Here is a 144,179-nt window from a genome sequence, read left to right as displayed (position 1 = left end):
GGTACCAGTCTGGACTGTGGGGAACGTGTGGCAGGCACTGGGCTAGATGCTTTCACATGCATCTTCTCCGTTAGAGTTAATCATTACAACGATCATAACGATAGCAAGCAGTTATTTATCTTATTATGCAATAGGCACTGTGATAAATGTTTGCATGATGCCTGATTTAATGCTCACCATAATCCTACGAGATAAACAAGTCTTCCCAAACCTCATTGCTCACCAGCAGCAGCTGAGGAACTTTATTAGAATGAGTCCTAATCAAGACCTATTGAGTCAGAATCTCTGGGTTAAAAACATTAAATCTCTATTTTTCAGTAACTTTCTGAGGAATCACGAGGCAGCCTGAAGTTAACCAGCACCTGGGAAAAATAAGACAGATGTTGTTATCTCCATTTTATTCACCGGAAATCAAAGCTCAGAGAGAAAAATGTGTGCCCAAGATGTGCTGGCTTGTCACTGACTCACCATTGCAGCCACCTGGAGAGCATCCTCAAAGGTCTCTTACAACTCAGAGTGTGGTATGAAGATTGGAGCTATTAGCATCACCTGACACCCAGTCTGCTAAGAGGAGCATCTGCATTTTAACCAGACCCCCCAGAAGACAGGGTGTGAGAAGTGCTGCTCTGGACCACTGAGCTGGAGACTGAAAACTGCATCTCCCAGACTCTACCATCAGTGAGCTTATTTAATTTTACCAACGGGAGGCACTGAGGGAGATCGGAGGGTGGAAGGAAGGAGGAACCGTCTTTGTCCACTTTTGCAGAGACATTAGCAAGGGCCGGGGGATTTAAGACAGGCTACTGTGGGCTCCAGCCATATGGATGATGTCTGGCGAGCTCCGGGGGCGGTGGGGGCGGGGGGATGGCGGCTTCGGGGATCCTGCTGACTGCAGTGGCACAATTCGGTAACAACAGCTAACAGGTCAGCGTTCACAGGGGCGGGTAGAAAACTAGCTGATTTAGGGGTAACAATCTTTTCTTCTCTTTTGCTCCTTCAGCCCTTTCCGCATCATTGTAAACATTTTCCTGCATTAAGTCCCTCTTTACTTGAAATAGCAAGAGTGGTTCTCTTTCGCTGGTTGGATATTAGCTGATATTACAGCTTAGTTATCATACAATAATCATGCTCCTTGTCAAAGGAGCAGGGTGAGGATTCAGCTCCAGGGTCTGAGACGGCAAAGCTCAAGTTCTTAACCAGTATCAAATACAGACGGTCCCAACTTACAATGGTTCGACTTCTGGTGGTGTGAAAGTGATATGCATTCAGTAGGTACTGTACTTCGAATTTTGATCTTTTCCCAGGCTAGTGATGTGTGGTCAGATACTCTCTCATGATGCTGGGCAGTGACAGCTAGCTGCAACTCCCTCTCGGCCACAGACCTGAGGATAAATAATCCATACACCGACAACCGTTCTGTAAGCATACAACCGTTCTCTTTTTCACTTTCAATACAGGACGCAATAAGTTACATGAGATATTCGACACTTTATTATAAAATAGGCTTTGTTTTAGATAATTATGCCCTACTGTAGGCTAACGTAAATGTTCTGAGCACGTTTAAGGTAGGCAAGGCTAAGCTATGACGGTCGGTAGATTAGGCGTATTAAATGTATTTTTGACTTGATATTTTCAACTTATGATGGGTTTATAGGGACTTAACCCCGTCGTAACTTGAGAAAGATCTGTATATCAAAAAAAGCACTGCACAATAAAGTATTCACTTCTATAGGGTAATTGAGCTGTCTTCTTGCTATTCATTCTTTTATCTACTAAAAATATATATATAATAAAACTTTCTGTGCCAAGAAGTATGGTAAGTTCTGGGAATACAAAGTTGAATAAAACATAGCTCCTGCTACCATGGAAGGAAGATTCACAGGCAATTAATTATAAGACAATGTGGTAAGTTCAAAATTGAACCAATTTCTAAGGACAGACCAATTTTAACATGACTGTTACTTGAACAATTATGAAAAAAACCAAATGATATTTAAGGCTGATACACTTGGGCACAGGAAGTCTTTTGAGAGAATAAAACAGTTACCGCTGGGTAAGGAAGACAGGTATTGACTGACCTACTTCTCTGAGGTCCCTCCTGTACTATTCATTCATTCATTTGTTCATTCAATTAATAGCATTGGGTGCTTTATAGCAGGACCTCTCTATACCTTGGGAATGAAGCATGTGAGTAAAATAAGAGGGATTTGATCTCATGGGTCTTCCGTTTTTAGGGAGAGACGGTCAATAGGCAAGTAAACAAATAAGATCATTTTATTCTATGAAAAGTGCTCTAAAGGAAATTAGCAGGGAGATATGAATGAATGCAACTGAGAAGAGGGGGGTATTTTAGGTACAGTTTTATTACAGGGGATATTCGTGTAGAAGCCACTGTCCTTGTCCCCAAGAAGGACATAATGAGTCTGAAGGCAATGCTGAAAAGTGGGTCTCAGGTTAGAAGAGCTGCCAGTGAGAACACAGCACATGGAGAGCCCCCTCAAAGCTAGCACCTTCCCTCCAGCGAAGCACTGCTACAGCCAGCATTCAGAGTGCATGACTCTTCAGGGCAGGGGCTGGCTTCTCCTTAAAGCTCCATTCTTCACAGTTGACAGTGGAAGAGGCATGGCATGGTGCAACGATCAGACACTGAGAGTCCCCAATCTTGGTTTAAAAGCTGGTTGCAACACTACTAATTCATTTGTATCTCAGTTTAACAGCCCGCAAAATGGGTATAATAATTCCCAAATCACAGGATTGTTGTGAGAACTGAATACTCTACTTGGTGCATATCGTGTAGTAGATTACCTGGCTCACAATGGGTAAGCAGTAAATATTCTGTGAATTGATTTGCGTGACATATACAAGCACCTTAATGTCAGAAATCATTGTGCTTTTCCCACAAGGTGATGGATCTCTCTCAGAAGAGATGGTGGAGTTGGATGTGAGACAGGGTTTCTTCTCCTTCAACCTCTGTTTACTTGACTAGAGGAGATGGAAGGAATGGGTGGGTCTTCCTCATGGAATTGAGGGCTTTCTGCTGGCTAAGTCTCACTGGTTGCCTCTTCCATTCCTCTTACGACCAGATCTGCCAGGACACCCACTTGCCAATGTCCCTCTGAAATTGTGTTCCCCAGAACTGAACAGAGTCCTCTAGCTGGAGTCTGGCCACAGCTCAAAACAGCCACACCATCACAAGCCCTTGGGTTGGATGCCGCACTTCTAGATACGTAGCTTCAGGGGGCATTGGGATATTACAAGCCACATTGGCCTATGGATTCATGCTATGCTTGTAGCCAATTAACACCCACACGTTGCACATGGTATAATTAGGACACCAAGACCTCCATCTGCTTCTACTTCTACATGTAAGGCTTTCACCCTCATTTCAGGTCTTCATACTGATTTCTGCAAAGTTTCTCTAGACCTAAGGAAGATCCTTGAGGAGACGTGATACTTATTTGTGGAATCACTCCTAGAGCTTTGCACGTGAACTGGAATATATGAGACTCCTGGTGGGTACTTATTAAATAAATTACTATTTTAACTAGTGCAAAAGTAAAAAGTGCTTAGTTTTATAAAAACAATAGAATGTATAGTATAGTCAAAGGAAGAAAACAAAATGACTCATAATTCCATACTGTTACATAACACCCCCAAATAGTATCAAATTATTTGTATTTTTAGGTAACTTGAATTGTCTTAACGTATTATGGCATTCTTACCACATCATCTGAGTAACTGAAAAATAACTCACTACATTGATAGCCTGTAATTCATTTAAGAGGATTTATTTAAACAAATGAAATTGTTGGAACTTTAGGTTGTTTCAGGGTTTTTTGTTTGCTTGTTTACTATTTTAAAGATCTCTGTCTATACATCCTACCAAACATCTGATTATTTCCTTAGTGTAAAGTCCTAGAAGTGGAAGTATTGGGTCAAAGATAATGTCTATTTTTAAGATTTATATGTATATATATGTGGTCAAATGGCCTCCAAAACCATGCATGACAATATCCTTCTCTTGCCCTTCCTGAGAGTATGTAAAAGGGGGAAAATAGAGTGTGTGTCATAAAATTGTTTGGAAAATTGAGTTAATATACATTAAGTGCTCAGGTAGTAATTGGTACATAGAAATTACTCCAAAAATGGTAGTTGTTGTTATTACTGTTATTGTTATTTTTACCTTTATATCTCACATATATGATGCCAACTTCAACTGACTTTCTCCACTAACTTAGTTCATCTGCTGTAACAATAAAACCTCATTTCTATTTCTCATCCCACCAGTAAGAGAGATAGAGGGAGAGAGAGAGATGTTTGATAGAGAGATAGAGGGAGAGAGAGAGATGTTTTTCAAAATGAAAAGCTCCAAAATTTAGGGGGCGAGTCTTCCATTCTCTGTGGTTTATAGAATTCCCCCTTTTCTCTGGGAAGCTGGCCCTTGGAACCTTCATTCTCTTGCTCTAAACTGTTTTATTCTTGCTGCACAGAGGTATTCTGGGGTGGTCCCACTTGTTCAGCTGTGCTGGACCCATTAATTCTAAGAACTCACATCTTATTTTTTTTGGTTTACTATAATTTGGTTGGAGAATGTTCTTAAGTAGCTTTCTAAGAAAAGGAGCATGAGGTAAACTATGAGTGTCCTAAAATGTGTTTAGCTGGGGGTAGATTTCTATATTTAAAATAATTTTTTCATTAATTTTTAGAAAGGCATGTTTCTGACGAGAAGCAATATGCCATGTTCATATGGCTTTTTAGGCTTTGTGGTTTATTTTTCCTCTCTCTCTCTCTCTTTTCTTTCTTTTCTCCAACCTTTTAGGAACTTTGTATCCTCGAAGCTGAGAAAATTGTCATGATCTATCTAGATGTGTTTTTTTTTCTTTCATTTTTCCTATTAGAATCTTAGAAGTACTTTCAATGTGAAAAACTGCCTCTCTTTTCAGCCTTGCAAAGTTATCATTTATTATTCACTTATACTTCTGCCCTCCCCACTGTAATTCAGTCATCTCCTGGAATTCTTATAAGTTATTTACAGAGCTCCTGTATCAGTAATCTGTGTCATTTGTGTTTTATTCTCACACATTCCACCTGTTTGTCGTTTTGGACTAGGTTTTGAAAAATTTCCTCAATTAGGTCTTCTGATATTTTTTACTGATTTTTCTCTTTTCTGTAATATATAATTTGTTAAGCACTTTTCCTTGTTCTCTACTTGTTGCTTTTACATAGCTTCAGTTTCTTGTATTATAAATGTGATATACCCTCAATTTTCTCAGAAAATACTGCTGACATAATTTTCTTTTCTTCTATTTAATTCTGTTGGTTACCCTGAATGGTTTACATTCTCCTAGGTTCAGGCTTCCTAATTATTTATCTTGATCTTCATTTTTCAGGATTTCAGCATGTCTGTCCAAAAAGCAAACAATACCAAGTTTTGGAAAGAATGTAGATACACTAAAACTCAAATACATTGGTGATAGGAATGTAAAATGGAACTGCCGTTCTGAAAACAGTTTGGTAATCTCTTAAAAATTGGAAGCTGTACTTACCATATAACCCAGCAATTCTACTCCTAGGAGTCTATACAAGAGAAACACACATGCCCACAAAAAAACATATGTGAATGTTCATAGTAACATTATTCATAATAACCAAAACTGCAAACAACCCAAAGTTTTATTAACTGTTGAATGGATAAACAAATGCGATATACCACATACAATGGAGTATTATTCACCAATAAAAAAGAATAAATTACTGATACAAGTTTCAACATTATGAACCTCAAAAATGTTATTTAAGTAACAGAAGCCAAACACAAGATATTATACATGGTGTTTCCATTAATATGAAATGGCCAGAAAAGGCCAAATTATAGACAGAAAGCAGGTCAGTGGTTGCTTAGGACCTGGGTTGGGGAATATTACCAGCAAAGAGGCATAAGGTAAATTTTTAAACTGTAGAAATTTAAAAGAAACCGATTTGTGCTGATAGTTGCACAACCATAAACATTTACTGAAAGTTATAGATTTGTATCCTTTCAATGGGTGAACTGTATTTATATAAATTATACCTCAATAAAGCTCTTAAACCACACATGGGCTAATGTTTGTCATAAAGGAAGTGAGGTGATTAGCAAATTTATTTTGTATTTTGTTAAAAGTAAATATTTGTACTTAACTCATGCATCCAGTTTTCCATGTTTGGATACTTGCCATGGTCACTTTTTATCTGTGCTTTGGCGCGTTTTACTTCATCTCCATGATTCTCAGTTTTTTTCATCTGTGGTTGGAGAAGGTTGAACTAGGCCATTGCTAAAGTCTGTTCCATCTCTGACTCTGTAAATTCTTCAAGCTGGTCTAGTTTTCTCCTTGACCTGTTAGACTCAGTCTGCCAGCAAATTTCCTACAGCTGTCTTTGTTGTCAGGTCATGGTTTGGAACAGACCATCATGTACTTTCCTATTTAATCAAAACTTTCAGAGAATATACTTCAGCTGATTTCCACCATCCTGATGAGCTGGAAGAAGCTGACAAAAATTGAGCAATACTCAGTCCATTTATTTCAAGTGGGTGCACTCATTTTTAAACTTATTTTTACATTAAAAATAATTTTACTGGGCAAAATTTAGCTTACCTACACATAGAGACAACATTAAAATTAAAACGGAATTAATTTTTGTCTACCAGGGCTTGTTGGTCTAGTATATGGACTACAGTGTAATATCAGAAATCCAGAAATTATTTCGTTGCCATGGGTTAAAAAGTGTAGATTTATTCTTTTTTCTTTTGCTGATCCTGACATCTTTTGATGTGGATATGATGCCCTTGTTAAGTACTAATGGGGTAATTTGTGAAACTGCATTAGACTTTAATTTTGTAGTTGTAGATCAATGCTTCTCAAACTTTAAAGTCTATGCAAATCAGATAGGGATCTTCTTAAAATATAGATGTTAAGATACAGCTGTTTTGGGAGTGGACCGAGATTCTGCATTTCTAACAAGCAGTTAGAATTTGGCATTGCTGGTCGGTGACCAACACTCTGAGTGGCAAGGTGTTAGGATGAAAACAGAAGCTGTGGAAGGGAAGGAGTTACAGGGAGTTGCCTCATGTTAATGGTAATGAGAACAGTCTGCAAAAGGGCTAAGATGCCTCCGGGGGTACAGTGACTACTCCATCAGTGAGGGTGGTCATACAGAGGCTAGAAGGAATGTACTAGCTAGAAAGAGGCTAGGAAGGAATTAGTGGATGGGGATAAGTGATAGACCAGGAGACCCCAAATGTCTCTGCCTCTCGCTGTGAGAATGCATACTTATGTTTTAATAGTGTCTCTTCTGACCTTGAAATATATACATACTCACAGATTCCTAATGAATTATTTATGATAATTTTCCATACTAATTATAAGCTTTGGGGGGCCATGCTTATGTGTGTGACCACTGTGTTATAAGTACAAGTTTATTGGTTGTATGCCCAACCCCACCTCTTTCTTTTCCTGGATCAGAAAATTTTAGTCTTCTTGTCCTCTTGTTGCTGGTCAGAAGCACACTTCATGAGGGCCTCTCTTTGAAAATCCTATAGCTGGTTGGGGACAGAAGCCTTGCATCATCTTTCTTAGCAGTTTGTTGCCCATGAAAGCATGAACTTCAGCCTTTAGGCACAATACTGATCCTCTAAGTCACCTTTCTCTTTCCTGAATATGGCATTTTGGGGAGCTACACAGATAAATAAAGATGCTATTTTACTATCAATCAACTATTGATTCTTACACGTGTCCTTCATTCCTCAGACCCTTAAAGGGAATAATGGAGGGTGACCATTGGTCTTCTACCTGCGGAAAAGGGTCATCTCCCTGGAGGAGAGCGCCCTTCTTAAAAGATGAGGGATCAGCAAGCTTCTCCCAGGACAAATGTGGGGATTCTGCCAGCTTCTGGGTTTTTCTCCTCCAATTATGCATTCCAGGACTGGGGAGATAACCACAGGGTGGGTTCAGGAGCCCACTGGGTCCACTATGAGAGGCACCCGAGCTAAACCCCATTGATCACCTGGCCATAAGCCTCATACTCTGACTGCTGGACCACAGTGACATTTTGAATTAGTGTCACTTCAGAGCCCACGTCCAGTAATCCCCGAAATATCGGATTCTTTCTTTTCCCCCCGACATAAGTCTCCCTGGTGAAAGGCCGTAAGAGGGAGTAGCTCTCAGTGTGCTAAGAAAAATCACCTTATTTAGTAGATTGATGGGATTTCCACTGGACCATCCAGGGGTAAGTCCTCTAGCTCCCTGCGTGGTAAGAGTGGCCCTGTCCTCAGCCTGTAATCACTCCCTGGGAATATTCAGCCTCAGATGCCTAAGAGAGGCCATTCTGGATCCCGCAGTAGGACCTGCTGTTGATTCTCATGTTTGGTCACACCCACAGGAATTTAGAATAAAGGGAGAGTCATGGTCATTATCATCCATACGTCTGACAGATACGTGCTGAATGCCTCCTGTGTGCTAGGCACTGGGTTGCCTGCCAGCACAGCGGAGAACAAGGCAGACACAGCCTCTGCCTTCCAGGAGCTTGTGGCATTGCAGAAATAGGTCACTATAGCCAAGGGAGAGATGTGCTCTAACTGGTCAAGTGTGAGTACTTTTACGAGGCTGCTGGCCTAATCTTGGAGGCATCGCAAGAAATCCTGAGGATACTGTGTTTAACCTGAGACCTGAAGGGATATCCAGATTAGAGGGGAGGGGAGGAACATGGGCCAGGCCAAGAGGTCATTGGGAGTCAAGTTCTGGAAGCAGAGGGAGCGTGAACCATTGGTCCTACTGGAAGAGGAGTGATATAACTGAAATGTAGGTTTTGGCAGGTGGAAGGTGAGAAAGACTCTCTCCTGGACCCAAATTTAGTCCAGCTCCTCTGGGCTTCCTTCCTGACTAAGCCATACCCTTAGCCCTGTCCTTGCTGGGCCTGCATAGCCCAGTCATAGTGAGAACCCTGCTGGGTTAATTTAGCAGGAATCTCCCACCCTTGTTATCTGATCAGCCTCAAGAGCTGATCAAATTCCTCATCTCCCACCCGTGTTATCTGATCACCCCGGCCTGCCTTCAACAAGTTCTGCTTAGCAAGAATCCCCCCTACACTTGACGTCTCCTCTCAGTAATTTTCCATCCACTGACCATCTCCCTCCCAACCCAGATCCTTGGCTATAAATCACCACTTTTCCTTGTATTCAAAATTGAACTCGGGCTTCCCTGGTGGCGCAGTGGTTGAGAGTCCGCTTGCCGATGCAGGGGACGCAGGTTCGTGCCCCGGTCCGGGAAGATCCCACATGCTGCGGAGCAGCTGGGCCCGTGAGCCATGGCTGCTGAGCCTGCGCTCCGCAACGGGAGAGGCCACAGCAGTGAGAGGCCCGCGTACCGCAAAAAAAAAAAAAAAAAAAAAAAAAATTGAACTCAGTTCTATACTGAAGTCTCTTTTCCCCTATTGCAATAGTTTTTTTTTTTTGTTTTTTTTGTTTTTGTTTTTTTTAATAAAATCTATCTTTACAGCTTTCACTGGTGTCTGGCTCTGGTGCTCTTTGCCAAAAAGAAGATCCTGAGAGTTTGGGAAGGTAAATCATGGACAGTCTATGAAAGGGCTTCATTCCATGGAAAGCTGTTGTAGGGTTTTAAGAACTCTGGTGTCACTGTTTATTCACATGTAATAAAAATCAGTCTCATTGGCTAACAGAATGAGGAGTGGATGAATGCAGGGGAACAGTCAGAAATCTAAGGCAAATGAACACAGGTAAAATGATTTTACTGTTTCTAGTTAAAGATCATCAGGCCCCTTTAAGAACCAGTCCCTGATGTTTATTGCAGCTTTGAAATAGGCCTTAAACAGCAAGGTTCGATGGCAACGAGGCCTGGAGAGGAAGTGATAGCTAAGTAAAAATCTGAAGTATAAGTAGAAATTAGCAAGGTAAAATTGGAGTGAGTTGGATGACAGGTTGGGGTAGCTTTAAGCACTGAAGTGAATGAAATGGGATGTGTCCCAGGTGCATGACGGGAAAAAATATCTCCCCCAAATTCAATAAAGTGTGATAAAAATATTAGTAATCCCTTCTCACCTTTTGTGATTCTGTAAGTCTAGAACTAAAATAATTTATTCATTGTTATTCATTTCCATCCTAAACACCACTTGATGCTACCTAACACATCACTGCTGGTATTGTACAATTGCCGTTCTCTGCATCTGTGATGTGAGCTTCCCAAGCTTTCCATCACCTCTTCCTGGAAGGCTCTCCCTCCTTCTTTGTTGCTGGCCAACTCTTATTGCTCCCCAAGGTCCATAAGGAAGTTGATGAAATAGCTAAGCAAGAGATAGTGTATTCATCAGCTTGGACTGTCATAACAGAATACCACAGAGGGGGTGATTTAAAAAACAGATGTTTATTTTCTTACAAATCTGGAGGCTGGAGGCCCAAGGTCAAGATGGCAGCAGTATTTGTTTCTGGCTCTCCCTGTCCCTGGCTTGTAGACGGCCACTTTCTCACTGTGCTGTCACATGACCTTTCCTCTGTGCCTGCTCTTGGAGAGGTGGGGAGGGAGGGAGAGAGAGAAGGGGACAGAGGGAGGGAAGGAAGGGAGGAAGGAAGGAAGGAAGAGTGGAAAAGAGAGCTTTCTGGTGTTTTGTTCATTTAACCTTAATGACCTCCTTAAAATTCCTATCTCCAAATATAATCAGTTTAGGTGTTAAGGCTTCAACATATGACTTCTGGGGGACACAGTTCTGCCCATAGCAGATGATGAATTCACTAGGGCATTTGGGCACATGAGGAGTGGACCACCCAGTATTACAGTTGGTGATATTTTATACTCAGCAGCATTGTATCTATTTTGGGGGCGAACTACAATGTTAAACTAGATTCTTGAACATCTGTGAGGTTCCCACTGGGTTGAAGCAAGAAATAACAATGTGCACACTCAGAAATATTTCTTGACTAGAATAAGAGCTTAGCTACAAAGAAAGTCTTTTTCTGATCCAGCTGGTATCCAACTGATATATATTTAGACTTGGACTTGATAGCAGAGAATAAAAATTGATTCTGCTCCTTGATTTTCAGAGAAAGTTATTTCCTTGCACCCTCTGCAAGCTAGCAGCCCTTTTAAGGTCTGGAATTTCTTTTTCGTTATTTGATTTCATCTCAATCTCCCCCCACTTTAGAGGAAACAGTATATCAAAGCAAGAATGAAACGATTTGGAGACACTGATGCTGGGTACGTGTTTAAAGACCCTCTGTTCCGAATAATTTAACAACTTCCTCAATGCAAAAATTAAATACACTTGAAAAGTCCAAGAGTGGGATTGCAGAGAAGGATTAATAAGAAGCAGAAATGTTCCTATTTGAGCAGATGGAATGAATTCTCCGTATTTCCTTTTACACTACAATGATTATTTGTTAGACTTATAGCATCTCAGGTTACATAATTCAACATTTTCATTTTTTAAAGTCCTCTTATTTGTATCATTTCTCAGTTTTCAAAGCATTTTCTGACCTTTTAGTGCATTTCATCCTCATAATAATCATGTGAGTTTAGCTGGGCAGGTTTTTAAAAATTCAAGTTTGCAAATAACAACAACAAAAAATATCAAGGACAGTTTTAAAATATTTATGAATATCCATTCAATCCTCATTATTTCCTGAACCACATACCAGAGATTTTCTTTGGTTGATGGGTAGGAAATGAATTTTGAGTGAGGCTAAACTCTAACATGATGCTGGAGGAAAAGGAAACTCATTAAAAAATGGCACAGTTTTACTGTTTATGTAATCTATCTCCTTTAAAAGTCTGGTTGAATTCCTCTCTTAATTAAACAAAGTCTTCTTAACATGTTTGATAATATTAATTATTGTATTAATATCATTGGGGAGTAGACATTCTTGAATCCTACACCATGTTTATTCTCCCTATGAAGTTCTTCGGAGAGATGTATGTGCAAACAGGAAACAGAAACTGATGGAAGACAGAACAATGTTCCACTTTAGTAGAATTCTGGAAGGTTGGCCCAAAGTACATGGCCCGAGTTCAAGGTCTAATGGGGTCTTCACTCTTCTTATTGAGCCATAACCTGAGTCTCATGATTATACCATCTTCCAGCCAATATCACTGAGAGAGAGAAGACTGAATAACAACAGATCAGGAACACAGGAAAGGTAGCGACTGTGGCCCTTCTCCTCCTATCCAGTTGCAGAGAAGGATGAAACAGAAGAAAGATAGTTCAGCCAGAAGTGCTATGGAAGGACAGGTCTTTTGTCCACTTGCCACTTTTGAAGTGTAGACACAAGAAGGAGAAAAGACAGAGGGAGACGGCTGGCATTCAGCATCAGGAAGGAAGCCACGTGTGGCCTTACTGCTGCCTTCTCATGGATGGCAGCAGAAGACGGGAGAACCATGCCTTTGTAGGAGACCTTTAGACCCTGCTCACTACTATACTTGGCTCAATCAAAATCCTGGAATCTGAGGGCTTCCCTGGTGGCGCAATGGTTGAGAGTCCGCCTGCCGATGCAGGAGACGCGGGTTTGTGCCCTGGTCCGGGAAGATCCCACATGCCGCAGAGCGGCTGGGCCCGTGAGCCATGGTCGCTGAGCCTGCGCGTCCGGAGCCTGTGCTCCGCAACGGGAGAGGCCACGACAGTGAGAGGCCCGCGTACTGCAAAAAAAAAAAAAAAAAAATCCTTGAATCTGACCAATCAAATTGATACCCTCCGAGAAGCAAAGAAGGGGTGATCTGAGTTTCCTCACAGAACTAGAGTTCTACAGTTCTGATGAAGGATGTTGGGTAGAAAAGAATCAGATTGCAGGGATTTTTTTTCCCTCTGTTTTACATACTTGGTTCCAAAGTTCAGTTAATAGTATCAGCAACTCTGTTCCAAACACAGTCATGTCCCAATCTCTGAAAACTAGTAGAAGATAGAAAGAAATATATATTGGGTTAGCCAAAAAGTTCATTTGGGTTTTTCCGTAAGATGTTAGCTGCCTATCTGTCATCATGGAAGCTGTGGTCAGTATTTAATATTATTTTTTCTTGGAACCAAGAAGAAATGTGAACTTGGAACCACAGCCAGGATTAAGATCTGCTTACTAGCAATGGACTCTCTTCTAACCACTATTAGTCTTTACAAGTTTCCATTCTTCCATGGTCTAACAATGTTTGCATTGTGTCTTTCTGGCAATTAGCATCTTGGGGAGCAAGAATGACCTAGTTCTAAAATATGTGTGGCCAAGCTTATTTTAGAATGCAGAGTGAACTGCCGATTAAGAGAAATGGCCTCTTATTTTGAGCACGACATTGCTGACATCATGAATGGAGAAGAAAAGATCAGTATCCCACCCCTTGTGTCAGAAAAAGCGAGTTTAAAAAGAAAGCTAATAACACTACCATTTCTAATTGCATTTTGATTCCATTTGCTAGAAAGGTAATATTCTCTTATCTGAAGATGGTTTTCCTTTTTTCATATCTTCAGTACAGATAGTGTTATTCAACCCTGGGTCTGGAGATGTGAAATACTGACAATTTTGGATGGCTCTCTAAGCATTTAATACAGGAAATTTACTTTTGTTAAGAAAACTCAGAAGGCATTTTTCAGCGATTTCAGGCTTTAACCTGGAATCCACAGCTGTTTCATGCTACGTTGTGAATCTCAGAGAAATGGTGATGGGGGTCTTCCCTGAAAATACGCCAAGTTCTCACAACTTGGCATATAGTCGTGCCCATTGCTATATTTCTTTCCTCTTTTTCCCCACCCCATGTGATGCAATGTGGTACGATGGACACGCACATAAACTTTGGTTTCATCCAGTTCTAGATTTGTATCCTGATTACATACACTATTTCTGAGACATCAGGCCTATTACTAGAACATGTCCTGTTTCTTCCTTTGTATGAAGAGAATAAGAATAAGCACATGAGATGCTGTAAAGATCAAATATTTTTTATATAAATTTATTTATTAATTTGTTTTTATTTTTGGCTGTATTGGGTCTTTGTTCCTGCTCATGGGCTTTCTCTAGTTGAGGCAAGCAGGGGCCAGTCTTCGTTGTGGTACGTGGGCTTCTCATTATCTTGGCTTCTCTTGTTGCAGAGAACAGGCTCTAGAGCGCAGGCTCAGTTGCTCTGCGGCATATGAGATCTTCCCGGTCCAGGGCTCGAACCCGTGTCCCCTGTATTGGCAGGTGGATTCTTAACCACTGCGCCACCAGGGAAGCCCCAAATAATTTTTTAAATAGAGATATTTTCAACAAACTTCAAGCAGTTATTACCTCCACAGCCCCCATCTGCCTCAGTGAATCTGCTCTATCTACCTGATGTCTTTGCTCCTAATTTTCCCAACCAGGACCGTTTAACCATGGCATGGGATTTCTTCCAGAACCGAGCTTGTTAGAGGGCTGCCCTCTCAACATGTGTTAATAACTGTTACTTCTAGTTCTGCTATAATCAGATGGGTGAAGAGTTGGCAAGCAATTACCCATTTGCTAAATCTGGCCCATTGCTTGTTTTTTTGTACAGCCTGCATGCTAACAGTAGATTTTACATTTTAAATGGTTGAAATTAAATCAAAATAAGAATGATATTTTGTGACATAAAAAAATTGTATAATATCAAATTTCAATGTCCATAATTAAAATTTTGTTGGAACACAACCATGTTCATTTACTTATATATTGTCTATGGCTAATTTTGCACTAAACTAGAGTTTAGTAGTTTTAACAGAGTTCCCATGGAACACAAATTCTAAAATATTTACTATCCCATCCTATTCAGAAAATGTTTGCTGACCTCCAATATAGAAAATAAATCACACTTAGGTAAACCTGGCTACTACTTACTAGCCACATGACCTTGTAAGAATCACCTTTTAAAAATGATTCTCATTATAGCATTTCTTCAAAGTGTCTAGAGAAAAATAAATGGCATATCATCTATGAAAGTGCTTGGTAAACTGCTTTCCTCATAACTTCAGTATAGATCGTATTATTCAATGCTGGGTCCATATAGCTTTGTAAAACTATATGATTTTCAAACCTTGTTTTTATCCTTGAAACCTTTTATTCACCTCAGTCTTACATGAAACGCCTTAAAGTAAAGCAGATAGAAGTAGGGCAGGTGGTTGAAATAGGGAAGGGAGCTTGAAACGCTAAACACCCATCCACTACCCCTGGGTAATTTGCTGAACCCCTACGGTTTGCAAAAGAGTTTGAAACCACTAGGGGGATAAGGAAAACAAGGACTTCTCACCTTTTCCATTACTAATTCTCCTTTTCCCATTTAAAAATTTACTTAGTGCAACTCATGCATCCTGGGCTTCAGCATCCAGTGACTACAAAATAAGAGGACGTAAAAGATGTGCCAGTGATAGGAGAATTTCTAGTTGCTGTCAAGGTGATCAACTAATGGGTTGCTGGCTATTTCCCTGACATCCAACCTTGAGACACCGCACAAAATGATAGAGAGGTTGATGGGTTTGAGCAGTGACCCTGAAAACCACGGGGAAGCCTCAGGGAAGGCAGACAGTCGGGTCTTGTTTTTGGGACAAGTAGTATCACAGAGGGCCACGGAGTGAGATTATTCAGATGGGGGCTAGAATGGACTTCCGTTTAAGATATGCTCCCCTCTTTCCCTCAAGATGCTCATGGCTGAATGAAAGCAACAGAGACATGGGCTGGCAAAGGATGACAAGCAAATAGCAGTGGGGTCTAAGACTTGATCAGGTGAGGAAGACCTAATAGCATGTGCAGGTAGACCAGCTGGCCCTCTGCACTCAGTAAACCATCTTGAAAAAGAGCATGGCCCTGCTCAGAGATGCAAGGTGCGTCCCTGAGAGGCACAGTTATCTGGAGGAGGGATAGTAAAGAGGAAGTTGTTTGTCTCCCTCTCCCCCTAAACAAAGTAAAGATAATAGGATAGACAATCCAGACAAAGGGCGACAAAAGGAACCATCAGGCAGAGCAGGCACTTAAAGAACTTTCAAAGAGACAAAGGAAGGTATTTGTACCAAAAAGCAGAGACAAGCAATTATAAAGGAAAAAAAAAATTGGGCCATTATGGTCAGGAAAAATATACTTGAAATAAAGATATCAGTATCTGAGTAGAAAAACAGAACAGATATAGTCAAAGAACAGATTATTGATCTGAAATACCAGGCTAAGGACCCTTCCTGGAAAGCACCCAAGAGGAATAAGAGAAAGCATGATTATGCAGCTAATAGATCTAAAATGGTAGAAGGAGAATATCAACCTCTTTAAGATAGGAATTCCAGGAAAGAGAAACATTACAGGAGAAGATATAGCTAAAGAAATATTGGCTGAGAATTTCTCAATTTTAAAGGGCAGACGGTATGATCCTGGTTGAAAAACATACACGGGCACAGTTTGACACAAAAAGGTGAAATTTTAGAAGATCACAAAGAAAATTCCCAAAGCCTTCAAAGAGGAAAGTAGATCACACGCAAAGCAAGGGGAGATATAATAGGTTGATGTCATGTCTCCAAAGCAGCACTGGATGCAACAAGCCCCCCCAAATAATACTTTCACTGTATTAAAGGAAATATGGAATTTTATTTCCAGCTTAAACATGGGGAGAAAACAAAGATATCCTTGAACATATAAGGCCACAGCCTTCAGGACACTCTCCCTTCCCCTGTGGCTAACCTGCTTTCCATGCTTACTCTTTTGTTATACGTGTCAATCACCTTCATCTGAAATTAAAAGCCAAGAATTTGACTCTGTATCCTCCAGGCTAAACAATTCTCTCCCATGAATACAGTGAGTTTAGAAGATTATTCTTCCGCCTGAATCGTAGAAAAAAGGGTGCTGGCTACAAGATATATGGAAAAAACAACCTGGATTGATATCTCAAAATATCTTCTCTCTAGAAACGCCTTAATGAAGGTAGACTCAAAGTGCTTTGGGAACAGGAACAGTAATGAGGGGGCAAGGACTCCAGATCAGCATGGTTTTAAGAAAGCCACAGATCTTTCAGAGTAGGTGAGTTTCTGATAAACATGTGACTCTCACTATAATACTGGGAGTCATCTTTCACATCTTTATTCTACAGGCATGAGCTTGGCTTGAAATGTTAAGACGTTCCTTGAGATACTGACATTTTCTTTTTATTGCTTCTAGAACATGATCATAATTTGAGTAATTGAAAGCAATCCACTTTTTCTGTATGTTCTAATAGCACTCTGATAAACATGGAATGTTTCATGTTTCTTCCTAATCAGCAATGTCTTCAAAAGCAAAAGACCTCCCAGATATTACAACATGAGGTTATTTTTAATATTTAATGCAGAATCAAGGAAGCTCCTTTTGGTTCTGTATTCAGTGGAGTAGATGTAGAAATGCTGGTATATAAAAAGCAGGATCGAAGGAATTTTTGCACCATATCCCTTTTACATTTCTGTGCAACATTTCTACCCTGGAAGGAATTAAGTCTTTTTATTCCATTTCTACACTGTATTTCCAAACAGTGCATTTCACTAATGATTCACTACAGTTGAACCATTTTTATTTCATTTCTATGATATATTTACGTGTAGTGCATTTTACACTGGGGGACATAGACTCGTTTATGGGCTCTTTCTCATCTCAGTTTTGTTTTTTTTGTTTTTTTTTTTTGCGGTACGCGGGCCTCTCACTGTTGTGACCTCTCCCGTTGCGGAGCACAGGCTCTGGACGCTCAGGCTCAGCGGCCATGGCTCACGGGCCCAGCCGCTCCGCGGCATGTGGGATCTTCCCGGACCAGGGCACGAACCCGTGTCCCCTGCATCGGCAGGCGGACTCTCAACCACTGCGCCACCAGGGAAGCCCTCATCTCAGTTTTTTGAACAGTGTTTTTCTAACTTGTGAAGAGTGTAATCATTTCTATGTTATTTCTACACCAATAGATCGCTACAACAACAAAAATAATACGAATAGCTACCAATTACCAAGCCATGTGTGCCGGGTAGAACAGTAAGCAATGGGTGTCTAGTTACAGAATTTATCTTTACAAACAAACCTGTGAAGTAGTACTGATTATCATCTCCATTTTACTTACGAGAAAACTGGGGCTCAGAGAAATAAATTAACTTACCCAAGCCTCATATCTAGAAAGTGGTGCAGACACGTTTGAATTCGGATCTGATTTTAAAATCTTCACTTTCTAAAATAGGACACGAATGAACCTATCTATGAAATAGAAGCAGAATCATGGACACAGAGAATAGACTGGTGGTTGCCAAGGGGGAGGGGGAATGGGGGAGGGATGGATTGGCAGTTTGGGATGAGCAGATGCAAACTCGTATATATAGACTCGATAAACAACAAGATCCTACTGTATAGCACAGGGAACTATATTCAATATCCTGTGATAAACCATAATGGAGAGGAATATGAAAAAGAATGTATATATATGTATAACTGAATCGCTTTGCTATACAGCAGTAATTAACACAACATCGTAATTCAACTATACGTCAATAAAAATAAATTCTAACAAATCTTCACTTTCAATATTATGCTTTGGTGCTGTGTCATCAGGATGTTATGATTATTGTTATCTCCATGGTGATGACCGTGATCCGCATCACGATCGTCATTGTTGCCTCCGGTGTTCTGAGAGGGTTTCATTGTATCTGGTCTCTCTGTCCTGAATCCTCTATTTATCCCATCAGATATTCACACTTGTATAATCATAGCAGGGTTGATAAATTCTATCATCCCATGGGACGTTTGAGTAACAGACTAATGTCACCTACTGTTTCACTTACTGTTCACAAAGACTCTGCAAAGTACCTAGAGGAGAGAAAGCAACACCAACATACAGATGAAGGAAGTGAGGCTGAAGGAGGTACCTGACTGAGCTGAAGTTAGCAAGTGGTTGCTTTCGGTCATAAAATGCATTTTTCTGAGCCTGAAGAGCCCAGTTCTCTACCACATTATATTGCCTAGTACAGTGCCTGGGGCAGACAAAGTGCTCAATCTGTATAGGTCAAATTAATGGGTGAATAAATGAAGTAATTATGAGTCCCTTGTGAGCAGAGATATGTGCGTGTGTCTGCGTGTGTCTGCGTGTGTGTGAATTCTCCAGTGCTTAGCACAGTGCTGTTTATAGGGAGTACTTAGCAGATGTGTATCAGTCAGTTGAATGGATGCACAAAAGACCTAATGAATGAGTGGACTGATATGAGTTCTTTGAAGGTAGGGTTATTTTTATTTGTTTATTAACGGTGCCTTGCACTGTACCTGACTTACAGTAGGAACTGAGTAAAAGTTGTTGAATGTTTGGTGAATGGGTAACTTATCACCATCCCCACCACTCTTATTCCTGGTACTGTTGCCAGCAAATATAGGGAACTCACCATGTTCCAGGCACTGCTCTGACTCATTCATTTCCATAACAACTTTTTTTTTTGCGGTACGCTGGCCTCTCACTGTTGTAGCCTCTCCCGTTGCGGAGCACAGGCTCCGGACACGCAGGCTCGGGGCCATGGCTCCCGCGCCCAGCCGCTCCGTGGCATGTGGGATCTTCCCGGACCAGGGCACGAACCCGTGTCCCCTGCATCGGCAGGCGGACTCTCAACCACTGCGCCACCAGGGAAGCCCTCCATAACAACTTCTTACTTATAAGAATATGCACATTTTATAAATAAGGGGTACACAGACGTTAAGTAACCTTCACACAAATTTCCCAAGATAGAGAGCCAGACATTCTGGATTCAGAGTCCATGAAACTTAGATCTGAGACAGTGTGTTCTTTTTTAAAGCAAGAACACAGTACAAAAGTTACACGTTTCCATTAATAGTATGGCCACTGACTTTAAACTGTTCCTCCTAAATCCTAACCAGCATGTCCCCAATTCTAGCTTTCATCTCAGGCAGCATCCAGATTGTCCTGCATCTTCTGCATTTGGTTCTCAGAGTATCTCCTGAGCAGGGGGTTAAATGGACAGCAACAGAGAAACGAGACCATAATCGCCCTTCCAATCATCTTCCTAATGTCATATTATACTTTGAAACTTCCATCCTTTCAGGAGGGTTTGTTGGAAGAATGTCGGTACACAGAACTGACCATGCACTGCCCATTAAGTTAATGAAGGTGGCTCAGCGAGTTCCCTTAGAGCTCTCACTGAACAGGAAGTGCCGAGCATGTCAGAATAACAATCACCATATAACACACTGATTTTCATTCACAACGAGCTTCGTGAGCATTAACAAATGAGTCCTAACTACCCCTCTGTGAGGCTGAAAAGCCCACAGTCCCCTCCATGGTGAATAGGGGCATAGGATGGAATTACAAAAATATCTCTTTTCTCCCACTCTCTATTCCCTTACTAAACAAACAAAAAAGAAAAGAAAAGGAAATTTCATTTCAAGCAGAGCTGAAATGGCTCCTGAGTTCTGACGTTTCATTAATGCTGACCAAATCATCTTTTTTCCCCACCCAATGCGGGCCAGACGCCGCTGCTTCTGGCTGTGTTTCAAAAGAGGGCTACAAGCTGAACCCAGTATCTCGGGCTTTGCCAAGAAGGCTGAGCCACATTTGTGGTCTGGTAGGGGCTCCATCCTGGCCCTGAGCATCCTCTCAGCCAGTGGTCCCACCATTCTCTTACCTGGAACTTGCTCTTGACTCTCCTTCCTGGTCCCCAATTTCTCATATTCTGTTGATTAGGTTTTCTAAATATGTTTTAATTAATTTTTATTGGAGTATACGTTCTTTACAGTGTTGTGTTATCTTCGATGGTACAGCAAAGTGAATCAGCTATACGTATACATATATCCCCTCTTTTTTGGATTTCCTTTCCATTTAGGTCACCACAGAGCATTGAGTAGAGTTCCCTGAGCTATACAGTAGGTTCTCATTAGTTATCTATTTTATACATAGTATCAATAGTGTATATATGTCAATCCCAAACTCCCAATTCATCCCACCACTCCCCCTTTCCCCCTTGGTGTCCGTACGTTTGTTCTCTATGTCTGTGTCTCTATTTCTGCTTTGCAAATAAGATCATCTATACCATTTTTCTAGATTCCACATATATGTGTTAATATATTTGTTTTTCTCTTTCTGACTTACTTCACTCTGTATGACAGTCTCTAGGTCCATCCACGTCTCTACAAATGACCCAATTTCGTTCCTTTTTATGGCTGAGTAATATTCCATTGTACATATGCAAGACAGGAACACATACCCACCCATCAGCATATGTTTCCTAAATAGTAATTGAATACATCTCTTCCCTTCAAAACCCATCCCTACTGTTAATTACAGCTGCCATCATCTCTTCTCCTTGGCACAGAAAGTATCTCCTAATAGGTCTCCTTGATTCCAGCTTTATGCCCCTCCTGTGAATGGCACATATTTCTGAGACTCTTATCTGGCACTCTCTCTCCCCTGCTTTTAAATCTCTAATGACTCCCAATTGTCTATAGGATAATGTAGAGGATGTGTATTCATACATCTTGGCAGACTAAAGTTATGGTATCTGAAATTTTCTTGATTTAAAGCATAGGGTCTATGCCAAGGGTCCTATTTAAAACATAGGGTCATCCATTAAAACATAGAGTCATCCATTAAAACATAGGGTCATCCATTAAAACATAGGGTCTATGTATTCTCCTGTTAAATCTGAGATTATGACCATTTTGACCAATAGAGTATGGCAAAATTATGCTTTCCAAATTTGGGGCATCATTTTAAGAAGACTGTTAGCTTTAGCCTATCCTAATGCCATGAGCCAACATGCAAAAAGTCTAAACTCCCTACTGAAGAGACTCTGATCTGCGCTCAGTAGTTACTCATTGAAGGATTAAAAGGGCACATAAATTTGTAGAAGACCAGAAAGTTTTGCTTCACCAAGGAGGCTGCTTGGAACTGAAGCCAGGATCTAAATGACATATAGAATGATTGGAACTGATGGGTGTATCAAGTTAAGGAGCTTTCTGTCTAATCCCTGGGCAAGATTTGCTCCAGAGGGAACCCAGACAGAAGCAAATCCCACCAAAAAGCAATATTAAAGAATGCCCTGACGCTTCCCTGGTGGCACAGTGGTTAAGAATCCTCCTGCCAGTGCAGGGGACACAGGTTCAAGCCCTGGTCCAGGAAGATCCCACATGCCATAGAGCAACGAACCCCATGCACCACAACTACTGAGCCTGCACTCTAGAGCCTGTGAGCCACAACTACTGAGCCAGTGTGCCACAACTACTGAAGCCCACACACCTAGAGCTTGTGCTCCGCAACAAGAGAAGCCACCGCAATGAGAAGCCCACGCACCACACGAAGAGTGGCCCCGCTCACTGCAACTAGAGAACCCGCGTGCAGCAATGAAGACCCAACACAGCCAAAAATAAATTAAAAAAAAAAAAAAAGAATGCCCTAGAATATGAAAAGTGATTCCAGCTCCCAGAGTCTCAATTATGCAGAAATTCACACCCGGGCCTCCCCAGAAAGCAGGTGGGCCAAACAAGTCCAAGGACTTTTCATATTTTAGACCTTGGCTTACACGTTTTCACTCCCTATAGAAAGCTTCTGCTGATATTGCTGCCCCTTCCTCCCATCCCACACACATACACTACACTGCTTAGGGTTCCAATAGCACTCTACACCTCTCATTATTTAGCATTATCACACTCCACTAGAACTGCTTACTTAAATGTCTATCTCCTTTAATACCATAATTGCCATAGAGGCAGGGACCATCTTGTTCATTATTACATTCCTAGCATCTAATTACAGTGTCTGGTGCACAATATACCCTAAGGAAATATTTGTTGAGTGAGTCGGCTCAGCCTCTTTGAGGACAGTTGCTCTTTGCTTTCTTGATCCAGTTAGCGCCTACTCATCATCTAGATCCTTGACTGCTCCTCATGTCTCTGGGAAAGTGGTCTCTGATGTAGCCTTCTAAGTCAAACTCCCGTTTTTATACTCTCTTGTCATTTGGTATTTCTCTCATCGCACTTTTCATTATTGCAATTTTATATTTTCACAAATAGTATTAGGTAGTTTGATACTTTTAGCTTAGGTAAGACTAGGATAATTATATCAATATATTACTGCACTGACAGATCTGAGAATTTGGCTATGAAACACAAAATAATAGTTTTAAACACATTTTCGTAAATTCTTTGACTTTATTATTTTATGAAAAAGATGGAATTTTACTTTGTTGAACTTGAGGGACTTCCCTGGTGGCGCAGTGGTTGTGAATCTGCCTGCCAATGCAGGGGGCATGGGTTCAATCCCTGGTCTGGGAAGATCCCACATGCTGTGGAGCAATGAAGCCCACGAGCCACAACGACTGAGCCCATGTACCTCAACTACTGAAGCCCACGGGCTGGCGCCCCTGCTCTGCAACAAGAGAAGCCACCACAATGAGAAGCCCGCGCACTGCAACGAAGAGTAGCCCCCGCTCGCCGCAACTAGAGAAAGCCTGTGCACGGCAACGAAGACCTAACGCAACCAAAAATAAATAAATAAAATAAATAAATTTTAAAAAATGAAAATAAAGATAGGATTAAAAAATTGTTGAACTTGACAAGTAAATAGGTAATAGATTCTGGTAAATAAATCTTTCCGTTCTGTGGGCACTGATTGAGTTGGTTATCAATAGTGACACGGACCTCTTTCCCCTTGATTGTCATGGTGCTGGATTTGTTTCAAAGGTGACAAAAGAGGTTCCCATATGTGATTTTTAAAAATCCTGTTAACAACCCCATGAGGTAGTCAGCGTAGGGCTGGGATCACTTTTATCCCTACCTACAGATAAGTATTTATGCAATTTGCCAAATGTCACAAACATTTGTGGGTTATCTGAACTAGGATAAAAACAAAAATAAAATCAAAAACAAAAGAAAACTGAGAGTCTTTGTCTTACTGTCTTATATGATATTAGTAAAATATTATTTAGGTATAAAGCAATGTTGATAAACAACAGACTCCAAATGTCAGCAGTAGGGCTTTATTGGCTATCATCTTTAATATTTCTTAGATATCCATCAACTATTTTGAGCTTTATATATTTGTGGGACAATCGTGCCCTTCAGGTAACTTCTGTGCATTACTCCTTGGGTTTTATCCCTATAGGTCTAAACTTCTTCCTGAGAGTAGATTGTGTCATTCCCTTGGCCTCAAACATCAAACTCCTTGGAAATCTTCTTAGGTGCTGAGATTACACCACCCAAGCTACACTTTACATCTTGGCATTGTTGATCATAAGGTGTGGGTGTAGTTAGGACCACCCATGAATAGTCTGGGGCTTCCTTCCTGGGCACAAGGATTGAGTAGGCAATGCTGTGTAACTTGCTTTGGCCAGTGGGATGTCAGTGAAAGTGACGTGCATTTCTGGAAAGAAACTTCAAGAGCCAGTGAACATTTCTCATATCCTCTTGTCTCTGCTGTGGTGATTATAAAAGCTCACTTGTTATGGAGTCTCCGTGAGCCTCATTCTGTAAGTGACAACAGTGATTGGAGGCTTCCTGCCAATCTACTTTGCACAAGTAGCATGAGGAAACAATAAACGTTGATTGGTGAATCTTTTTCTGTTTTGTAAATAAGTTCATTTGTATCCCTTTTTTAGGAAAAGAATTTGAAAAAGAATAGATATATGTATATGTATAACTGAATCACTTGGCTGTATACCTGAAACTAATACAACATTGTAAATCAACTACACTCCAATATAAAATAAAAAATTTTTTTAAAACCCCCCAAAACAACAACAAAAAACCAAAAATAAACTTTCATTGGTCTTAACCATGGAGACTTCCAAGCTATGTGTTACCATAATATAATCAAATCTATTTTTTAATAGAAATCCATTTTTAATTAATTCATTTTATTCTTGGCTGCACTGGGTCTTCGTTGCTGCACGCGGGCTTTCTCTAGTTGCGGCAAGCGGGGGCTACTCTTTGTTGCGGTGCACGGGCTTCTCATTGAAGTGGCTGCTCTTGTTGCGGAGCACGGGCTCTAGGCACGCAGGCTTCAGTACTTGTGGCACGTGAGCTCAGTAGTTGTGGCTCACGGGCTCCAGAGAGAAGGCTCAGTAGTTGTGGCGCACGGGCTCAGTCGCTCCGCGGCATGTCGGATCTTCCTGGACCAGGGCTCAAACCCATGTCCCCTGCATTGGCAGGTGGATTCTTAACCACTGCCCCACCAGGAAAGCCCATCAAATCTATTTTGATGGACATGGAAATTGACACCTGAAAGGGAGAGTGCTGCTATTCCTATATATGTGTGTATATACAGAGAGAGACCCGGCTTACAGTTTGGCTACTGGGCAGTGAGGGAGCTCTTGTTGGAGGCTGGAAAATGGAGATTTGTTTTATGCTGTAGCAAATATTGGACAAAATTTTACCCTGTCGAAACTTGAGATGCAGATTATATAACTAAGGCACTTGTAGTTCTAAGGGAAGTGGTAAAAAATTCAGAATGTTACTATCTTCTTGGGACATCACAAGGGGTGGGAGTGAATGAGGGTGACACAGGAAAGCCCGGGAACTTCACTTCCTAAATTATTGGACATCAGAAGAGGTCTTCCCTCAGGGAGGGGTGACCATGTTGCACGTTTATAAGTCAGTAGCGTGGACATGCATAAACCAAGTGGGAAAAACCTTGTGTCCATTTCACATGCTGTCAACAGGTAGCTATTGAGTGCCAGCAGTTTGCCTGGTTTGGGAAATATAAAAGAAGAAAACAGAGCCTGCTGTTCTCTGGGACCTCATGTTTTCTGCAGGGAAAGACAGCTCACAGCTTGACATTAGACCTATTAGAGGTTCACTGCTCACTAGCTGTGTGACCTGGAGCAACTTCCTTCACCCCTCCGAGCTTCAGTTCTCTTCACCATAAAGTGGAGATGATGGTATCAATCACAGTAGATTGATGTGGGAATGAAGAGACATTCAGTGGTTGCTATAATTATATTTGAATTATGATAATAGGGAGTGTTATAATGGCACTGCAGCCAAGGCATAAAATGAGTGAAGTGAGGAAGAGCTTTTCTGTGGCTGCGGGATCCAGGGAAGGCTGCTTATGAGAGGCAACACTGATCCAGAAGTTCCCAGCAGATAAGCAGGGGAAGGGCATTTTAGGCAACGGGTAAAGCATGTGAGAAAAGATGGTACCCTGGGCAGCACTGCTTATTCACGGGATTACAAGCAATTCTCTTGGCTGGACAAAAACCGTCAACCTACTGGGTAGCAGCTGAGGTCCAAGAGCTCAGAAGGGACTCGATGCAAATCCACTCAGCATTTTAGAGCATTTGTCCTTTTCTCTTCAATGGATAGTTCCAAAGGTAAGCTAAGAGCAAAAAAGTGCTTATTCACTTAAATTTCATCCCCACCACTGTGTTCTCCTATTAAATTTAGATCCATTTTTCTACCAAAATGTATGCTTTCTTGGGCGGGAGGGAGCAAACTCGATGACTTTGGATGTCGGTAGGTTCTTTGGACTCAGCGGAGAAATCTCTCCAAATGAAAATTCTGAGAAAAACCCTGCTCCCTATGCTTAGAGGGCCTCTATATTCCATTCCTTATCTACCCATGAAAAATGCTTCCAATTATCTGCCTGCCTCTATTATTTGAAATAGTTCTGCATCCACCATTCAACCCAGATAACTGAGCTAAACCTTTAAAATGGGTTTTTAATGGGAGAACCAGGCAGTGGGGAATACCTTGATCTTGGTAAGTAAAGTTTCTCACGATCAAAGGCAGACTAATTAAAGCTTGACAGCCTATGTGAATATGCACTTAAAAAAAAATGTAGCTCTCCACAGAGGCATATTAGCTCAGTATCTATGTCCTTTTTCTAAGGCATTGGAACAAGGTGTTTTAAAGAAAGAGATGTGCAGCCTTAAGAGAAAAGCTCTAGAACCTGTTTTTTCCCCAAATAAAAACTTTTATGGAACAACAACATATATAAGGTTCATTTAGGGCAGCTCCGGGGTTATCAGGGCAGGGGTACACTCCCTTGAAATTTCCCTTAATCTATCCTAGTGTCCCAAGTCTTCCATGCCAGATTCCAAGGCTTCGGAGCACACAGGGAGGCGACCACTAGCCAGGAGATCTTTCTCTGATTTTTCTGTGGGTTCTTAGGCAAAGCATTTTAGCCTTATTTTCATCATCTGCGGATCTGAGGGCTTGACTAAATGATCTTCAAAATCCCTCATGGCTGCACCATTCTGTGAATTCCAATAGATTCTTTACGGAAGATAGGGGCTGCGCTTAGAGTTAATATTAATAGCTGCTTTTCAAGGTTCCGGGTCATAGGCTTTATTTAAACAATCTCTAATTCTCATTGCAACACTGATTTTTAGATTCCAATGTTTCCATTTTATAGATAAGGAATATAAAACTCAGTGATGTTCAGAGACTTGCCAAAGTTTGTGTAGCTTGTAAGAAAGGAAGCAGTGATTGGAACCCAGTTCTCTCTGATTCCAAAGTCCGCACTCTTTCCATTGTGCTGTCCTGTCTCTGGCTGAGAGAAGGTAAAACTGTCTGTAGCTGGGTTTCAGGGAGTTTATGTGTGTAAATAATTAGTGCTCAACGATGGTAGTAGACTTCCTATTCAGGCTATATTGTCAACTAATAATAAACCCACCTTCTGGGGTAAAATAAACGTTTCCCTTTTGATTTAGTCAGGAGAAAAACTAGAGATTTATGAGAACCATCTTCACACATATAAAAGGCTGGTCATATGTAGTGAGCAGGGACAGTCTTTCTGCAAGAACTGTCTGGAGACTTGATGGGCTGCCCTGGGAGATGTGGCTGTTCTCATGCCAGGAGAGCTAGAAGTGCTCAGTAACTTCTCATTTCTTTCTCTTCCCCTTAACATGCCCTTTTTCTTCTCAAATCAAATCGGCACGGAGACATGTTTACTCTGGTAAGAAGGCAAAGAAGCACACAGAATGGAGGGCCAAGGCAGGAGCAGTTCCATTAACAGAGGCGCTGGCAGTAGCGAAGCCATCCTCTGCTTCACACCTTCTCTTGGCCTTCTTTGCTGAGCGAACATTTGAGCCCCAGATACCATTTGATTTGCATGCTTGGGGGAATAATAAAAGAACCTGATTATTAAATGAAATGGCCTGCGAGCTCATCAAAGAGTTGCAGATGGCTGCAGGGGAAAAGTTACTGTCGAGTTCCGCCCCTTGCAAATAAGAAAATAAAGTAATTTCTAAGAAAGAGCAAAAGTGAAGTTGCTAGGTCAACCGATCCTGTGTGTGTCAGCAAGGAGGAGAAGTGAATCAACAACTCTTTTTGTGATAATCCAAGCAGAGAGTAAAAGTGGTAGAGTATCCCCAGGCTTGGCAAGTTTTGAGAAAATGTCACCTTGGATAAATTGCTGCATTCCTGTAATGAATTCTAAAGGAAGACTTTTGAGAAAACGGACAACTTCAGATTTTGTCCCCGGCCACCACCATTTTGATTTGATTTGGTCTGAGTAAGAATTGAGAACTACTCTTTTCCAACAGAATTACCTCCCCCTCCCACTACAGCAACCTGCATGGTAACAGCTGATCATTTGACAATGGGCAACTGACCCAGGCTTGTCTGATAGAATCTTTTGTAAGTTCCTCTGGACTTGAACTGAGAGAGTCACCACGTTCTTCATCCATGAGAGTTCTGAAGTGTGAAATTTGTAAACCCCAGTCGCCATATTTCCCAAAGCAAGGGGAATCTGACTACGATGAGAAGGCAGCTGAGCCATGGAGAGAGGTGGAAAGGAGATACAGGCCGAGGAAAAGAAACCTGGAGTTCAAATCCTTGCTTTCAGTTCTCCTTGGAACCCTCGTGCATCCCTGATTGTCCTTGAGGAAGAGAAAACTAACCCCTGACACTCAGCAGGTGGCCTGGCACCCACAGGGCACCTGGAACAGGTGACCCTGTTCTGCTGTTGAACATAAACAATTACACAGAACAGCAGAAAAGCCACTATGTGACAGTGACGGATCAAGGCAAACACAGAAACACAGAAAAAAACATGAATGTTGTCCAAGCCACAAAATAACAAACACCGCCCATCCTGGCTAGTTTCAGTGCCTGCACTTCTTTACTGATTGTAGCTTAGCCTCGATTAGTCTTCTCTCCTTAGAGATAAGATTTACTAAGATCCCCAATCATAGGAATACCCTTGCTACCTGACAGCATCCTGTCTGGAACATACCCTCGCTTCTTCAAAACCTCCACAAAATCACCCAACCAAACACCAAATCCTATCACAGTTTCTTTTTTTTTCTTTTCTTTTTTTAAAATTAATTAATTAATTAATTTTACTTTTGGCTGCATTGGGTCTTCGTTGTTGCACGCGGGCCTTTCTCTACTTCCCCTCTTTCTAGGCGAGCACGGGCTACTCTTTGTTGTGGTTCGCGGGCTTATTGCTGTGGCTTCTCTTGTTGCGGAGCACGGGCTTTAGGCGCATGGGCTTCAGTAGTTGTGGCACGCGGGCTCAGTAGTTGTGGCGCATGGGCTTAGTTGCTCCGCGGCATGTGGGATCTTCCTGGACCAGGGATCGAACCCGTGTCCCCTGCACTGGCAGGCAGATTCTTAACCACTGAGCCACCAGGGAAGCCCAATCACAGGTTCTTTCAACACCTTTTGACTGAGAATTCTCCCTTGATACAATGAGTGAGAAACATGCCTTAAAGGCCATGGTTAGGATTTTTAGTTTCATTGTTAGAAGTGGTTGGATCTGGGTATCATCTGAAGGGAGAGTTAATGAAACTTGCTAGCGGATTCTACCTGGATATGAGAAAAGGAAAGGGGTGGAGATTCGCTCCAAATATTTTTGCCTATGAAACTGAGAGAATAGAATTACCATTTACTAAGTTGGAAGCATAGAGATAGGTCTTTTGGGGGGTGGGCAGGGGCAAAGTATTTAGAAATGAGAGTGTAGTTTGGAATATGTTGGGTTTAAGATGCCTACTAGACATCCAAGTGTGAAAACAGTTAATCTATGCTAAGAGCCACTTTGCAAATTCTTTTTTTATAATTCCGTTTTTAAAAAATTTTTATTGGAGTGTAGTTGATTTACAACATTGTGTTACTTTCAGGTATACAGCAAAGTGAACCAGTTTTACATATATATATATATATATATACATATATATACCCATATATATATGTGTATATATGGGTATATATATATACCCATATATATATGTATACATATGTGTGTGTGTGTGTATATATATATATATATATATATATATATATATATACCCATTCTTTTTCAGATTCTTTTCCCATAGAGGTTGTTATAGAATACTGAGTAGAGTTCCATGTGCTGTACAGTAGGTCCTTACTGGTAATCTATTTTATATATCGAAGTGTGTATATGTTAGTCCCAATCTCCTAATTTATCACTTCCTCCCATGTTTTGCCTTTGATCCAGCAAATTCTTAAAAAAAGTAAATTTCCTACCATCTCTCACTTTTTTCATCCGATACAGACACTTTTCCCTCTTTTCTCCCAGTTGAAACCCTACTCATTCTTCAAAGAATAGTTTGAAGCCTTTCTTGTCTGCAGCTAGCATTTATTTCGTATTTACTCTCTGCGCCATGAAGTCATGCAGGGACTCAAGGTTCCTTCCACAGTGGCTCCATCCATGCAGGAGGCCCTCCGGCATTCTGCTGGATACTTGACAGCTGCCCGGCACATATGCCAGGATGGGCAGGAGAGGGAGGAAGGAGAACTGTGAGGCTGGTAGATGTGACCTCTCACTTTGTCTATAAGAACATAGACATATGACCCCCGCTAACTGCAAGCGAGACCAGGAGTTTAGGTTAGCAGAGTGGACACAGCAGAGAAAAAATGGGGTCTAGTGAACACATAATCTTTTCAGCTGCCCGTCTCCCCCACATTATAAAAAATACAGTATTTTGTTGAGCAGTGTAGTGGGGTCTCTGAAGCTTGGGCCGGATGCTATCTCATCCCCTTTGCTGACAGAGGATGGAGATGTAGCTGTGGTCGGTGGTCCCGTGGATGGCTTTGGCCATCTGGCTGTGACCCAGAGCATGGAGAGTTCACAGAACCTTGGCATCTCCCCAGACACTCTCTTTTCCACATGCAGATGTGTTCCATGCAGATAGGAAGAAAGCAAAATCCCATGCAGAAGAGCCAAGTCCACTTGGGGGCCTCCATTAAATGAAGCCCAATAAATAAGTCATTCCAATCGGGCCTCTCGGGCTTTACAAGGTTTCATTCTTCCGCCTCTCTGGGATCCCTGGTGGGTAATTGCTGTTGACAGGTTTAAGCCTCCTGACGGGCGTTTTGTCACTCAGCTCCAGATCTCGCAAACAACTTTACAGTCTGTCAAGCCCGAACCTCTTTAAGCTGCTGCAGTTGATGTCAGATAACGTTTGCTATTGTGATTCAAGGCTGATGCTTCCTCTGGATTGAAATAGACGGGATCTTTACCAAGGAAGGAAGTGGAAAACTCAAAGAAGGGGAAGCTTCTTCAGGCAGAGGAACAGAGGCTGGCAGACATGGACCCACGTGAGGCCTGACACATTTGGGCCCTGACAGCCTCTGGGTCAGTGAGTCAGCGGATGTGCTGGGGCACATACCCCATCCCTGGTACTGAGTGAAGAGCGGGGGCACTTTGGGTGTGAGGTTTGGGGCCATAATTTTCTCTGTCCCATAGGAAGACTCTTGTCACCCCCATGGCTCTTGAGGTCAAATGACATCCCCATATTCTAGATGTTCGCCGGTCTCATATCTTATACCGAAGCGTATGGTCCATCTCAGGTGTCCAGTAGAGGGGTGCTTAGCTTCCGTGCCTGAATTCTTTTTAGCGATGCTCAGTTAATCCGCCCAGTTTAAATCTAGCAAAGCACTGACTTCTCACAGTGTCAGTGGAGGGCTCTTCCGACTCCCCTCCCCCATCCCTGCCTCACCCCCCCCCCCCAAAAGGTGACCATTACTCTCTTCCACTACTGCCCTTCATCCACCTCACTGGAGGGCAAGCTGACTGTCCACTCTTCCATTAACATGACTCCCATGCTCTCAGGGCTACACCTTCATTTACTCTTCCCTGGCCTGGGCCTGGCCTGCCCTCGCATGAACCTATGAACCACTGAGATGAGAAGAACAATTCAGAGGCTGCAGTCTCATTCAGATGAAAGGCTTCTCCTAGTGTCCTCATCATCTCCTTTCTCCTTCTCCTTCCCCTTTTCCTCCGTCCTCTTCCTCTTATTGATGTATGCTAGCTTCAGGCGTACAGCACGATTCAGCTATACATACATACATACATGTATATTCATTTCCATATTCTTTTCTATTATAGGTTATTACAGAATATTGAGTAGAGCTCCCTGTGCTGCACAGTATGCCCTGATGATGATCTATTTTATATATAGTAGTGTGTATACCATCATCGCCTTTTCTAAAGGGAGTTTCCTTGTGACGGGCAAGACCTTATAAGAGAGACTGAAACTTGAAGTTTTTACTTTGAATTATGTTTATAACACTGATTTCAGAATTACAACATTTCAGATTTGCGACAACCGCCGATTTGTGAACTGCCACGACACATCCCCTCGGATCTGTGTTATTCCTAATTAAGGCCAGCAGAGACTTCTGCACAAGCTGCCTTCCAGCCTGGGGTGAGTCACATCTTTATGCCATTTTTGCCCCAGCCTGCGTGTCTCTCTCAATCTAATGGGAGCAATTACTTCACAAGAATTGCCCGGCTGTTGTCAGGAACATGGCAGTCTAGAGACAATTTAGAAGAAAAACAACCTCAAGCCTTCCAGGGTATACCATGGCCTTTGTATCCAATTTGCTTTTCTGAAGAGAAATCTCAGTCTGAAGCATCTGCTTTTGGGTAATTTGATTATACTCACATCTCCTCCTGCAAAAAAAAAAAAAAAAATTAAAAAAGGAGGCTCTGCCTCAAATTCAAATTCAGTTGTCACACTAGAAGCAAAATCTGCTTGTGATTTTTAAAATAGAAATTGGCCTTCTTAAAAAAATCTGGAACTGCATTCTCTCATTCTCTTCATATGTAGATGTGTGCGTACATACCTACCTGCATGTATTATGCATATTCATATACATGTATGTAATACGCGTGTGCTATACACATGTGTACTGTCATATATCCTATACACATAGCATATGGGTTGTATATAGGCTTTAAGAATAATACCAGATAAAACTTGGTCCTTTAGAATCATTCATGGCCATCTGTGAATTAGGAAATTTGATTTTCTGGGTTTTTCAGCTTTAAATTTCTACGTCAATTCTTGCTCTCGGTGTCTTTATACTTGTGCGTGACCTTGAGCAAGTCATTTAAAGTCCCTGAGACCTTGTGTTCTCTTAGCGCCATTTTAACCACTGGTATATGCACGGTCCTCACAGGTTATAAGACGCTTTCACATGCTGTATCTCTTTTGCTATACAGAACAATCACTAAGTGTGGGTAACTCTGCCAGACTTATTTTAAAGATGAAGAAACGGATGCTCAGAGAGGTTGGGTTACCCACTGCATCACACAGCCGGACAGAGCCAGGGATTCCAATTCCGATCACTTTTACACAGCAGGCAAATAGCCAGACAGGCAGTGAGGGGGTTGGAGGGAAGGACGCAGAAGGAAAATTGATAGGACAACGCAACAAATGACCGCTCTCCCTCTGTCTTTTTTAACGTAGCTAACAGAGGCTGGAATACTGTTTTCTGTGCTGGATGTGCACAGTCCCATTTATTTTTATTACATCTCTGCCTGAGAGGCATTAGGCCTATTTACAGAGACTCGGCAAGTCAGTTTGAAGCTTATCTGCCTGAAGTCTCACAGCTGACACTGAGACGTGAACCCAGGTCTCTGAAGCCCACGTTGCATTTTAGAGAGAGAGAACCACAAACAGAGAGATACTGTTAGCTGACATTTACAGCTGAAGGAATTGACCACCGTGGATACTAAGTTTTATTTTTCCCCGGTCACCTGGCAAATAGCCGTGTCTCCGGAACGGCCTTGTCTCCAGAACGGTCTCCTTGGCCTTGAGCCAAGGCCCTCCCCTTAAATCACGAGCAATGCCTTCCACTACCAATTTCTGAAAAAACTTCCAGCCTTGTTACCTCTTTGAGAGCTTTTTGCTGAAAACTTCTGAGGCAAGCTTCTCTTTTTTTCCCCACCTCTGCTTTTCCACGATTAGGGTCTTTCTGACACTGGACTGCTATCAAGTTTCTATTGCTCTGTAGCACCCATCATGCAGAAGCAAGGCGTCCTTCATTTAGACAGCATTGTAGCTTCTGGAATAATGGATACACATTTTAAATACAGCTGGCTCTGCAGGTTGTAAGGTGACATTGGGTTTAGCCCTGGGATTGTCTTGTCGACCTTTATTCTACTGTAGCTAGTGATGTGGACCTAGTATTAATCTGTGATGTTAACTGATCAAGGTAGAATAATGTATCTACAATTGCTTCAGTAAACTTCTAAGAGCAAACCATTTGGAAAGAATTATCCTTTTGTGGCTAAGACAGAACTTACTTAAAGGGAATTATGAGCAACAAGGTCTCAGCCAGTACAAAAGTTGAAGTATTTACACTTCTTCGTAACTGCTGGTTGACAACTTTGGGGCTTGTGCTACAAGCATTTATTAGTTACTCAGCCACCTTAGATGTTCACATAAGACTTGACACTGGAATACAAAAAAGTAAACTGGCCCTGATAAATACCCAAACACACATATGAACTTATTTATTTCATACTTTGTTTTTTTCTCTTCCCTAGGAGAATGAAGGTAAAGGTTCATTAAACTCCTGTTATGTGAGGGGCTCTTGAGATCAAAAATCTTATTTAATCTTCCCAGGGTGGTGTATCTCATCCAACAGATGAAAAAACGGAGGCTTAGCCAGATGAAGGGGCTTGGCCATGACAACAACTGGGATTCAAACCCAGGTCTTTGTAAAAAAATATATTTTCCATTCTGCCAATTACCACACGGAAGTTCTCTGTCATGTGAGGCAAGGCCACTCTTATGAGCTCTTCAGGCTTGTTCTCCCCCCCATGTCACAGAAGCCTTCATGCTGCCATGCACAGGGTTACAGTTCTGGTTCATCTAATCTCATGTTTAATGGATGAAGAGGTCAAGGTCAAGCTGTAGAGAGAATGGTCGGTGTCCTGCATGATGTCACGTGCCAAAGGCTAACGATGGTTATTTGATGCTACTTCCCAATTCTGAGCATTCTGAGTGATTCTTTCTGCTCTACATTATCCTTCAAATGACCTCAGTTTTCCTAGTGTTTATGTTTACTTCCTGACTGATTCAACTTTATGCAGCACGGCCATATGAATAGACATATTACTAGAATAGGCAACAATATTTTTAGGTCTAGCTCTGCCAGTTACTAATTAAATGAGATGGTACATTACTTCCCCTAGCTGAAATTCAGGTCTCTCGGCTACAAAACTCAAATAAATAGAAACTGTCCAGCTATCTTTCAAGATTTTTATCAAATATTGAGTGAGGTCAGAGGCCACAGGAGCATGTGGTAAACACTGCCAGTACAAACATTACAGGCATCCATTAATCCTAAAATTATCATCTTCAAAAGTCATCAATTTTCCCCCTACTTTTTTGCCAACCCATAAAACTGAGACTGGTAGAAAATGTTTCCTCTATACCCTTTCCTGTGGATACTTGTATAGATTTCAACTACTTCCTCACAACTTAAATGTCATTATTGTCTGAGTTTTCTTCTCTTTCTTGTTTCCTTACTTTCCCCCTGTTTCCTTCCCTCTGCATTTCTCTCTCTCATGTCGTAAGAGAAGGAAATGGGAAAAGAAATGTGTTCATATGAGTAAAATAAAAGAAGAAACATGACAAATGTTTTAAGGGAGGTAACAAAAGGAAAGGGAACTGTAAAGGAGGTAGTAATTATATGTGGTTCTGTTACAAGTGGAAGAGAGTATTGTAATAAAGAAAAGACCATTTAAACTCCCAGTCTATCCCTTCCCCCGACCCTTCCCCCCCGCCCCAGTAACCATAAGTTTCTTCTCTAAGTCTGTGAGCCTATTTCTGTTTTGTAAATAAGTTCCTTTGTATCAGTTTTATTTTAGATTCCGCATATGGGATTGACACGTACACACTACTTTATTTAAAACAGATAACCAACAAGGACTTACTGTGAAAAAAAAAAAAAAAAAAAAAGACCAGTTAAGACCCCAAAAGGAAATGATGTCGCACCTATTTGATGAAAATAGGAAAATGTTACCAGGCACACAGTGGACCTGGAGAAATAGTTTTCAAGGTAGATGAGACAACATGATCAAAGACCCAGAGTTACAGAGTGTGAGTCCCAGAAGAGTTTTAACAGCCAACTCCCAGCCCATTTTCTCCCACGGTGGGATGAACAGAAACACTTCCTTGAACCTGTTCCCTGTCCGGCTCCCCAGCCCTAAGTTCACTGCCCCCAAAACAAACAACTTCCATCCGGAAAAATGTTGAGGGTTTGATTAATACATTTGGAGATTAATATATGGTGCACATTGAACCATTCCCGGCTAAGTTAATGACTCTTTGTAATTAATTTAGGCTCAGCAAGGAGCTGTCAATAAGTGATATAAATAGTAATAGGAGGGATACGGCTTTTCTACATGAAACTAGGTGGCGTTGTCTTTGAAAAGATATTAAAAATTGTTTATGATGAGAACTCTTTATCCTAAAGTAACTGGGGAAAAACAGCTTCAGCATCAATGTTTTCTTTCCGATCAAGGAACCAGAGCCCATGGCTGAACTCTATGGAGCCAAAACTTGAAAAAAGGAGAGTGTCCTTTAACTAGCAGTATTTTCAGGATAGAAGAAGGGTCGTAGGGTGGGCTGCTTCTCACAGATGCCATGTGGAGTTTTGAAGTGGAGTTTTTCCAGGAAGGAGAGGAGCGTTTACAAAAGGACTACAGTAGGGGTAACAGGACTTCTAGAAAGGACTTCTTTTTCTAAGAATATAGTGGGTCTCAGATAACCTAAAGATGCTCCTGCTACAAGCAAGCTCAACTTTTCATTAAAATAATATATTTGATAAATGCATACAAAACTAATAGTAAAGGGAATGCAATTATCAGGTGCTAGGAAGGAAGCAGAAATTGAAAAACCAAATGGGAAGTGGTTTTATGAACGCTGTAGTTGTTCTGGGGATGGAGTGTGGTGTTAGAGATCTTGGTACCTGGATCTGTCAGGGTGTGATTAGAGAAGTGGAAGCACTATGAGTGATGTCAGAAGGATCTGACCTTACACACTTGTGAGAGCTGGTTAAACGGCCTTCACTCCTGCAGCTGGTGCTGGGCTTGAAGTGAAGCAGGCAAGGAGTTGGGAAGGAAAGGAGGTCCTGAAGTGGGGGAAGAGCAAGGACAAACTGGGACCACTGAGGATGAGCTGCGTCTGTCTGTCTCTCACTACCTGCGAGATTTCACTTGTAATGATGCAGGGGACCTTTGGGGGAATTTGTTGTTCTTTGGCAGGGAGCTGCCAGCAAGTTTGAAGGAAGCTGAAGACAGAAGCTCAGCGAGTGCTGGAGGCTGGAGTTCACTGCGGCCGCCTCGTGCCAGCCAGGTCGGTCAGGGGATCATCATAAGTTCACGGGACACGGACCTTCCGTGCATAAACATGGCTGCCACTTCTCTTCCTCCTTCCAAGTCTTGAGGGGAACGTTAACCAGGAACCATGCAGAGGAGGGGATTCTGGAAAATGCAGTTCCTGCTGAACTAAGTTGATAGAGTATAAACCACCCTTTAACTTGTGGGTGTGGCTCTAAAAACTATTGAGGGCACGAAAAGAGGTGCCGGGTCCCTGGTACCTGGGAGTCAGAGCCCAGACCCTTCATAAAGCTCTGGAGCCAACTTGAGATTTCATCTTGTATTTTCAAAGTAATCTATCTGCCACCTGCTTTCGCCTATAATATATCCATTTTTTGCTTCACTGATTTCACATCTTATTTTCATTTTGATTATTCCCATTACTTTCTTTAGATTGAATTTGCTCTTAGTTTTCTAGGATTTTAAAGTGGGTTTGAATTCCAATTTTGACATTATTAAGTGTAAAACCTTAGGCAAGTTACCTAATCACCCTGCCTCAGTTTCCTTATTAAAAGGGGGATAATCCTGTTACCTAATTCATATGGTTTCCATGAGAGGTAAACAAGGTAGCACATGAAGAGAATTTCCACCCCATTCGTGTACATAGTAAGGACGGAATGCATGTCAGCAGTTATTAGCCAGTTAAGTAATAACAAGAAGACTATGCATTTATTGCCTGCTTTAGTGAGAGAGGCTCACAATAGTTTAATGAGACACAGGTACTTTAATTTTTACCATTTTGCAATGTGAGAGAACAGCTGTTTAGAAAGATTCCTTGTGCCAAGAAAATATATGGTAGAACCAGGACTAAAACCCAGCTCGTTCTGACTGTAAAGTCTATGCTCTGTGTATTTGCCCTTTAAAAACGAAAGTAGCTGCCACTTACAGGATATTTACCCACACGCTGATTCCACCAGCCCCTCTGCTAAATATTTTACCTGCATCGTTTCCGTTCCTCTCTGCACGTTGCTGTGACTTTGATGGCATTGCTCCTGATTTACAGATGAAGACTTTGAAACACAGAGAGGTTAACTAATTCATCAGATGTCTCATGGCGAGGACGTGGAATAGTAGCCATTCAAACAACCCATGATATTTGACATGATTTTTTTTTTTTTTTTTTTTTTTTTTTGCGGTACGCGGGCCTCTCACCGCTGTGGCCTCTCCCGTTGCGGAGCACAGGCTCCAGACGCGCAGGCTCAGCGGCCATGGCTCACGGGCCCAGCCGCTCCGCGGCACGTGGGAATCTTCCCGGACCGGGGCACGAACCCGTGTCCCCTGCATCGGCAGGAGGACTCTCAACCACTGCGCCACCAGGGAAGCCCCCTGACATGATTTTTTAAATGTTTTTTGCTAGAAAACTAGACTACCTCTTTAGCTCTTCATTCGATTATTTTTATTATCCAAGTTACAACTCAGGGACTATTTACCATGAACCAGTTACTACCCCTACGGTTGAGCACAGCCTCTGTTTCCTCAGTTCTATGAAACAAATATGGTGGCGGGGCTGATGGTGAAGGGGATGGTATTGCTGTCTGTCATTAGCAGTTACTACGTGCTAGGCACTCTTTCTAAGCATTTTGTACATGTTGATAGATTATATCAGCTCAGAAAAATGAGACAGCCTTATCTCCACCTGAGACAAAAAAAAAAAGTCACCGTAGCCCTTCTTTTCTCTCGGGGAAAACTCACATAATTTCTTAGTTTTTCACTTTCTCCATCTGCCAGTCTAAGGCAAAAACATTAGCCTCTCCCTCCTTTGAGGCGAAGTCTTGAGGCCAGATGAAGTCTTTACCAAGAAAACACTCAAAGCAGAATGTCTCAGGAGGCAACACATAAATAGAGAACAGAAATTATTAGCTCTTTTGTATCTCCAGGGCACAGAAGTGAGTCAAGCCAGACATCTGTCTGCTGTGCCCTTTCCAGCCGCCACTTTGTATGTTAATTTCACACCCTTAACATTTATTATCAAATTGGCTGGTTTAAATTTCTGAGATGAGGGGCGGAAGGCGGTCTTCACTCAGGGGACCCATCTTCCGTCACTTTATGGAAATGAAACTCGGAGTTTGTTTACTGCTGGTCTGCGAAATCCCAGGTGGGGAAATGCTAATTGTGGAAAGATGGAGGCTTGAGGCTGAGTCAAACGTGTACCATAAAATCAGATGCACAGGGAGCCTGAATTCTGATTCTTCTCTGCCCACAGCAACCCGCTTGTATAATGACATCTCTTCGCCTTATGTGCTTTATATCATCCTAAAAAGGCATGCATGACGAATAGATTATAAACACTTATCAGAAGTGTTCCATTAGGTCCACCTTTGCTATTCACAGCAGAAGTGGTAAACAGACACCGAAAGAGACATCACAAAATGCTTGCACTACACTCACACTTATTTTGATTGATAAAGGAACTCTTTCAGTTCTCATTAGATCCTATTTCCTCCTGCCTTATGACAGTGATAACATGTTCAGTATTGATTAAGGCTGATAGACTGTGAGTAGTGACAACTGGTAGCTCATTATAATATTAAAGAAAACACATGATAAAAGAAAGCAAAAAAAAAAAGTGCAATAAGCTGGGGACTGTTTAGTTTAGGGATAAAGAGCCCTATTCATCTATAGACATGAACCATCTACCACAGCCGTTGCCACATTTTCACCTGCATTAAATTCTGCACTCCCCACTGTATTTGGGCACCATTAAGTGACATACAAAATAAATTCCGTGCACCACAATGTAGAGAACATGTGTTCCGTGTTCATATAGGAACAAAACAGAACAGTTGCTGCTGGGAATGCTGTTTCTTCCTATGATTTATTTATGTTATCTCTGTGTTTAGGTAGTTAGTCAAGCAATTAGGTTAAAAAAATAGTCTGGTCACCTGTTGAGGAGAGACCCCTTGAAAGAAAGTAAGGTTTATTTCTCACCTTTTTCTTTTCTTTTTTTACTGCCGTATAGTTGATTTACAATGTTGTGTTAATTACTGCTGTACAGCAAAGTGACTCAGTTATACATGTATATATTCTTTTTCATATTCTTTCCTATTATGGTTTATCACAGGATATTGAATATAGTTCCCTGTGCTGTACACTAGATCCTGTTGTTTATCCATTCTGTATATACGAGTTTGCATCTGCTAATCCCGATCTCCCAACCCATCCCTCTCCCAGCCCCCTCCCCCTTGGCAACCACCAGTCTGTTCTCCATGTCTGTGATTCTGTTTCTGTTCCACAGATAGGTTCATTTGTGTCATATTTTAGATTCCACCTTTAAGTGATATCATATGGTATTTATCCTTCTCTTTCTGACTTACTTCACTTAGGATGGTAATCTCTAGGTCCATCCATGTTGCTGCAAATGGCACTATTTCATTCTGAGTAATATTCCATTGTATATATGTACCACATCTTCTTTATCCATTCATCTGTCGATGGACATTTAGGTTGTTTCCAAGTGTTGGCTATTGTGAATAGTGCTGCTATGCTGTTTCTCATCTTATCTCCTATTTTCTTTGAAAAACTTAAAGCCAGACTCCTGGCCATTCCAACTGTGATTATTTTGGAGTGAGATGTCAGTGGACAGGGGATTGCTGGCCACCTCTGGTATGAGACACAAAAGGAAGGAATCTTTATATTGAATAATTAAAGGGCATGCACTTAGTTCCAGGGCTTTTGATAATTATTTCATTGCTTGTTGTTTTTTGTTTGTTTGTTTTTATCTTCCCCCAAATTGCAAACGGCAGATTCTATAATACATCAAGTTTGTATTTAAGGTCACTACAATGATATTTCAACTTTGCTTGTTCTAACACACTCTGTCCTACAATATAGAAATATGTTAAAAATTTTTATAGGACTAGAAAGGGGGAATGGTTAATTCTGCCAGGGTTATTTGGGAAAATGAAATAGATTAAATGACATCTAATCTGTGGCTTGAGAAATTATTATAATTGTTATCAGCTCATCTCTTCAAACCTAGGGTATCATGGGATTGAAACTTCATCTGCATTTCATGTACCGTGTGTATAATATTGGGCTCAAGTGCCATTAAAGAAAGATAATTCTTCCTTTGATGAGTGTGGAAATAAGACCTCATCAGCTCAATGTTAATGAGAGGCAATTCATGCCAAGACAAGAGTCTGAAACGCCTATATTTTTATTAGGTCTCTCAGCTAGCTCTTGCTTCTTCCTATTATTTCCTTGCATAGCAAATAGTCTGATATAGACATAGCAATCCCTCCATACTACTGTGCTTTTAAGCCATGGTTCCTGGCATCCTCTTTGTCTCCAAGACTCTGGAGAAGGTGATGAGATTTTGTTATATCTTTTAAACATCTAAGTCTGGTTTAGTTTATATATATATATATACATATATATCTCGTCTCTTTTGTTTGAAACCGTACCTCTATTGCTAACTTTTGAAAGAAGTTTAGCTTTTAAAAGGGAATGCAGAACAGTAGTCGGTAGAGGAAAATAGGAGGTCAGCAGTATTTTTCCCTTTTTGTAAAGTTGGGAGATATTACGATAGACTTATAAGTAACTGAGATTGATCCAGGAGAAAGAGGAAAACTTGATGGTGCAGGAGAAAGGAGGACTGAATACAGGAACAAATCCCTCTTGGGTGAGAGGAGAGGAGATCCAGTGAAATGTGGAGTGGTTAGCTTTGAATAGAGACAGAGTCAGTTCCTTCATCGCAACAAAAGAGAGAGTTTGTGGTGGTCTCAGAGTGAAAGAGGCTGCATTGACTGTAGGTTATAGGGGCCCAGTTCAACTGGCTTGGCCAGGGCTGTAGCCTGAGACAACTTGCACTGGGGACTTCTCATCTTTGCTCCTCTTTGCATTTGCTTTGAGTCGCTTTAACTTTAGATCCATTTTTGTCCGTGATGGAGGATCTGCTCAGCGATAGCACATACCCTCACAGCTGCACCACCCTGCCTGGTACAGGTTGGAAAACCATCCCACAGAACCTCTCCAGTTGCTCTGATTTGGGTCACATGTACACCCGTGGCCAAACCAGGAGGCAAGGTTCGGTACCCACCCCTTGACAAACTGCTGTAGCTAGGAGATAGGGTCTTACACAAAGGTTGCAAGCTCCCTTTTGAATCCTATGGTGAGTAAAGAGAGGGGTACCCCGATCCAAAAACACAGGCATAACCACAGGCAGGATTCTACTGATGTGCACAGTTTTCCCAATTTGGTGTCCATGATTGCCAATTGCATCCTAGGTAGATTTGCCAATTCTCAGCCTGGCACCCCCAGGGTATAGTTCCAAGTTTCCCTTATGACCTCATCTCCTACCATTCCTTTTCACATACCTGGCACTTCCTGCTTAAAGGTATTTCCTCCTATTGCTCCATCCACTTCCTTTCTATCCAGTCGCCCACCAATCCAATCTATTAATTAAACATTCATTGAGTTCCTCTACGTGGCAAGAGCTATGCTGGCACAGAAGCCACAAAATGGAGGAGATATTATCTCTATTATGAAGGATGAATGAGATATTGTCTCTATTATGAAGGATTTACAACTGAATGGGCAAGACACACAGGCAAAAAGTCCGTTACCAATGTGAAAATACACAGATATGCCCGGGTGGCATAGAAGCAGAGTGGAGATACCTGGCTAAGCCTGGGGCTACCAGGGGAGGCTTCCTGGGACGGATGATGCCTTCACTGACTCTGAAAGTTAAATACATGAGGAACAGAGGGAACGAGGATCGTGAAAAAAACAGAGCAGTGTGGGTACCAGTAAGAAGTGAAAAACCATAGTGACCAGAGTGGGAGGCTATATCCTTGACATCAGCCAAGGCATAGGGCAAATGTGGTCCCCTTCAGGAATACTTCCCCGACTTAGAGAGTTAAAAAAATTATATCTTAATCTCCTATGCCACTTTCTTTGCACCTTTTAAAGACCCTAGTTACTTTTTATGTGTTGAATTGCTTGCTTATTTTTCCCCTCCCCTTTCTAGAGTGTGAGCTCTTTTCAGAGAGGGATTGCATCCTTCTATCCCAACATCAACCAGCAGACAATCTCACATACAGTAGGCATTAGTAAATGTGGCTTAATGAACCTATGCAAACAATTAGAAATAGACCCATTCAGGACATGCCCTAGTTCCGCTGAATTCAATATCTAAGGTTGCAAAGGGATTCTCATAGGACAGAGTGCATATGAGGTGGTTTCCACTGAAAGGTCTATTGATCTCATGAAGAAGTGGCAATGCGTTTGGGGAGGGAGTTGCAGCAAGATTTTTTTTTTCTAAACATCTTTATTGGAGTATAATTGCTTTACAATGTTGTTGTTAGTTTCTCTGTATAACAAAGTGAATCAGCTATACATATACGTATATCCCCATATCCCCTCCCTCTTGCGTCTCCCTCCCACCCTCCCTATCCCATCCCTCTAGGTGGTCACAAAGCACCAAGCTGATCTCCCTGTGCTATGTGGTTGCTTTCCACTAGCTATCTGTTTTACATTTGGTAGTGTTTATATGTCAATGCCAATGTCTCACTTTGTCCCAGCTTACCCTTCCCCCTCCCTGTGTCCTCAAGTCCATTCTCTACATCTGTGTCTTTATTCCTGTCCTGCCCCTAGGTTCTTCAGAACCCTTTTTTTTTTTTTTTTTTTTAGATCCCATATATATGTGTTAGCATACGGTATTTGTTTTTCTTTTCCTGACTTACTTCACTCTGTATGACAGTCTCTCGGTCCATCTACCTCATACAAATAACTCAATTTCGTTTCTTTTTTTTTTTTTTTTTGTGGTACGCAGGCCTCTCACTGTTGTGGCCTCTCCCGTTGCGGAGCACAGGCTCCGGACGCACAGGCTCAGCGGCCATGGCTCACGGGCCCAGCTGCTCCGTGGCATGTGGGATCTTCCCGGACCGGGGCATGAACCCGTGTCCCCTGCATAGGCAGGAGGACTCTCAACCACTGTACCACCAGGGAAGCCCCTTAATTTATTTCTGATCTGATCTTTATGATTTCTTTCCTTCTGCTAATATTGAGGTTTTTTTGTTCTTCTTTCTCTAGTTGCTTTAAGTATAAGGTTAAGTTGTTTACTTGAGATTTTTCCTGTTTCTTGAGGTAGGATTGTATAGCTATAAATTTCCCTCTTAGAACTGCTTTTGCTGTCTCCCACAGGTTTTGGGTTGTCGTGTTTTCATTGTCATTTATTTCTAGGTATTTTTTGATTTCCTCTTTGATTTCTTCAGTAATCTCTTGTTTATTTAGTAGTGTATTGTTTAGCTTCCATGTGTTTTTATTTTCTAGATTTTTTCCTGTGTTGTGGTCGGAAAAGATACTTGAAACAATTTCAATTTTCTTAAATTTACCAAGGCTTGATTTGTGACACAAGATATGATCTAGTTTGGAGAATGTTCCATGAGCACTTGAGAAGAAAGTGTATTCTGTTGTTTTTGGATGGAATGTCCTATAAATATCAATTAAGTCCATTTTGTCTAATGTGTCATTTAAAGCTTGTGTTTCCTTATTTATTTTCATTTTGGATGATCTGTCCATTGGTGAAAGTGGGGTGTTAAAGTCCCCTACTATGATTGTGTTACTGTTGATTCCCCCTTTTATGGCTGTTAGCATTTGCCTTATGTGTTGAGGTGCTCCTAGGTTGGGTACATATATATTTATAATTGTTATATCTTCTTCTTGGATTGATCACTTGATCATTATGTAGTGTCCTTCCTTGTCTCTTGTAACATTCTTTATTTTAAAGTCTACTTTATCTGATATGAGAATTGCTACTCCAGCTTTCTTCTGATTTCCATTTGCATGGATTATCTTTTTCCATCCCCTCACTTTCAGTCTGTATGTGTCCCTAGGTCTCAGGTGGGTCTCTTGTAGACAGCATATATATGGATCTTTTTTTTGTATCCATTTAGCTAGTCTATGTCTTTTGGTTGGAGCACTTAATCCATTTACATTTAAAGTAATTATCGATATGTATGTTCCTATTCCCAGTTTCTTAATTGTTTTGGGTTTGTTTTTGTAGGTCTTTTCCTTCTGTTGTGTTTCCTGCCTAGAGAATAGCTTTTGTTTGTCTGTAAAGGTTTTAATTTCTCTGTCAGATCTGAAGGAAATTCTTGCTGGGTAGAGTCATCTTGGTTGCAGGTTCTTCCCTTTCTTCACTTTAAATATGTCCTGCCACTCCCTTCTGGCTTGCAGAGTTTCTGCTGAAAGATCAGCTGTTAACCTTATGGGGATTCCCTTGTGAGTTATTGGTTGCTTTTCCCTTGCTGCTTTTTATATTTTTTCTTTGTATTTAATTTTTGATAGTTTGATTAATGTGTCTTGGTGCGTTTCTCCTTGGATTTATCCTGTATGGGACTCTCTGCACTTCCTGGACTTGATTGACTATTTCGTTTCCCATATTAGGGAATTTTTCAACTATAATCTCTTCAAATATTTTCTCAGTCCCTTTCTTTTTCTCTTCTTCTTCTGGGACCCCTATAATTCAAATGTTGGTGCATTTTAATGTTGTCCCAGAGGTCTCTGAGACTGTCCTCAATTTTTTTCATTCTTTTTTTAAATTCTGCTCTGTGGTAGTTATTTCCACTATTTTATCTTCCGGGTCACTTATCCGTTCTTCTGCCTCGGTTATTCTGCTATTGATTCCTTCTGGGGAATTTTTAATTTCATTTATTGTGTTGCTCATCATTGTTTGTTTCTCTTTTAGTTCTTCTAGGTCCTTGTTAAATATTTCTTGTATTTTCTCCATTCTATTTCCAAGATTTTGGAACATCTTTACTATCTTTACTCTGAATTCTTTTTCAGGTAGACTGCCTATTTCCTCTTCATTTGTTTGGTCTGGTGGGTTTTTACCTTGCTCCTTCATCTGCTGCATATTTCTTTGTCTTCTCATTTTGCTTAACTTACTGTGTTTGGGGTCTCCTTTTCACAGGCTGCAGGTTCGTAGTTCCTGTTATTTTTGGTGTCTGCTTCCAGTGGGTAAGGTTGGTTCAGTGGGTTGTGTAGGCTTCCTGGTGGAGGGTGTGGTGCCTGTGTTCTGGTGGATGAGGCTGGATCCTGTCTTTCTGGTGGGCAGGACTGCATTTGGTGGTGTGTTTTGGGGTGTCTGTGAACTTATCATGATTTTAGACAGCCTCTCTGCTAATGGGTGGGTTTGTGTTCCTGTCTTGCTAGTTGTTTGGCATGGGGTGTCCAGCACTGGAGCTTACTGGTCGCTGAGTGGAGCTGGGTCTTAGTGTTGAAACGGAGATCTCTGGGAGAGCTCTCGCCAATTGATATTATGTGGGTCCGGGAGGTCTCTGGTGGACCAATATCCTGAACTTGGCTCTCCCACCTCAGAGGCTCAGGCCTGACACCCTACCGGAGCACCAAGACGCTGTCAGACACACAGCACAAAAGAAAAGGGAGAAAAAAATAAATAAATAAAATAAAATAAGTTATTAAAGCAAAAAACTATTATTAAAATTTAAAAAGTATTTTTTTAAAAAAAGAAGAGAGCAACAAAACCAATAAACAAATCCACCAATGATAACAAGTGCTAAAAATTAAACTAAGATAAACATAGAAATCAGCAAGTAGTCAGTTGCCTACAGCAAACCCCAAGTCTACAGTTATTCCCAAAGTCCACTGCCTCAATTTTGCGATGATTCGTTGTCTCTTCAGGTATTCCACAGATACAGGGTACACCAAGTTGATTGTGGAGATTTAATCCACTGTTCCTGAGGCTGCTGGGAGAGATTTCCCTTTCTCTTCTTTGTTCACACAGCTCCTGGGGTTCAGCTTTGGATTTGGCCCTGCCTCTGCATGTAGGTCGCTCTGTGGCATGTGGTCTTCACCCACATAGGATGGGGTTAAAAGAGCAGCTGATTAGGGGGCTCTGGCTCACTCAGGCTGGGAGGAGGCAGGGGTACGGAATGCGGGGCAAGCCTGTGGTGGCAGAGGCTGGTGTGATGTTGCAACAGCCTGAGGCGCACCATGTGTTCTCCCGGGGAAGTTGTCCCTGGATCACGGGACCCTGGCAGTGGCGGGCTGCACAGGCTCCCAGGAGGAGAGGTGTGGATAGTGACCTGTGCTCGCACACAGGCTTCTTAGTGGCTGCAGCAGCAGCCTTAGCGTCTCATGCCCGTCTCTGGTGTCCACACTGATAGCTGCAGCTCGTGCCTGTCTCTGGAGCTCGTTTAGGCGGTGCTCTGAACCCCCTCTCCTCGTGCACCCCAAAACAATGGTCTCTTCCCTCTTAGGCAGGTCCAGACTTTTTCCTGGACTCCCTCCTGGCTAGCAGTGGCGCACTAGCCCCCTTCAGGCTGTGTTCACGCAGCCAACCCTAGTCCTCTCCCTGGGATCTGACCTCCGAAGCCCGAGCCTCAGCTCCCAGGCCCCGCCCGCCCAGGCGGGTGAGCAGAGAAGCCTCTCGGGCTGGTGAGTGCCGGTCGGCACCGATCCGCTGTGCGGGAATCTCTTTGCTTTGCCCTCTGCACCCCTGTTGCTGTGCTCTCTTCCATGGCTCCGAAGCTTCCCCCCTTTCACCCGCTGTCTCTGCCAGTGAAGGGGCTTCCTAGTGTGTGGAAACTTTTCCTCCTTCATGGTTTCCTCCCAGAGGGGCAGGTCCAGTCCCTATTCTTTTGTCTCTGTTTTTTCTTTTTTCTTTTGCCCTACCCAGGTACGTGGGGAGTTTCTTGCCTTTGGGGAAGTCTGAGGTTTTCTGCCAACGTTCAGTAGGTGTTCTGTAGGAGTTGTTCCACATGTAGATGTGTTTTTGATGTATTCGTGGGGAGGAAGGTGATCCCATGTCTTACTCCTCCGCCATCTTGAAGGTCCCTCCCGGCAGCAGCATTTTAAAATCTACATCATAGGTCATCATAATGGGAAGACCGGTGAAAGCAATTTCACACTGAAACACTCTCCTGCTGCCTGTAACTTGGCTCAGCAAATGTCACCCCACAACTATTTACTACCATATTTATTGTTTTGACATTAGCTTATAAATAATGTCAACCTAGAGACCAAGGGCTGACGCTATGCAACAGCAGCTGTGATGGGATGGTCCAGAAAGGCAACGAAAGCCTCACTAACATCTGAGGAGGAGGCGTTCAAAGTAAACTCCAGCAATTACCAAGAATCATAACTTCTCCCATAAAAACAGTCTGAGCAAAGCCTAAATGGTGCTTAAAATAGCATTTCTCGCCAAAACTGCCTCATAAAATTGCAGAACCCAGTTGAGATAGCTATATCTATCATAGGCCTTCAGGCAAATAAACCTCAGATTGATGGGGATGATGTCAAATGGAATTCCTTCGGGTTTTATATTCACGTTGACATTCTGATTCCAGGCACCAGATGCGAGCTGGGAGCCAAATGGTTTATTAGTCATGTTTTTCAACGTGAGAGCTGAGGGACATAAAGAAACTTAGCGGGGGAAACCCTATTGTTGATATTGTGCACGATCATTGTAAAACTCTGAATGCTTTATGATGGTCTTTCCACATCATACCTTAAACTTATATTTTCCCAAATCATTTTTGTATCTCTGTTCTGCTGCTAGGAAGATGGCTTTCTAGAATGAGCCATAGCCATGATTCTTGTCATCTCAACAGCTCTGATCATCGTGTTCCAGTGAAAAAGGAGGCATCCAACCTCCCTGCATTTAAGTTCCCTCACTGGCTACTTGGGTGATTTTGATGCCTCCGTCCTAGTTTTGCTGCGATGATTAAGTGAGCGAGAGGGGGCCTGGAGAGTGCTAAGTCTGGTGCCTGGTACCCAGGAAGCACACAACTAATTTTTCTTGTTTTAGGTTTTACATTTAGGTCTGTTATCATTTTGAATTAATTTTTTCAGTGGCTACAAGGTATGGAATAAGATTCATTATTATGCATATGGGTATCTAATTATATGAACACTATTTGTTTAAAAAGGCTATCCTTTGTTCATTGAATTGCTCTTGCACCATTACTGCAAATCAATTGACCAAATACTTGTAAATTTTTTCCTGTATTTTTAATTATTTTTTCTTTGATCTATATGTCTATCCGTTCTCTACTACCACACTGGTTTGACTACTGTAGCTTTATAGTAAGTCTGGAAACATTTAGTGTGAATGCTAAATAGTTCTTATATTTCAAAATTATTTTGAATATTTCATTTCCTTTTCCTTTCCATACAATCTTTAGAATCAGTCTATCAACTTCTACCAAAAACGCTGCTGGTATTTGTTTGGAATTACATTGAATTTGTAGATTGGTTTAAGGAGCACTGACATCTTAAAATTGATTCTTCCAATTTATGAACATAGTATATCTCTCCATTAACTCAGGTCTTTCTTGATTTCTTTAATTAAGATTTTGTAGTTTTCAGCACAAAGACCTTTCAGGTATTTTGTAAGAGTTATACTTAAATATTTCATGTTCTTTGATTCTATGGTAAATGGTAAGGGTTTATTTCAAATTGCAGTTGTTCATGACCAGGATATAAAAATGTGTTGTAAATTGATCTGGTGTTCAGCGATCTTGCTAACTTCATTTATTAGTTTTATGAGGTTATTTTGCAGATTCTTTGGGATTTTCTACACAGAAAAAAAATCACATTGTATATGAAGAGACAGTTTTATTTCTTCCTTTCCAAGCTCTATGGGTTTTTTTGGTGTTTTTTTTTTTTTTTTTTTATTTCTTTTTTGCCTCATTGCACTAAGACCTCTGGTTGATCTTGAATAAGAGTCATGAGTAGCCTTGTTCTTAGGTTGAAGGAATTTAGTTGCCTTTAGGTAGGATGTTAATTCTACTTTTCTTTGTATGTGTCTTTCATCAGGTTGAGGATCCCCTTATATTTTTACTTTGCTGAGAAATATTTCTTAAAAATCAAGAATGATGTTGAATTTTGTCAGAGGCTTTTATTTTTTGCATCTACTAAATTATCATGTTTTTTTCTTCTTTATTCTGTTGATACGGTGAGTCTTATTGATTGATTTCCAAATGTTGAGCTAGCCTAGCATTTGCAGAGTAAAACTACTTGGTCATAATGCATTATACATTTTATAAACTGTTGGAATTGATTTGCTAGGTTTTAAAAAATCGTATTTGCATCTGTGTTCATAAGGGGTCATGGCCTGTAGTTTTCAGATATTCTATATTTTTGTCACTTTTCAATAATTTTTATCTTTCAAGAAATGTATTCACTTCGACTAGCTTGTTATATTTGTTGTTGTGTTGTTGATAATCTTTCCTTTCTACAATTTTAATGTCTTAAGACCTAAGGTAATACCCCCTCTTTTATTCCTGATGTTGGCAATGTGTGTCTTCTCTTTTTCTCTTATTTTCCTGATTAGTCTGACTCTTGGCCTATCAAATTTATTGATCTTTCCAAAGAACTAGCTTTTGATTTCATTGAATTTTCATTTGTCCATGTTTTATTTCATTGACTTACATTGGTATATTAATTTGTTCCTTCCTTTTCCTTCTTTCTGTTTAATTTGATTTTCTTTTTCTAGGTCCTTCTGGTGAAAGTTGGTCAACAGTGCAAATTTATTTGGCCAGCTAATAACACAGCAGTAATGCTTAATGTGTAATTAGCATTTTAAACCATAGGACCAGCCCTATAGACCTGGTAGGATTTTTCCTTGACCTGGCCGCTGATAAACTGGGAGCTACTTCATATGACTACAGGATGTGACAAAGGAAGTAATGAAAGAATGCCAGGGATTTAGAGAACCTTGTATGCAGGGCTAAGTAATTTCCCTTTTGCTAAAGTATATTGATAGATTTGAGTTGTAGAAACGTTGTTCTGGCTTTAGTGAGAATAGATGAGAATGGGCCTGAGTAGAGATAAACTTCCCAGGTGGCTCCTGCAATAGTACAGGAATGTGATAACATATGTCTTAACTAAAGTAGGGGTGGTGAGGAGGGAGGAAAAATGCAGACTTAAAAGATTGGAGGGATAGACTTGGTGATGTGGAGGGACTGGAGGAAGGAGAAGAAGGATGACACCCTGGTGGCTGGCTCAGGTAGTGGGCAGGAAAATGATAGACTGAGAATATAGGAAGAAATTTATTCAATGAATATAATGCCTCTATACACACACACATATGGCAGTGATTTGGGGCATCTTGGTTTTAAATGCTGGTGGAATTTCCAGCTTGAGAGGTCCAAGGACTATTGGATGAGCCGATTTTGCTATCTGGAGAGGGGTCTGAGTGGAGACATGGAATATAGATTTGATGGATTCTGTATCAAAAAAAAGTTATAAAATTCTTAGGAAACCAGACATTATTGGTCACAGGGGGGTTTTCCAGGAGTATAATGTTCTCTGACACTGGACTCTATTCATGGTCATGAGATGTACACTAGAACACGTCCCATATTTCCAAAGGAAAAATTAATTTCAAAAATTAATTTCACGATTAAATTAATTTTATGATGAGAGAATTAATTCCATGATGATCTCTGCTTTGAAAGCTGATTTGGTCAGCTGGAAGAAAAGCCTGTTACAAACAGTAATAGAAATAGCAGGAAGACATTCTTGCTACAGAAGGTATTTTTATGGCTGGTTTTTCTTATTTCCGAAGTAACACTTGCACATAGTTTTGTTGCTGTGTTAAAGTAGTACTGTGTGTCTTCCAGTCCCAGGCCTCAGTCACTCCACCTAGCAACCCTCACACCCCTATTTCCCAGAGGCAGCCACTTTCTAGACTTTGGACTGTCTAATTTAGCAGTTGATTGCATATGTAAAAATAACATGCTTATACTGCTATTTCATCTTTTATATATTTTAATATATTTCTTATCTTCCATCTGGGGTAGAGAATTTAGTTTTTTTAACTCTCTCTGAGAGGCACAGAGCCTTCTCTTTATCTGAAATTCTCAAAATAATAACACCATAATTTTAAGTAAGTCCATATTTAATGTTTACACTAATATGACCATGTAAATAGTGTCCTCTGCTGAGTCACGTAGTCTACTACCATTATGTTTCTATTTTTTTTTTTTTTGCGTATGTTTCTATTTTTATACGACTTTTTGTTTTACAAAAAAGTTAACTATTTTCTCATTTTATGTGGTTAGTAGCTGTCTATGCACTGATCACTAATTCTGGCCCTCAACGCCCTCCCCCAGATCTATGAACTTCTCTCTGTACTATTTTCTATTTGATAATCAGCTCCGTTTACCTACTCAGTTTTTATTCCAAACTTCCCTCCTGAATCTCTCCAGTTTCCTGTTCCCATCTATATTGGAGAATGGGGCTAGCTCTACAGGGGCAGATGCCTCGTGATAACTTTACTTGTAAGTTGAGATTGCTCAGCGAGGGGGTAGTGAGTAAGAGGAAAGAGAAGATGGCAAAAAACGTAGAAATTCCTATTTAATCCTCTCAGACAAAAAAGGGGAGAGACGGCAACTTCCTGAAGTCCAGCTATTGGTTTATTTGGGCTCAACATCCAAAGTTGCAAATGCTTTACTGTCACCTTCAATTTCTCCTTCAACCTTCTTCCTGGACTTACTTGCTTTTCTGTCTTCATCTACCTACAATCATTTTTCTGCAGACTTCATGTAGAGTGTAATCTCTGATCACCTGCTTTTCCCCTCAGACCCCTGCACTTTGTTTATTCTTTCTTTAATTTGTTATGTTTACCCTGCTTACTTCCAGAGAATTCTTGAAATGAAACAGATCTTTTTATCAGTCTGCCTTCTACTGAGCCCCTGATGCTTGATCTCTGAGCACCTGTCTGAGTCCTCTCCCCTTCCCCTGCTCTGCCCTGGGAGGGGCTCTCCTTCTCTGGCATGTGCCACGCTCTGAAGACCCCACTCCTTGCAGATATACCTGTTCAGTCTGTTCCCAGCTGACTGAGCCACTCTTGGGTATAGAAGGGTCTATTGACCCTCTATCTTTCAGGATGCTCCATCATTTGAGAAAGGAAAAGAACTGTCACCTAGAGGATGGTCCCTCCTAGATATAAACTGCAGATCCCACCTCCTGTCACTCCTACGTGGGAGGGCAGTGTCGTGGCAGAGCCTGCCCCATCACTAGTCACCTACATGGATTCTGTACATTTGTCACATCGAGTCCCCATTTTTAGTAAATGCCTCCCTTCCACTAAGTTTAGATGCTCCTTAGGGCAGCAGCAGAACATTTTGTATTCACTGCAGTCATGGGCATAAGAAGAGTCAAGTCACTTGCTGCTTCTCCATCTTCAGCTGGACCTGGATACCAGCTAATATCATCAAAGGTTGTCAGCGTCCGCAGAGGCTGCAGGAGGAGATTAATCCCCACCCTTATGCTCTCAAGGGAGTGGTCCGTGCTGAAAGTTTCCTCTGCCCTGCAGAGAAACAGGTGCCAGAGAAAACAGAAAAAGGCTCTCTCTCTTTCTTTTCTCTTTTTCTCCATGTCAGACAAGGAGCTGACATGTTTGCCTGAAATCACCTCCGCTGCAGGGGATGCAGGTCTGCAGAACAACCACAGGATTAAAGCAATACATTTCAAAGTCTCTATAGCTCTAATTAGCAGAAGGCACTACAGGACGCTGGGCTTCGTGGTCATGGTCAAAGCTAGAGGTTTAATCAGACTCTCTAAATATGACTTGAATCTCAAACAAATTATTCTCATATTTTAAAATTCCAAACTCTTTTTTTTTTTTTGATGGCTGTTAGGCCTCTTTATTTGTCTGAAAAACATTTGAAGCGTGAAGCTGATGAGACCATCAGCGCCAGCACCATCACGAAGCATCCTTGTGTCCAAACTCTTATAAGATTTTTTTTTTTTACTCAAAAAAGAAAATCTCACACAGCAACTGTAAACATCACATTTCTGAGCTTTTTCTTAACAGAAAATTGAAAGCCTGACTCATTAATCAACCACGGCAGACATGGCAACCCACCCTCCTGGAAACCGTCTTTTCCTCCCCCATTTATGGGATTTGATTTGCTTTTTTATTCCTTGGTTAGGTGTATCTGGCCTCTAAACATTCTCCCTTCTTCTATCTCTGATTCTTCTCTTCTCCCGAGATTCTGTCCCGTGGAGTTTCTTAGATCTCCTTCCCGAAGCAATACAGGCAGCCAGGTCCCAACCAGGATGCCAATTAGCCGTCTCACTCTGGGTACCACCTGGAGTTACTGGTGCCATTCAAGCCAGGTACCCTGAGATGCTCACTGAGTTTTAATGTGGCATGATTCACCTTGGATTGCAACAACTCAAATGAGCCACAGGGTGAAGCCATCCAGTCTTTTACAAGTCACTGCTTTGGTGCCCTTGCTGTGCCTCTGGAGCTAGTGGTGCCTGATGGAACCAATCCCATGATTACCTGTCAAGGAGGAAACAGGCATAGCCCAGAGCCATACGAGATCATCAACGGTGGGTTCTGGAGTTAACACTGAGCCTATGCCTCTGACCTCAAAATTCAGTCTTCTTTTATGACTCTTCATTGCCTACACAGTATCTTCCCCCTAAATAAATTAAGCAATTCAAATCAGAGAAAGAGCACCACACAATGTTGGCCATCTTCTTGGGAGACCTGGGAATCCTCCTTCAGAAAGTCAGGTCCTTGGAGCTTGGAGCACCCATACCCTGAAGCCGATGGACACCCAAATGGCATTGCTCACTAGTGACTGAACTTCAAGTGCATTCTCTTCCTCCATCCTTTCTACTTTCACTGCTGCCTCCATTCTGTCAGTTAAGGTGATGAGAGCTACTGAAAATCCATCAATGTATCACCCCTTCTGCATAACATTGACTTATGATTGACAATTTATACCTGTCAGAACTCAGAGAGGATATTGCAATTCCCCAAGGCAGGGCAGCAGGAGGGGTCTGTCTCTTCACCTGAGGCAGCCTGCAAGATGGAAGGGCAGAGGGTCGGGGGAGTTAGAAGGTCAACATGTATAGGGGTGGTCTGTGGTCTCCAGCTGAGAAAGCAAAAAATTAATACAGCATTAGTTTAAAGCTTCAGAAGAATGTTCCACAAGACACGTTCCACTAAATTATTGTTCCATGGATGTTAATAATAGTGTCTTTTGGGAAAAGTTTCTGTGGTGAAATAGGGTATAAAACAACAGCTCAACCAGGTTTATTTGGGATTATTTCTACAGGACTGTATGTAAGCATTTCCCAAACACTAAATAAAGCATTCTGCAAAGCCTATTTTGCAGAATACATTTTGTTTTTTCCTACTGATTTCTTTGTTTCTGTCATATATTCTTCTTTCGTCTCCACAACAGTTCTGTGACTTTGTTATGGTTCTAAGTCCCACTTTGAAGATGAGGAACATGGAGGTTTAGCAAAATACTGATTTTCCAGGGCCACGTGGATCACAAGTAGTAGAACTTTGGGTTGGTTTCCTGGCTGCAGGATCAGTTCTGGATTTGCTCTGCGGTCACCCTTGGAAAACCCTACTCTTTCAATCTTCACATTGGATAATATTATTACTCAGTTCTTAGAGGGTAAAATGAGTTTCAAATGCAAATGCAAATGCATAAAATACAAAGTTCTCTATAAATGCTAGTTATACTATTTCGGAAATTCACTAGCACTAACATCTTTATATGTAAATTCAAACCTTTGGCCGACATGATTTTTTAGTCTCGTCCAGTTCAGTAGGTCTCTGATTTGGGTAAGATAAGAGCTAAATGAGGGTCAGAACACTTGAGCTAAGGTGACAACTGTGGGATACCAGGGAGACTGTGTTCCTTCTCCAAGTTTCAGATCTGGATTTTTAAATAATTTTTTTTCCTTCTTCTCTCCTCCTCCCCTCCTCCTTTACCCCCTTCCCCTCCTTTTTCCCCTTCCCCCTCCTTTTCCCCCTTCCCCCTCCTTTTCCCCCTTCCCCCTCCTTTTCCCCCTTCCCCCTCCTTTTCCCCCTTCCCCCTCCTTTTCCCCCTTCCCCTCCTTTTCCTCCTTCCCCTCTTCCTCTTCCTCCTGCTTCTTCTTCTTGATGTACTGTTGATTTACAATGTTGTGTTAGTTTCAGGTGTACAGCAAAGTGATTCAGTTATACATACATATTTATCTATTCTTTTTAAGATTCTTTTCCCTTATAGGTTATTAGAAGATATTCAGTATAGTTCCCTGTGCTATACAGTAAGTCCTTGTTGGTTATCTATTTTATATATAGTATTGTGTATATATTTAATATTTTTTTATTTTTAAATGGTGCATAGTATTGTTTTCTCTGACTCTTATAGAGCTTTTGGAAATCTAATGTGGTAATAAACATGTGAATCGTTCCATGAGAATACACTGAATTGTACGTTATAAGCTACTAGCATTATTCTCTTCCTTGTGACATGAATGACGGCAGCGACTGTGGGTAATTTGTATCTGAGCCTTTTGCTCAGGGGAAGGAACATGCAAACAGCAGGGAGAAACACAAGTGGAAAATAGGACACGGATGAAGTAAATCTTTCATGAAAATGCAGAAGCGTCGTTAGGACAGAGCCTTCGCTGCCTGGCTGGCTAACTTCCTAGACGGAATTCCTCCACTCCTGAGAACAAACAGCGCATTGTGACAAAAATGAGAATCATTTCTTTCTGAAGGAATATTGTTTTATTCAGGCAAAAAGGGCAGACAGCAGAGAGCAGAAGTACAAAGGGCAAGTTGAAATTGGAGGACAGAGTTTAAAGGAAGGCTTATGGGCATTTTTAAAAACAAAAGTAGGACATGACTTAAAACATTAAAAGAAGAAAACATCATCTAAATTTACACTTATAGCATGATGACAACTACATATAAAAGAGCAATGCAGTGGGAAACAGTCCATGAGAAAATTCACCGTATGTTGTTAAGAAGGGATGCTTGGATTATTGTTAATTGCAATGACCAAAATTTCCTGAGAATTTATCTATTCCAGATACAATCCACATGTTAGCTTGGAACAACCCAGCTGAGTAAATTGCATATTCCATTTCACAGGCGAGGAAGTTAACATTTGGAAAGATTTTTGTTGCTATGTCTTGTCTTTAATCTTTCATGTTATAAGCAGGTGTTATGGTTTAATTTTAAAAATTTGACTAATACACGTGTGATGAATCCTAATTATTTCAACTTGCCTTAAGGTTTATAAAACTGAACAAATCATGAGAACACATTTTTCCTGGTCGTCTGTCCTCATCACTGACTTCCTTCTGCAATAACGTCGTGCATTTTTCTTTCCCCTTTACCTTTCTCCACGTTCTTTTGCAACCCTTGCTGTTCTTGGAATCCAACCCATTCATCTATTCCCCCGGCCAGATCCTCACCCTCTCCACTCTGTGACTTTTAACTCATAAGCTGCAGGAGGCATTCCTGGAGCAACCCTACCTGTTATCTGCAGATTCTGTTTCTAGCAAAAGGCTCAGTGAGGCAGAGAAATGGAGGGATTGTCACCTTAACCCTGGCCATCATGGATCCCAGCATGGAGCTTTGTCCAGTCAGGTTCTCTGCAACCTCTGTAAAAGCCTCTCCCCCAGATTTTCTGCTGGTTTAGCTCAGAGAATACGCACCACCTCGTTCGTGGTCCCTTTCTCTTCCCCACCCCAGTCCCCTCTTTCACCTCTTCCCCATATACTGCAGGCCATCCTCACCAGAATCTCTGACTGCAGGAAAGGGTGAATCAATCAATGTCACTTTAAAATAATAGTCAATTTTTTTTTTTTTTTTTTTTGCGGTACGCGGGCCTCTCACTGTTGTGGCCTCTCCCGCTGCGGAGCACAGGCTCCGGACGCGCAGGCTCAGCGGCCATGGCTCACGGGCCCAGCCGCTCCGCGGCATGTGGGATCTTCCCGGACCGGTGCACGAACCGGTGTCCCCTGCAGCAGAAGCCCCAATAGTCAATATTTTTAAAGTAGTGACAAACGCTGTTTTGAATATTTTACACATAATATTTAATTTAATTCTTTTAACTATTCTAAGAGGTAGGTACCTTACGAAGGAGGAAACTTGGCACAGAGAATTTAATTAACTCACCCAAGGTAAGACAGCTGGTAAGTGGTGGTGCTTTTATATACATTCAAATATATGGAATTTAGCTCCAATATAAACATTTTCTTAACTGATAAGCAGTGAGAGGAAGATATCTAGGAAGGAATAAACAAACCCTCCCAAGGCCCACCTTCCCAATAACCAAATATCAAGGTCAAGCTTGGTGAGCCTGAGTGACAGCAATACATCCTAAGCATCACATGTCTGTGGGCCATCGGTGAGAAGCTTATTGCAAAAACATTAACAATACTAATATTCCTATAATTTCAATTACCAAGTTATACTTTAATTGTTGATTTCTAACTTAATCATATTGAGGTCACAAAAAATGGTCTGCATGCTACTGATTCTTTGGCCGGTAGCCATTTTTGTCCAAGTGTTTTAGTAAAGAATGTATGTTCTCTGCTTAGAGTCAGGCTCTATGTAAGTCCTATAAAACAAGTCTGCGGATATAAAATCAAATTAACCATCCCTGCCTGGGACCTGATGCGCCTCCTGAATGACGCATTCTTCTATTTCATCAATTTGGAAATTCACAACCTTGGAGCCCGTCTCAGCCCCACTCTCTCTAATCCCTCCCACTCTGCTCTTTCTTGAACTCCTGTAAGATATATGTTGGATTTGCTCATTTTAGTTTCCACATCTCCTGACCTCTCTTTTATATTTTCCCCATGTTGTTTTTCTGTGTTGCATTCTGGGTAAATGCATGCAATTCCATGTTCTAGTTTCCTAATTATTTCTTCAGTTGTGTACATTTGTCCATTGTGATTCTAATTGCAATGACTCCATTTTTCATTTCTGCAAGTGCTGTTTGGTTCTTTTACAAAAATGACTGGCTTTTCCAGATAAGATCTCAATTCTGTCTCACTTGTTTAGTCATTCATAATTTAAAATTTTAAAAATATATTTATTTTTAATCTATATCAAAATATCATCTTAAAGTCTGGGGAGTCTAAATAGCTTGCTTGTTTGTTTGCTTTGTATTCTGCTACCGTCACTCTCACTGGCTAGATCCTCTTGTGTTTTATAATTTTAATTTTGAGCTCATTCATTCTGATTTCATTTCTGTGAATCCTGAATGAACTGGATTGAGAGTATGCCTTCCAGAGAAGATTTGAGGACCAGTTTGCCATGTGTTTCTGGGGCCTTACAAGTCTCTGACTGTATTTGTGATAATATTTAAAGTTTGGGAATCTTGGACTCTGCACACAGTTGGGATCTCGAAACCCATCGTAGCAGAACTGTGTTAGCACATGACAGACGCTCTTTGGATGTATGTATATTGAATGTGAAAAGGAATGAGGAAAAAAAAAGAGCGAAACCAGTGCATTATTTTCATGCTTTCTTTGAAAAAGTTGCCAAAATCAAGCAAAAAAAATTTTTTAATTAAGAAAAACTAAATGTAATCCTGGTTCTTCCAGAGGGCATGTCTTTATAGGCTGTTAAGTGCTGCAGTTTGATAATTCCTAAATCATTATTGACTAAATCAGAATTTATATATTCCTCTGACTAATCATAAAACATTGGAACTAAATAGGGCCTCAGAGATCCCACAGGCCACCTGCCTCATGGCATAATTTAGGGTCACACTATTTCTCCAAGGCTGAGCGTTTGCCAGTTGCTCTAAGGAAAGGGTTTGAATTGTTCATAGTGTGTATCCAATTGGAAAAAGAAATATGTGAACAGGAAAGAAAGTTTGAAGTTCAAATTGGCCTTAGCCAGTGAAATGCTGTATCTCAGATCACTGATAAAACCATCCTGACAACACATTCTGCTGTGTTTTCTCCCCAGGGGCCTTTCTGTGAAAGGCCTCTTCCCTACCAAAATGCGGCGATAGTTCTAAAGTAGCACATGATGTGACTGAAGAGCCCACCAGTCTCAAGCTTAGGGATTTCAAAGGATTTAGCTTTGATTCACTCCCCAAACAGGGCATTTCAATGACTCTGGAAATGTTATTTGATTTTATTAATATTTGCTGGCTCTGGAGGTACAGACCAAAACCTAATCCCAGGGCACAAGTGACTTCTGTTTTCACCTCTCTGTTATCCGAGAACACTTATTATCAGGCAAGTCCTGGGATCACTGGGACATGACAGCACTGGAAGCTGGCAAAAATTGTGACTGCCCCCCCCCCCCCCATCTGAATCTCCTGGTTTCTACCTGCTCCTGATTCTTTGTTTGGAAACACCATTTCCCTAAACAAGTCACTCTCTGGGGTCTAATGACTCAGCCGTAACCAAATAACTGTGAGGCTTCCTCTAGTATCCATTAAGCATTTCCTCGCTTGAGTGATTGTTTCTACAACGATGTCCGCGATGGGCTCCCATCCAGTCTTCAGAGAGCAGCTCATATAAGAAGGATCCACTGTCCTGTGGTCTTGTGAGTTTAAAGAAGATGCCCATACTGGGGTTTGGGGCACGAGGAAGTCAGTCAAGATACAGAGGAACCTTTTGTTTAACTGTAGAGAGAGGACGGATGGGTGAACAAGTGGTGCTGATAACAGGGCCAGAGCCACTGTAGCGGAAAATACTCTGCAGGCTTCAAGCTTGTTCTGCTAACACAGGAAAACATTTTGAAAATTGCTCCCAGGAATTAAGATAGAACCAAAACTGACCTTGGGTTATCAGGGCCTGGGGTCATGCCCCTTGATCTTGCACTGGCTGTGTGACCCGCGAGAGGTAACTTGACATTTCTGAGCTTCAATTCCCTTACCTGGGAAATGAGGCAACTCAAACCTGAAGATCTCAAAAATCAACTCAAACATTGAAGTTCTGTGATTCTGGTTTCGTCATTTGACCGTTGGAGAGACTGAGTCTTGAGAACTAAAATGTCTTGCCCACAGTGACGTGGTCGGGAAGTGACAGAACTGAGGCCAGAGGTCAGGTCCCCTCACCTCCCTGACCCCCATTTCCAGGACCCTCCCGTCACCTCCCACTCCCCTGAAAACACAAGGAGGAATTTCATCACACTGTGCAGTCAAGGAGGAGTTGGGGGACTTTGGGCTCTCAGGTCTCCGAATCCTCATTTTCACATATTTGTCTGTTTCTTCTACTGTTTACATTTGGTAAATTGTCTATAAAATGTTTGTGCTTTGGGCAAGCCCTTTTTCTCCGGAAGGGAAACAGAACTGTATGACTCATCCTTTCTTCATAATTAAACTGCTGTCAGGACCATGGATTGATCACCGCACACGGATGTCCTGCCTAGGTCCACCTGGGGCTCCAGTGACATCACTCTTGGACTGAGAGATGGGGTGGGTGGAGTTCCCTCCTTCCCTTCCCTTCCAGAATCAGCCTGAGCTCAAACTACATTCCCACCTGTGCAGTCGGCATTGATAAAATATGCCAGTCCCAGGCCATTTCGCCTCGCCCGTCACCAACCTGACCTCCGACATTTGTACACACAGCAACCTTTCTTGGACAGCTCTTCTTACCTTGTTTAATTGGATAACACCTACCTGTTTGTCATGAGTCAGCCCAACGTCACTCCACTGTGAAGACTTCCTGGGTTTCACCACCTCCCCAAACCCAGATGAACACGGTGCTTCCCTTCCCTGTACCTTCCCAAGCAGGTCTATCAGGGTGTCCCCCTGCCAGTGGGTCTCTCCTCCCACCGTGGTGCCCTCGGACTGAGTGCTGGCCCTCCTTCCACCCTTTGTTTGGTTAATTCTCCAGCAAATTCTAAACCTCCACTACGGGTTTACTCCTCAGGGAAGCCAGTCCTGACCTGTGCATCCCCACAAGACAGTAAGTTCCTTTGTACTACACTGTATGGATTCTAAATATGAAATCGCTGTCTCCGTTAGAGTTTAACCTCTAGGATGGCAAGGACAGGGTTGATTTTGATCATTATAGCAATTTTTGTAGTACTTTATTGATGCATAATAAGTGCTCAATAAATAGTTGCTGAATGAACACATCTACTGAGATCTCCGTTGGGTCCATTCTTCCTGGTGGGCTGTGAGCTTTGTGGGGCAGGGGCTGTGCCCACTCGTCTTGTAGCCTCAGCACCTACAACAGTGGTTGGCAATTAGTAACTGCTTACTAATTAATCAATATCATAATTTTAATTGTCACCAGAGAGACCCCTGATGTGGTGGAAGCTAAGTCACAAAGTAAACCATAGGGGTGGGGAAGGGGGTTATTCCCGTTACCTAAGAGGCAACGAGCTCCAAACTCAGAGTGTCTATCAACACTAGCCACAGAGAGAGCAAGAGAGATGAACCCCAAAGGAGAAACTTGAGGGGTCCAGCCTGGTCCCCAAGATTGAAGACCACTGGTGAACAGGACACGCAGTTGCCATTTCTAAGCAGGAAACCTGTTTCTGGTCAGCTTCTCCACTCGTGTGAAGGAAGTGACTGTACGTGCGATGGGTGGGGATATCCACCAACCTTACAGGCCTGCAGTGCCGTGAGGTTGGACTCATCCATGAGTGCTAAGGACCTTGGACAGAATTCTGGCTGCAGGGAAACAGCCCTGCAGTAGACTGAGCCTCAGGGCTGCCTTCTCTTCCTCGGGCAAAACATTTCTACAGGCCCAGTGCTTCCCAAGAGCAGCAGGAGGAAGATGTGCTCACAGAGGGTGAGCCTTGTAGATGAGCTCGAAATGTCAGCTCAGGACAGGCACCAGCTTAAGCTGGAATAGCCCTGTCGCTTTTCCTCAAAGATTGTGTTAATTTTTTTTTTTTTAATTTTGAGATAATCGCAGATTTACCTGCAGTTGTACGGAATAATACAGAGAGATCCCTGTGTACCCCTTTTCCAGTTTCCCTCAAGGATAACATCTTGCAAAAAGAGAGTGCAGTATCACAACCAGGATATTGACATTGATTCAATCCCTAAACTTATTCAGATCTCCCCAGTGTTATGTCTACTCATGCGTTTAATAGTTCTGCGTCATTTTAGCACCTGTGTAGGTTGTGTATTCGCCACCGCAGTGAACAGAGAGAAAGGCCATCCCCAAAAGAATCCCTCCTGTTGCCCTCTTTTAAATCACACCCATTTCCATTCTCTCTACCCCACAACTACTCATCTGTTCTCCATTTCTGTAATTTTGTCATTTAACAAATGTTACATAAATGGAACCGACTAGAATGTAACTTCTTGAGATTGGCCTCTTTTTACTCAGCATAATTCTCTGCAGATTCATCAAGGTGGTTGTATTTATCAATAGTACATTCTTGTGTGCTACTGTGTAGTATTCCACGGTGTGGATGGACCACACTTTGTTCAACCCATCCCTCATTCGAGGTCAAAACAGTCGCTTCCACTTTGGGGCTGTTATGAATAAAACTGATAAAACATTTATGCGTAGGCTTTTGTGAGTGTACATCTTTAGTTTTGTAGAATAAATGTTCAGAAGTGCAAGTACAGGGTTGTAGCATGCAAGCCCATGTGGATGAGACCATGTCTTTGTTATTAACAGATGTATGTCCAGGGCCTATCTTAATGCCCAACACATAACCAAAAATCAATAAATAAAGGAATGGACTGACTCTCAGTAATTTTTGGAGGTTCATTTGTGGCTTCATATCCTCCAGAAGGTCTTCTGCACATCCCAGAAAATACCTTTCTCTCCTTAGCAATTTGGATTCTGTATGAAATTATTTATGTCCCTGTCTCCACCAGACTGAGATCTCTTTAAGAGACAGAGATGTCGTGTTTATCTTTGTCACCACAGCATTTAGGCCATTGTCTGTCCCATAAGACATTATCAGTAAGTAAATGCTGAATGGAAAAAAATGAACTAGATTATCTGTCTTCACCTTAGACACCCTGCTCCCTCTGGGGCCATCAGGATCTCTCATGTATTTATCATTTTATAAACTGGGAAAGAAAGAACACAGACACTTCGTGGAAGAGGCAAACACTTGAGTGGCAGGAAGCTACTTCTGCCTTCAAGGGCTATGTAATTCCTATCACTGGTGTATTCATCCTTACGTGGCTCTCTATCATTTTCAAATAATGGCAGAAAGGGATAAAAGGAAAAACTGATATTAAAATCTATTGCCTGTTCCTCAGGGCTATTAAAGGTGAAATAGATGGAGGTTATAGGTGTCAGTCACCCCTCTTCTCCTCACGCTTTCTAGAACATACTGTATAAAAAAAAGAAGAAAAATGAGCCAACTAAGTATTGCCACAGATATTATTTTGCTAAGCTGTGTGAAGGATGAAGCTTAGATGGGGGACAAAATAGGGGTAGACAGATGTTCTCAGCCTACCAAACTCCAGATACTAGACCTGCAGAAAGGCTAATCTGAACTTTAGTCCTGGTGACAGTTAGAGAAATAGGAATAGAGGAACATAGCCTTGGTTAGGACCGCCAGGTGGAGACCCCAAGTAGCCTGCTTACCACGAGGAGCCCAGAAGCAGGAAAGGAGCCTGCAATGCAGAGTCAGAGAGAGAGAGAAAACAAGAGATCTCCTGGATAAGGCCAGGATTTCCAAGAGCTTCTAGCGAAAAAGATTCTGCTCACCAGCAAATCAAAAGAACAAGCAAGATTATCTGTCTATGGGAGGGGAGAAAGGCTCCTAAAGCCCCAATTCATGTATGTTTTGGATTTCCGTTTACCCTTTGTTTGAGCTTTGTGTTGCCCTTTGTTCATCCTTCGTTTATGTGGGCTGGAGAACATAAGCTAAGAGATTAAGTAAAGTCACCTTGGGTTAGTGGTACCCTTGGGCACCTGCCAGAGGCCAGGGCAAACGCTTTCTGCCACCCAGACCTCCAAGGATTCTTGAAGATAAAGCCTCTCAGAAGATGACCCCACAATCCAAAACACAGGGGGATTTGCATCACCCCGTGAGGGTGGGCCACAGAAACAATCCCAGCATTAGACTCCCTAGAACCACAGTAAAATCATTAGTAACCTAAATCGTGTATTTAAAATGTTGAAAGAAATAAAAGATGAGAAAGGAATCACACACTACCAATAAAATTTCAGGCATGTTTAAAAAGAACCACTTAAACCTCTAAAGAAGAAAACACGATCATTAAAATGACAAAGTATTTTAGACAATGTAAAGAGCAGTGGATAAGGCATAGTTCAGGGAGTTAAAACAGGAATTTGACAGATGGAGACGAAGAAATTAACAAGAGTGTGGAACAGAGATGGATGTAAATATGAAGGAGAATTAGAAGGAAAGCAGAGTAGAATGAAAAACTCTAATCTAGATATTACAGGAATTAAAAAAAAAAAAAGGACAATGGGGCTTCCCTGGCGGCGCAGTGGTTGAGAGTCTGCCTGCCGATGCAGGAGACACGGGTTCTTGCCTCGGTCCAGGAGGATCCCACATGCTGCGGAGCGGCTGGGCCCGTTAGCCATGGCCGCTGAGCCTGCGCGTCTGGAGCCTGTGCTCCGCAATGGGAGAGGCCACAACAGTGAGAGGCCCGCATACCGCAAAAAAAAAAAAAAAAAAAAAGGACAATGGAGGAAAATATTCTTTAAAAAGAATTGGTGATGAAATTCACAAATCATCAGATTTAGGTAGTCGATTTGACGGAAGAAAAATCCAAACTTAGATTCTTTAGAGTCAAATCACTATACATCAAGGATAAAGACAAAAATCTTAAAGATAACCTGAAAAAAAAAAGTCAGATTACAAAAAAGGAATAGCAGTTTGACTCATAGTTTTCTCTATGGGATCTGGAAGACAGTGAAAAAAATCTGTCCAAAGTGCTGAAATAAAATAGCTACTACTGTAACATTTTATACCAGCAATACTAGTATTCCAAAGTGAAGGTGAGATGAACAAACTACTGCTGAAAGAAATGTGGAAATGATATCTCATGAAGAAAAAACTGATCTCAGAAAGAAGGCTTAAGAAGTGACAAAGAATGGTGATGAGAGGAACGTATAAGTCTGTGGGCAAATCTACGTCAACATTGGTTATACAAAACAACAATAACAGCAGTTAATAGTGGCTTGAAAAAACAAGGTGGAACTGAAATATCCAAAATTTTTAAAAATATGGAAGGAGATGAACTGATTCTTGGATTGTGTGATAGAATACTAGATACATGATTAAATTGATATGGTTTTAATTTATTATGTAAGTCGAATTTTTAAGAGTAATGGCTAAAAGAAAGCAAATATAATACAAACATTTTAAAGCAGTAGAAAGAATAAAAAATTAATAGTAAAAATATTATTTTAATGGAAAATAAAGCAAGAAATAGGGAAAAAAATTAACAGAAAAGCAAGTCAAGCAGAAAGCAAAATACAATAGTAGAAATAAATCCAAATATTTATATGCATATAGATATCATTTATATACATAATGCCAGTAAAAAATAAAATAATAGAAATATATTCAAATATATCAGTAATCGGGACTTCCCGGGTGGCACAGTGGTTGAGAATCCGCCTGCCAATGCAGGGGACACGGGTTTGAGCCCTGGTCCAGGAAGATCCCACATGCTGTGGAGCAACTGAACCCGTGTGCCACAACTACTGAGCCTTCTCGCTGGAGCCCGTGAGCCACAACTACTGAGCCCACATGCCACAACTACTGAAGCCCGTGCGCCTAGGGCCCGTGCTTCGCAACAAGAGAAGCCACCGCAAGGAGAAGCCCACGCACCGCAACGAAGAGTAGCCCCTGCTCACCGCAACTAGAGAAAGCCTGCACGCAGCAACGAAGACCCAACGCATCCAAAAATAAAAAATAAAATAAAATAAAAAATTTAAAAAGTATGTATATCAGTAATCACAAAAATGTATTCAATTATTTACTCGTACGTTTTCAACATACTTCTTGTTAAGAGCCTACTATGTGATTGGCCTACTCTAATAATGGACAAAGCTTACAAGTTATTAAAAATTTCCGGATAGAATGAAAAAGCAAGACTAGCCATCAATATTATAACAGAGACTGATCTTAAAGATAACAACACATGAAGTAAAAAAAAAGGAAAGGGATGGACAAAGCTATAAAAGGTAAACAAAAACCAAGGGAATGTTATTGCTAAAGTGATATCTAACAAAAGAGACTTTTAGATAAAGTATCAGTAGAGAGACATTATTATACGGCATTAAAGAGGTTAACTTAGCAGGATGTTATAACAATTCTAAACTTATGTGCACTTGGCAATATAACTTTAAAATATATAAAACAGAATTACAAAGCACATGTACAAGTGTGAAATAAATAGTGTGAAATTTTAACAACACTTTCTTAATAAATTATATTCAAGGTGAAAAAATTAAGCAAGAATATAGAAGATTTATATAACAGTTTATAAAATGATGTACTGGACATGGAAAGAAACCTTATATCCAAAAATTAGAGACGATACACTACTTTTAAAATTTACAGGGAACATTTATGAATATTCACAATCCATGAGACTGTGAAGAAAACCTCAACATATTTCAAAAGTTCTTTAGCAAACATCATTTTATAATTTTGATTTAATTAATGTATAAATTAAAATAATGATACATTTGAAAATTTAATACAGTTTCTAGATAACAAATGAGTCAAAGAATAAAATAAGAGAAATAAGAAAATATTTAGGACTAAGAGGTGATTTAAATATTGCGTACAATTGATATGAATATATAATTGTGCTTAGAAGAAAATTCATTTATTAATTCATTCAGTACATTTTTAGCATGGGTCTATGCTTTTCCAAGACTGCTCAAAGCAGTTAAGATTCATTAGTGAACAAAACAGAGAAAAATTCTACCCCCATAGAGTTTTCATTTTGGGGAACACAAATGGCAATTATCATGGAAGAATATTCATCATAAATATTTCTTCAGGTCATCACATACAGATTAAATATCTCATTTTCAAAAGCCTGTGTAATATTACCTAATATGTACATGTGTAATATAGTTTCAGTTGATTAAAAGATTTGCTGTACTCTAAGAGGTTCATATCTACAAAGCCCCTCTCTGGAGCCCCTCTTTGTAGGAGAAGATTTCACCTCCCATTGGCATTAGGTTTATCCATATGCCTTATTTTTGCTCATTGAATGAGTGGGAGTTATTTACGCCATGTCCAAGCAGAACCTTCCAGGGTCCTCATGTGGTTCCGTGACTGGTGTTTTATTTTTGCCTCCGCCCACCAAATCACAGCTGGAAGCTGCCCCTTCAGCCTGGATCCTGGAATAAGAGGTGGGGCAGAGCTGTATCTTACTCCCATGGACAGGAATATGCACAGAATCTTTGTAGCTGGAAGCTACTAGGATTTCTGTGATCATCTGTTACTATATCATAACCTACCGAAAGCTGACTGACACTAGATATAGCAAAAGATATTCAGCTATTTCCTTATGATAAACTTTTAGGTTGTATCCGTTTTCTACACTTCAAAAATTGTGGCTTTTTAAAGATATAAATATATGGTTAAGATATACATATGTTTTCAAGATATATATACATGTATATATACATAGATATCCATATCGAATATGTACATATATATTTCCTTTAGGAGGCTAATTTTAGGCACATTCTTCTTGTAGTTATAAACATAGTGAAGGGAAGGAGTCTAAGGTTAAGTGAGAGTTCTGCTTCTGCCAGTTTCTTGCTGTGTAACATTATTTAAGATACTAGGCAAACAAAAAACAGATACTTGGCTTCTCTGGTCCCTCAGTTTTTCTCCTTGTAAAATCCAAATGGGAATAATTACCATAATAATAATAAACAACCTCTTTCATGAAGAGGCTTTGTGGGTTAAATGAGAGACTATGCAATAAGAGCCGTTTGAAAGTACGGATCAGTTGTCAGTTATTGGAGCTTCTTTCCCAAATCAGACGAAGTGGAGCTCTGTAAATGCTGGAAGAATTGACCATGTCTTTGATATAAATCTTCCTGTGAAATCATAATGCTTATAATTGTTTTTTTTTTTAAATTAATTTATTTATGGCTGTGTTGGGTCTTCGTTTCTGTGCGAGGGCTTTCTCTAGTTGCGGCGAGCTGGGGCCACTCTTCATCGCGGTGAGCGGGCCTCTCACTATCGCGGCCTCTGTTGTTGCGGAGCACAGGTTCCGGACGCGCAGGCTCAGTAGCCGTGGCGCACGGGCTTAGTCGCTCCGCGGCATGTGGGATCCTCCCAGACCAGGGCTCGAACCCGTGTCCCCTGCATTAACAGGCAGATTCTCAACCACTGCGCCACCAGGGAAGCCCGATGCTTATGATTCTTAAAGGTGATGTTTCTGTCACGGGGAAGGGCTAGGTCTTCTGAGGAAGCTTGGTCTTCTGAGGAACAGTTGGTTAATTCCTCTGCACGCCTATGAATCATTCTGCTAGTTGACACTAGGGATTAAGTGCCTTCTGATTAGGATAATGCGGGCAAAGCATTTGGACTTATTTCAAGCACGGATTTCAAGGCGGAAGTTGGGAAAAATCACTCCATAATTCATCAGTGTTTTTCATGAAGAATTTGGAAAAGCACAGAACTTACTTAACTGTACTTCTTAATAATAAAACAAAGTAATCCAGACACACAAAAATATTAAGGAAAAAAAATTCAGCCAAGGACAAAAGGTGAGCCTTTTCACTAATTGTAAGTTATATTGTAGTCGTTTCCAAGTAATTCCAAATAAGGATTTTTTCATCTTACTATTATATATAAGCAATTAAAATTAACCAGCATGAGAGACATATGCTTTACTAATGCTAGAGGAAAGATGTGAAGCACTGCATTGCTGCAAACTTCTGTGCATATGTATGTTGGGGGGTGGGAGTGGTCGTCATCAATAGGTAGAACGCCCCATAGATTTCTGCTTCCTTTTAAATAGTCTCTCACTTTCCATTCCCAAAAATAGTAACCATGTCCCTAGGATGCATTCCGCTAATGTCTTACCTACTTGAGCTCTGCACCAGTGACAAAAAAAAAAAAATTACATCTTAAAGCTGTGTGTGTGTGTGTGTGTGTGTGTGTGTGTGTGTGTGTGTGTGATGGTTCATGCCACTGGGCATACGCTTTTCATAGCACTTCTTTCACTTTTAAAGGTACTGAACAACATTTAGCTTTTTGTTTTTTTCTTCCTAATTTTTCACAGAAATAGATTCACTCCTGCTTTTCTAAATCTGCATGGTATATTGGCAGAGGGCAGAAAACTGGTGGGCACCAAAGGGAAGAGATCTTAGAAGGGCAGTGAGAAACATATTTTGTATCTTATCCAGATAAACATGCAAAACTTCTAATGTTTATGGGAAAGCAGGGGATCACCATTGAAATCCACCACTGTCCTTCCACATGACTTAGAGGGTCCCCAGTGGCACAGGAAGTGGACAACGAGCTGTGCTAAGACCCAGGCGGGAACAGTGACAATATGCCTTTAACATCTGTCTCCTTCCTGCTGACCTCTTGATGACTGTCCTCAGTGTAAGGAAAGAGGCTTTATTTAACAGTAAATGTCTCCTTACCTTCTCCATTTTTGCCAAAGAGAATTAGTCTTTTTGCCCCCCTCCCTGTCCACATGTACTATATATTTTTAAATTAATTATTTATTATTTATTTTTGGTTGCACTGGGTCTTTGTTGCTGCGTGCAGGCTTTCTCTAGTTGCGGTGCGTGGGCTTCTCTTGTTGTGGAGCACAGGCTCTAGGCACGCGAGTTTCAGTAGTTGCAGCACACGGGCTCAGTAGTTGTGGCTCACAGGCTCTAGAGCTCAGTCTCAGTAGTTGTGGCACATGGGTTTATTTGCTCCACAGCATGTGGGATCTTCCCGGACCAGGGCTCGAACCTGTGTCCGCTGCACTGGCAGGCGGATTCTTAGCCACTGTGCCACCAGGGAAGCCCCACATGTACTTTTATGCCTTCTTATATTGATGGATGTGAATCTCTCAGTCTGGTTTCTAACCACTGCTCCGAAACCTATGTCCTCTCTCTGACTTTTAGTAATTCTTCATCTCTTCAGAAATTATTTATTTTGGAAGGAATACAAAACTAGAGTTTATTCATTACCAGGTATCAAGATCTAATATGAAACTGTATTAGTTAAGAAACTATGTTAATGGTAAATAAAACTGACCGTGGAACAAAAGTGAGATTCTAAAAACATAGCAACATGTGTACAGTTATCTGATTTACGATAAAGATGACACTTTATTGTAGTAAAGAAAGGATTACCTTAATTGCTTATTCTTTAAGTTCTCATTCAATGCTGTCATCTCAGTGAATCTTCCCCCAGTCTAACATGGTAAGACAGGGGTCCACAAACTTTGTTAATCCTAAATCTCATCTATCCAAAAAATTCTGTGAGTCTGTTTATGTTTTGTAAATAAGTTTATTTGTATCGTTTTTTTAGGTTTCACATATAAGTGATATAAAATGATATTTGTCTTTCTCTGACTTACTTCCTTGAAAAGAATAGATACATGTATATGTATAACTGAATCACTTTGCTGTACACCTGAAACTAACACAACATTGTTAATCTACTATACTCCAATATAAAATAAATTTTTTAATTCTATTAATTCCCCCAATAGATGCATATGTATTTACTCCAAATCATATGTAACAACTATTTTATATATATATGTATATATATACATATATATAGGTTGAACAGTATGAAATTGCCAATGTTCAACCTTTTTGACCTATGAAAAGTGGCCATTTCATTTAGTTCAACCTAATATGCTATAATAATGCCCAAAATATAAATGGAAAATGAATGATGTAAATATGAAATAAATAATGTTTTAAAAATAACGTCCTTTTACTTTATTTTTTCCTAGTACAGGGAGACATTTTCTTCACTGAAGCATATTATTATTAATAATGTTCTGCACACTTAGATGTTAAATGTCTTCCTAACTGTGATGGCGTTATGCTCTTTTTAGCTAGTATCTCAAGGCTCACTCTACACTTGATTTATCATTAAGAATAGTGGCTTTTCAATCCATATTTCAAATAACTGAGCCATTTTCTCACTGGTTCCTTTTTGGGCATTGTTATCATTATGTTCAAGTTATGATTTCTTTGCAGGGATTTTTTTTTACATCATTTATCCATGGTGCTGAGTTACTCAAAACTACATATAATCTGTGAAGCCTCTTTGTAGGCACACAAATGAAATACATTGGAATAACCTGTAAGCAAATAAATGAGTGGGTGCAACCTTTGTTTTTGGACATGCCTCGAGGCTTGCGAGATCTTAGTTCCTTGACCAGGGACTGAACCCAGACCCCGGCAGTGAAAGAGCTGATTCCTAACCACTGACCGCCAAGGAGTTCCCCACGGGTGCCGCTTTTAAGTTCCCTAAGCGGAAGATCTGTGCCCTGTCTCTATGATACTGTTACCATTGGATATAAGAACCAAGTCAAAGGCTCAGTGTGAGTCTGCATATTAAATCTATGTAAACCTTAATTTACTTTTTACTTATCCATTAAAGATAAATCTTTTAAAATCCAATGGATTATAGTGTCCTTCAAAAACTACTAATTTAATAGGAATCACAACCTTCATAGTCAAGAGAGACCTGAGATCAAATCTACATACTCATCAACTGGGTGACGATAACTTACTGAAATTTTCTGGGTGTCAGTCTCTTCCTTAGTGAACTGGGATAATCTTGTTGAGAGTGACCTCTCTGGGGAATCTGTTCAGCTCTTAGCTTCTTATCCAACGACTATTTCTTCTGCTGTTCATGAAGTAGACATGTTTATACTCCATCAGCTTTCCTCCCTGGCCAGAACTGATTGAACAGCGGAGGTCCTAGCACACACAGGGCTAATTAGATCTCTTTCCCTGCATTTAGAACTGGAACATTGTGTTTGGAAACCATGTAGTTGGATGCATATGCCTACTGAGAGTTAAGGTCGTTTCACGTCTGGGCTACGAGGCCACTTACTTGGCATGTGCACAGAGAAACCTGAAAAGCAGGTTTGCAGAGTGAGATGAAGCAGACACGCAGAGCGGGGCAGGGGTGCGACTTGCAGGTAAATGAGCTTCTCCAAATCGAGTTGAAGAAGAATTCTGTGGCCCTCTTACCTTACAATTCGTCTGCTTAGCTTTTCGGGGAAAATGATCATTTCTCTAAATGGACTTAACTAGATAAATGTCAGAAATAAAAGACTGAAAGTCTTCCATGGAAAGAGGCAGAGAGCACAAATCATATTTTGGCTCTGTCCACAAATCTCATCATCAGGTACTTCCCCTGCAAGACTATAATTACAGCAGAGTTTACCCTGAGTTGCAGCAAGCCATTAAAAAAGCAATTATTGCCAGCAGCTCTTGTTCTCGGGCTGAAAGTTGAATGGGAAATTTAATAGTATTATGAAATTTTTTTCCTCTGCTAAACTAGTTCTAAGAAATGGTATAAACTGAATGTGTGTTTATTTTTTAAAGACAAGCTTATCTTAACTGAGTTTTTCATAATTGTGTTATGCTGGTTACATATGAAATGGAAAAGGAGGAAGGGTGCGTTGGAAAGCAAGTCCTTGAGTGTCTAAATTATTTGCGCCTCTACTGGCTTCAGGCCTTTTTTGCATCATCCGGAGATGCCCATAGCACTCAGCATTGCACAGAGGGGTTGCAGAGGCTCTGTTTTTGATTAGTGCCAAGATATTATAAAACTCAGAATAACGACCAGAGAGCATTGCGTGAAGGGATGTGTGGCCGCTGATGCACGCAGGAGTCTCTGACAGCGTGTGCAACATCTCAATACATGACAGAGTCTCATGAGAATACCATTTATTCATCATGAACTCTGTGCAATAGCGATGCTAAATGTATTGCTTATGTTACTCATAAGTATTGCTTATGTTATGTGGGAATCCTTGCAACATTCATAAAGCATGCTAATTTTAAAGATGAGGAAAATTAAGCTGAGAGAGGATAATTAAGTTGTTTAAAGCCATAACATAAGTAGATGGTAGAGTAGGGATCCAGCCCAGGGCTAGTCTGCTGTGAAGCCCAGGGTCTTAACCACTATGCTTTCCTGCCTTTCAGCCGTATAATATTATATTATTATCTGAGTGAATGTATAGGATACCTCACTGAGTCCTAATGTTTGTGAGAATAATAAGTGTTTAAATTGGAAAACTGTTAATAAGGATTTATATAAATTCTTCCTTTTATGGTGCTTTTCTCTTTATTAACAGTGCTTTTCTCTTTATTAACAGGTCCATGAGTTACAAATTTGGATTAACTTTTTCTGTTAGTTAAAAAAAAAATCCAGTATGTTACACTAATGTTCAATGACACCATAGAAAATATGAGGGTACCTTTCCAGACTCCTTCATCTGGGAGTGACAAACTTAATGAAAAAGGGAATTAACTGGAAAGCTACTTGCTGGGTTCACATAATTATAGGATGAGCCACAAGAACTAAAAAGGTTCCAAGGGTATCAGAGACCAGAAGTGGAAACTCAACGTTGGACTCACCTTGTCTCTGTCCCTTTCTCAATTCTGTCTTTCCCTAAAAGATAAGTTGGTCATCAAATTGTCCAGGGATTCATCCTTGAAGCTCCAAGGCTCCTGAAAACAAGAAAACAAATTTCCTCAATGGCTGTAGTAGGAAAATCGCAAAGAAAGACTCAGATGGGTCCTGAAATAATCCGAGAGAGGAAGAATAATAGGAGAGGACTCCATCTGGACTTGTGCCCCTATCTGCGGTGATCAAAAGAAGTGATTTCTAATTACCAGAAGGAAAGAACACTTGTGTAGTGTATACAATCTAGTTTTTGATCCCCGCCAGCATATTTACAAATACTTGTTAGCATGCATTAAATTCCCAAGATGCTCCCACCTACTAAAATGCAGCTACACTGAGTATAGACAGAATTACTGCTTCCAAGACCATGTCCAGATGTTGCCTACATCCCCAAGTCCAAATGGTTTGCCCTTCTCTCTCTAACTTGTTAGAGCTTACAAAGATTTTGCAAATGTTAGGCTTTTAAGATGACAAATATGACTATTTGCTTCCTGTAGTATACACGTCTGAGGTAAAAGAGAATAGTCAAAATAAGAATCCCATGGAGAAAAAGGAGAACGAGGAAGTGAAATGCAGTGGCCACAATACTTCAGTGCATAGAGATAGCAATGCTCATCCTTTGTTGTCTTGTCTGCAATAGACTTAAGTTCCTCGTTCAGCCAACGTGGCTGCCACAGGACCTGCCTACTGGGTGAAGTCTCTCACCTAGCATCATTCCTGGCCTTTTCTAAGAGGAGCAGTACTATGAGAATTCCCAATCTGAGGCTTAACCTTTACTTGACATACTTTAATGAGCCTGGGGTTTATTCTAGGGACTAGCAATCCAGGCCTTGTATGATATTTGTTGCCATAAATATCCCTTAAAATCCCAGTCAGCTATCTGACTGTTTCATTTTCTAAAGACTATAGGACTGATGCCAGCAACTGTGTCTGGTCATTATGTTTGAAGCAGGACCTTACCCTTTTGACTGCTTGTCAATAGACCTGGCATTCTGGCCATCCTCCCTGGCCTCAGAAACTCATCTTTGGTCACATTTCTCACTGCCCTGATTTTGCTCCTGCTAACTTTATCATGGGGTAGAAAACTTAGTTTTGCAATCCTACAGGATACCTTACTGTCTGACCTTTACCGTTTCCCATTGCTGAGGCCGTCAAGAAAGTGTTTCTTATACCAAGATGCATACAGTTTTCTTTCTGCCTTCAGATGGGCCAATTTGTCTCCTTGTGGTGGAAGTTTACTGAAGACTCAGAAACAGAGCCTACAATCCCATATGCTGACAGTTTTCTACCCAGTCATTCAAGTTCCAGTTTTGGGGGGGCACAAGACTGTGCTCCCAAGATACTACAAGAAACCTGTAGCCAGATGCTGTGCTATCCTGCAACAAAATGTTTGCAGCATCCCTGCCGAGGATGGAAGGAGGGATGAAGAGTCCCCTATCCTATCTGGACGAAGCCAGTTGCACAATTTGGTTCTGAAAGCTTTTATCCCAACTTCCGGTACAATCCTCATATTAACCAGGGTTCTTTCAATTTGAAATGTAAAAAAAAAAAAAAAGTCAGCCTAATGTAAATTAAACAAAACAACCACAACACCCAAAAAACCGAAACCAAAAATTTATTGTAAGAATGCCGACTAGAGGGCTTCCCTGGTGGCGCAGTGGTTGAGGGTCCGCCTGCCGATGCAGGGGACACGGGTTCATGTCCCGGTCCGGGAGGATCCCACATGCCGCGGAGCGGCTGGGCCCGTGGGCCATGGCCACTGATCCTGCACGTCCGGAGCCTGTGCTCCGCAACGGGAGAGGCCACAGCGGTGAGAGGCACGCATACCGCAAAAAAAAAAAAAAAAAAAAGAATGCCGACTAGAGAATCCCAGGTATATCAGTGCAGGGACAAGTGACTTGGTACTGTTGATATCTTTCTGTATGGAGTTCATCACCACTTTTCTTTAGAGATCATCTTTATTCTCATAGGTGTCTCCAGGCAGCAGGGAATGTGCTGTCCGGTGGATTCAACTCCCCGTAGCTCTACCACACGTAAAGTGGTAGATGAATGATGCTGTAACACAATTATGTGCCCCTCACCACAGGCGCACAGAGGCAAGAGTGGGAGAAAACTTACTATTTTGCTTCCCAACTGGACTATGGGATGCTTGAGATCAGACGCTGGGTCACGTTTGCCTTTGTGTCCACATAACTTAGCACAGAGAGAACCTTATGGTAGGTATTTTAAAAGTTAGTAAATGTGGAAAGCAATCAGGTAGGAAGGAAGCAAAGGACGAGATTATCTCCTAGGAACTCTTTAGTTCTCCCTTAGGACACTCCTGGTACAGGGGATAAATAGATAAACTCAAATTGTTGGTTAGCAGAGTCTGCAATGGGAGGAGGAGAAGAGAGTAAACCATCCGTCTCAAATCATAGCACTTTAATAATTCCCCTTACTGCCAGGTTCTCCTGTGGCCGCGTTTCAGCTGCCAGTTACACCGTGGTATGTCATACGTCAAATGTTCCCTGAAATCTTCTTGCAGTACACTGGTGGTCTGACACGTACTAAGCTTGTCCTTTTCAAAGTTGCCGCTTATGTCAAAGCAATTTAAAAATTGAAGAGCAATTTGGCCGTCATTTCATGCCTCTGTGAGTGGTTCTACCCCCATTATTTACAATCTCTCCAAATTTTAGGAAGAGCTGATTGGGTAGATGTTGGAACCAGAAAAGCTCTGACCTGTAGGAATTGGACAGGATCACTGCAGAACTTTTTGGAGGAAACTCTGCCCAATTTATAAAGTTAATTAATTGGTGAGTGTAAAACGAGACTGCCATTCTTATCATGAGAGAGGTAACTGACCTTTCTTTCTCTTTCTCTAACTGATAACAACTGGAGAAGGATGGAAAGTTCTTTGCCTTACATGTGTAGACTCAATTCATTCCTCCATTCAGCGATACTCCCAACATGACGTTTATTTTTTCCAACCAAGGTAAATGTAACCACTTTTGTAACAGGAACCATGGATGGTCGTCATTACCTCCTCAACTCCTGTTATGAAATAAGAGGTCAAAAACATTTTCTTTAGAAATAAAAAGGCGGAGTCAGTAGGTAAATTGACTTAAAGACAGCGCAGTGTCATAAATTCCGCACTAGCTTTCCAGGGTTGCCATAACAAAGTACCACAAACTGTGTGGATAAGCACAGGAATTCATTGCCTCACAGTTCTGGAGGCTGGAAGTCTGAAATCAAGGTGTCAAAAGAATTGTCTCCTTCCGAGGGCTGTGAGGGAAGGATCTATTCCAGGTCGCTCCTCTAGTTTCTGGTTGTTCCTTTGCTTGGGTCCCATGTTCACATGACATCCTCCCTGTGTGCATGTATGTCTCCAAATTTCCCCTTTTTGTTAGGATATCAGTTGTAATTGGAAGGGCTCAACCTAATGAACTCACTTTAACTTGATTACTTTTGTAAAGACCCTATCTCCAAATAAAGTTGCATTTTAAGTATTGAACATATGAATGTTAGGGAAACACAACTCAACTCATAAAAAATTCAGAGATAAATAAAAGAAGTTTCCTACTGTCAAGAATTTATTCTAGAAGGGAATTTCCTGGCAGTCCAGTAGTTAGGACTTGGCGTTTTCACTGCCAGGGCCCTGGGTTTGATCCCTCGTTGGGGAATTAATATCCTGCAAGCGCATGGCACAGCGAAAAACAACAACAACAACAACAAGAATTTATTCTAGAGACAGTGAGTAAACAGTTGTCCATATTTCAGTGGATTGGGGGTTGGAAGCTGTGATGGGATTTTATGACTGCACAGAGAAACAGGACTTTCCATCTGCACGAAATTGGCCTCATGATGGAAATGACATTTAAGTGACTCTGAAACAATATCTATAACATTATAGACATTTAACAAGTATTTGTGGACTGAATGAGCACACATTGAAAGATGAGTTTAAATTTGCTAGGAAAACCAACAGAGAGAGGTATTCCACGTACAAGGAAGAGCATGGGCAAAGGCTTAGTGGTGTGAAAGTGTCTGGCAGGATTTTGGGAGAAGAGCAAACACTGAAACCACCCACTCCGAGGCAGCCATGTCCTTCCCATCAGCCTTCTTCAGGACATGCTTCTGTGCCTTTCCTGGGGATTCAGATGCCACCAACACCAACCCTTACCTCCCTTGTCTTCTAACATGACATACCCTCTTGGTTTCACTCCTATCACCTTGGAATCTACGGCTCAGTCTTCTCCAAGGGACCCTCCTTCTCTGCTCTACCTGTAACCGTCAGCATTCCCGAGGACTTCTCCACTTCACACACATCGCCTGGGTCATTTCAGCCATTTCTTTGGCTTCAGTCATCATCTCAATACAGGGAACTCCAATGCACGTCTCTGATTCGGAGCCCTTTTCTCGTTGTCAGACTTCTATATCCATTTACTAACTGTAATGGTTTGCCAGAGCTTCCATTAAAAAAAATGCCACAGATGAGGTAGCTTAAAAGACAAAAATTTATCTCACAGTTCCAGAGGCTGAAAGTCCAAGATCAAAGTGCTCCCAGACTTGGTCTCGCCTGAGGCCTTTCTCCTTGGTTTTCAGTTGGCCAGCTTCTCGTGTTCTCACATGACGTTTTTCTCTGTGTTCACACACTTTCCTTTTTCTCTGTGTCCACACACTTTCCTGGTTTCTCTTCTTCTTCTTCTAAGGACACCAGTCATATTGAATTAGGCCCCCCTCTTATGACCTCATTTAACCTGAATTACCTCCCTAAAAACCCTAGCTTTAAATACAGTCACATTTGGGGTTAGGGTTTCGACATACAAATTTTGGGAGAACACAATTCAGTCCTTAACATCTACTGATTATTGTCCTATTTATTTTTAAATTAAAAAATGATGTTGACCTCTCACTCCAGACAGGCACTGGGAGGCAGTGATGGGAATGCCTGATCCCTGTTATAAAAGAAGGTACAGTTGCCTTGGTTGGAAAACAATAGACAATTACTTGTGTTGGGATAAGGATTCTGATGATTAAGAAAGCACATGTAGGGCCCTAACCAAGTCTTGGAGAAAGTTGGGGGCAGAAGTCTTCCCAGAAGAAATGACCTTAAAGCTGAGACCTGAAAGACATTTAGCCAGATGAAGATGGGGATAAAGATGGTTTCAGCACACATGAAGCGCAAAGGTACATGCACGTGTCCTGGTGTGCAACATGACTGAGCTGGCTAGAGTGCAAAGTGCAAGGGAGCACGTGGGGAGGTATATGGCCGTTCTGCGACTCCTGGCCCAGATCTCAGGGACTGACTCTATTCTAAGCAATGAGGAGCCATGATCTGTTTGGGGCTAAGGGCAGTCATGATTAGATTTGCCTTTTAGAGGGTCCATTGTGTCTGTACGATGGAAAAGTAAATTAGACATGACAAGGAGTCAGAGTTTGGGATCCTTTAGCATGTAATTGAATAATTGCCTCCATAGAAGTGCATGAGATCACTTAGTAAGAGCGTGTGGGGAGGTAGAGGAGTGGAGAAGAGAACAGAAGAAAAGGGAAGAGAAAAAAGGAGAGAAGGGAGAGAAGAGGAGAGAGCTCACAACAAAACCCTAGAGATGATGATCAAATGCAGCCGGATCATGAGCTACAGACGGTGACTGACATCGGAAGAGTCAGAGAGATAGAAAGAGAAAAGCACAGTGTGGTTCAGGCAACCTAAAGGGAAATGATATTCCAATAATTGGGGACGCTGAGTACCTTTAGTAGAGTGATGAACGTACAAACCAGGCTACATTTCACTGAGGAGATAGCGGGAGCTGCCTCAATAGAGACCAGAAGCACAGCTAACTTTTGGGGAAGGCTGATGGTAAAGGAGAAGCGAGCTAGGGAAATAAAGAGGAGGACGGAGACATGGCTATCCGTCAGACAGCAAAACACACCCTAGGTGCCCATGTGGTCTTTGCATTTCTCCTTCCCGTCCTCCCAGAGAATTGCCCCACTGACCCCAGAACCCTGAGAGGTATCCTGGGCCCCTCCCTCTCACCCACTCCCACCACATTCAATCAGTGACCAAGTCCCAAAGCAGGAACATTAGACAAGGGTGGATGGAACAAGGGAAAATATTTTTAACTAGGGCTCGAATCTTGACCGTACCACTGACTATGTGGCCTTGGTCAACTGTTGACCCTGTCTGAGTCTCAGTCTCTATAAAATGAAGCTAAAGATGTTTATCTTAGGTACAAGAATTATTATAGCTGATAAATGGATGGCAGTAAGCCAACTGCGAGGCAGTTAATTGCATACTATTATTACTTTGCTTCCCACTTCTGTAATTTCTTCTTTCCAGCGCCACTGCTACCATGGATTTTGGACTCATCTTATCTCAGAGACGTCAAGTAATTTGTTCAAGGTCACACAGTCAGCAGGGAGTAGACCCAGAATTAAAAGGCAGTTCTGTCTACTCAAGATTCAGCCGGGTACCATTTTTCCCGGGGGGGTGCAGGTGGTGGCTGGCGCTAGGGTCAGAGCCATGACACTACACATCAGCATTCTGGCTGCTCTGAGGGCAGCGCATCTCCCTGCAGGGCTCTAAGAACTCACTGCTTTCCAACTTGTTTCTGGACTCTTTCCAAAAGAGATTGTGGAAATAAAAACACTGCGAATTCACAGCAGGTAGAATGTCAACTGTTTTCTTTCAGCTTCAAGAGCTTTACATTCTCCACTTTGCGTCTAATCATTATTAAAAGCAAACAAGTGTGTTGACCATTCTGTGTGCACTTTCTCAAGCGGCAAATGAATCTTGGTTATCCATCCCCTTTGCCATTACTGATGCAGCTGCCTGGGTGCCAGGAAAGAAATTGGGTTTTCTTCTTGTCAAAGTCGTGTTTGTTCACTTGCTTCTGACCTCTGCTACATCCTTCCCCACCGAGGCACAGATGCTCCCGCGCGCAGCAGCAGCTGAGGGGTGAGAAGGTGACGCCAGCCGGGAGACCGTCCTCCGTGTCTCAAGCTTGTCTTCAACTGAAGTTCATCCTCATCTATTCCAGGCTCTGCTTCAGTCACGGCACAGCCTCCTGTTCACAAGACCGGTTCACAGAGAGGGTTTCTGAAAGCCAAGCAAAGTAGGGGCGATATATTTGAGAATTTTGTCCCACCTGAAGTCATGTAGTTATGCTGAGATAGTGTTTTGAGCTTGAGTCTGTATATTTGTTGCTGGAATCCAAATGAAAAATTAAGCGAATGAGAGACCCCAGAAAGTCTTCCCCTTCCTCTTCCCCTCCCCCTCCTTCTCTTTCTCCTTCTCCTTTGTTATCTCCATCTTCTCCTTCATTTTTGCCATCATCAGGAAAAGCATACTTTTCTTATCTGTTCTAATTGATTCATTGTGTCTCTCCTTCCACTACACTCTAAGTTCCTTGAGGGTAGAGGGCAAAACTGTCTTATTCATCCATGTATTCCTTGCACAAATATTAGAAACTGAATGAATATTTGTTAAGTGAATTAACAGATGGGCTTTTGAAAGTCAATGAGATTAAGACAACTAGGATAACTGAATTAACCTTTGTAAGTTGGTTTTTGTGTCATGGCTGGGTTACATGCCTGTGAAGAGACAGCCTCTGTGTGATGTAAAGCAGGTAGACATTACAATCAGAATGCTCTTCTCTCAAATCTATCTCTTCCTTTACTGCTGTTCTGACTTGGGATAAATGGTCCATCTTCTTTTTTAAAATATGGGTCTGATGAGATGATTGCATAAAGTAGTCAGTTTCTGGCATGTAGTAGTTTTTCCATCAGTATGATTTCCTTTTGCCAGGTATAATGATGTTTCCCTTTAATTGGCAGTTATGCCCATCATCTCTTCTGCGGGTGCTGCCGGAAAGCTCAGGTCTGAAGCACGCTCTGGGCTTCTGTTTCTAAGGCTAGTCCGTTATTTTCTAGTGTGCATTTCTATCTTATTTGAATAGAATCATTGTAGCTGGAATGTTTACTCTAAGCAGCTTCACACCGCTTTGGAGGGCGCTCATTGTTTGGTATAATGTGTGTGAATGTAACTGCTCATCATTATTCATCCCTGCTTGCGCAATTTTAGTATTATACGATACAGCCAAAAGACAATGTTCCCATCATTTCATCACTTCGATGAAGGGAGGAATCAGCTGGGAATGGAAGCTCCTGGTACCGTTGGTTTCCCCTTTGCTATCAGCTGATGGGCAGCAGGCTTGGCAAAGTCCACAAGCTGAACCGGAAAACCTCTTGCAGCAAGAAACCTCCGATGGTAAGGCTACACCTTCAGCCAAGCCGGCCTTTGGTGGGATTCTCCCCCCAATGTTTTCCCAACCCTATTTCTCCTTGCCGCTGTTTACTATGCCAGCTCTAGCTCGGCTTTGCTCTTTGCGTCTTCCGCCCTATACGTGGCAATGGACTTTGGTTTTACATCTGGAGTAGAATTAATAGGAGGCAGTGCTCTTGCGTTGCTACCTGCCGGCAGCATCCTGACGTCCACAACAGACCATAAGATGAAGAGTTTCTGGACTTATCTTGGTGTCTGAGCATGCAACCATAAAGAGTGCTTTTTTCCTATTTAGTAGCACTTTTATTTAAAAGGCATATCTCTGTGCTACATTCAACCCAAGAAATCCAAGTTGGTAGCACTTCAGATAATTTTTTGGAGCAGGGCAGATTATAAATCACTTTACATACAAGGATAATAATAAAATGCCCCCCATTCCTAACAAATCTTTTTGTCTCTCCCTCCCTCCCTCTCTCCCTTCCTGTGTATTCACATAATGGGAGGAATTAAGTCATCATTTCTGATACAACAACATATTTATTTCCTTACAACTTTTCCTAGTAGGACACGGTTCCTCTTTAAGGTTGGAATCACACTGTCTTCTGCCCCATTTTAGAGAAGAGTCTTTGTCTTTTGATTCAACAGATCCTCATTATATGAGAAAAAGGCAAGGGATTAGGCTGCCCTGAAACCTCTAGGAGGTCATTGGGTCTATCCACTATGGTGACCTGGAGCCATTTTTTCTTTTTTTTAGAAATTTATTTATTTTAGTTGTTTACTTATTTTTGTTTGCGTTGGGTCTTCACTGTGGCACACAGGCTTTCTCTAGTTGTGGTGATCGGGGGCCACTCTTTGTTGCGGTGCGTGGACTTCTTATTGCGGTGGCTTCTCTTGTTTTGGAGCACGGGGTCTAGGCACGTAGTCTTCAGTAGCTGTGGCACGCAGGCTCAGTAGTTGTGGCTCGCGGGCTGTAGAGCGCAGGCTCAGTAGCTGTGGTACACGGGCTTAGTCGCTCCATGGCATGTGGGATCTTTCTGGACCAGGGCTCGAACCCGTGTCCCCGGCATTGGCAGGCAGATTCTCAACCACTGAGCCACCAGAGAAGTTCCCCGGAGTCATCTTTAATGGCTTCTGTCAAGTGACCTTGGCCAATTCACCTTACCTCTCTGACCTTCAGTTTTCATCTGATAAACAAGAGAAAATAGTACCTTCATTGTGGGTTCAAAGAGGATTAAACGAGATGATGTATATAAAACAGTGCAATGCCTGGATCACTAGTAATAAAAGGTTATTAGTACTTTTAGATTATTGAGACAACTTGTGTTTGGGTAACGGTGGCAAATTACATGTGAGTGGGGAGTAACCTGCTAATACACTATGGTGCAAGGTAAAGACTTGGATGGTTCAACTTTTTTAATGGATTTCCTTTTATTCAAAATCTAAGTGAGTATTCTCCACCTCCTTATTTTTCTCTCTTCCTCCCATTTATGTTACATAAAATGATACTTGATCTCACCATGCAAAAGACTGATTTCCCTACTGAGGCCAGTGTGGAGGGAAGACTGCCTGCTATGTAACGAGATCTGTGCCAGGCGCTCTCACCCGTGACATGGCATCTCTCCTGCTGTCTAGAATACTATATTGCATTGATTTTCTCATGTGTCTGATGTTCTCTCAAGTACTTTGAGTGTCTCAAGGTGTGGAAGCTATGGACCCTGTCCCATTAATTTCTGTATTTCCAGCACTTATTCTTATGCTCATTCAGGCCAGGGCTGTAGTCAGCTGAAATTTACCTATAGTTTTTTGGAGTTTGAGGTTTTTTGTTTATTTTAAATTTTTTTTAAATTTATTTTTCACATTGGAGTATATTTGATTTACAATGTTGTGTTAGTTTCAGATGTACAGCCAAGTAATTTACTTATACATATACGTGTATCTATTCTTTTTCAGATTCTTTTCCCATATAGGTTATTACAGAGTATTGAGTAGCGTTTCTTAGCTATACAGTAGGTCCTTGTTGATTATCTGTTTTATATATAGTAGTGTGTATGTGTTGTTTTTTAATGGGCAGCATCTATTCTGATTGGGCAGTGCCTGTATTTTACTAGTTTTTAAATATTTAAAACACTGCTATTGGTTAGGTATCCAGGAGGGTTGAATGAATATATTTTATCCTCATAGTACAAATGAAGTTAATATTATTACCTCAATTTGCAGATAAGGAAATTGAGCCTCAAAGAGGACATGCAATTCCACCTTCTTTCCGAGTATGGGAGGGAGTCAGGGTTAGAAATCTGTTTTGTTTATTCCCAAGTCAGAATGATTTCTCTATTTTGTGTTGCCTGCTATGAATCTTTAATTTCTTAAACAGTCTAGTATTGAATACTTGGAGCATTTCATAACTCAAGCCTTATTTTTGTTTTGTTTTGTTTTGTTTTTTTCCGGTACGCGGGCCTCTCACTGTTGTGGCCTCTCCCGTTGTGGAGCACAGGCTCCGGACGCGCGGGCTCAGCGGCCATGGCTCACGGGCCCAGCCGCTCCGCGGCATGTGAGATCTTCCTGGACTGGGGCATGAACCCATGTCCCCTGCATCGGCAGGCGGACTCTCAACCACTGCGCCACCAGGGAAGCCCTATGAATCTTTAATTTCTTAAACAGTCTGGTATTGAATACTTGGAGCATTTCATAACTCAAGCCTTATTTTTAAACTCTCCATCATCCAGGAAAGAAAAGCCAAATGGATCTGTTGTGTATAGAATCTATTTCACATCTTGCTTCCTGCCAGTCGGGCAGGAGCCAGACTTCAAAGGTGTGTTTAAGCAAAACACACCCTAATCCATCAAGTGGAAGGCGATCATCTACAGCTGGTAAATCACACGATCAATAATCCAAAGGAAATTAACCCTTGCCTCCTTTTAAAGTCCTGTGCTGAAAGATCTGCTTGTATCCACTATGAAATACACGGGCTGGAACTGTGAGAAAATAAATGCCTGTTTTGCAAGCCACTCAGTCTGTGGTATTGTCTTCTGTCAGGCCGAGCTGACCAATACACAGTGGAAACAACTTTTTCCAAGAGAAGCGGGGTTAAGTCAAGACCAAGAAAAGCACAGCTGACCTAGAACATAGGTATTGGCTAAAAGTGGCTGGTTATCAGATTACATATTTTATGCTCTACAGTAAATATTGTTTATCAGCTAATACTTACGGGGCCCCAATTAATGTACTTAATCCTATAAATAGAGAGGGCAAAAAATGTCTTTCAGAAAATGCCAGCTTTGATTGAAATTTTTGGTATGTTTATGAGCAGATCAATTCCCTTTAGTTCTCATCTTCTTTTTCTGTAAAATCACAGGCGTCGGTAAGAAGACCTTCAAAGTTTTATACATAGTTGGGACTTTTGGGAGGGCTGTTCTTTCTACGCGGGCCTCTCACTGTTGTGGCCTCTCCCGTTGCGGAGCACAGGCTCCGGACGCGCATGCTCAGCGGCCACGGCTCACGGGCCCAGCCGCTCCGCGGCATGTGGGATCCTCCCGGACAGGGGCACGAACCCGTGTTCCCTGCCTCGGCAGGCGGACTCTCAACCACTGTGCCACCAGGGAAGCCCTATATACTCAATCTTTACTGTTGAGAAGTATGAGGAAGTTTGAATCTCAACCTACCTGTCAATAAAGCAGGAAGGTCTGAAGATGATCCCAGCATCCGTATGCTTGAAAGTTTCTCAGGTTATTGCAATGTGTAGTCAGAGTTCTCACACATAGTCAAAATTCTCTACCTCCTGAGAAAACCATGCTCTTTTCAGCTGTGGGTTTTTGCATATGATCCCTCTCTGCTTGAAATGCCCTTCTCTCTGCTGTGTTCAAGGTTTTTTTTCCATGTTCCAAATTTCCTTTTGACACCGCCTAATTTAGGCAGTGGATCTCTCTTCCTGGCCCAGAGAACTGGTTCTTAGTTAAGATACTACAGCACTAGCCTCAGAGTTGGGTAGAAAACACGCTACATGCCTCTTCCATCTCCAGCCCCTGGCATGGAAGCACGCAGGCATCGAGTATTGGCAAATAAACGGCTACTTGACTTTAGATGAAATACTGAACTCTCCGAGTATGTTGACCCATCTAGAAAGAACTCTTCCAACTCTGACATCCAGGAATTCAACCTGAGTACATGTGCATATCCCAACATAAAAGCACATAGTGTGAAAAATTCAACTACATTTTTAGAAAATTGTTAAGTAAAATGCTGTTAAGGGACTTCTCTGGTGGTGCAGTGGTTAAGAATCCGCCTGCCAATGCAGGGGACACGGGTTCGAGCCCTGGTCCGGGAAGATCCCACATGCCGCGGAGCAACTAAGCCCGTGCACCACAACTACTGAGCCCGCGAGCCAAAACTACCGAAGCCCGTACACCTACAGCCCATGCTCCGCAACAAGAGAAGCCACCGCAATGAGAAGCCTGCGCACCGCAACGAAGAGTAGCCCCCGCTCACTGCAACTAGAGAAAGCCCGTGCGCAGCAACGAAGACCCAACGCAGCCATAAATAAATAAATAAGTAAATAAAAATGCTGTTAACATGCAAAAACAACAGAAGAAACTCAAATCTATTCGGGTGCTGGCAGCAAGGGGACAATGAAAGACACCTGCCTTTAGATGGGGTTCTCAGATTAAGACAAATAAAGCTGTCTTCTTCCAGACATGGACTCTCTCCCAACTGTTGGATGAAAGAGCCACAGGGCTTTTGCTGGTGTTGTGTTGTCTTCACATCGTTTGCCTCACATCTTCCTCACTAGCAGTAAAGAGCATTTACTGTCTGTAATTATTTAACTAGGCGTCTATTCTTGTCGACAAACTAAAAGTCAAGTCATTTATGATTCAAATATACTGTAGTTAATGGGATAAGCAGGAAATCAGGAACTCTACAGAGCCACTCAGTTACCATAATGAATTCTGCTGATTAAAAATCCCTATAACACAGCTGTTCATATCTTTTGTGTGTGTCTGCTCTGTGAACTGATCTTAAACTTTCTCCTTTGCCTTCCAGTGATAAAGGACATCTAGGGGGTATATATGTGGTGATACCAGGGTCATAAAATGTCAAATATCAGTGAGCACGTTGTCTGCACCTTTACCTCCTAGACTTTCACAAAGAAAAGAATTAGTTAAGGGCTTTTACCAAGGATTCCCCGTCCAGTGCTCATCTGAGCACACTGGTATTTATGGCAAGTTCTCCTCCCTCATCCTAAGAGGGTCACTAGCTCTCAGCTGTTCCCCAGACCTTCAGAGACAGAGCTGTCAGTCCTCCAACCCTGGTGTAAGCCCATGCTCTCTCCACACTCCCTTCTCTAACCACATTCTTTAACCACATCTTTTAACTACACTTGCCCTCCAACACTTCCTTTCTCTGGCATCTGTGGTCTCTGTTTTTCTACTAGTCCCTTTCTCGCTGTATGCAAAAATATATGTTTTCTTCCCCAACATATTTTCCAAATTTTGTTTTGTAAAATAAACAAAACCGCCTTCTCTTGATTATAGAATAGCTATGGAAAAATTGCAGAGACTTCCACTACACCATTCAAGGTAGAGCAGCATAGTCTGAAGTAACAACACAAAAATCTCCATGGCTGATCACAAAGTAATACGTGGTGATCCAGGAGCTACTCCAGGGCAGTTGTCCTCCATGATGGCTCAGCCTTCACATCCAATGCAACACATTCATCAGCTATCACCACTGCGGCAGAGGAAGCTGGAGAGTTAAACACTGGTAGTTAAACTTCCACCCAGAAGCGACTCGCAGCCTATTTCTGCTCTTGTTGCACTGGCCAAAGTGAGTTGCATGGTCTTGCCAAGGGGCAGGGACTACACTTTTCCCAGATGACCTGATGGCGGCGGGGGGTGGATTCCTGGGACTGAAGGTGCCTCGTATCCAAAAACCAGGATAGTCTCAAGCAAACCAGAATCATTAGTCACCCTGGGAAAAATGGGTATTGGTGAATAGTAGTCTGCCACACTCACTATGCAAGATGCCTAAACTGTCTGAGCCTCAGTGACCTTGTGTGACAAATGAAAATACTGCTGTCACAAGTTGGTAGTGATGGTTAAAAGATATCATGTTGATTTAGTCAGAATTCTCCAGAGAAGCAGAACCGGGAGAGTGAAAGAGAGAAGAGATGTGTCGGGGAGATTTTAAGGAACTGGCTCACACAATTGTGGGTCCTGACAAGTCCAAAATTGGCAGGGCAGGCTGGAATTTCTGGTAAGAGCACATGCTTTTGATATTGCAAGCTTGAGTTGGAAGGCAGAAGTCTTTCCTCAGTCTTTTCTCTTAAGGCCTTCAACTCATTGAATGAAGCCCACCTACTATAGGGAAGATAATCTGCTTTACTCAAAATCTTCCAATTTAAATGTTAATTACCTCTAAAAAATACATTCCCGGCAAATCTACACTGCTGTTTAATCAATCAACGTAGCCTAGCCAAGCTGACATATAAAATTAACCATCACACAGCATGCAATACTCCTACTGTAGTGCCAGCTTCTACTACGTGTCCAGTAAATGTTAGAGTTTTTTCTTGACTTTCTTTTCAAAGCTTTATGAATTTCTTTCAATATAGACAGATACTGAATTTTTAAAAAGAACTCAAAATCATCAGACAAAACTATTGTTGAATGATATTTCAGGATATAAAAATTTGCCTGGCTGACTACGGTTATTTGAGAGGACATTTGCTTGAACTGTATGATTGACATGTACATTTAACAAACTTTGATCAAACACCCACTATGTACTTAGAACTCTTCAGGGCACTAAGACTACAAATAAAAAGGCAGCCTACCATCATCAGAGATCCCAAGTCCAGCGAGGATGACTAGTAGAGAAATACAATTCAGTGGGGTGGGTCTTGTCAAAGCATAGGTATAAGACAACATGTAAATACTCTGGTGGGAGAAACAATGTCGGAGGCTCAGGAATAGCTGCTTGGATGTACGGCTTTTATGCTGACAGGCAGCCGATAGTTAAACAGCCGACTGAGCACAGACCATTGCAAGGCCATGAGGAGGAAGAAGGGAAGAACATTCCTAGCGTAGACTAGTAATGGTGAGACACGCACAGGGCCTGGAGAACAGAATGAACAGAACATTATCTTTCAAAATCACATTGGACCTTCTCTCCCACCTATTTAGGGGCCTCTAGGCTGTCCTCTGCCTGTAGGCTGCAGTTGAGTGTCTTAGCATGGCTGCCAGGTCCTTCACAAATGCAGTCCTCTGAACATTCCTGTAATGATCTCTGAGCTTTCCTGCACACCATTTACCTGCTGAGGACAGCATGCTAATTCTTCTTCCTGCAGTACTCAGCTCATCCTCTAAACAATTATTTTCCCCTCTGAGCCACAGCATGACCCCACACAAATTTCTATGGTGGCACGTAATACTTTGTAATGTAATTATTTATGTATGTTGATGTCTTTGCCCCATCGAATGAGGGCTCTTTTAGGGAAGGAGTCATGTTTTATGTACTGCTGCATCATAGGGTCTAGACCTGTGGCCAGCATTTACTGGAAACTCAGTATATGCTGATGGAATTAATAAATTACAAATGAAATCCAGGAGCTAAATGCATAGCTATTGCTGATTAGATGCAAATGTATTGCAGGTTAAATTAAATATCTGTGACTATTTTAGAATTAGTATTTTTCATGACATCAGTGTCAAAACTGGTAATGATTCTGAAAAAGACAAATGTGTTGAAATATTTATCTTGAGGTTCTAAAGAAAATCGTGTTTTCTAATTATGCAAATCCAGAATGTTGAGTCCCAAACAGTAGACCATTGCCTTTCAGATTAGTGACAAGGATGAAAATCAAACTTAGCTATAGTTTAAAAGCACTTGAAAATAGATCTCAAATAAATACAGCTATAGCACGAGCTGGGAAGGACCAAGAAATATTCTTTTTAAAAATAAATATTCCTTTATTTCTGGAACAAAATTTATTCTTTAAATTAAAACAAAAATTCTTGAGCAGATTTGCTACAAGTTTGCCTTCTTCTCCTTCTGCTTCTCTTTCTCCTTCTTCTTCCTCTTCCAAAAAGCAACTTTTGGTTATTAATTTTCTTTATACTTTTTGTTTATTCCTCAGATTAATTTTTGCTCATATCTTTACCATTTTCTTCCTCTGCATCCTTTAGATTTTGTCTTTCTCTAGCATTTTTTTTCCTATGGAAGTATACCATGCATACAGAAAAGTGCATAAATTATTAAGGCAAGGTGGATGAATTTTCAAAAAATGAAGATATGCTAATAACCACAACAAACATAGATCAGGAAACAGAACCAGACCATCACCAGCCCCAGAAATAGCCCTTGTACCTCCTCTCAAGCACTCTTTTTCCTCCTCTATAAAAGTAACCACCATCTTGACTTCTTGCAACACAAGTTAGTTCTGCCTATTTTTGTAAAATATGTTGGTAGAATCATAAAGACCACGTTCCTTGGGCTTCCCTGGTGGCGCAGTGGTTGAGAGTCCACCTGCCGATGCAGGGGACATGGGTTCGTGCCCCGGTCCTCGAAGATCCCACGTGCCGCGGAGCGGCTGGGCCCGTGAGCCATGGCTGCTGAGCCTGCGCGTCTGGAGCCCCTGCTCCGCAACGGGAGAGGCCACAGCAGTGAGAGGCCTGCATACCGCAAAAAAAAAAAAAAAAAAAATATATATATATATAAATATATATATTATATACATATATAATTATATAAATATAATAAATATAATATATAATAATAATAATATATATATATATATAATTATCTAATTATCTAATTATTATATATATTATATAATTATATATATATTATTATTAATATATTATTATAATATTATTATAATATTATATTATATATTATATATATTATATATATGTATATTATATATATTATATATAATATATATATTATATAATATATATAATATTATAATATTATTATAATATTATTAATTATATAATATATATTATTATATAATTATATAATTATTATATATATAATTATATATATAATATATATTATATATATATTAATATATATATAATATAATAATAATATATAATAATAAAATAAATATAAATATAATAAAATATATATATATAATATATATATAATATATTATATTATATATATATATTATATATATAATATATATATATTTCTTTTTTTTTTTTTTTCAGGCTCCCCTGGTGGTGCAGTGGTTAAGAATCCGCCTGCCAATGCAGGAGACACGAATTGGAGACCCCGGTCCGGGAAAACCCCACATGCTGCAGAGCAACTAAGCCCATGCACCACAACTACTGAGCCTGCACTCTAGAGTCCGTGAGCCACAACTACTGAGCCTGCGTGCCACAACTACTGAAGCCCACGTGCCTAGATCCCATGCTCTGCAGCAAGAGAAACCACTGCAATGAGAAGCCCACGCACTGCAATGAAGAGTAGCCCCCACTCGCCGCAATTAGAGAAAGCCCACGCGCAGCAACAAAGACCCAATGCAGCCAAAAATAAATAAATATTAATTTAAAAAATATTTTTTTTCATCACTGATTTTGGAGTAAATTGTTGTCAGAGAATGTGCTATCAAATTATTGTCCAGGGACTGGTACCATTGTCAGCAGGTAAGAGTTAGAAATGTAAGTTAAAAAGCTGCACCTCAGGTCTACTGAATCAGAATCTCTAGGGATTGAGGCCAGATATCTTGTGTTTTAGCAAGTTAAGTAGATGATTTTTTTTCACAATAAACGTTGAGAAACACTGGTGTATATAATATTGATTATTTGAATTTCTTAAGACTATAAGACTCCTTTTGTGACTTAGTATATGGTCAACTTTTGGAGAGACATGTGTACATTAAAAATAAAACCTGTTAGTTTCTATTTGTTGGGTATAAAATTTTACATTACATTAATTTTATTGTTCACATAGTTTACATACTTTCCAGCTCTTCAGTGTTCTTGACCTGTTTCTTTATGGAAGCATTAAAAAATCATGGTTCTTCAAATGTAAAATAGATAGCTAGTGGGAAGCAGCCGCATAGCACAGGGAGATCAGCTCCGTGCTTTATGACCACCTAGAGGGGTGGGATAGGGAGGGTGGGAGGGAGACGCAAGAGGGAGGGGATATGGGGATATATGTGTACATATAGCTGATTCACTTTGTTATACAACAGAAGCTAACACACTATTGTAAAGCAATTATACTCCAATAAAGATGTAAAAAAAAATCATGGTTCTTTATTTGTTCTTGCTATATTTTTAATTCATTTAAGCAATGTTAATTGATGTCCACTATGTGTCAAATACTGGTCTTGTAATTTTCAGTATTAAGGAGTGAACATCTTCACTCTTATTGACGCTATTTGCTTTAAATTCAACTTTAAAAATAGTGGTATGCCTATGTCTACATCCCATTGCTTAGAATATGGACACAGTTTTTTACCTATAGTTCTAACTTGTCTCTAGTTTTATTTTAGATGTGTCTCTCGTGATCAATATGAATTAGATCAGGCAGTCAGGCAGGAAGAATGCCCCTTTATTCAGGGAAGGCTCAGCCCTTTTGTTCTATTCAGACCTTTAACTGATTGGATGAGGCCTACCCACATTAAGGAGAGCAACCTCCTTTACTCAGTATATTAATTTAAATGTTAAACATCCAAAACTATCCCCACAGAAACACCGGAGTAATATTTGATCAAATATATGTGCACCCCATGGTCCAGCCAAGTTGACATAAAATTAACCACCACAGTTAGACATCTAACAATAGGGCTCCAAACTTTATAAAGCAAAAGATGGTAATACTAAAGTTAAAAAATATACCTATCTATAATGATAGCTGGAGATGTTATCGCCCTTTTCTCTGTATTTTGTACAATAAGTAGATAAGGGTCTCAGTATACTCATCCAGGGAATTTTCCACTTCTGATAAGGTATTATACTTTTCAGTGCTAGATTTTCCATTTGGCTCTTTTCTATAATGTTCATTTTCCTGCTAAGATTCCCCACCCATTCACTCACATGTTCACCCTTTCCATGAACATAACGTCAATGGCTGTTTCAGTATTCTTGTCTGTTAATTCCATCGTCTGAATTATCTCAGAACTCTTTCTATTGACTACTTTATGTTTTGATTCTGGGTCACATTTTCCCACTTCTTGACATTTGTAGTATATATTTTTAACTGTATATTTGACCTTGTGATTACATCATCCAGGTGTCTAATCCATGTGGATTATGTTCCAACAAGGATATTTGTATATGAGAATCAGAAAGTTTCAAATGTTTGCTCAAACCCTCATAACAAAGATATCCCAGAGACCAACTTCACCCTCAAATCTATTTACTTTTTCACCCAAGCAATGACCCTTAAGGACATCAATATACTGGAAGTTGTTAACATATGCCTTATGCTGTTGTTGTAAAGATACACACTGATGACATATATGTCCCCAAATGGTTGTCAAAATGATTTTTCTCAAATATTCTCTTTCAGTAGGTCTTCTAGGCAAAGACAGAAAGACCAGGAAAGACTAGGAAACTTAGAAAGACTCATTACCAGAAAGACTTTCCCCAAAGAGAGTAGAAAAATGCCACAGTGAAGAGTCCCATTTCCTGAGAAAGTTGATTCCAGTCCCGTATCTCCATTGGCACCCAGAACAAAGACCAGGCATCTCATTCTCCTTAGTTTGCACTTGAATTTCCTTTGTTGTAATAATTGGAATAACATGACCTCACGAGGTTATTTTAAGGATTAAATGAAATAAATTGTGTCAGTTTTGGGGTTCGTGGGTTCAAGGTATATACTTGATAAACATTTATTGAATCCGAATATTAAGGCTGTTACTGTTAAGATATTGAAAGAAGCAAAAATTCAGATTTTGGGTTTAAATTGTGATGTGGTACATTTCTGAGTCTCTGTTTGCTCATTTGTAAAATGGGGATAGTGTTAACCACCGCATGGGGAAATAGCACAGATGAGCTGAAGTGATCACGCAAAATGACCAGTCCAGTGCTGGCTATAAAGTTAATTAATACTAGATCTTTTTAATTAACATTAATTTTTTAAATATGCGTTTACACAGATGCATTATGTTCTCATTTTCTGAAGATTTAGGGCAGAAAAGCACTGCTCCATTTAATCCATCTCCTCTCGCCCACACACACACACTCCCTTCTTTCCAACAGTTTTCCTTTTTTCTCTATTTTCTTTCTGCTTTAGGCTCAAATGGATTAACTACTTCTGAGCATTAGAGACTGAGATGAATCCTCCAGTAGAAAATCTCATTACGGATGGTCCGGAGCCAGGCAGATTAGAATGCTTACTGTTCCAGCGCTAGGATGCGTTTAGAGGTGAGAAAGGTAAAAACATTTCTTTCTTAAGTGGACGATTTCCCAGAAGGTAATAGGAAAGGAGTCTAAATCAGGGTTAAAAAGAAAAAGAATACATTATCTGTTTGATGTTTACCCCTTGGAAGGTCATATAAGTTAAGAAGAAAGTAACATCTTTGAGGGGGTTCACATTTAAAATCAGTTATGAACAAAATCTGATGGTATTGAGTGTTTGCATTAGATAAGCTCCCCAAAGCCTAATTCTCAAAGATCTTACATTTCCATTAGTTTTCCTTTCTACCATTCTACCAATGTAACAAAAAGAGTGCTGGGCAGCTGCTTATTAACTTTGCAACCTTGAGCAATTCACAGAAACGATGTCTAGGCATCCTACTGTTTATTTGTAAAGTGAGAGAGTTAATCCTTCTCTTCTCTTCCTACTGTTCCCATCCTGTTTCGGGTCCTCAATACTGCTTCTCAAGGCAATCTCAAAAACTATCCTTCCTGTAGAGTATTACCCTTTCCGGTCAACTCTTCACATCGCTCCTGGAATTATTTTTTGGCAAATGAAAATGTGACTTTTTTTGCAAAACTTTGATCTTTGACTAGGGCAGAGGTCTCCTTCAACTGCCACCTCTCTGCCAGCACTTGTCATTATAAATAGGGTCATGTGGTATTTAAGACTAAAATTTGCATTAGTTGCTCTGTCAGTTAAGTGCTCATGCAATACCCCTGGGTGCTGTGATACTTCCTAGTCTTCCTCTAAGTTATATTGAGGGCAAGTGACTCATTCCAGCTAATGAACGTCTGCTGCCAAGGTTGTTAAGAAGCAGCGTACTTCCTCCTCTCTTGCTTCGATGACCTGGAAGACTGTGAGATTCTGTTGACAAAAGTACAAAAAGGAAGAGAGATGTTCTACCCATATTGGACTTGGTAGGAGTGAGAAAAGAGCTGTCATTAGGTTATACCATTGAGCATTGGGGGCCTCTTTGTTTTCACAGCACAGCACAGCATAGCCTGACTAATAAAGTTGCTAACATTTAAAAAGTCACAGAAAATCTTGATTCTGAGCTTTAATGAAAAGCTAGAAAATCTCTGACACTGGGTTTGAACACCCAGACGGCAGCAATTTGCTGCCCCTTGTGCCCACTGGGACTTGTGCTCTCATCCACTTTGTCTTTTCCCTTCTCCTCTTATTTTCATTATCTGTCCAGCTATTGTTCTATGTATTTGAGTTTGTAACCCCTGGCTACAGTTCAAGATACAGTTCAAACCCTCAAGTGTGGCATAATGCATCTTTCATGATTTGGGCTTATTTGTCCCTGCGACCATAAAATCCAGCGCCAAATGCACCCCCGATATTGAATAATTTGAAGTTGCTCAAAGGTTTCATTGCATTCCATGCCTCTGCTATTTGGAATATTCTGGTCCCTTTGCCAGGAGTATCCTTCCTGAATTGTTCATTTTTCAATACCTAGTTCCTATTTTACCTTTTTGGGAAATCTCTCCAATGCCAGTCTTGTATTTCTCCCTAAAGATTTCTCCATTCTAACACTTAATCTTTTGTTCTGTCTTATTTATCTTTGAATTCTCAAATCCCAGTACAGTGCCTGACACAGTGGAGGGGCACACTCCATGCTAATGGGGAAGCTGTTGAAGTATAGGGTTTATTTTTCAAATCTCAAAGCAACCTGTTCACGTGTTAACAATTCAAATAACACAGAAAAACTCATGGTGGAATGAATATTCCCCCCTTTTCACTTTAAGAGCCACTACTCAGAAACAGCCTCTTTTTCATACAATTTCCGCTTTTATTTACTCTATTGTTGGCCTCCATTACCCTAAGTACAATGTTAGAAACTGTATTTCTTTTTTCGGTACGCGGACCTCTCACTGTTGTGGCCTCTCCTGTTGCGGAGCACAGGCTCCAGACGCGCAGGCTCAGCGGCCATGGCTCACGGGCCCACCTGCTCCGCGGCACGTGGGATCTTCCCGGCCCGGGGCACGAACCCGTGTCCCCTGCATCGGCAGGCGGACTCTCAACCACTGCACCACCAGGGAAGCCTGGAACTGTATTTCTTGCTTTACTGTTCTCCTTCCTCCTCCCTATCCTCTTCTCAGCATTTGATGGTGCTATTCCTGTGCTTTACATTCTGTCAGTTGCCTTTATAACTCTAAGAAAAAGCTCAAATTCCTTTTTGTTTCTGTTCCTTTGATAGTGTCTCTTAAAGCTAGCTTCTCCTTTCCTTTCCTCCCCTTCTCCCTCCCCCCTCCCCCATAGCCTCATTCTGCAGACTACACTTTATGCTGACAAGGATGTTCGTATGTATATTACATTTTCACCCTAATCAGGTCTTCCCTGATTGATTTATTCATTCAGCTCAATTCCTTTGTTCTTAAAGCAACACCAGGTGCCCACCCCAAACATTCTTACTTATGTCTCCCCACCCCCAATACACATCTCCTTCCCAGCCAACCCATTGCTCACCTGTCCTTCAAAAGCAAAGAAAAACCTTTTTCTGCTGTAAAAGCTTCCAGCCAGATCTGTTTTGTCCTCCTTTCTCTACTATTTCCTAAATTATCATGAAAGTACATCATGAAAGCTGAGAGCTGAGTCAGGGACTGTCCCAGGCACTCTGTGTAGGAAAAGAAATATAGTTTTGCAAGCTAGGGAAATCAGGAGTCAAAATTTTTCTTTGTAGACACAGATTAGACTTAATGGGCTGAATTAGTAAATCTAGAAATGGACCTGTTTTAGAGCCAGGTCTATCATTTTTTAACCATGTGGTATTTTTGAAGCATAATTCTGCAGTCCTTACAATTCAGAGCTGTCAGTCTCCCTGAGGAAGCAGCCAGGGTAAGGGAGGAATGCATAATCATAAGCACTTTAATGTTTGCAGTGTAAATAGCCCAGCATTGGTAGGTTGGAGTCTTGCGTTCCTGATCCAGAACTAGCAATTGTTGACTGGACAACATCAAACAAGTGGGCTTAATGTCTTTCTGAACTTCTTCAATACTTGAGAAGTTTGGATGAAATTACTTTCAAGGTCATTTCAAACCTTAGTCTCCAATAATATCACTCCCCTGGTAAAGATGTTGTGGTCTCCTTATTCATTTCTGCTATCAGAGTCACCTGTGGTACCCATCTATGAAGGGACTCTTTGGTGACTTTCTTAATGAATATCTGTCTTTTAATCTACCTGGCATTTATTCTCTCTCCTTCTAGTAATCTAATTCTGATTTTCCATGGAGGCATACCCTATACATCTGCACGTGTGACCTTGATGGAGTTGACCACAACCTCTAACTCTAGGTGAGCATGTAACTCAGCCTTGGCTAATCACCATATTCCGATACCCTGGCCACCAGACTCAACTCAGGATGGGCATGGACCAATCAGTGTGACTCACACTACTTTTTAGGCGCTCTTGAGAAGAGACCTCTTGGAATGGAACCAATACTGAGACTACAGAGCTGAGAGATGATTAAAAACCATATCCTCATGTCATCTGTCTTAATTTGACTTCTCTTGAAAGCAGAGCCTGAGATGAGAACTTGGGTTAGGGTAGTTTGGAATGTTCTTCCAGGAAGAAGTGAGGAAATAGGGAGAATGAAAAGGAAGAAAAGGAAAAGCCCATTTAAGGGTGTGTTTTCATGTTTCAGCACTATGCCCAACAGAGCTCAAGTCTGCATACTCTCTGACCCAGGCCTTCTCTGACGCTGCAGGAACCTTCTTAGCCTGAAGGCAAGTGCAGTCCAGAAGTGTGGGCAGGATCCTGTAGCTGAATCCTTCAGCCTCCTTACCCTTCAGTGGACGAATCTGAGGGGCGTGATCATGTCCCAGCAGACTTGACAAATAGAGATGGGTCTCTGGATTTAGACATAGATGGGGGGATCACATACTTGAAGGTGAGAATTGAAAATATGTGATGGGTGAGACCACCCAGGGATAGACGGCAAGGTGAACACACAAAGACATAAATAAACAGATGTATTAGAAGTTCTTTGAAGTCATTAAATGATAGTTAATGTGCTTGGGGGAAAGCAATCCAAATTAGATGTTTACGATAATAGACTCTAAGAAATGAGGTCTTGTTCTTTGAAGATTTCATCCCAATGAACTACAGGTCAAAGTGGTCCCCAGAACAGAGATAAAACAAAGCAGGGAATGACACTGCAATTTCTCCCATATTATGGGCTATGCACTTTGTAGCTGGACCTTAGTGAGAGCATTATAGAGCAGAAGGATGCAAAGAGAGAAAGGACGTGCTCAGAGTACTTATGCTGGGCTAGGCATCACACACACCATGTGCCACTTTATCTTGGGGCCACCCTAGGAGGTAGGTGCTGTTGTCATATCCCTTTTATAGGGAAAGGGGCAAGTGACAGAAGCCAAGATTCTGCCTGATGCTAAAGTCTTCACATCTCTACTATGATGATTATGCTGTGTAGTCTTTTTTGTGGATATCCTACACTTTCTTGTAGAACAATAATTTGTACACGTTTTATCCTCCATGCATGCTGCTGGTGGCAGATTCCAAACGTATTTTCTAATTATGAATTATGCAACCTAGCATAGTACATTGTGAGTGAAATTTGCTTAATAATTGTCTATGAAGAAGGGAAGTTCTATTGAATAAATGTTGGCTAGATCATAGATTGAGCCCTCACGATTGTAATAAGTTGGACTGTTGTTGAGCATTATCTATTCCCCTCATCCACTCACTGTGGTTAGAGTATATTTCCTACCCATTAATGTTGGGTTTGGCCATGTGACCTATTTTGACTCTGGGATGTTAATAGACATGAAACAAACAAAGGCTTGAAATGTCCTTGTATGGTTGGGCTTCTCCTCTTGCACCTTTACCATTACCATTAGAGAAACCTGTCCCAGGAAACCTGCTGGTCCCAAACAAGTGGGAGACGTGTGGAGGACAGTTGCTCCAACTGACCCGTGACCTGCAGGTTGAAGCAGGGCTACCACAACTACCTGCATAGGTGTGAATGTGTGAATGAGCACTTACCATTTCATGCCCCTGAGTTCTGAGGTAGTTTGTTATGCAGTAGTAGCTGACTGGTGCAATTATTTTCAGTATAATTATATTCACTGATAATCCTGATGTGTTCATTATTTCAACTAATATTTAGTTAGCAGTTACTGTAGTGGGCCCTAGAAATAAACTTATGAATACGATAGGCACAGTCCTGTTGTTGTGGCCTAGTAGGGGAAAGAAGTATTTCAATAAAGTATTATAAAAACATATTGTTAGAACTGTGACGAGGAATCATAAGAGGGTATGGACACCATAGCAAGGACACCATCCTATTGTGGGTTTATGGTTAAGAGAGATTTCTGGGAGATGCAAAATCTCATCTGAACCTGAGGAGAAAATGATATTAATGTTAGTCAGGCAAGGGGAACACTTGGGAAGGAGAGTTATGGGAAGAAAGGACGTCACAGAGAGAAAGAAAGGAGAGCATGTGAAATGTCCCAAGAGAAAGAGAGAACAAAGTCTACCAAGGAATATGAAAGCTTTTTGATAAAATGAGGGCAAAAGAAGCCATTGGAAAGGGTTAGGATCAAGAGATGACTGAGCTTATATCATATAAGCACTTGTAAGTCTTGTTAAGAAGTTTGGACTCCATTCTAAGATAACTAGAGGATAAGGAATTGTTGTATTAAACTTTTAAAAAACCCAAGTACTTTTCTTCTTCCAAAATTATAAATAACTTAGTTTATGCAAATAACACATTTTGAAAATTTTAGGGCAAAATAAAAATTTTAAAGATCTCTTCCAACACCAACACACCCACTCTAGTGATGAAGCACTAGAGCATTTCTAATTAACCAAGAGCTCATCTGATGTTCCTGATCAGCACACTCAGAGGGCCGTGTGGATAATTTAATGTTAGGATTGAACATGTGCTTTCCTCCACTCTTCATTGCTTGCTTAAGACGTTGCTATGGGTAACCAATATCTGTTCCAGAAATTGATGTTAGTGCTTACAGAAAGGTGGGCAAAGAAGAAGAGAATCTTCTGTCACAACCCATAATTTCTCCATGACCTATCCTCTTGGAATCTTCCCAGATCCCAATCACCCCCTGAGCTTCTCCCCATGGAGACTGTAAACTCCACAATGGCAAGGACTTTAACTCTTATCCATTCATTGAATCCCCAGTACACAGTAGGAACTCAATATATACTTGATGAATACATGAATAAATGAATGACTGATTGGCTGGCTCATATAAATCACAGTTAGCAGATCCAGGTTAGCTTCTTCTACTAGACTGTGAGTTTCCTGGGGTCATAAAGCAGATCTTATTCTTCTGTCTGCCTTAAGTACCTATCACAGTGCCTCACAGGTAACAGACATGTAGCAGACACTAATGTCTTGTTGAATGAATGAATGTAATGAATTGCAAGTACAGCATCTGCTAACCAGAAATAAGTTGGAGTCCAAAGAATTAAGTATCAACACAGAAACATATTAGTTTAAAGAAAGTGGGTTGAATAGCTGAAGCAGAGATTGAAAGATGTGGGGAAAAAATAAGTAACCAAAAAGAGAGAGAGAGTGAGAAAGAGAGGAACAGCATGCCTTAGCTCATTCTGTACTACCTGCCTGGGATATTTTCAGCCTTCTAATGCCCTCAGTCTGCCTGTCTGGATGTTTCTTCCTCAGTCATTAAGACTCAACCGAGATACATCACTGTGATATTTTAATTCCTATAATGATGAAGATGATAATAATTATCTAGACCAAAGTATCTTTTATTTTTCCTTGAAAGGCATATAAACAGAAGGTAGGTGTGGACAGAAAATAAGCATTTCCCACTTGATATTTTTGCTATTATTGAGACAAGCCTTCTGACTTTCAGGTGAAGAAGACCTGGTCTGGTGACCATGACATTCCCCTGTGGTTTTGTAGAAATATTGGGTTCCACCCATTCTCCACACTGCCCAACTGGGAGCTCTTTCAGAAAACACAGCTAGGTTGTGCAACATTTCATCTGGGAACTGACAAGGAACAGAAAGCCTCACTACTGCTCCTGGGAAGTCCTGACCAACCTAGTGAAGCCCCAGAATTCACACTCTCATCCTGGACCATGTTGCCTCTAGCTGAGGATGTGGGGATGCCACTAGCTGAGCTTCAGATTTGATGCCTCATCTCCATCCTGGTAACGTGATAAGGAGGAAACAAAAGTGGTCCGTGCGGAGAGATTTCTATGTCAGAGCTGATTGGGGAAGGTCTCCCAGGTGCTTTGTGGGATGTCTTTCACAATGTGAACGTTGCTGATGAGGAAGTGTCTCTGGTTTTATTTGTAGTGTGAACTAAGTGTTTACTTGTCTTTTTAAATTCGAATAACAGACATTGCCTCACCCTAGTACCTCTCCACCCACCTTCCATTCATTCTGGAAACACTCATCTGGGGAGTGTAGGTCTGTTCTGGGCTCTCCAGTCCCGATGAGGTGTTCTGAACATCTCTCAAATTGGAGACCCCAAATCCCTGAGAACAGACCTGGTGATGAGAAACCAATATCTTTCCTTCCTTGAATCCACCCCAAACACTTAATGAGGGATAACTCTGGGCACAGAACTGTGCGAGATGTACAAAAAAGGAGAAGGCAGGATGGAAAATATTAGTCAAATACATACACATGGGGGGCTTCCCTGGTGGCGCAGTGGTTGAAAGTCCACCTGCCGATGCAGGGGACACGGGTTCGTGCCCCGGTCCGGGAAGATCCCACGTGCCGCGGAGCGGCTGGGCCCACGAGCCATGGCCGCTGAGCCTGCGCGTCCGGATCCTGTGCTCCGCAACGGGAGAGGCCACAACAGTGAACGGCCCGCGTATCGAAAACAAACAAACAAACAAACAAAAGACAAATAATGGAATGGACGTGAGTTCCCAGCGTAATAGTTCAATGCAAGGCGGGAGAATGAGTAGAAATGAAAGAGTCTGGAGGCAAGGGATACTTCAAAGTATCCAAGGCAATGAGAAGCAGCTAAAGTTTTATTCTAAGATAATGGAAAGCCATTTTAAATGCATTAATATAATATAGCAAGATTTCCAGGGCCCTGAGCTAGTAAGCCTGTACTGGTAATGATTAGATCATGGCTCTACAAGTTAAGCTCCTCACTAATGGGAGGGGCCAGGCCGAGGTCTGACTCTAACCTGTCCATAAACCCCACCCCAGAAGCTTCCGAGGAGCCCTCTCACCCCTCAGAACACAAAGCTGGAGTCAGGCTCCAAGGGTTCAATTCCTGGCTCCATTCCTTACTAACTGTGTGACCTTGGGCAAATTACTTAACCTCTCTGTGCCTCTCTGTCCTCATCTGTAAAATGAGGATGATAATGATAGGATCTCACATGGTGACATGAGGGTTTCATAAGTTATTATATAGGCTCATAGCAATGCCTGGCACATGGTAAGAGCTATTTGAGTGTTGGCTCTCAGTATTCCTATGATTACATCGGATTTTCAGGGCCAGTAGAGAAGACAAACTCACAGAAGGAACTTGTCTTCAATTTAGAGCTGAGGAGACATGATCTCACTTAGAAAAATAAATAAATACATGTGCTCAGGTTGAAGACACACCATGGAAACAGTTACACAAAGACGATGTATGACTGGGTTTAAAGAGGGGACAGTGCAGGGCAAAGAGACCAGCCCCATGTGATCAGCAGGCAGAGAATGGGGACTTTGGGTAAGGGGTGAATTTTGGGGGGTCTCTCAATTTGCGTCAGTTCATCTGCAAACTTGCGGCTTCTCAACCAGCTAAGCTGTGGATGTTTTTTGACAAAGGCACCAGTTGAATTGCTCTGCAGGTTCACCTGTTTTGCATCTCATCACTCTGTAGGCTTTTGTCACGGGGAGGAGGCCCTGTGGCTGCCCTTCTGGAGCACAGGTGGAGTGTGCAGGCTTGGGAGTCATCCAGCTGTCCTTCCTTGAGCCTTGGTTTTCCCATCTGTAAAGTGGAGTAACACTGTTCATCCTGTGAGGATAAAACAAAGGGATGCATATAATGTGCCTCGTGCATAATAGGTGGTCAGTGTATGTCTTTTCTCTTTCCTTTCTGTAGCTCATTGGAAAGTCTCACTCAAGGAAATAGCTGAAGGGGCGTCTTCTTTAGTCTATAGAAGCTTCAACTAAGTCACACTACCCCTGTTAACACGGCTGGGACAGACTCCAGAGCCATTAGGAAGATTAATTCATTCAAAAGCATTTATTGATCACCTACTATGCAATAACTTCTTCATATATATATATATATATATATATATATATAATATTTATATATATAGTTCCTGCATCAGTCTTACTAGATAAATGCTATTATTATCTCCATTTTGGTTGAGAAAACTGAGGCTCAGAAAAAAAGAGTAAATTTGCCTGAGATTGGAATTTAGATGTGTCTGATTCCAAAGAGCTAGCTTTAGATTAACCACCCGTTAGCTTTCATACATTGCAGCACAGGGCTATTTGTAACTTTTGTAATTACCTCCAGCAGTGCCTGACCTTCTCAGGAAGTTGGTTTCTCTCCTGTATCATGTCCACTGTTAAGGTATGAAGTTTAGTGACTCGTGGAAAAAGAAGGACACCACCTCGAACAAAGTCGGGGGAGAAGATGCTTAGGACTTAGGAGAAGTCCCCCACTCACCCCAACACACACAGAAGGGTGAGTAAAGTTGTCAGGTGTCAGAAAGAAAATCACTGCACATCCAGTTAAATTGTATCTGCTGACCCTAAGGAGGCTAGGGATACAAGAGGGAAGCCTCTGGTATCAGGGCATTCAGAGGAGAGTCAGGGAAGGGTTCGTCTATATCCCAGGGCTCAGCATTCCTCATTTCTTTGAACTTAGTCCAGGATGGCCATACCAGGAGATAAAACACAGAGAGGTTGAAGGGAAAGCAAGATTCAGAAGTCTTGGGACCCACTGGTCCATTTGAACTTTGGGACAAGACTCCTCATAGGATATCCCCACACCAGCACCAGGGGCAGGTGGGCAGGATGGCAAGGGCTGAGTGACAGATTCAGGAAGGGCTGGGAGAGGGTTAGAGAGCTCACCCCCGAGGGCTTAGTCTGCTGCATCTCTGCTGGCTCCCAGGGGAGTGAGGCACATAGTAGCTGAGGGTAGAGAGCCAGGAGCCTAGCATGAGGCTGACTTGCTGAGGCTCCGGCTGCTGGCTGATGTCCTGAGACAAACGCTGAGAAGCAGAGTTGAGATGGGCCTAACCAAACAGAGGAAAGAAGACAGGGAATGACAAAAAGCCTCCTTAGTGTCTTATGTGTCACCAGTCCAGATTTTAGCAACAAATGTCATCCTGGTAAGGAGCAGAGAAAGGGACCTCCCCAGCTAGACTGTGGGGACCCTGAGAAACACAGGGCCCCACGCTAAGGCCAGAATTCTCTCTACCTGCGTCACCACTAAAACACTGATGCTTCCTCTCCACAAGACCCCGTTGTGGCTGGGAGAAAAGGGGGAACTTGGCAAAACTAAGGAGTTTTCTACATAGCAGAGACTTTAGAAAATTCGAGGATGAATTACCCATTATTGGCAAGTGTAAGTGTGTGAAGTGAGTGTGTGTTTCCTCTACCCAGTGGGATGAAGGCCAAGAATAAAAGGGGATCAGATGTGGAAAATAAAGATATGTCTATCGAACTCCCTAGTTTGTACTTCATTAACTAATTGACCCCACTACACAGGAACAAGGAAATCATTCTTGGTCTAGTGAAAAGCTGTACAAAACTGCTGCAGAGAGAACACAGAGAGATGATGGGGCACTATGGCTTCAGTGGTGTGATCAGTGGTGAGCTAAGAACTGGGCCCTGCGGCACCCATTGTTCCCAGTGGTAAGAATGATCGTCACCCAATGAGGGTAAAGTTTCACTGGAGACTCAATCAAGAGCTAGGATTACATAGAGGAAGGGTTTTAAGCTGGGCCTTTTAGCAAAGGAGGATTTCCATGTGGGTGAAATAGGCAAGAAGAGGTCCCCCAAAGGAGGGGACATGGGACATACACCTGGAGGGTATGTTCAATAACAGCAAGGGGCCCAGTGTGTCTGGAGATTGTCTAGACGGCACCTGGGTGCTAGTGGCCAAACGCACCTGCTAAGGTCTCCCAGAGGAACTCAACTGAAAAGGATTCAAACAGCAACTTCTGGGAGAGGTGGGATTTGAACCCAGGCACTCAGCGCCCAAAGTCCATGTTCCTCGCCATTTTGCCACGCTGCCTTTCCTGGTAGTGCACGTTTGATGATCATTCATTGACTGGATGGATGAGTGAATAGGTGGTTCTGAGCTGCTAGAAATGAGTTAAGAGATAAAGGGAGAGCAGAAAAAAGTAAGCAAGGAAAGACAGGCAAGCACAACCATGCTTACAGAAGCCCACACAAAATTCTGCTGGACAAGGAGGCATTGCTCCGTACCTCTCATGGGCTCTCAGTCTTCCAGAATGCGCTTTTCCATGTTTTAAATGTGCTGCAAAAGCCTTCTGACATTTCAGCTCCCAAACTCAAACTATGGCTTATCCATGTCAGAAAGAGTAATGATCATAGATTTCACCCTGGCTGCCTTTTAGGCCCTGTCAGAGTCCCATCTGAGCCTTTCACATCACTGCCACCTCCAGCACATCTAGGACCCCACCTCAGGTGTCCCTGGCTTTAAGACTGCCTGGAAAAAGAAATTATAAAACGATGGTTTGATTATCCAAACAAAACCGTTTAGATGGGGCTTAGCAAAGTCTCAGCACGTGGTCTGGAGTCTTTCTGCAGAAAAATCTCATTTCACACTCACAATAACCACTGAGGTTGGTTATATGATTATTTTGGTTTTTAGGAGTAGGAAACTGAAGCTAAGAGAAGTTGCATAATTTAGATATGATGATCCCACTTACTAGAAGCAAGGTAGGACTTGAATCCAAGTTCTGGCGATAGGTAGGCTCAAGCCCTCAATCCTTTTATTATTCTCTTTCCCTGTGAGGCCAAACCATGGAAGCAGAGCTATGTGGACACAACACTTGAACTGAATGACTAAGAACTTGAATTGAATGAGTGGAGTGAGAATTACCTAAGCTTAAAATAATTTCTGGATTTGTAGCTTGGCATTCAGTAGTTCTTCATCCTATTATCGTATTTGCTTTTAGGCATAAATTAATCAAATATGAGATATGGTACCTACAGTGTTAAAAAACAACATTCCTTTCCTATTTCCTTTTTTTGGTCTAACAACATTAATATTTTACTGCAAGGAATGTAGTCAATCATGTCCAGAGATACTGACTTTAGATGTCTTTATCTTATAAAACAACAAATTGAATCTCTGTTTGTACACAAACTTGTCATGGCAACTAAATCTAAATAAAATTGAACTTCCTTTAGACTTCACCATGCATCATATCACTACTTTCATGTTTAAGAATGATTTTCAGCTATTTCCATCCATTAAAGGAATCAAAGTTTGGATTTTTTCTAATTGTTTCCATTTGATCTGCCACAATGGGACAAGGAAGCTTCTTTCATTAGACCCTGGGATGTGGCCTTCAACCACCAAGACTGCTGTAACTTTAAGGTTACATTGCTGGGGAGAAGGGAGAAGCCAGGATGGGTAGACTTAGTGTTTTGGACACAGCTTATTATGGGGCTGGTGAGGGAACGGGTGGTCCCAGTAACAATGTATCAAGGAGGCATGAACATTCCTTAGTGTAGAAAGTTGATATAATGGATCTAGCTTGGCAGCAAGAGACTCCGGCAGCTGGGAATCCATGCTCTGAGCAAAGGCACGAAGCAGCATCATGGCTCCTGGTGGAGAACATAGGCCTGTGCTGGGAGGTGCAGACAGCGGAGGGGCAAGAGGCAAAGTGAACAGAGAGTCAAGTTAGAAACTAACTCACCAAAGCCTCGGGAAATATTCAGGTGGTCATGCCTTAGTGCAGACATACCACAAGAGGCCAAGCAAAAGCAAACAGCCCCCGTCTGAGGACAGAGATCTAATTCTGGGATCCGTCTGCTGGGGGCATGGAGATCACTGCCATCTTGCATACACTTTGCTCAATATTGGCTCAGGGACCCGCTGGGGCAGTGTCTGCAGGGGAAAGGCCTTGACCACCTATAGCTGGGTGAGAATAGGAAAGGGAGGAACTGACAACATCTAAATGACTGACAAGATCTGAGTTTCTGCACTTGATTCATTCGTGTGTTTTGCTTTCCCCAGGTGCTAATGGCAACTTCACTTTGAAAATCAGCCCAGTCCAAAGAGTAATGGATCCAGTTACCTTAGCCATGTTATCGACCAAGTTCTGAGATAGCTCTACTCGTCCGCCCAGTTTAGAGTGAAGTCCACGTGAAATGATCTAACTGTTACTCAGAGTGTGGGCCAGGGGTCAGCTGCAGCAGCATCAGGATTCAGGATAACTTACTCATCTCAATAAAATCTGCAAAGTCCCTCTTGTCATGTAACGTAATATATTCCGAGGTTCTGGGCATCAAGACCATCCTTTGGGAGGGTTGGGGGATTAGGACCTGGCCATCTCTGGACACCTGTGGGGGCAGGGCTTTATTCTACCTACTGCAACTCGCACAGCCCACAGCCCTTCCTGAACCACCTGCCGCCAATGACACAAAAGGGGCCAGCCTGCCACCCTGCTGGGCAAAGGAGCTTCGACAACGTACTATGAGACCTTCGCAGGGGCTGAGCTCTGAGTCTCACCCCCTGAACCTGTGACTGTGCTAAGAACTCTTTCCTGGCTTTCTCTAATGGTACAAATGAATGAGTCCCCAGGGATGCCATTAACCTGCTCACCAAATGTGCAACACCTCTTAAGGTGAGAGATCAAAGTATGTGAATGTGACATTCGACTTGGAAGCTGATTCTGACAAAGGGAATATGTTTATTAGCATGGCAGCCCTGCGCTTCGGAGGCAGAGAGAGAGGGAATGTGGAGAGGCGCCTGGGAAAGGTCCAGGTGGGGGACGAGTCCTGGCCATGCTTACTTCTTCCCAGTGTTCTCTCTCTGCCTGGTGCACGAAGGAGCTTCTGAAGGATCGTTGCCAGATGCAAGTTCATGTGCCCGACGCACAGTGAGGCCAAACAAACTGAAACGTCGGAGTTTGGAGCAGAGAAAGGTTAATTGCAGGGCCAGGCAAGGAGATGGGTGCCTTGTGCCCCCAAAATCCCAAAGTCCCTGCAGTGTTTCAGCAAAGCACTTTTAAAGTCAGGGTGAGGGAGTGGCTTGGTTAGTTGTTGCATATTCCGGAATCCTTTTTGCTTGCAGCAGTCCACTGTAGGTCAAGTCCTGTGAACCTCCAAGAGAACAAATGTTATTCTCTGTTTTAAAGGTTTTGACCTCCGTATGAATGGACTCTTAAAGGTCAGAGCCTTGAGAATAGGCTATCTTGTATATTTTAGGCTATAGGCAACATTCTTTTACAAAAAGGTGCAGAGCCAGCATGAATAAGTACTGGCAACAATGCACAAAGGTGAAAGCAAAAGGAACAGATCTAATATGGAGTCAGGTTTGTTCTTCCCTATAACAGGATGAAGCCTTGGGGGTAGAGATGGGGAGTGAGAGGGCGGAGGGGACTGGGCTAGCGGAGTCGTGGATCACATGCTCCTTATTTCCTCGTTTCCCAGAGTTGTGCTGGAAATCAGCCGTGAGCCATGCACTGTGTTTGGAACTCAGGAGCAGACAAGGCGCTCAGAGAAGATGAAGAGAGCAGGGGTGGAATTGAGATGGTGTGGCTGGAGAGGGGACGGCTGAAACAGCTGAGGACCGAAGCAGCATCCCCCAACCTCCAAACCGGTACAGTGACACGACATAGCACTGTGAGGCAGGGCTGCTTGACGTGAAATAACCCAGTGTTAGGGTCTGGAGGCGACCAAGGAACCTAGACAGAGCAGCAGCTTCTAACATCTCTTCCCAACTGTCAGCATTGTCTGGTTAGTGATCTGCAGGGTGTTCACGGAAAACTTGTATACTCTGACCAGCCCATCTCTGTGCTTAAATTGATGTGAGGACTATAGCCGAGAAATGTATAAAGGGCCACAGTCTCTGGCTCCCGCTACACATGTTCACGTCTCCAACTTGGGGACCACATCCGTGCGGTTGCCGCAACCTGGGGGCCTTCCCCAGCCTCTGTTCTCATCCCAGTGGCACCCATTCAATGTCCCCTCCATAGAAAGACGATCGGTGCCACCCTATTAACTTAGCCCGCCTGCCCCGTTTAGCCTCCGTCCTAGAGCTGCGGGCATGTCGTTCAGGCTTGCGATTCCTTTCCTCTGATCCTCGGGCTTTGTCTGGGTCCCTTGGTGCGTCCCCGTCTATGAAGACAAGGACCTTATCCACTGCTGGGGCCCCGTTGTCCAGGGCTCTGTGGACATGCACTGAATGAATAAACCCACTCATGCTTGATGTATTTGAAAATGTGTTTCTTCCGTTTTAGAAGAAGCTTCTGTCAAAGATGCCCAAACCACAATATTTGGATGAAGCAAGGCTGACCATTAGGGTCAGTAGAAACAATGGCAGTCAGGAAGCAAAATCCTCGAGCTCTGATGTCCGAGCGCCCAGGTGCTCCATACTCACCTGGATGATAAGATCCTTGAGCACAGAGACTGATCCCAGGTCCTGCAATAGGGACCGGCATGCGTGTTTGAAGAATACATAAGGGGTCATATTTGCACCTTGTCCCTTTTCAGTGTTTCTCCTTCCATTAGAGTCTTTCCTCCGTGGACTGTAGGAAGTCTGAGCGGCTTCTATGCAATCCCGTTGCCTTTGTTCCTTGCATTCTTATTTATTTTTAGGAAAACGAATGTATCTACTGTGATTCCAGTATTATTGTCTTATTTAGTTCCCGCCCCAAGAAAAGGGTGATTCCTTAGAACTTTGACATATTCCTAACTAATGTCCCTGCTCCCTGTCGTTTTCCCTTCTGGCATGTTAAAGAGCCCAGGGCTGTGGCAGCTTATAAGATCCTTCTGCAGTCTTTTGAATTTGCAGACGGTGGTCCCTACTAACAAACTGGCCCATCAAACTGGTGTTCTCCATCCCTATCAGTGAGCATGAATCTCTAGCCCAGCCCACCTCTAATTGGAATTTTTACTTTCTGGGGCAATTAAAGTGGCTGTTGGTTTATGCCCATTTGCCTATGACAGAAAAGCCACTAATTTTCCAACAAAGAAGCTGGTGGTTTCTATCAGTCCCTCTCCAAAGCCAGTTTTCCTCCTTCCTCTCCTTTTTCTTCCCCCTGGCCCCCCTCCTGCGGTCTAATCCTTGTTCCTCCAATTGCTTGTTGGGTGACTCTGGTTAAGTTATTTAACCTGCTTGGGTCCCTCTCCTTCTATCTAAAACAACAGTCCCTACTTAGAATTCTCTTTTTAATTCTATTTGTATTAAATGAGAAAATGTTTGTGAGATCCTTGACAACTTGGTACATAAGAAATTCTTAATAACTGAGACCTACTCTTCTTTCTAATCCCTTGCTTCTCCCCCTTTCTCTGTCCTCTTCTTTTCTGTTTGTTAGGTGCTCTCTCTTTCTAGTACATACATCCTTCCTCCCTTTTGCCCTTCTGTTTGATCTCTCCTTTGTAACCCAGCTCCAGTGGTTGCCTAATAATCAGCTGATCAGAAGTCACATGATCATTCATCTGAAATGTTCAATCAGATTCCAGGGCCCTTTGAACTGTGAAGATCAGTAGAGTTGCTCCGTAACTGTACCGATAGTCATGGCATCAGGACATAACTGCCTGCCTCCTCTCCGGCAGCCACTGGATTGCAGAGATCATCAGAATGTAGGAGCATCAAAGAAACAACCCCTTAATCTGGGGTCAGATTTTTTCTCTGGACAAAGCCAGTAAGAAATACGGTTATCGTGCTATTCCTCTCATCTTCTCTCTTCCGAATTGAGCAGGGGCTCGTTAATTGTTTGCCCAGTGTCTTCAGGCCAGCTGTTAGCTGTGTCTGCTGACTCTCTGTATTGTTGGCCAACATGTCAGCACCTTGTTAAGTGTGGAAACACTTCCATTGCCAATTTTGGAGAGAAATCCTGCTTTCTGAAGGAATATACCATTCAGCAAATCAGAGTTTTGTGTCGAGTGATGGTTACCCATCAACTCCCTAAATGCTTCCTCAGGGGACGTTGCATTATTCCTTCAGTTTGCAGCGTCGTTTGTTAAAATTTCCTCAATTTGAGGAAGTAGAGAAATGTTTTCAGAGTGATTTTTTTCATTTATATGCCCAAATAGCCTGCTTTAAAAAATTATTCTCCCAATTCTGTGTGTCTGTATTTATGGACGTAGGCAATGGGAACACTTATACACGGGAATATTCACACCACTGCTAAGTGCTACACTGATACATATTGGCCACAGGACAATTACAAGTACGTGAAGTTGTAAGAAGTTTAATCCTGCCTTGTCTCGGGCCTGTAACAGTGCTGGCATCATTGCATACGCTGTCTGTTGAACTCTGCACAATAATTCTGCAAAGCTGAGTTTACAGTTTCCATTTGCACAAGAGGAAACCCGGGCAGTGAAAAGGTATCAGGTGCCAGTGTGAACAGAAGAAGGTCGGGTGGACATTGTTAACGTAGCAAATGTGGGGTGAGGAAAGTGAGTGGACCTCGGGGCATGGGGCCTGGGAACATCCCTACTTGCTGTTGTAGCCTCAGACAGGGCGTTTTATTTCTTGCACCTCAGAGTGATTACTAATGCATGCAAGTGGGGATTCCTGTCCTGCCAACCGGCGTTCCTGTCCTGCCAACCTCACAAGACTGGGGTGAAAACCAGGTAAGATAACATGGCATGAAACCAATTGTATAAAATGTGTATAAAATAATGAGAAACTTTAGTATGCAGCTATTATTATATTATGAGTTGAGATGGCATCTAAGGGAAAGGGATGGACATTTATTGAGCATTTACGATGACTTTGCAGAGTTCCAAACACTCTCCCTTGTGTTGTCTCGTTTGAAGCCCAAAGAAAGCCAAGTTGATTTATTACTTGTTTTACATAAGAGGAACCTGAGGGTGTGGCGTTAAAGTAACTTGCTCGATGATACACAGTAAATGAACAACAAAGATAAGAACAACAGAGATAATGTCGGAACCTGAGGGTGTGGCGTTTAAGTAACTTCCTCGATGATACACAGTAAATGAACAACAAAGATAAGGTCTGAACCTCTCTTTCCAACGGTAGAACCTGGTTCTTTCTATTACAGCATCCTGGCAAAGCCAAATGAATGCTTCTTCCCTTCTTCAAAAAAGAGAAAGAAAACAGAAGGAAACAAGAATAATCTCAGATAAGCAAAATCCTGCATGTAGAGAAGATTTCCTCAGTTCCCAGGGAGGAGTTCTTCACCATTTGAGTTTCGATAGCACTGATTGATGTATAACTTTGTCATACAATTTGCCAAAATACAAGGGCCTCAAAAGAGGAGACTCTGCCTCCATTCCACGTTTAGTAAACATTGATTGAGCCATTGGCATGTGCCCAAACCCTACACTAAACATCAGTGACTGAGCCAAAACCGGCACAATTCCTGCTCTCATGCGGCATATATGGTTTAGTACAGGGAAGAGGAATTGAATTAGCTCGTACAGTGCGAACTTCTAACAGTGACAATCACTTAAAGAAGAGGTGCCGGTTTTAATAAGAACTCCCGATAGGGGATTTAATCCGGCCAGAGTGTGAGCACCCGGAAGAGGCTGCCCTATGAGAGATGCTGAGCTGAATCAGAACGCTCTACTTCCTCTTCGGGCCACGACAAGTACTTAGAAGAGCGCTTGGCACATAGCAGATGTTCTACAAATGTTGGCTGAAGGAAGTAAGAGTAGGCTGTTGAAAATGCCTTAGATGATAATTATATTCACATTACACTGCACAGTTGAAGCCCTCAGCACATTTTCCCTCATTTTATCTCACAATAATAAAAGACATTCTGTGATTATTATTCTTTTTATAGAGAAGTCATTTTTAAGTAATTTTAGTAATTTTTCCAGTAATTTTTAAGTAATTTTAGTAATTTTTCCAAGGCTCTACAGCCAGGAAGAAGTGAAGCTGGGATTTGAACCCAGGTGTTCTGAACCCAGAGTCTCAGACCTGAGCTGCTGCATCATTGGACAGCAACATGTGTGCCAGCTTTGTGCTAGATATTTTCCTGGTATTATTTCATGACATACCTGGGAGAGGTGGGTACCATGTTTTGTTTTGTTTTGTTTTCTCTTTGTAGATGCCGGAACTAGAGTAAAGGATAGAAGTCTCTCCACCTAAAATAATAAGGTTATAAGCAACAGAGACAAGAATAGAGGCAAGCTTGGCGCTACAAACATGTACCTGGATTCCCTCCACAGCGCCCAGCTGTGGAGACGATGACAGCGGCGGGCTAGAGATTTTGGAAGATGACAGGATGACAAGGAATAGGAGGAGCCCAGGCCTCTGCTTAGATCTTCCACCCTCATCTTGGGATTGGGATGTGGGCTGTTAGAATAACAGACATTAAAGGCAATCAACTCTTCGTCAACACCCTAGAGCTGTTCCCGTTTCTTTATTACTCTCTACCTTTCCCATGTCATCGTGCATTTGTAAAAAGCATGGCAATCACTTGTAATACCGTCTGATTAGAAGCTCAGTCTATTTTCCTATGCAAATATGAAGCTGCCCATAGTATGAAAATGTTATAGAAAATTACTTGTACTCGATGGAATTTTTTAAAGAAAAATTACCAGTTGCATCTGCAGAGTTTAAATCCAGGGTTTTGTTTTCTTTTTTCCCAAATGGATGGAAATAATATTGAGCTATTGTTAAACGCTCCGAAAGGTGTGTGAGTAGGGAAACAATCAAAGAAAGGGAGGGAGTTGCTGAAATCTTTGCCGACTCAGCTCCTGAGGCGCAAGATGAAAGTTTCAAGACCTAAGCTGTCTCTGTAGATTCCATACCAATCATGTTAATTGGAAACTGGAAAGAGGAAATGGTCACAATCAACAAATTTATCACCCAAAGGGCTGAACAGTTCATAAATTTAATCCAGCCAAGGAATTGGAAACTAGAATTGATGCTTTAAGAATGAGTGGTGGGGAAGAAGGAAGCCTTCTAAACAAGATTTTGTAGCCAGATGGCTGGGAGTGCTTGAACATATTTTATCTGAAGCTATTAGAAATATGAAAAGGCATCTTCCTCCTGGCCCCTGGCTAAAGTATTGTAGCTTCTTTTTTATGGTCTTTATAAAAGAAGAGCAATAAAGAGACACAAACAGTTCAGTTTAATGGTTGTAAAAACCAGACACCTGAATATACATAATTTATTTTCCTAAAAAACTCGCCCCATTGAGGCTGCTGTTAATTAGCATGGAAATATATCGTGGAGTCAAGATTGCATGAGGTTTGTTATCTTGGCTACTTCATAAAAAGGAAGAACAAAGCAATCAGAAAAATCTTCGTCATTTCATTGTGAAGGGAGGGGGGGTAAGTCATCCATTAGCTTGGGGGCTTCACCTGGAAAAATAGTTGTGTGAGATCCCAGCTCTCCAGAATTGCACAAAGAAACTTCCTCCACCACGGGGGACAGCATATGGGGGAAGGATGAACCCACACCAGTTCCTGCTGAAACCTACTATGGCCAGGGACAGAGCTGTGGGCTTTACATATAGAAGATGCTTGCAATCATTTTTCAGATGAGGAAACCAAAGTTCAGGTGAGGTATGTCCAACAATAATCAGTACATAGGCTTCAAAGAACCCAGAACTTTATTTGGCATCTTAGGAACTGTAATACAAAAGACACTGATTAATATAAAACCAAAAGAGTGTTCAAGGAAGAGAAAGAGCCAGACCTTATATAGGCAAAAGCCACAAGGTTGTTAAAATTGTCTGGCAAGAATAACGATTATCACGAGTTATTTAGTGTAAGGGTCCCATAAGTATCTTGAGTTTCTGGAACATTGTGCAGATGCTCTGGACGCCTGCATTAAGACAACAAGTGACTGAAGTCCAGATTCTATCCTGGTTGAGAAGTGCATAAGTCACGCATCCTCAGTGGCTTTTGGCTCCATTTTAGACAGTTCTCTTAGCAATGCTGATTCCATTTTGGTTTTCCTTTCACAGTTAGGAGACTTCAGGCTAAAACAGGGAAGGGAGGCATGTCAGGCTGACGAGAGAGTGTGTACTAAGGTGTAAAGACATGAAAGTGTGCTGGGGATGGATGCATGGCTAAAGCCCAGGTAGCATGGTAGAAGGAGGGTCAGGCACACTTGTCTCTTGAGCACGTAGTTCAATGCCTTGCATGTGTTTGCTGCTCGATGAATATCTTTTCATTGAATGTTAAATGGAAGGGCCAGTGCTCATACTTAAGGAGAATACAAAGTAACTGGCTATGAATAAAGAGACACAAAGTTTAGTATATTATTTAAGACACAGGTTCTGGCTGCAGTAAGAAAGGCCAAATAGAACAAATGTGGTTTACATTAGAAAGACATTTACTTTTATCTCCTACGAAAGTCTGCGCATAAACAGTGTAGGGTTGATAAAGCAGCTTGGTGGCACTGGGGACCTGGGTTCCTTTTATCTTCTTGTTCTGCCATCTCAACACAGCTTCCATGTCTGGGTCTATGATGGCTGCTCCAGCTCTCACCATGCTACCCCACGTACTAGTGCATGGGGAAAGAGAAAGAGGAGGTGGCTACGTTATTTCAACTTCTCCCAGTGGCCCAGGAACTAGCTGCAGGAGACAGGGGCAAATGAAGTCTTGAAGTGTGTGATGGTTAATTTTATGTGTCAAGTTGATTGGGCCAGGGGATGCCTACATATCTAATTAAATATTTCTTTTTCGGTATGTTTGATATGTGTTTCTGGAAAAGGTTAGCATTTAAATTGGTGAGTTGAGTAAAGCAGATGACCCTCCCTACTGTGGGTAGTTTTCATCCAATCCATTGAGGATCTGAATAAAACAAAAAGGTGGAAGGAGGTTAGATTCATTCTCTCTCTTTGCTTGACTGGTTAAGCTGGAGCATTGATCTGCTCCTGTCCTCTATGCTCCCGACTCTCAGGCCTTCAGAACCAGTCTGGAATCTAAGCCATCGCTAGTCTGGCTCTCACACCTTCGAATCACACCACCAAGCTTTCCTGCATCTCCAGCGTGCGGGTGAACGATCATGGGGCTTCTCAGCCTACATAATTGTTTGAGCCAATACCTTATGATAAATCTCTTTCTAGATAATCTCTCTCTCTCTCTCTCTCTCTATCTATGTATCTCTCTATCATCTCCTATTGCTTTTGTTTCTCTGAAGAATCCTGACAATTATAAACTAAGAAACCAACCACATGCCCAGATAAAATATTAACTGCTATAGAGGGAGTAAACACAAGCATTAGGGTGACCCTTGGCCATCTCTGCTTCAGTCGGCTTCTATGCACCATCAGCTGAACTAGGAGTTATTGTGAAATCTGTAAAGATGAAACTTGAGACAACTGGGCTCCTGGGAAGACTCTGATTCAACTTCCATCCTTCCCCCACTGTGCAGGTAGACGTACTTCAGTAAAAAAGGAGGTCTTCCTAGAGGAACGGGTCAGTGCGACTTACACCTGCTATTGTGAGAAAATACTGTGATGTGCATATACCAGTTATGACAGGTGTTAGGAGTCATCTACTACTGTTAAAACACAAAGCTTTAGTACGAACATTTCCCTTATGAATTTGAATCCCTACACTTGTGTCATGAATATGCTTTATAGTGTGGGAGAGAAATGGGCGGGCTTACAATTAGCTCAGCATGACTTAGAGGCCATGGTGACATGGGGGTCACAGTCTGCCTTATCTGTAACAGAGTCTGAGAGCGGGTTATGATTGGGAATGCCCTCCATAATTCGTGTCACACTGGGGATGGGGAAGGCTGGGGACTACAGAAAAATTAAAGAAATGCAGAGTCTGGGAAGGAGGGGAATTCACTGAACTCTCTCTTTCAGGGCAGGAAGGAGGATGAGGCCTGTAGTGTTCCTGGCAGGAAACTGAGAACCTCACACCAAGGGCTGTGACAGTGATAATCGTGTGAAGTTCCGCACCTTCCATCAGATAATTTTCCAGCACATTTTCACTCCCCTTCCCCTCCCTTTAGAGTGGATTATACTTTCCTGATTCACTGACTTTTGCTTGGGCAATAAGAAGTGAGCATATTTAATACGAGCAGATGATGCTGGTACTATTTGGAGTGCTGGCACAGTTTGGCTGGGCTCCTGGCCTTTGGTGATTTGCCTTGAGAAGTGCAGGTCCAGGACAGCTCCTGCCCCTTCAGCCTGGGCCCTGTGATGAAGACAGGTGAAGCAGACGTACTGCGGGCCTGGAGCCAAGCCTGATACCTGAAGCTGGCTGGAGAGCTGGGGAGACACTAAAGGCCAGGTGACTTGGGAAAACCAAACTTTGAGCAGTGACCAAAAAAAATAACTTTTTGGGTGGGGTCCAAGAGCAAGAATCAGCAAATTAGAAGGAAAAATTAGGAGAGTTCAGTGTCATAAGAAGGGGTTTTACAAGGGAGAAATCATTAGACCCAGATGAAGCAGAGAGATCCAGGTGCGCACATGGGGAACTTTTCATAACCACGAGCGCTTCTCCTTCGCTGGGAAGTCGCTCTTCTTTTCCCACTTCAGATACCAAGTGTTGCTCTATGATAGAGCCTTAGAACAAGATAAGAGCTTGAGGTCATCCAGACCATGGTGTCTCAAACTTCAGCTTGCCTCAGAGCCACCTGGAGCCTTGTTAAATAAAGCACAATCCGGGGGGACCCAACCAAGACCTGCTGATTCAGTCGGTCTGGGGAGGGGCTCAGGTGTGTGAATATATAAGAAGTTCCCATGTGCTGTCCAGCCACAGACGACACCTGGAGGACACTAGAGTACATAAAACCACTCCTTCAGTAGATTGGAAAGCTCAGACACAGAGAGGGAGAAAGAGTGACCAGAGGGTACCAGCAAGAGTAGAATTGAGCTTTCCCACTCAATCCAGAAATGTTTTCTCCAACCCTGCCACCTCTCCATCTCCCCCGGCGAGCATCAAGAATGGCTCGCGTCCATCTCAGCCCTCAGGTGCCCCCGTCACAGCCTCTGCTCACTTTCACAAGCTCCGCCCCCTCCTCACTGATGTCCCTGTGCTGGATGGCTCAAAGCTTCATTGACTAACCACCAGCCAAGAGGAGAAAGTAATAAAGTGGGGCTTCAGTGGAATGCGCAAGCTTTTCTGTTATTATTCAAGAGGAAAACTGGCTCTGTTAGGGGAAAACTAATTTACAGTAGCAATCCTGCCTCTTCTTTGTTCTTCTCCACTCAGCTCTAGCATCACCTCCCAGGGGAATCTCTCCTTACCAAGTGCCCGCCTCTACCAGCCTGACTCAGGATGGCTTGTGTGCTACTTCTCCAGATTCCTACCATAGACCTTTGATCAGAGCAGGGGTCACCTGTGTTGGAAGGGTCAGGTTAACCCCTATGAATAACCTGAAGGCAAAGAAAGGTCTTATTGTTGTTCTATCTTCCGCAACCAGCACAGGCAAGAATTCTGGTGTAACAGTCCAGATCTAGTAGGAACAGAGAACCTGTGCCAGGTAGCTCAACAGAGGGACTCTAATGCAGAGAACTAATTGCAGGGGTGTTGAAAAGGCAGACACCAGGGGAAGGTGGGGTAACCTGGAAAATCACAGCCACAGGAAGCTGCTGCCACTCCTAGGGCTTGGGAACTAAAGCACGTGATGAACAAAAGCCCTGCAGCAGGTACTGCCCAGGGACTCGGAACATGGGAAGAGGGACCTCCCAAGGATTTGGCCAAACAGCTGAGCGGGCAAGGCTGCCTTGCAGAGGTGAACCTCCAGGAGGTAGCTGACAGTGGCGTGGAGAACAGAGTCACCTGGTAGCATCTAGAATGACCAGGAGGACCTGGAACTAGTGCAGGCTGCAAGGGTGAGAGCTGACTAAGGAAGGAGCCAGAACCACTGTGTGGGGCTCACTTGAAGCAGAACTTGAAGGGTTTCTCCCCTGGTCCCAGCCTGGGTTCTCTGGAAGCAGAGCCTGACGCAGGGAATTGTGTGCAGGTCATCGACTAGGAGAGCCTCTCAGGAGAAATCTGCATGGCCAGAGAAGCATGATGGAAAAAGGAGGGACTCAAGCAGGGATAGGGCTCCAGGTGAGGTCTAAGCATAGCCAGACCCTGCAGGGGACTTTGGGCTACAAATTGCATCCCAGTGTTTGTCCTGCCCAGAGGCACGGACGTGGGCTCTTGTATACCCTACGCAAGTCAGAGATCGGATAAGAGTTCTGGAAGGTTGTACAGCTCCAAGGCACTTCTGGGTGAGGTGCTCCAGCCTCTGAAGGGTGATTCAGCAGAGAAGATGGTAAACGTGAGCCTTCAGCGTCAATGTACTCAGCAGCTGGAGGATGGGCACCCCAAACTGAAAAGATCCCCCAGGGATCTGAATGGAGTGCCGTTCCGTACTTGCTGCTCTCCTCAGCTGCCTCACGCTGGCTGAACTTGACTCAGGGAGCCAAACATGTGCGGTGGGAGGGGGTGAATCAGCGCAAACAAGCGAATGACAGGTAGTCGACAGGTAGTTGACTGCTCAGTAATATCCGCTAAGCTGAATCATACTTCCTTATGTGTTCTAGACTTTTGGGTGCTTTGCAAAAATTGAATCTGTCAACAGTAGTTGAAGATTTACCATCACTAAGGAAATAGTTTTCAGTAGAAAATTATCATTTGCCTAAGAGCACATGACAGATACTGATTTTGTGTCAAACATACTACAATTTACTCACGGACCTAAAGGGAATTGAGGGAAAGCTTAGATTCCTACTCCAGTTGGATGGGGTCTGGCCATCCTCTTGAAGTGCTGAATCAAAAATAGTTTAAAGTTATTTTCTTCTTCATGATCCAGACAATGCATTTTCAAGAAAATTCCTGAAGTCAGCTGCGGTGTGGGTATTGTGCAGACTTTGAGTTAAAAGCCCAGAATGGCAGTGCATGGTTACTTAGTAATTTGTAACATATTTTACCATCTTGCAAATTTGCTTTTTGAGTTTTCCTAGAAATAACAGTGTGCTCCGCTGTATAATGGCTCAGGAGGAATGCACAGCATGGCCTGCCAGTGGGTTGTTCTCATGTAATCATATAGAATATTTGCTCAGCATCTCACACTTTTAGCAAATGTTAATTGTTGGAAGTCATCGGGTGTCCAAGAAGACTTTGGAATCCGTGTGATGAAAAACATTAAACTCTTTGAAAAGAATACAAAGAGAAATGTGTTGTAGCACTTTTAAACGCCAGGCACAGGGCAGGGTTCCATGCTTCCGTCAACTCATCTTCCAGTAACATTACTACAATTTATGTATGAGTATCCTTGTGACGCAGAGAACAAGACAGAGACCCAGGAAGATCAGGTGACTTACCCAAGGCCACAGAATTTGAGGTGAAAAAGACAGGATTTGAACCTGGATCTCACTGACTCTACAGCCTGTGACACTGAATGAGGTAACAACAGTAACACTAATAATTAACATCTATGGTGTAGATGTTACATATGGCAACCTCCACCTAGAACGCCCACTCCACCTCACTTGCTCCTCCTCACCTGTTAGATCTCAGCTGAGATGTCACCTTTCTGGGAAGATTTCCTTTTATCCCCCAGGTTTATTAAGGTGCTCCTCAAATACACTGTAGTTGCCTCATAACAAGGCTTATAGTTTATATCACTGTGTTTGCACGGATTTAATCTCTATGGACGCCCCATGAGAAGAGGGCCTTTCTTCGTTTTGTTTACATTAGCTTCCTTAGCACTGAGCACAGTTTCTGTAATATGGAAGGTGCTCAATTAATGAATATATGTGGATTACTAGGCGCCAAGCTGTGTCTAGATATTATTACATTTCTCACTCTCTAAAAAAGCACGGGGGGCTTCCCAGGTGGTGCAGTGGTTAAGAATCTGCCTGCCAAGGCAGGGGACAGGGGTTCAAACCCTGGTCTGGGAAGATCCCACATGCCGCAGAGCAACTAAGCCTGTGCGCCACAACTACTGAGCCTGTGCTCTGGAGCCCACGAGCCACAACTACTGAAGCCCACGTGCCTAGAGCCCGTGCTCCGCAACAAGAGAAGCCACTGCCATGAGAAGCCCGCGCACCGCAACAACGAGTAGCCCCTGCTCACTGCAACTAGTGAAAGCCCGCGCGCAGCAACGAAGACCCAACACAGCCAAAAATAAATAAAATAATTTTTTTAAAAAACACCTGGAGAAATATGCACCAGCACCTATCACGAGAGGCTTCCTAATGAACCCTGACTGCTTATCCATCTCCATCTTCTCATTACTCTACCCTGAACCTCTAAGAAACACACACACACACACACACCACACAATGCACAACTTTAATCGCATAAATCTATCCTTTTCTTCCTCTCAAAACCTTTTTCTTAGTTATCGTTTCTTCTTTTCTATTTTTATACAATTTTTAAAGTTTACTTTCCATTTACAGTTTTTACAAATTATTGGCTATATTCCACTTGTTGTACGATACACCCTTGAGCCTATCTTACACCCAACAGTTTGTACCTCCCACTCCCTCAAACCTTTTAGTTACTAAAGATTGGAAGGCATCCATCAAGAAGTCTCATATTCACCAAGTGCTGCACAAAACTCCACACTCAGAGGGTAAAGTGTAATAGTTATTCCCACCCTGCAGGCGGCGTGTTACCTGGTTGTGGGTTATCCATCAGTACACATTCGAACACCGTGAGCAAAACTGCCAATGATTTCTGAATAGATGCTGTCACTTCTACAAACATTTCTTAAGTGTCTCTTGCACCAGGCTCTGTGCTAGCTCCTTTCCTTCTTGAGGGATTAGGACTCTGAAGAGTCTTTTTTGTCAGAGAACACCTGTAAACTGATACTTGAGCTAACACACATGCCAGCAGACTGACCTGCATAAATTATTTAATCCCTGCTAGGCTTAGCACCAGAGCTACAGCACACAGGAAACACATCCTAACTCCTAGCCACATAATCATAAAACCTGAGGCCTATCTACCTCTGTTCCTTTTACTTGATATGTTATGTAAAGCTTTCAACAGAAAAAAAAAAAAAAATATATATATATATATATATACATGACATACTAAAAGGCAAAAACACAGTCTGAAGAGACAAGCATCAGAACCAGAGTAAGATATGGCAGGGCTTGGGGAATGATCAAACTGGGAATTTAAAAGAACTATGATTGATATGACAAGAGCTGTAATGTAAAAAGAAAAAGACCTGTCAACTGAGAATTTGTATCCAGCAAAACTGTCCTTCAAATGTGAAGGAGAAATTAAGCCTTTCCCAGATAAACAAAACCTGAGGGCGTTTCACATTATTCCACCTAGAAAGAAAGAAAATTCTATGTGTGGCAGCATAGATGAACCTTGGGAACATTATGCTAATTGAAATAAGCCAGTCCCCAAAAGGCAAATACTGTATGAATCCACTTATGTGAGGTACTGGAGCAGTCAAATTCATAGACACAGAAGGTGGAATGATGGTTGCCAGAGTCTGAGAGTAGCAGAGGGAGAATAGGGAGTTATCACTTAATGGGTCCAGAGTTTCAGTTTGGGAGGATGAAAAAAGTGCTGGAGATGGATGGTTGCACAACAATGTGAAATGTACTCCATGCCACTGAGCTGTGTACTTAAAAATGTTTAAACTGATAAAATTTACATTACATCTATTTCATCACAGTAAAAGAATAAATAAAGCATAGTTCTCCTCATAAAGTTGCCATGATGGCTACTTTTTTCTTTTTTCAGAAAAAGAAACTATTGTATCCTACCTTAATACGGAGATGGCAAATTTTTCAATCAGTCTATCTTCTTTCAAAGCTTAAATGAGTTCATTAAGATTCTCAAAAATAGTTTTATCACCTTTGTCTATTGCTTTAGGCACCATCTCCCTTTAAATATGCATTAATATGGAAATGAGGCATTGTTCTTCACACATTTTCATTGTTGGATCCAGAGTGTGAAGGCGAAGTGGATGTAATCAAACCTGCTACTTAGGGCCTGAGTTGATTGCAGACTTTGAATACAGGGCTGCTTGGTGAAATAAGTGGAGGGAACGACTTCAGCTGCAGGGAAGGTGAGCTCACCTTGAATTTGTGACTCTGGCTGGTTTTCACCATGATAATGCTTGCTACCCTGCTCACATCCACCTAGCCTCATTCCCCACACACAAGAGAGCCAGCCTCGCCATTACAGGAGTTAAATCTGGTCACGACGCCTGCTGCAAAGGCTGTGCTGGCCTGGAGAGGTCCCACCATCTGCTGGCACACCACCTCTGTCTTGATGTTTCCGGCAAACAGGTGTGGAAGCATCACAGTTGGCTGCCGGGGCGGAGACAAGGCGAGGTGGCCCAGGGCAGATGTGATTTACGTGGCTGAGTAGCGGAGGGCCAGATAGAGACTTTGGGAGCTTGGAGAAAACCCACTCCTTATTCCGAGAATGGAATCGAGTTAATTTCTTTTCACTTTGGTCTCCTCTTTTGAAAAATGGGGATAAGACTTGCCTGGCAGGTTTGTTTTCAGGATTGTATGTGATAATACACATCACTTGTCTAACACACTGTAGGTAAGTTTTCCCTGGATCTCATCTCTATTATTTAATACGATGTTCTGAGTAAAGCAATTTCATTCTTGCCTTGACATTTTTGTTTGAGCTGCTCCAAAGGCCTGAAATGTCCTCCCACTGCATTACAAACTACTGTTACTCTTTCATTATGCAACCCAGATGCCATTCGTTTTTCCTTTTAGGAAGGCTACTATCCCCTTGTCTCCTATAGAGACAAATGTACTAAAGAACTCTCCCTCTTCCGTGTCCTGACCGTATTTCCAATGTCAGGCTGTCTTCACTGAATCACTGCTTGCTGTTTCTCTGTCTCCTGCGCTAGTCATTGCTCTGTCCCTGGTATCTGCAAACTTCTTTTGTACAACACCTCAGAGTAAATATTTTGGACTTTGAGGGACCATACAGTCTCTGTGATAACTGCTCAACTGTGCTGTTGTACTGAAAACACAGCCGTGGACAATAGGTTGAAAAAATGAACATGGCTGTATTTCCAAGAAGCTTTACAAAACAGGCTGCGAGCCAGAGTTGGCTCACAGCCATAGTCATATCCCACGCACAGAGCACAGAGCTTGGCATGACAAACACTGGAAAAATGTACTTGTCCCAAATTCTAGACTCAAGCCTGGCCCGGAAATGTCCTCTTCCAATCCATATGTTCTGTCCCTGTCTGTAATGGGCTTGCTGGATGCAAACAGAACTCCAGGGAAGCCCACTGCATGTGACTTTTGCTCCACAGGCTAAATATAGTGTTTTGTTGCTTGAGGCAAAAACATAAGACATTATAGTATGGAAGGTGTACTTCTTGTTCATGGAATCAGAAGACCTGTGCTGAATTCCTAGTTTGGGTACTAAGTGTGTAACCCTAGGCTGGCCATGTCACCCCTTTGAGCCTCCATAAAAATTCATCTACAGAATAGGCTGTGTGCCTGCCTTGGAGGACGTAGTGAGGACCACGATGATATCACACATGGCATTGCATTGTGAGCTGGTTCACTAGTCGATATCATTATTATTATTATTATTAGACTCAGATTCTAGATTATTTCCGTACTCTGCTTTCTGGTAGGGCTGGTAGGAAGGTCATGTGTGCATTCATTCATTTATTTAATTCATTGATTCATTCATTTAATTCATCATTATTCACTCATTATTCATTCATTTCATTACAAATTTAAGGTTGGAAAATGGTCAAATAAGGAAAGAAACCGTTCTCTTGGGCCAGTACAGACTCAGAGAACATTCTAAGCACCGTCTAACTGATCTTATTTATTGTCTAGTTCTATTTTTTAATGTTCTGGTGATTTGACCATTGGACAAAGATCTAGGATGAGAGAAACCAAAGTGCTGGATTCTTAGACTGTGAGACTCAGTAAGCCATGCATTGTCTATGGAGCCCCACTGAAAATGAGTTGGTGTGACAGATTGTTTCTGTTCCACCAGATTGATGCTATTCTCCTTTCTTCCCAAGTCACAACCATACTACCTGTCCCTTGAAGGTACACCTGGCCGTGAGACTGACTTACAGCCAGTGACGTGTAAGTGAAAGTAGAAGGGCACCACTTCTAGGCCTGGCCCTTGGGAAAACAAAGGCACTCATAAAAGAAAAAAAAAACAGAACATTCCAATGGACACTTCTCGAGTTCCCAGCTCTGCATGACCTGGGAGGGTGTGAATGAGAGAAACCCTGGAAGCCTCATGCCAAGGACAGCATCCTGGATCCCTTAATGATATGGTGGATTGGAGCTGCCCTTAACTTGGAACCCCTCCCTGGACAGTTACCTGAGCACAACATGATCTACTTGTTGTGTGTATTGTATTGTGTTATGTTGTGTTTTCAGCAAGTGCGTATTAAAGTCTAGTTGTTACAGCATTTTCTTACCAAAAATGTTATATCTACCTTATTTCCTTCCTTCCTTCATATCTTCCTTTCCTTCTGTCTTCCTTCCTTCTTCATTCCCAAATTGCATAAATCCATAACCCTTGAGGTGAGATGTGCTTTGGATTGAAAACTTTTCAAATTTTACAAAGTTCATGTGAAGTACAAGGGCTGATCCCTAGTGAGGTCTGAAGCTTATGCAATTTGGGGAGCTTCTTCAAGTAGAAGATTACAAAATGTTGAATACAAAATCAGATATAAAAACCCTGAAGTCTAAGTTTCATCAGCTTCACCATAGGTCCCCCACTGGTGGTGTGTACACTGTAGATACAGGAATCTAATTCTACTGGCAAGTTCTGACTGAGTCCTCTAATCAAATTTATTAATAGTTCTGCACAAAACATATGAATATTCTACTTGGGAATCAATGAAGACTATATATAGGCTCCCAATATTTTGGGTCAAGTTTTCCCCCTAAAGTAGTTAAGGTCAGTAGTTTGCTTTTGCTGTCAAATGAGTTTTTAAAAATATAGTTTTCAGAGCTTTTTGGAGTTTGGAATTGTGGACGTGGGATCTGTATCACAAATAGTCAGTCCTCACAGACATGGAGAACAGACTTGTGGTTGCCAAAGGGGAGGGGGGTGGGAGAGGGATGGATTGAGTGTTTGGGTTTAGTGGATGCAAACTATTGTATTAATACATAGAATGGATAAACAACAGGGTCCTACTGTAGAGCACAGGGAACTATATTCAATATACTGTGATAAACCATAATGGAAAAGAATATGAAAAAGAAAGTATGTATATATATAACTGAATCACTTTGCTACACAGCAGAAATTAACACACTTAAATCAACTGTACTTGAATGAAATAAATTTTAGAACAAACAAACCAAAACAAATGATCAGAGCTTATTAGGTGCTGTGAGGGAAGGAAGGTACCATATGTGCAAGCTGAGCCCTAGCCTCAGGGAGTCTACCGTCTCACTAGAACATGGACCATGATATAACATAGCTACAGTGTGATTGCTGCCACAAGAGCAGCTCTCACGAAGTGCAAGACTTATGCTCATTAGAACTGCCTGTGGACAAAAGTCCATATAGAACAAGGGGTCTTGAAGAGTGTCTGCACCCAGTCACTGGGATGTTCCCCGATGTTCACCCAGATGACCTGACAGGTTCAGGCATCCCACACAGTGAATCAGTTAGAAGCAAACTGACTTAAGAAGCAGAGAGATGTGAGCTCAAATACCGATTCCTCCACTTACTGTTCCATTGGGTAAGTTACTTAACTCTTTGGAATCATCAGCTATGATTAATGAGATACAACAATAGCTGTATTATTGGTTACCATTTACTGAGTCCTTCCTATGTTTCAAGGATTGTGATAGGCGATTGAGATGAATCATCTTATTTAATCCTCTCAATAACCCATGAGATAGATTTATTATCATTTTAAGACCAAAGAATTAAAGATCAGAGTGGTTTAGAAACTCATCTAAGATTCAGGTCTGTTTGACCCCAAAGCTCAAGTATGGAACTATTATTAATTTGCCCCTCCTTGAGACAAATAATAATATAAAAACAACTCAGGAAGTCGTGAACATAAAATGATGCTGCTGTCTTGTCCTGAGTCTGTTTTTCCGAAGCTTCTGAATTCTCTCTGAACTTGAATTCTCCCTGACTCTGAACTTGACCCAGACACTTGGTATCTTCTCCTAGCCTGATCTTTTCCTTTCCAAGATGACATAATCCTGGATTTTAAGGCAAAGATCATAAAAACAGAGAACAGAGAAGCAACTGGACTCTGACAAGTTTTTGTTGTCTTCAATGTATCTTAAACTTTTTTGAAATCTTAATTTGGTAATTTTATATAAAAATCAGGCTTCTCTTGAGAAACTGAGATGACACCACTAGGCTTGCATTTTCCCATGACACTAACTGGCCACCCCCAAAATCTCAAGTAGGTCCCTTTCTCATATATTCTCAAAGCACCCTGTGTGTTTCTTTATAGCATTTAACATAGTTCATAACTTTACATTTATTTCTATAAATATATAATATATATGCATTACTTGTTCTCCCTGACAGGAGAGTAAGATCCATGTCTGGTTTGCTTGCCCTGCACTTCCAGCCACTAATAAAGAATCTGGTCCAAAGTGGGAAGTTAACAAATACTTGTTAAAGAAAGATACACTTCTGAGTTAATGAGGAAGATAACATGAAGGCAGTGTGTTCACCTGTCCATTTCATACACCGTTACTATGACAGCTTAATAAACCATGCCCTTCAACATGCAGCTGGCTCTCAGTCTTTTTGAAAATTTGATCCATAATGGCCCAAAACACTTACCATCGAGGTCCAAATGTTGGAAGTATAATGACTTCATAGTGATGTCTTTCAGCCACTTAATGACCCTAAACATTAAAGAAATTAGAATTGGCAGGGTCTGCAGGGCTATTGTTTTTTAACTTACTGGAGTTTCCAGGTGGTGGTTTCATGCTGCCAGCTAGTATAGTATTGAGGATTTATAGGCAATAAAACATAGACGGATTCCCAACCATAAGAATTGTCATGGGCTGCACGTGGGAAAACAGTCTCCCATTTATGTTGCCTGATAGGCTATAATCATACTTTTATTTCATACACTGGCCTTCTTCAGAGGATCATGAGGTCCTTGAGCATATGGTCTATGACCTTACCAACAAGTACCGATCATGACACATACAGACAAGGCAGGTCCATCATCACCGAACCTTCTGTAGAGCACTCAGCATATCAGTCCCTCACTGTTTTAGGTTGTTTCTATTTGGGCGAATCTATTAGCCTTAGAAACTGAGCAACTACAAGATTCCAACCCTGAGAACATGGGGCTAATCTCCCCGTTGTGGTAAAAGGCTGACTCCATTCATGTATTTTTCCAGCAGGTGTTTCCTGATCCTCCCAAGTAGAATAACCTTCTCCCAGTCAACTGGGAGAAGAAAAAAACTGGGTTTTTTTAAAGGATTCAAAGTATTTGCTCACTGACTTAGGCAGGTTAAACTTTTTCCATGAACATGTGTTGATATTACTCATTATATATATAAGAGTTTTCCTCATGCTTTCAAATGGAACTAATACTTCCATAAGTATTTATTATGAGTCAGCCACTGTCACACACCTAACTCAGTGTGAGAACTCTCTAAGCTTAGTATTCTTATCCACATTTAAAGGGGAGAAGATCAAAGTTCATAGAGGTTAAAGAACACATTCAGTCACACAAATAAAGAATAAACTAACTTTCCAGCAGGAGAAAGATTTAAACCTAAACTTTTTGCTTTGAAATCCAGTGCTTTGCTACAGTATCAAATATTTATCCAACAGAGCACACTTCAACAGAAATCATGAATATTTAACAAAAATCAGATTTAGCAGACATGTAATGATGCTTCTAAAATGTTCAAGTTGGGGCATAAGTGTTAAAAGAAAAAATGATACTGAAATAAGGGCCACCTACAGTTAATTAGCAAAAATGTTACAAAAGTAATGAGTTATAAGCACTGTGTTTAAGTGAAACAAACATTTGTTTAAGTCCTTCATGAATAAAAACATGCTAAGAAACAGGTGGTGAAGTGTGCCCACATTGACACCGGTTAAAACTGATACACCCAAATGGATATAAAAACTGGTAACGGAAACTGCTTGAAGTTGGTCATCCTGAATGCAATGTATGTGTAGCAGGAGAAGCTGTTGACTTTTGGTGTGCTAACGAGAATTAGTGGACCAGAAAATGTATCTTCATTTTCCTCATTCCAGAAATAATAGACTGTACAATAACAGAATTGTTATCACAAATGCAAAATCAAAACCTCATGTGTAAGCCTCATCTGAAACAGCGTGGGTAAAGCATATGACACTTACGGAAATTCTTTCCCTTCAATTCTCATCATTACAGAGTTCAGCTGCTCCCATGCGATGGAAGCAACTTGCCAATAAATAAAAAAGAGATAAACCAATCTGCCTATGCACTGTGAGCAGCAGTGTCAGAAATGATAGCCATTGACAGAAGGACGTCTCCCGTGACAACATGTGGAGTAGAAAAGATGTTCCCATTTAGTTCAAATTCAAGACTTCCAAATAATGTGTCTGTAGAGAAAGACAGTGTTCATCGAATCTGGTGGCATTCACTGGTATATAATATATTTCAGAATACAGTTCTTGAAGGAAGGCTACTTTATCACATCTCTGCATCCACTTCTCAGCTTCCCCTGCCAACCACCTCTATGAATTTGGAGTCAGTAGACACGTGAAACCTGGTGAAGGTAAGCAAATCCTTAGGACGTGCCAAAATCCAGACCTAACATTGTGCTGAAGGATTTCTGCTCCCTAGATCAAATGAGAGCCTGGGAATGAATAGAGACAATCCTGGAGTGAGGAGTAGGACATGGCAGCACTTGTAGAGATTTGGGGTCTCCAAAATGTTCAGGGGCTGGAAAAAGCATTCCTAGAAAAACCTGTTGACCTTGATTTCAGAACAGCTTTATAGGAACTGAAGAGATGGGCTGGAGTCATCTGTTTAGCTGAGTCTTGTAAATTGTCTGTAGGATAGAGACCAAGGTGCCTATCTCATCTTTGGGGATTGATGCTAAGATACTCTGGTAGCTGAACCGGAGCCCCACTGCATGGGCAATGGAAATTTGCAATCTACTCAAGAGGGATCTAACAGCCAGAGAGAGAAAATACTGGAGAATCAGGCAACTTAAACAAACAAAATTATAACACTTAAGGTTACGTTACAGCATGAAAAAAAAAAAGACTTCATAGAACCAGATACTGTCAGTTCTCATTATTCGTGGTAGTTACTTTCTAGACAAAGATGCAAACACTGAATTAGCAAATACTGAAATGCTGCTGCTTAGGGTCAGGCTCCCATGAGCCTCTGGCCACAGTATTTTCATTAACTTATCAATATATAACTTTGCTTTATTTGTGTTGGCATTTAAGGACACCTTATCTAGTACACACTGTTCATTCATTAACATTGTACTAACAGGTGAATAAGATAATAATAGATGGAGAAAGGGCTATAATAAAACAGTTAATACATTAAAAATGCATTAAGTTAAAGAAAGATTGGAGTCTGAATCCTGAAAGCTTCACCCAATTCTAGGCAAGATTGATATTAGAAAAGACACACACCCAGACAAAGTCTGAGAATGTACTTTGTTTTTGAATCTCGGGGATAAAGAGAAAACAATTAAAGTTTCCATACAGAAAGAACAATAATTTACAAAGATTAAAAAGGATCAAACTGGCATGGAACTTTTCATCCACAGCCCCAAAGTAGAAGATAACGGAATAACATTGTGAGACTGCTAAGAGAATGAGTTTTGACCCAAGATTTCTACCTCTAACCAAGATGATATTTATCTGTTGGTGTGAAAGATGTTTGCAGGTATGTAAGGATTCAGGGAAGGTATCACCTACACCTCACTGAAGAAAATACTGAAGTACGGACTCTAATCAAAGAAGAAATGAATATAACAAGAGATCCCAAGACAGGAGAAGATGGGAGGGAAGGGTGAGAAGCAAATAAAGATAGAAGTAGAGATAGAGATACATGATCATCAAAGTCTTGGAATGCACAGCATACACACCAAAGACCAATTCCTGAAATAGAAGTCACATTCTATAAGACAAAATGTTTAAAACTGGAAGAACCAAACTCCTTCTGTGAATAAAACCCTGAAGATGTGTGATAGACCAGAAGGCGGAAGTAAAAGTATTTCTAAATTCTTATTACATTGGGGTAAGAAATTAGCAATGGGCAGGTGAGTTAAAGAATCTTGCATAGGAATAAAAACTGATATCTTATTTTAATACAATCATAGAAGAATAGCAATTCTGAGCTTCAAGAGAGGGGAGGTAATTGGTAGTGGTATCAAAAAGGACAGCATAAATTCTAAACTAACGAAGTGGAAAAATAGGGATGTGTAGTAACTAGAACAGACCAGCAACAAGAAATAAAAGCAAAACCTGGAAATAACCATATGCAATAAATAATAAATACAAAGAATGTGAAAGGAATAAATCATATATAGTTGTTATACTACATGTGAATGACAAAGGCTGCCAAACTTGTTTAAAAATAAAACCCATCTCCATCTTCTTGACAAAAATGAATTTAAGACAAAGTAATAGAGAAAATTGAAACTAGAAAAGATGTATAAACATATACCAGGCATACAATAAGAAAGCCAAAGTAGCAACATTAGTGCTACATATACTGGAATTAATTCACATGTTGTATACATATTTATAAATAATATGTGTGTATATATATTTCCCTATGTTCTTTGAATATATATTATACATTTTTACATATGTCTAACAAACATTTTCAAAAAGTGATCATATTCATGACTATGAAAAAGCTTAAGAAATTCAAAAATAGAAATTTGACAGACTACATGCTGTGATCAAAATCATAATGACTATAAATAATTAATAAAAAAGAGCACCCCAAATGATTAACTGCTTAGAATTTTAAAAAACTTGGTGATTGCCACTGAAATTACATACTATCTAAAAAAACATGAAAAGGAGAGAACTTTATATCAAAACCCGGGGGGGCACAACAAAATCAATATACAGAGAAAAATACAGAGCCTGTAAGGGCATTGTTTTGTAAGAAGGAAGACAAAATATAAAAGAAATTAAGTCTCTTCTTCGGAAATCAGGACCAATAACAAACCAAAAACTCTGAATGAAGAAAGACTTATTCAAGTAAAAACTGAGATTAATGAAATATATATAAAATATGTATGTTTTAGAATAAATATCAAAAACCTGATTCTTTGAAAAGATTAATAATATAAATAAGTGCCTTATGAGGCTGATTAAGGATAAAAGAAACAAGGTAAAATATTCATGGTTCAAAATGAAACGGGAGGGTTAAACACATATGAAGGAGATTTTAAAGAATTATAAGTTAATAATATGTATAAATCTATAGCAAATAAATAAACATGTAAACAAACCTGGAAAAATGGATATCTTCCAATCAAAATACAAACTGCCAAAACTACTTTGGAAGAAAGAGAAAATCTGAACAGATTAATTACCAAAAAAGGATTGGAAAAGTGATGAAAGATAAACCCTTAAGAAAAGGGATGAGGACCAGATGGTTTTGCAGTGTTCTATCTGATCTCTAAAGAACACTTATTCCCAATGCTATTTAGAAACTTCTGACAATACAAGAAAAATGAAAAGCTCAACCATGCAACTCTTAAGCCAGAATAACCTTAATAATAAATCCTGCAAAATTCTGAAAAAAGAAACAACAATGGCAATCATTACAAAAACTATAGATCAATCTTCTTTATTATTTGGGAGGCCACAACTTTAATATTAACGAGTAAGATCATGCACTATGACCTGGCAGAGTTTATTCCAAAGATACTCTATTAAGAAATCTCTTAATATGGGAATAATAAAAATCTTTAAGGCCAGTGTGAGTTCAGCATGGACTCTGCATCAGATAATCTGTTAAATGATTTACATGTATTAACACAATTCCTCTCTCACGTAATCCTGTTTGGTTATCATAACCATAATTAACATTGAATTTTGAAGATAAGAAACCTGAGGCATTAAGAAGAGAAGTTAAACTTCCGTGATCACACAGAGTAAGTGGTAGGGCTGGAAACCTCATCTGGGAAGTATTGTTTCTCAATCCTGTTCTTAACCCCTCCAGTACAGAGCTGCATGTTGGGGGCAGGAAGGAGGTAGGGTAAGGACATAGGAACAGACGCTGGAAAGGAATTTGATAAAATTTGGTAGCTATTATAATTATAGCTAAGAAAAATAATATTAGAAACTAGGTAATGACTCAGTACTGATAAAAATCTACTCATAAACATAATTCTCAAATAGTGAAACTCTGAAGCTGTTTCTCTTAAAATCAAGCACAAGATGAGATGTCCATTAACTCCATCAATATTCACTATTTTTGTAGGTTCTTGCAAATGCAATATGACATGAAATAATAATAGTTTAAACACTGTAAGAATCTAAAAAAGAGTGGATATATGTGTACGTATAACTGATTCACTTTGCTGAACACCTGAAGCTAACACAACACTGTGAAGCAACTCTACCCTGATAAGAAATAAAAATAACAAAAATCCTCAGGGATATTGCTCCAGCGGTTCTAAACCTCAGCTTTACATCTTCATGATCGTCCTGCCCCTCTAGCATCAGGGCCATTGGCATACAGACAGAGCATCACTTTTCCTGACCACACTCCCTCCTCCAACACCACAGCGCTTCATCTTTGCACCAGAATACGTGAGAGTGGCTGTTACACATTTGTGGTTCTTCAGTCTCTTTCCACCCATTTACTCTCACCGCAGCCCAAGCTGGCTAGCCCTCTGCCCGAAATGCTCATATGAAGATAGCAGATGACCTCCAAGCTTTGGAAGCCTGTGGTCAATTTCATCTTTCCCACATGTGGGTGCTGGCTGTGGCATACCACCCAGGTTCCCCCTTCAAGGTTAAGGCACTCATTCTTACAGCTGCCAGGAGTGTTGGCTGCTCTCAGCTGAGTGTCTCCTGGGAATTTCCCCCTAGGGATTGCTTGCAATGTTTTGTGGTGGGGGGCACACATCCAGTGATTGGTCTGTGCCAATCTACCAAGGCTTGCCACCTTTATCTCAATTCAAGATATGTTCTCCAAACTGTCCCAACATTGGTGTGTGTGGCAAATATGTGCAAAGATGCAAAATCAAATCAACCTGAGAAAGAAGTGAAGACACCAAATGAACCTTACATTTTTATCTTTGGATAAAAGCAAAATGCATTTATATCGATTATGAGCTGGAGCTTGTAAACATTCCCTGTTTGAACTCAAGTTCTGTTTGGTTACTCTTACTTCTTAATGAAAGTTTAAAAAACAAGTTTATGTCCAGAGAAAAACAAAACCAAACAACACTTCAGTGGCTCCCTATTTCTCTCTCTTTCTATGGAAAGAATAGGCAAAGTCCTTACAGTGGTCTAATAGGTTGGACATGACCTACCCTACTCATACCCGACTACTTCATTATATCTCTGACCTCCTTCTCTACTATTCCCCACCCACATTCCCTACTCCACTCAGCTGCTCTCACACCCTTGCTCCTCCTGGAGCAAACCAGATTTGCCCTCAACCCCAAAACTTTGCTCTAATGTCATTGTTTTCCCTTTTTTGTTTGTAGTTAGCCCTGCTAGGATATAAGCTCCACCAAGCAAGAATCCTGCACCATTCATTCACTGATAGACTCCAAGCACCTAGAAAAATGCTTGGCACAGGGTATGAACCCAACCAATAAATGAGAATGAGTGAATGAATGGATGAGATAAAATTGTTTATTTCTGATGACATTTTTACATACCTATAAAACTCAAGAGACTATTTAAGACATGCACACCTCCTAGAATTAATACGGTAATTGATGAGTGAGCTGGCTACAAAATCAATCTCTTTTTTTTAAAATAAAAAATATAACAGGCTAGAAATAAACATGGAGTAAGAGTGACAAAAGCCGTAAACACTTTAGGAAGGAAATTACCAAAATGTATAAGACATATATGAAGAAAACTATAAAATCTTACAGAGGCCATAAAATTAGATCTGAATGAATGGAAAGAAAAACTGTGTTCCTAGTTGGGAATTTATAAAAATGTCAGCTCTTCAAAATTTATATACATACATTAACTGAAATATGAATTAGAACACTTTTTTGGCATTAGGTAAAATAATCTCAAAGTTTATATGAAAGGATGTCTCTTAAAATCAGCAAGAATATTATCAAAAGAAATCTAGTGAGACTTGTTTTATAGACACTAAAGTATAATAAAGCCATGCCAATCCAAATAGTATGGTATTTAGATAAGGATAAATACATAAGTAAAATAAGACATATATTTCCTTTAAATGGGAATTTATGCATGATAAAGGTGATTTTTACAACAGAGAGAGAGAAGGTAGGTTTATTTAATAAACGGTTCTGACTCAATTGGCTATCCATCCAGAAGAAAGTACACTTGGATCTCTACCTCATATGGTAAACAAAAACAGGGATAGATTAAAGTTTTAGCTCTAAAAAATGAAACAATAAAAACTTAGCAATTTTAATGTAATATATATGATATATTATATTAACAATAATATGCCAGGAAAGATTTTCTTTTAAATAGAACAGGAAATCCAAAAGTTATAAATAAATCATAAAATTAAAAGAGAGACATCAAGAATTAAGTCAGTAGACAAATTTTACATTATTATTCTAAATAAAATTACAATATATTCTTTATTATGAAAATATAAAGAGTTTTTCAAATGAATAACTAAAAGACAAAATATCTAATAAAAAATGGGCACTCCATATGAATAAACAGTTCACAAAAGGAAAACATGAAATAACTAAATGCATGAAAAGTTACCAAGACTACCTTAATTAAACAAAAGAATACAACTAAAACTACCTTTAATATAGCACTTTATATCCATAACTGGACAAAACTAAAAAGAGTTATTACGTCTACTGTTGGTGGGAATGCAAGAAAAAAGAGTTTAACATTACACATGGCTGGTAGAAATGTTCACTGTAGTGTTTTTGAAGAACAAAAAAGCAGCATCTTTTACAACGTAAAAGAAAAAGATTGTATCCATTGCTCAGTAATCACATTTCTTGGCAGCGATCCCCAAAAATTTACCAGTTAAATTTTTAACTGGCAAAGAAATCAAGAGCACAGTCTTTGTTTACCAATAGGAGATTGTTGATCACCATTATATCCATTCCATGAACTGTGTGTGGGATACAGCATATATATATATATATATATATATATATATATATATATATATATATATATATATTGTATTTATATACATTATCTATTAACGTTATATATGTGTATATATATGAATTTGGAATATTGAGGATATATATTATATATTTATATATGTTTATACATATATAGAGAGATATCAATCAATCAATATAATATATATGCCCTCAATATGGATTTGCCCCTTAACAATTAGTATGTAATAACAGCAATGTAATATGCAATACATATTACATTTAACATGTAAGGTTAACATGTAACAATGGGAAGCACCACAACCTGCGGGGAAAACTAAGCTGTTTAGGAGAGAATTACAGAAGAGCCTCAAGTCTGGCAAGGGCTGGAGCTGGGTGTGATAGTCCAGGGAACCAGCAGGGACCAATAGGGACTCCTTCAAGATTGCTGAGAAGAAAGTGCTTGATAAGCCCTAGGTCCCAAGGAAATCTTTTTTGTTTGTTTATAAATTTATTTATTTATTTTTGGCTGCATTGGGTCTTCGTTGCTGTGCACAGGCTTCCTCTAGTTGCGGCGAGCAGGGCTAATCTTTGTTGCGGTGCGTGGGCTTCTCATTGCAGTGGCTTCTCTTGTTGCGGAGCGCAGGCTCTAGAGCACAAGCAGGCTCAGTAGCTGTGGCGCACGGGCCCAGTTGCTCCACAGCATGTGGGATATTCCCGGACCAGGGCCCGAACCCGTGTCCCCTGCATTGGCAGGTGGACTTTTAAAAACCACTGCGCCACCAGGGAAGCTCCGAGGAAACCTTTTCTGGGGACAGTAAAACAATAAAACTAGTATAAAGCAATCTGTTTTGGTGAAAATAGGATTGAGGGGCCTTGAGGACACTCCACAATCCCACCCAACTCCAGTAAAAACTCCTGAAGGGCCTCTGCAAAACCCACAGGCTCCCAAGAAGCCTCGTTTTGAGACCACTTCTCCAGAAGACATTCGTATGACTGTGGATCCCTCTTACGGGCCCCTGGGATCCTGACTCAGAGATAGATTAGTTAGCTTAAAGCACCACAATTTGGCCAGACAGAAAAGAAAACCTCTGTCACCACATCCATAGTGGCAACTGCTCATTACTAAGGCCAATAAGAAGTAAACTCCTCTTTAGTTTGGGTAATACAAGGACGTAAGATAGCCCAAGAGCCAACTAATTACCCTTCTAACATTGCCATTTATGATTGTTTATAGAATATATATAATGTGTATATAAACATATTATATATAAGTATGCAATTATATATGCATATGTATACGTACTGTAACATTTCTTACTTCTTATGTATTATTATGAAGTTAAAATACAGCATAGAAAATTTAGAGTAATTACTCATCTTGATCGACTTTAATAACTTCATTCACTAATTTGTACAACAATCAGTCACTGCGTAATGATCTCATTCTTTTCTTCTTTGGGGACTGAAAAACTATCTTTTTTTTCATCCATACTGCATTTGAAAATTAACATGAGCCCAACAAAAGGCTTAGTGGGTCACTATTCATTATTGCAGATTTTATTATAATGAACAACTGGGAGCCATCCAAACAGTAAATAAGAAGAGATTGAATAAAGATATTCTAGTGCATCTCTGATAGAATAGTAGGTATGAAGATGTGCAGATGTAAAACTACTGTTTGCTTAGAGTTTATGATGAATTCCCCTATACCTCACCTGAGCACATAAGGGTATTTTGTCAAAAGTCATTAGCTTTTTTAACTTTCCCAACATTTTTATTTTTAGATACAACTCCATTTCACCTTAGCTTTGCCTGACCACTGAATACTTCTTTAATTGGGGTGATATTTTTGCATTTATGTATTTTTAAAATTTAATTTAATTTATTTACTTTTTATGCAGCAGGTTCTTATTAGTTATCTATTTTATACATATTAGTGTATATATGTCAGTCCCAATCTCCCAATTCATCCCACCACCACCATGCCCCAAAAGTCATTAGCTTTTGTCCCCACCTGTTTAAGAAGTCTCACCCAGATGGTACTGGTATACAGTAAGTGCTCAATTACTACTCCATCACAGTCCTAATGTCACTATTGTTGCATCTGTGGAATGAAGAAAATCGTGGAAACCAAGTAGCAATTTAATTTAGTGAAAAAGAAAACCTATGTCTCACTTTCCTTTGTTTCATCCATCTTGCTTTTCCTCCCTTCAGGGCTAATTGTCCCAGGCTAACTGGAGGCATGTTTAGAGAATACTAAATTGACTTCCTTAATGTACAAAACAACTAAACTCTTTGAGTTGGCAATGTCAACACTGATGAGATGGCAGCTTCACCAAATTTGTCTATTATGGAATGAGATTTGGAGAGGAGAACCATGTTTTTGCTGAGCCTGTCTTGAATTTCATGATCTGTGCCGATATGCATTCCAGAGACTTGACTTCTCACAGGAGTCAGTCAGAAGAACTCCAGATAACTCTGTGAAGGCCTCACAGGAACTGGAGCGATTAGGTCCACTCTGTGATCTGTGTCTCTACGTTCCTAAGAAAAAACTCTCTGCTCTATAGCAGGAAGTGGTCTTAAGGACACAGTGTGTGCTGCAAACCTAGAATGCAGCTGGTCCCTGTTTCACCTTGCCTTTTACTAGAGAGGATATACATATATACCTGAAGGTATGGAGACTCTCCTCAGCCGGATGGCCAAGGGTAAAGTTATTTCAGGTATAGAATCAATGGGACACTATGCTACTCACACAAGGTCTAGAACACGACATTCAGACCCAAGTATTACGTCTGTTGCGGAATACACAGCCAAGGACTTCATCCAGACTAGGGTAACCAGCCTGTTGACAGGGATCAAAAGGGAGGTCTAGGAGGAACATGGAAAGTGGAAGTAATTAACACAAAGAAAATAAATCTGGGGAGCCCGTTAAAGTTTAAACTATCTTAACAACCATTATAGGAAGATTGGTGTGTTTGTTTTAGGTGCAACTGATACGGATCAGTGGCCTTGGCCTTCCCCAATAAATAGAATTTGATAAGAGGCCAGTCAGGAAATTCAGGTAAGGCTTTATTGGGGCTCCTGCAGCCGGAGGAGGGAGCGAGGACAAGTAACGGTGTCCCTTGACCACTCCCCGAGGGGTGGGGGGTGAACGGGTTCCTTATGTGAAGTGAGGGTAGAAATGTGTCCAGGGGTCGGGCTGGAGGGGTGGCTTAGGTGTTTTGCCCACCCCTTTGGTGGTGTCGAGTGCAGGGGACATGCTCAGTACCCTGCTTTTGCTCCAGACACCCAGTTTTTGCTCCCAGCTCTTCAGAAGTGGCAGTTGGATATTTTTTGGTCTTTTTGTATCTTTTGTCCATAATTTGCCCCCAACTGCACATGCACGCAGTTATTTTTAGTCCCTTATAGATTCTTCGTATTTTGTTGCTGGAGGAGACTTCGGTCCAGCTGCAGGCACTGCAGCACTGCAGCAAAGGGTCCCAGCTCCCTGGTCCTAGCCTGTCTCACAACCAGTGTAGATTTAGGGTAGATGGATAGAACAATGGGAGAAGAAGTTTGCCTCTTTCTCAGGAGGCTGTTTCCTCCTTCATAGTTGTCCAGGAGTGGCTTGGGCTGCTTCAAGAAATGAGTTTTACCCATGGAGGTGTTTAAATATAGTAACAGGTATACAGCAAAGGACTAGATAGGATTCAGACACCCCTTGAGGATAGAATCTTACATTTCCTTTCCATTTCACAGCATCTGTGAATCTGCAAACCCACTAACCACTCACCCCCCCAACCCACATACGCACGCCAACACAGAAACAAGTTTTGTTATTTAATGTGCCAGAGAAGTATTTGCTATGATAAATTTAAGGTCATAGATATAGACAGATGATGTATTAATCAATATGTAGCTGATAGAGTATAGGTAATTGTGAGGATAGTTGGGGGCTTCAGCATCTGGGAGATATTATTGTTATTGATTGATATTATTATCTCAGAATCCAGTCATGGTTCCTGGAAATCTGTAAGCTCTCCCAACCCTGTGCTCAATTTTCTGAGACATGTCCACTCATAACGTCCTCTTCCTCCGGCTCCTGGGTCCATTCCCTCCTTGCCTTTGACCCTTAAAAACCTGAATATTGAACTGGGCCATGCTCTGCCTTCCCCTAAAGGAACACACTGTCACAAAGAGAATTAGTGATCAATGTAGACTTTACTAAAGATGGAAAGAAGGAGAAAGGAGTTAGAGGGTCTTTCCTTTCCTCCCCAAGTCCTTCTCTGGCCACTCCTCCAAGGATGCTCACGGTCTGTGCAGTCACCAGCTGCCTCCTTTCTCCTTGGTTTTCAATAAAGAAATTCAAAAATTTTCTCCATCTGTTACGCAAAAAGACTTTCCCTTCCTAGGTAACTTTGGCAACCAATTCCCAGGTCACCGCAAGGTGGGAGTCTGGGCTGGGCTCTGGACCTGCCTGTGTTCTGTGTATCAGGCAGAATACAGGCAGAGTATATAATGCTTTTATGCTTTATAAGAGCATTCCTTCCCAATAAAGATAATGTTTTACTTCCCAGAATGTCACAAGAATCAGTAAGTTAGCTCCTGCTGCGTATTCGTGTGTGGGTAAGTGTATGTGCGTGTGTGTATGCGGGAAAGGTTTACCAGGATTTTTAATGAAGTTCGAAACTGTTTGCAAAAGATCAAGGAGGACATTATTAACTGAACCTGAACTGGCAGCTGCTGAGATCTGAGGAGATTTATTTCGTAGGTAAGCAGTAATCTCTTAATAAAATCTCGACTGATGCGTAGGAGAATTGGGCAGGCGGCAGACAAATGAAAGGAGGGTAAAATTAAAATGTCAAAGGTACATTGAATGAAATGAAACAAGCGCGTGGTGGTGGGAGGGCTTGGAGAAATCTGAAGAAGTACAAACTCAGGGTTTTCAAGGAGGACACAAACCTGAAAAATCCAACGTGAATCGGCGGTATTGGCGACTCACGCCAAGGGAAATTGGCGAAGTTTGCTTCTTGCCTTGGGGGGAAACTTAACAAACTGAAGAATCTAGAGGAGAAGCCAAGATGTTGGAGAGTTTGGAAGCCTGATCCTGCCAGGGAGCTGAATGCGCAGAGGATATTGGGCTTGAGAAAGCCCGAGATAGTGATGGTCCCTGAATTCAGGTCAGGGTAGGCTGTCAGATGGAAGATGATGGAGGATTGTTGACCTTCCCAGAAGCAGAGACAGGAAAGAGAGGTCTTAAACTCAACCTCTAGAGAGAATGGGAGCATGATGAGAACGAGCGAGGTAGACCAGTTGAACATGACACAGGACAGTGGCACTAGGGCTCACTCAGGCCACAACTAAAACCAGGAAGTGGCTGATCAGCTCCTGTTCATTTTGCCCTTTAGGAAACTAACTCTCTGTTTATAGGTCTTCTGAGTTTTCAAGAGAAGCCAGAGAAGTAAAATCTCTCTATTTCTATTGCTGATAATTCATGTTAAACATGACACCTTCGGGCAATAAAACAAAATATCTCTAAGGGCCATGGGCATCTACTGTACAACTTTGATGGAAGCTGAAGAACCCTTAAGAGTTAAGTTTGTGTTCAACATAAAGGACTGAGTTCTAATGATTTGAGGGGCTCAAAATGAGCACGAGCTTACTGGCTCTCGGGGTGGTGGAATGGGCTCCCCTATCACGAGAGATATTTAAGCATAAGGATACTAGATTTAAAATGTTGACATGTTGGATGGGGTGACTTTTTATCAAACCCACTCTTTATAATGAAAATGCCTGGATCTGTCCCCAAAGAGTCCTAGAGTAGGGATGTTGCAAGGCCAGACACCAGTGCATTGTAGGACTCCAGGTGATTCTTATGCAAAGACAGGAGCACAGGATGCTCTATTTGAGGACCACCAGGTTTCCATCCTCCTGAGATCCGATAGATGTGGAGCAATGAGGAGACTCAAGAAACTGGAGCTGGATGACTGGGAGAACTGACCAACACACACAGACTAGTATACGTTCCCCTTCAGTAATACACATCAGACTAGTATTCGTTCCCCTGCAGTAATACACATCAGACTAGTATACGTTCCCCTGCGGTAATACACATCCAACTGTGCTATTTTCTCTTATTCGGGTGATAGTTTGTCACAGGGGATACAGGATCATTTCTTTAGTGTCTCCTCTGCTGAATGTAAGCTAAGGGCATTTCTTAGCCTTGTGCATCAATAGTCCCACTGTGACCCCCCAGCTGGGAACCCCTTCTCTGTCTCCAGATATTTTAATGGCTTGTTCCCTCGTTTAATTCAAGTCTCTGCTTGAACATCCTCTTTTTAGAGTTACCTTTCTTATCCACACTTTAATATGGTGGCCTCTGTCTTTTTCT

Source organism: Leucopleurus acutus (assembly GCF_964270905.1).
Source record: "Leucopleurus acutus genome assembly, chromosome: 17".
NCBI classification, from domain to species: domain Eukaryota; kingdom Metazoa; phylum Chordata; class Mammalia; order Artiodactyla; family Delphinidae; genus Leucopleurus; species Leucopleurus acutus.
The sequence above is the reverse complement of the archived record's forward strand: the minus strand, read 5'-3'. Positions refer to the sequence as shown.